This window comes from Schistosoma mansoni, chromosome 4, assembly GCF_000237925.1.
Source record: "Schistosoma mansoni strain Puerto Rico chromosome 4, complete genome".
NCBI lineage: Eukaryota > Metazoa > Platyhelminthes > Trematoda > Strigeidida > Schistosomatidae > Schistosoma > Schistosoma mansoni.
The window spans coordinates 339,912-444,636 of NC_031498.1; the positions used below are offsets into that span (position 1 = coordinate 339,912).

The 104,725-nt window shown below is 36.5% G+C and overlaps 3 protein-coding genes across 3 annotated transcripts; 1 reads left to right on the forward strand and 2 right to left on the reverse strand.

The window, feature by feature from the left end:
• Positions 1 to 15,376: 15,376 nt before the first annotated feature.
• Positions 15,377 to 62,765, forward strand: Smp_141600 (hypothetical protein; the record flags this gene model as incomplete). Its single annotated transcript, XM_018796467.1, has 18 exons — positions 15,377 to 15,505; positions 15,556 to 15,594; positions 15,641 to 15,720; positions 15,769 to 15,880; positions 22,062 to 22,290; positions 26,732 to 26,895; positions 32,802 to 32,949; positions 35,883 to 36,380; positions 38,009 to 38,115; positions 47,569 to 47,673; positions 50,914 to 50,994; positions 51,932 to 52,156; positions 53,583 to 54,893; positions 56,188 to 56,428; positions 56,522 to 56,650; positions 58,336 to 58,646; positions 60,640 to 60,885; positions 62,338 to 62,765. 18 exons carry the CDS (start codon positions 15,377 to 15,379, stop codon positions 62,389 to 62,391), a joined length of 4,209 nt encoding a protein of 1,402 aa, XP_018651606.1. The 3' UTR covers positions 62,392 to 62,765.
• A 7,977-nt stretch (positions 62,766 to 70,742) lies between these two features.
• Positions 70,743 to 78,425, reverse strand: Smp_036130 (phosducin-like protein (phlp)). The gene is made up of 8 exons (XM_018796468.1): positions 78,327 to 78,425; positions 76,890 to 77,129; positions 76,730 to 76,855; positions 76,567 to 76,694; positions 76,427 to 76,529; positions 76,278 to 76,391; positions 74,973 to 75,097; positions 70,743 to 71,009 (listed from the first exon to the last, which is right to left on the reverse strand). Exons 2-8 carry the CDS (start codon positions 77,046 to 77,048, stop codon positions 70,928 to 70,930), a joined length of 837 nt encoding a protein of 278 aa, XP_018651607.1. The 5' UTR covers positions 77,049 to 77,129; positions 78,327 to 78,425; the 3' UTR covers positions 70,743 to 70,927.
• Positions 78,426 to 90,289: 11,864 nt separating this feature from the next.
• Smp_141610 (SmCB2 peptidase (C01 family)) lies at positions 90,290 to 102,245 on the reverse strand (the record flags this gene model as incomplete). The annotated part of the gene is made up of 4 exons (XM_018796469.1): positions 90,290 to 90,892; positions 97,978 to 98,323; positions 99,714 to 99,938; positions 102,102 to 102,245. 4 exons carry the CDS (start codon positions 102,243 to 102,245, stop codon positions 90,564 to 90,566), a joined length of 1,044 nt encoding a protein of 347 aa, XP_018651608.1. The 3' UTR covers positions 90,290 to 90,563.
• Positions 102,246 to 104,725: the final 2,480 nt, after the last annotated feature.

Genomic DNA, 104,725 nt, shown 5'->3' on the forward strand with positions numbered 1-104,725 from the left:
CTTTTTCTTTTTTTTTCTCTTCAGAATCTTGCTCTGAGGGTGAAGCTATGTAGCTTCTGACATCTGGAACAAGCTCGACGAACGCGCTTTCCCAAGGTCATAGCTCAAACCAGGCGCTCCACAAGCCTAGTTTATAACAACTATAAACTTAAAAAGCTGCATTACATAAATACTTAGCACGACCGAAACCCTAATACACTTTTTGTCGAGATTGGATCTGGTATGTAACGTGGACGCCATGCCCCTTTGGAAACTATTCTTATGAAAACACATTATATGTGAACGAATGAACTGCTATCAACTTTTATAGATTTTAATTACTAAACAACCTTGCTTGGGATGCATACTGTGAACCAGTATATGTTGTAAATTGTAGATCATGCCTGTAAAAATGGCGTGTACCTGCTATTGCAGAAATATATTATTATATTATATTATTCTGATGGGAGACCTAAATGCCAAGGTTGGAATGGACAACACCGGAGAGAAGAACGAAAATGGTGGGAGATTTGCAAACCTATGTGCCTTCAATAAACTGGTCGTAGGTGGCACCATATTCCCACATAAAGGCATACACAAAACAACATGGATTTCACAGGATCACACTACACAGAACCAAATCGACCATATCTGCATCAACAAACAGTTCAAGAGAACTATAGAAGATGTAAGAACCAAGAGAGGAGCTGATGTAGCATCAGATCATCACTTGCTGGTCGCCAAGATGAAATTGAAACCCAAGAAGCACTAGACAACGGGGTGGACAACATCACAAAAGTTTAATACGGCCTTTCTTCGGGATACTGACAGACTCAACGAATTCAAGATAGCCCACAGCAATAGGTTCCAGGCCTTTCACGATCTACTCAATGGAGAAGGAACTACTATGGAGAGCAACTGGAAAGTGATAAAAGAGGCAATCACTAAAAGAGGCAATCACTTCAACATTTCATGAGGCTCTGGGTCACAAGGAACGGATCACTGTTGATACACTGAATAAGGTTCAAGATAGGTGGAACAAGAAGGCAGAAATCAATACCAGCTGAGTAAGAGCAGAGAAAGTCAAGACACAAACTGAATACACAGAAGTAAACAAGTAAGTAAAGAGGAGCATCAGAACGGACAAATAAATATATGGAAATTCCAGTAATGACGGCGAAAAATGCTGCAATAGAAGAAAACATGAGACAATTGTATGATACAACAAAGAAACTCGCTGGAAATCATCTTAAACCAGAACGACCAGTGGGATGCAAGTAAAGCAATGTAATCACCAACATTGAAGAACAGCGAAACAGGTGGGTGGAGCACTTCAAAGAACCTTTGAATTGGCGGCTTATGTAACACTGGGAGTAACTGGCGTAAGCACGTTGATGATGCATGGTCGATTGACTCAATTAGAACTTGTGACCCAAATAAGAGCGAACCAAATTCAGTTCGTGTCCTTTGAGGCTTTTGTTGGGCAAAATACATCCCCGTACTGCAAGTTCTGATGATCTCCAGTATCCGATGGAAAGATGGAGACAACCAAACTACGGCGTTATTTTGGAATGCTACAAGAACCACTTGCACCGCTTCAGTAAGTATAAGCAGAAAGAACTATCTGAAAAGGTCGGTCTCTCTCTCATACATAGCGATATTTCTGTTAACCGGGCGTGTTGCTTTTCTACAATGTAGAAGATCTAGTCTAATATCTATCGACTGATCAATTCTCCACGCCCAATGAAGTCCTTTTTCAATGTTATATGCCTCAGCGAAATCAATGGTGGATACACTGAGTGTATAGTACCCGTTAAAATAGCATGTCGGTGCCGTCACTACTGCGAGGAGATGTGCATTTTGATCTGTCGTGCCATGCTCGTGGAATTGAGCTTCTGCATCGCAGAATTACGCTTCCATATTGTTAGTCCAGAATGGCATGTGATTCATTGTGCGGTCGGTGAGTGTTTTGGAGTTTAAAAGTTTGGGTTTGTTCTGACTTTATGAAATTGAAATATACAAATATGAGAAAACAATTCGAAAACACAACAATAATATCACGATGTGTAAAAGTATATATATATATAGTATTACAACAAGGAACAGACTCATTGTTTGACTGTTGTAGTACCGGATCGTGTCCGGGTCACCATTAAAAATGTCATGGATTTACTGTACTTGGAAACGCTTGTAGGGGCAGTGAAATATTACTGAGCCTTAGTCAAATCATCCGGAAGTTGGGACACTGAATACCGAACAGATCATCGACCCCTGTTAAAGTCAAGGACAACCAACACGCATCAGTTAATCATATACCATGGACTGGCGCAAAGTTGAGTAGGCCTCCAATCATTCGACAGAGATTATCAACGGTGATGAGCTATAATCGTAAGCACTAAAATACGGCCGACAGATATGAACAGCGCGTCCATGGCGTTGTTTTGAAACGACACAAGCACACCTTGGATCTGTTGCGGAAGTTAATAGTTGTCTAAATAGGCCACCACCGAATTCTTTGACCAATAACTTCTCTCATCCTTAGCAACATGTCTGTCGCAGACCATGCTGCAGGTCATTATTAAGGAGTTGATCTAACCTTTGTCGATCGATTAGGTCACTGCGTTTCAGAATCAACCGTTTTAGGGTCTCGTCAGGTTCCGAAACATCACTAGTAAACATAGTAGGTGCGACGTACCTGTTGAATTCGTGCTGTAGTGCCTTTACAACTGCGAGGAATCGTGCAGGTGAATCGTTCACGTTATGCTCGTAGAAGCCAGCCTGTGATTAGTTGAACCAAGCTTCGATGTTGTCCGGTTAGAATGGGATTAACTGGAATGCGGATGGTGTAGTATTCTTGATATTAAGTACCTTAGTAATCTGTTCTGTCATGACGAATATCAAGTACAGGAATGAACGAGGGAAAAATATCCAAAAGTAAGAAAAAACATCATGGTATGTAAAAATTAAAGTAAAGCAATGATATATGAAGTTCAAAAATGAACAGACTCACAGTTTACAAGTTGGTGTACCAGGTCACGTCGGGCTCAACAAGAAGATGCCACAAGTATTTGGAGTTTGACAACACCTTAACCAGTAACACCTATAAATGAACCGTGCACACCCAGTGAAATTAAAAGTTGGAAGCCAGGAGGTTGGAAGATATATTTGATAGGTTATCAATATATCGAGAAACGACTGATGTAAACTGGCTAATGATCTCAGGAGAAGCGGAGCACAGCGTTCATACTCGTGATCTGGTGTGGATGCATGACCGAGCGTCTTTAGCTAGGTGAGTTCACTAAAACTAATATGGTCAGCATCCAATGTCGAGGACTTACAGAGGTAATGATTTAGGGGATTTATTTACCGCTACCATTCCTAATGACTCAAGGTAGTATTTAATTATACTTCTCTACTGCTCCTCTTTTGTCCTTCTAAATATTTAGACCTATATCTGGAAGCATCGTTGATTGATGGTTACTAGATATGGAAGCCAGTTAGTCGAAAGCTTCCTTTCTGTCCACACCTAATGAAGATAACCTTCCCCTCCTCCCATGTGGTGGCTGCAACTCTGAAAGATTTTCGTGCGAATAGATGACGGTTGCCAACTGGCATCAATATGAATCCGGATAGACCACGCGACAGCAGGACCAAGCACAAACGTAAGCTGGAGCTGACAATTCCAGTTGTGGGCTGTCTTGATCATAAAAAACGTGTATAGGACAAGGACTAACAACTCGGAAAACATTGTATAGGTAGGCTACCTGTCCACTCACGTAAGAATCATATAGACACACAGGGAGCAGCTCATGCGTTCCAAGTTGAAAGCATAAACTGCTTATACATGAACGCCGCGAGTTTGCCGAACTAAATGGATAAGCTACGTGAACTTAGCAACTCCAATGGTGCTCATCTGATAGGAATATCCGAAAATTGGATATCGTCTCAATTTACGGACCAGGAGTTAGCAGTACCTGGAGTGTCTTTATTTCGTAACCACAAGTAAATTGGAATGGGGGGCGGAGTAGCATTATACATACGATCATGCCTGAAGGCGCACCAACTTCACAACCAAGAGTTTCTCAATCTTGAGGAATGAGTATGGTGCTCAGTGAGATTGTCTACCAGCTCAAGGTGTCTAGTCGGGGTCATCTACAGGAAGCCCACTGCTGACATCGAGTACGACAATCGTTTCATAGAAGGGTTAACCCACTCTACGCGTCTTGGATTCTCTCATATCCTGATTCTAGGGGTCTTCAATCTTTCTAGAATCAACTTCGCGGTTCATACCTACATTGGAGGTGACAACTCTACTGAAGCTCGGTTCGTCAACCTCATTGATGATCTGGGATTATTCGAAAATGTGAAGTCGGCAACTCGTTGGAGAAACAGCCAGACGCCGTCGCGCTTAGACTGGGTATTCACAAATGAAGAATTCCTAGTCGACGACCTCTCAATTCTGGCTTCCCGGAGGAAAAGTGATCACGCCGTCCTATCCTTCAGTTTTGTCAGCGAAACTGAGCTAAGATATTCCACTAACAAGAGACACTGGAATTTCAAACTGTTGAATATGTTAGCTTCACATGACCATCTACAACAGGTGGATTAGGATGTTCACACCAACTTGAAGTGGATGCTCATTGGGATTTCTTACTGCACACGCTCCTATGTGCTACTATGCATTCAGCTCCTCAAACGGTTCTTAAAAGCTACAAACAACCTACAATCATCAAGAACCTCACTTGTCGTTTGCTAAGCCGCAAAAGTCACTGTTGGGCCGAATATAAACGAATTGACAACAACGGCGCGTACAGGCAACACAAACATATAAGGAACATATGCACAAAGGCAATAAGAGAAGACAGGCATCAGTACCAGACCAAGCTTGTCGATAACTTTGTCTCCGATCAGAAAAGCTTATTCCGTTACGCAGCTTCTCTTCGGCAAGACAAAACTGGAGTTTCTCAACTGCTAGGTCCTAATGATCCGACCAATAACGACGGCGATGCCGCTAATCTTTTGGCTGAACAATACTCTCAGACATTCCAGCCGACTCACATCAACTATACTGATGAAAGCTTCACCTGCACCTGCACAGGACTTTCCGAAGTGGACCTGAGTGCTGACCTGGTGTCCGGTGAACTGCAGCACATAAGAAAAGACACTTCTCCCAGACTGGATATGGGCCATTCCGCCATACTAAGGGAAGCAGCTTCAATCCCGACAACACCATTTAGCGTGATGTTTACACGATCGCTAAGCCGAGGCAAACTACCGGAAATTTGAGAGCTGGCTCACATCACACCAATTTCCAAAGGAGGTCGACGCAGTGAACCCTCAAGCTACCGACCAGTGGCCCTTATCTCCATACCTTCTAAAATTATGGAGTCTCTAATATACGACGGTGTACATGAATACTTATTATCCTTAAAGTTCTTCTCACCCCAACAGAGCAGTTTCAGAAAGGGTCATTCTTGTATGATCAACCTGCTGACTGCGGTGGATAGATGGACAACTATCCTTGATCGTAAAGGGAAGGTTGACGTAATTTACCTGGATTTCTCAAAAGCTTTTGATAGGGTCTTATCAATAAGCTTAGACGATTAGGTATCAAACCCCTTCTGATTGACTGGCTCGCTTCATATCTAGAAAACCGACATTTTAAGGTTAGGGTTAACTTCACTCTCTCTCAGGCTTTGGAATGTCCTAGTGGGGTCCCCCAGGGCTCAATACTAGGACCTCTTCTCCTCTTCATTTACATTAACGATCTTCCTCAACAAGTTTCACCTAACTTATTGCTTTTTGCTGATGATGTGAAACTTTGGAGAGAGATACGTAACCATAAGGATATACTAGCACTTCAGGAGGATCTGACTAGACTTAAAAGTTGGGCAGACGATAACGGACTTACCTTCAACACTTCAAAGTGCAAAGTAGTCCATCTGCGACATGTTGCAGACTATAGTTACGACTTAGGAAACTCCTCTCTAGACGTATTCCAAGTCGAAAATGATTTAGGAGTGTTGGTACCCTACGACTTGAAATCGTACGCTAACTGTGCCAAAAAAACATTTCAAGCAAACTTTGCACTGGCAACATTAAAGCACATTTCTGGCCATTTTGACGGTAGAACCTTTTACATAATCTTCAACAATTTTATTCGTCCCCATTCAGAGTACGAAAACATAGTATTTCCTCCCTCCCTCCGAAAGGATAAGGACATTCTGGAACGTATCCAACGTCGAGCCACGAAATCAGTTCGGGGACTCAAATTCAAACCTTATGAAGAGCGCCTCCAATTACATGAACTTTACCCGTTAGAGTACAGGCGTCTTAGAGGTGACCTACTTATGACTTACAGTATCCTTAACACTTCTGGTCATCCCCCTAAACATCTACTTAAGCTTAGCCACAAAACTAACCTAAGGGGTAACACCCAGAAACTGGAGTCCCAACATAGCCGAACAGACTTTAGACACAACTTCTACTCCGTAAGAGTTGTCAAATACTGGAATTCGCTGCCGACTGAGCTAGTCCAAGCGACTTCCCAGGAGTCCTTTAAGAGGAAACTTGACCTATTCTTAAGGATTGTGGGTAACATATTACTATGATTTACCAGTCTTAAGTCAGTCTTCAGTGATAAGGATAGTAGGTTGATGAACCTGTGTTAATCCTGACAGATTTCCTTCCAGTGAAGGTCCAGCTTCTTTTTGAAAATGTTCACTGATGGTGCTGATACCACTTGTTCTGGTAATGCGTCCCAGTCATTGACCACTCGATGGGAAAAACGGGACCCCACCTTTAGTTTATTAGATCGCGGTTTCAGAACCTTCTTGCTATGACCCCGGAGATTATTAGTGCTGGAGGGAGCAAAAAGATAAGACATATTAACACCCAGATCATAATTAAAGATACGAAATGCCAGTATAAGGTCACCTCGTGTCCTACGATAAGATAAGGGGAAAAGATTTAGACGTTTTAAACGCTCATCGTAAGGGAGTTTGGAAAGACCCTTTACTAATTTTGTCCCTACACGCTGGACACGCTCAAGCGATTTAGTATCCTTCATCAGACATGGGCTAGCTGCTTGGATACAGTATTCTAAGTGTGGCCTTACATAGGTGGGATATAAAATTCGAAACATCTCGTCAAAGCATTTAAATGCTCTGCGAAGCGACCATAGCGCGCGAAAGCCTTTGGAAGCAACCGCATTGCAGTGCGTAGTAGTTTTTAAGTCGTGACTTGTAATTACTCCTAAGTCTTTATGCTCATGAACGCGTGGCAGAGATGTACCATTAATGGTATAATGGTAACTAATATCGTGCCCCATGTGCATGAACACGCTCTTCTCGGAATTAACTTCCAAGCCCCAATCATGAGCCCACCTAACTAATTCGTCTAAATCTGCTTGCAGATAACAACGATCAGTCTCATTTCTTATTGTTCTCCAGATTTTAACATCATCCGCAAACAATAACGTCGACGACTTAAGTAATAAAGGTAGTTCATTAATATATGGAAGGAAAAGTAGAGGGCCTAAGATGGTGCCTTGGTGTACACCACTTTTGACCGGTTTCCATTCGGATAGCGTTCCATTGACCCTTACTCTCTGTCTGCGGTCACATAAGAAGCTTCCTATCCATTCATGTATGGCACCTGTTATTCCAAAGCTCGAGAGCTTCTGCATAAGACCTAAGTGTGAAACTTTATCAAACGCTTTGCTAAAATCTATGAATATCACGTCGACAGACTGGCCGTTGTCTAGGGCAGCTGTCCAATCCTCTCTCGCCATGAGTAAGTTAGTCAAGCATGAATGCTGTTTACGAAACCCATGTTGCTCGGGAGTTAACAGATTGTACGAATCTATGTGGCTCAGTAGCTTAGCCCGAATTAATTTTTCAAGTAACTTAACTACTATACTGGTCAGGCTGACAGGCTGGTATTTAGATACGCTTCGTCTCTGACCATCCTTAAATATAGGACTAACTATGGCGTCTTTCCAGTCTCTAGGTAGTTGAGCCTGTGAAAGGGACATGTTGAAGAGCATCGTGAGCGGTCTTGAGGTAATGTTCGCAAGCGACGACAGTAAACGTGGGTGTAACCCATCGGGGCCCGGTATCTTACAAGGTTTTAGGTTAGTTATCAAAGGAAGAACAATATCCTCTGTCACGTGTATAGGTCCTATGGCTGGTATCTCATTGTCAATGGGACAAGTAGTTGTAACACTACACGTAGAGTAGACTTCACTGAAATAGTTAGCAAATGTCTCAGCTTTCGCTAGATCAGATTCAGCCAACAAAGCTGAATTTTCGCTTAACAGTAATGAGGGGATACCATCACTACGTTTCGTCCGCCTTTTAACGTACGAAAACAGTCGCTTCGGACAGGTACGGCTATCGTATGCCAACTGTCGTTCGTAAGCGGTACGGGATTTAGCAATGGTCTTTTTACATATATTCCGGATTTTTTTATATTCGCACTTAAATGATGCTTGACTTGTTGAGAAGAATAAGTCCCAGAAGTGTTTCCTACTCTTCAACAGCTTCTGGGTTTCCTTATTAATCCATGGAGGGCAATATGATAGCTTACGTGCTGACCATGGGATAAACGGTCGTAAGATCCAAACCTAGTTTCCAACTAGGTTTGATTTGTTGAAAAACTGACGAGTAAAGTAAGAGACGCGCACCCCCACAATAGAAATCAGAACAAGGTGTTTCGGGGGTAATAACGGTTCTAAATTTCATCATATATACAAATGTACAAATTTACCTAAACAAATATTACCACCTAGTTATTCAACCGACAATTGATACCAAAATATTCAATCTAAATTATAATGAATAGCAAAGTGGTAAGCAATATATGAAAATTACCGAAAACACCAAAAGGTGAGTGTTATTTTATCCTTTCTGGATAGATCAAGTAAGATTCCGTTTGAGCGGCCGTTTTACAACACAAAGTGTTTCAATATCTGGGAAAGTGCTCCAAATTACAACCAAAAATGCATAATCCTAGTCAAAATCAAACCGCACAATCAAAGAGCGAGCAGTCAATATGGCAGCCGCCAGAATAATAACAATTAAAACAAACTAAATACAGTTCAGTAAGGGACATAGAGACTCAATAAATACGATAAGAAAACCAAGAAAATTAAACGTTACAGACTTAATTAGCATCAAAAAAGTTAACAATATATACAAATAAAAAAACCACAAGGAAGAAATCGCAAATGTATGCATGGAGGGATTTTCACTATTATTTTCATCTGTTATTTGAACTCCATAGCCGGATGTGCTCTAAAATAAAGTCATCAGCTAAGAAGACTGGGCTGCGATAGATGACACCGAGTACAAATTTACGACATCCGATAGTGAGGTCACAGCTAATGACTTCACTAGTTCCACTATAATGGGATTCGCAAACGGAGGAGCGGATATTTATATTATTGGCTATGTATAGAAGGACGCCACCTCCTCTATGTCTATCACTTCTTAAACAATGGTATCCGGATAATTCTGGGGTATTATCGAAGTCATGGACTAACCAAGTTTCCGTCACAGCTACAATGAGTGGCCTTAATTTTTCCACTAATGCTCGTAGCTCGTAGAATTTATGTCTTAGACTACGGGCGTTGGCACATAAAACTACTAGGGAGAACGACCTATACACACAGGCCTTGGTAGCATTCGTTTCCAAGACCTGACTATTCGAAAACCCACTAATCGGAGATTTGCTTCACCGTTTTGTCGACGGGTTTCAAGTTCAGCAAGTGCCGTCTTTTTTACTCTATCTTCAAGAGATATATCCGGTCTAACTCGAATGTCAGAGTTGTCGTGACTTCGAGTGTTACTTAACAGATCACGTTGTTTCTCCGACCCTGGGATTACCTTAAGGAGTCTAAATGGTCGGGGTAAAACACTGTCATCGGCCCATTTACCTATTCTAACCAATTTTTTGACATGAACACCTTTAGTGCTATCTGGTAATATGCTACGGATATTTTTCGAGCCTCTCAAAGTCATGGGTGTGTCTAACCTTAGGATCTGGATCGTTAGACTCTGGCAATTTACTCACAATAATATTCGATGATATTAAGTTCCTCTCAGTCACACTAGGATGGTGTTCTGACGTTCTATCAGAGTGCGATAGTGCATTGAGTGACTCAGACTGCGAGTTCCCCAATGACTTGTCAACCAAGTGTGTTTTATCTTCAGCTTTTTTCCTTTTCTTTTCCCCTTACTGCGGTCCATTTTTCTTCATTCAGGACAGCTGCATCATGACTATTGGGGACGGTGTCGGTTTTATACGGGTCCTCAATTTTTTCTACTGAAGATGCACGATATCAGGTGGTGATTTACTGCCCGTTTGTTGCAACGGAAGTTTCACTTTGTCATTAATTACAGTAGGTTGTTTAGCGCGTTTTGTAACAGCACTTGCAACACTGACACAGTCTTCACTGTCAGTACTTGCGTTACTAGCGCACCCACTATCGTTCTTTTTACAGGCTAGAGCCAATAGGCTCATAGCCTCCTGGATTAATATCGTCTTCTTAGTACAGCAGAACATACAAAGCAAGTGCGAATTCAGCTTAGAGCATCTTTTGTAGACGAGTACACATCTTGTGGAACCACTTTTTGCATTCATCACACTTCATGCCTTCATCTACGGGGAATAAGCAGTTCGGCTGTCCACATATGAACGCACTGCCAACCATTGTAATCAGATTAGGGTTAAAACACAATATGATCACAATAATAACACAAGTGTCGGGATATATGCAAAAGAAGGTACCACGAGACAAAGTTTTCAACAAAATTTCAAACCTTAACTGAAATAATTCGAGTTAAAGTAGACCAAGAATGCTTTTTGATGCAACAAATACACAAAAGCAACGATAATCACAACAAGTACGAAAATCACTGCCCTTTTTGAAACGCGCGTGTTGTTTTTCTTTTTTCCTCTACTATTGAATATACCTAGGTTCTTGCCTGGAGGTACTGATGATTCACTGCTACTGGACACGGAAGCCCATTAAGCGAAAACTTCTTCTATTCCGTCCACAACCATTTGAAACATTTGAACCATTTGTTGGTCAAGAAAGGCGGCTTGATTGGAATAGGCGTTACACTATTTTTCATGATGTCATCGGTTCTAAAGGGCAAGATTTTGAAACCGTTTCTCAAGTAATTACTCGTATTTTTATTAAAACACTGTGTTTATCTAATACTCACTTCGGTTTCTCTGCCACTACCTGTTGATCATAATATGATAATATGATATCCACATGGATGTATAATTAACCTTAGAAATGCATGACTTTTTCAATGGAATTTGCACACGCGTTTTCCTGTATAGGTTTCGTTGTTTTAGTATCGTCCTTTTCATGTGAAATTCTAAGTGAATGTTTCCACTTTAACGTAGATTGAAGTTATGTTCTTGTGTTTGCACTACCCGTGTGTGTGAAGTTTAGCAATAAGCCAAACTTCAGCTTATGTCTTAGTTTCTTATGGTCAAACCAATAGAACCAGTTTACATGGTGCATTCAGTGAGTATCTTTTCGTTTTAGCTCCCCTATCCGACCTGCTGAATCAAATATAATGCCTTTGTGACTCCAACCCTTATATGTTTTGCTATGCAATGACCCTTGTTTTCCAACTCGAAACCATATTTTCTTTAAATGGCTATGTTCTGCACATTCATCGCAACATCTAATTGGGGATACGGTTCTTCTTGTGGATCTCAAGAATAGTATCACAAGAAAAAGATATGTTGTTTTCCGGTGGATTCGGATTCTAAAAGTTTTTTCTCTGATGTCTCATTTATAAGAGAGTAAAATAATGCAGTCACGTTTTTACTTCGTTCTTTTCTGAAGTTCAAGCATAAATGCTACAAACTTCATATCTCCAGATTTTATCTGTTTTTCAAATATTTCTTTACCTGTTTATGGCTTTTTTTTACCACTGACTATATTACTACTACTGCTTCTCAGGACTTTCGGTAAGATTATAATTTATGGACGACCTTTGAGCGACGCTAAAAAGACCTTGAGAATATCCACCCACACACTACGGTTAAATGAGGGTCATAAACCAGTGTGAGGAATTAATATCAATATTTACAGTTGACAGTTAGGGTTAGGAATTAGATTTAGGGTTTACATCACGAACTGACATCAGATATAATGCCGAAACTCTATTCAGCCAAATAAGTGAATTAATTTCACTCCAAAATTTAAGACCTGTTGTCGTAAATCTGTTTGGTTCGTCCATAAATTATAGTCTCGTCGAATTTTCTACTTGCTTACTTCCTCATACTGTCGCGATATAAGTTCAGTTAATCAAATTAAAATATCTCTACCTAGTTTTTCAGTTTACGTAATTGTTTTTAAGCCATATCACTTAGCCTTTCAAAGCAGAATGCTACTATCTTCCATACCTTCCCTACAAGAATCCCTGAACTTACTGATAACTTTAGTCAAGATTTAGCAGCCTCTTATACTGATATTTCACTGTTGTATGGCTCTCCTAATATTTATTCAACCAGATTTTGTGCTTACTAGTGTAGCATATTGGGGTAATTGATGGGTAGAAATGTGTAATATGTACCATGGCCTTTTCAGTTAATTCAGTTCTTAATCTCACATCCCGATTACTTTGGTTCCATCTTGCCCAGGTAATGCTTTGATAATATTTTTGATCACAAACTATGAGTTTACTCACAGTATTTCTTTAAGTTTAAAAGATCATGTTGAATAGTTGTTAAATAGTACAGAGCGAAATTCGTTGCAATATACTCAGTTTGATATATTAAAAATTGTTTCACCTGTATTAAAAGTTAACAGTAAATCTCTTACACATGTGTTCATTTCTCCCAGTATTTTTCCTATAGCACCAACTCTCAGTTGCTAAAAATTCGTTTTTATTTAACATAATTAGGTATACATATAGGCTTTCGGAAATCTTTTTCTTACCGCCATACCATTGTTCCATATCTTTTGAAATGTTAAAAGCTTAACAACCAAAATCTTTACATGTTCGGAGCTGATCATTCTTCTCACAAACCGTATTAAACTTATCTTTATAATAACTTCATAAACAAACTATGTGGGAATCCATTCGTTAGCGGGATTTAGATCGGATTAAAGCATGTTCCGTGCGGGATTGTGTTGGAGCACATTGATCAGCCATTTCTTAACCAGAGCTAGCGGATACTTGGAAAAGACTCTAGAATCTCCTTGTGTAAAATTGTTCACATACTAACGCTCTTATTATTGTGTTTTCTACTTCCGTTCACCCTTGTTTATTTGAAATGTAATTACATTCCTGTTCAACCATGTTCTGATTTGGGGACTTGTCGAGTGAAGTAAAGTGTCCGAAGAATATTAAGCAATAGAAGTAGTTGGATCGTAGTTAAAATGATCATTACACCACTTGTAACACTTTTATTGATAAACTAGAGACTTCAAATGTCATTTTGGCGTAAAAGTTCAGTGTTGTAAACTGTACTTGGCTGCCCGGTTCTAAAATATCAACGCTGTAGTAAAAGTAACGAATCAAGGCAATCATTGAAAGATGCAATTTGGTTTCAAAAGTATGTATCCAATATTATCGTTTCCTCTTTCAAGTGGTAAGAAGACAAACCGATCTGGGAAGACGTGCATATAGTACTAATATATAGCATATTTTACTGAGTTTCTTATTGACAATAATTATAATCAGATAATCACTGCGTAAAATGAACTTTTTTGATGAACTCATCTCAAAATTGGGCGAAGTACATGATTATACTATCAAAATATGGTAGAATATCATGCCTAAGTAATAAATAACAATGTTTTTCAAAACATTACCAAATTCTAGTCAATTGGTGATCACATCTTACTGATCGATAACCTTAATCATTGGTCTTTATCATATAAAATCCTTAAAATGTAGCGAATCATTCAGTCATAGTTCTAAATACCAAATCTAAAGTAAATTAAGAAAAGTAGATGGGGGATGTTATGGACACTCAGAAATAGACTGCAGCTTGTTCATTTTCGGTGAATTTCGAATGAATTCGGTCAAGGTCTTCATCGAGCAATTCGCAATATTTTTCAGGTAAAAGACAGAAAGCCTGTTGTTCTTCATACTTTTTAGATGACACTAGTAATATGGATGTCTCATGTTGTAACTCACAATGTTTAGGTGTTTCCCATGAACATCTCACTAAAAGGGTTTTAGTAGATATTTCTGTATGTGGTGTTGTGTGTGCAGACATTCAGTTGTCTATGCTTTTGCCAGTAATTAAGGATTTCAAACCTAGTTATCTCGAGTGAAATTTGCTTGTTTCGAATCTGAGACTATTAGATAGTAATGTAGATATAATCAATTGTTCCACTGACAGCGTTAAATCGTAGTTCCTCATTTTGAAAGTAGTCTCCGTAAAGGATTGTTGTCATTTGAAATACCATTGGCAACCGATTAATCTTGGAGAGCTACTTAGTTGCATCTTGGTATTTCTAAGAGATGGATACGTTAGGTACAAAGAATGACTCAAAAATCCAAACTCGGTCTTTAGATTGCTTTATTGTCATAGGACTGTAATGCGTCAAGAAATAATTGCAGCATATGTCCGGTGATGTAGATGTATCCATTTTCCATCTACTTAATTTCAGGTGTCGATATTATTTAATATCTTATATTCCTCGAACTATATTGTTTTTGTTACCAATTAGTTCACCCTTATTTTGATTCCTTACTATGTATCTGGTCAATTTGTTCCCGATGTCCCAACGTAAAGTGTGTCAATCTCGGTTGATTTTCATTTGTCCCAGGTTCTGCTTTGGTGTTGATAGCACTAATCGCTTTATTTAATGCCACATTTTAAGTAAACAGCTTTCACGTTCTCTCCTGTGGCTGGTTGCTTTTTATGTGTTTTCAGATCAAAACTGGGTCTAAATCAGACAGATTCTTCAAAGCAATTCGTTGAGTGATATTACATTATTTATTTCGCGAAAATATCCCGAAGCACTAACAGGAGTTTACCAGTCTGTCCAATCATTGCAGTTGAGAGACTTAATGTGTACTCGTCAGTGATATTGTATGATAATCGCTCCGTATGCCCAATTTATTGAGGTTCGACAATATGAATCACGAAATCCTGACTTGGTTCCCTGAATGATGATGTGTTTGAAATCTTGAGACCAGTAAATTTATGTTGACAAACAGCGAAGATAAATATATAATGGTCCAGAGTTTCATGATTATTAATATTTACCCATTGATGTAAATTTGTGTTTGAACTAAGCAAATCCGTTTTTGTTCTATTATTCATTTTTTAATGACTTTCTTTATACCTACTGACAAAAAAATTCAACTTCAGGTTTACGAAAAACCTTTCTTCAAATAAACTTCATATGAGTTTATTAAAAGGTGTTTTGGAGCTGGAAACAATAGAATTAGAAGAAAATGCTTTAATGGAACTTCTTGATCTGCCAACTTGGTTACTTTTACGTAAAGCACATTGTACAAATGTTGTAGCTAAAGTAAGTTCTCCGTTTTGTGTCACAAATAGCAAATAAAACATTCTTTTTAGATACACTGGACAAAGTTAAAAACTCATCCTGTCCTCATTGTAAGCATTCATATTTTATAATCATGAAAATTACTCCTTGATCAAGAGTATTGATCATATAAATATTGAGTTGCAAGCTCTTGATGAACCACGTCCAGCTTCACAGTCGCCTACAGCTAATTATAGGTTTGTTTTTTGATAAAAACTGAATGAACGTTTCTATCCGTATCACAGAGGTGGATCCGGTAAATATGGGTTCAGTGATAAAGTAATTGATGGAGTTACTATTCAAGTGAATTCAGTTTTTATTGAGTTCTTCGCTCAAGCCTTTCAGGGCTCAGTTGAAGTATGTCTTCCTTATAAATGTTATTGATAATTGACAAATTGTACTTTTCCATATTGGTTTTGTGTATGTTACTGAAATGTGTCATTTATGTGTTTTGAAGTAGTAGGATTAAATATATACTCAAAACACTACTCGTTATTTAGGCATAGATCGATACATAGGTGTGAATGACGAAGAATTAAATGTAATTTTACATATATCCGTCACTATAGTGGTGTATAGCATATCAGGGTCATATGGCGAAAAACAAATAGTGATATCATAGCCATGGTATTATAGGGTAGTTGTTTGTTGGTTGAAACACTTGACTTTAAACCGCTAAGCTGCATTTTCGAGCCTGACCTCACTTTTGGTCAGTATTACTAACTCTTACACAACTGAAGTGTGACTCGAAGCTCAGTAAACAAACCTGTATCTGCTATGTGAATTGAATTACATTAGGAGTAGAATGATGAAAATCGATTTCAATTTGTAAATCTGCTTTGTATTGTCATAGTATGATTAGTCTATCGACTTCTCCTATCCAAGCTGAGTGGTCAAAACATACACCACTTACTTTTGTGTATTGTATTACTAACCGTTACTTCTTAAGTGTTGCACGTTGATGCACACTAACCTGTATTTGGCTCCCGAATCGCATTGTGTTACTTTGTTATTCACGTTATTTGTATTCCAGTGCACGAAAAGGCGGTTTTTCAGTACTTTTAAAATCCCATTTCCAGTTTCTTTTTGTGATTTCGTAAAATATTTCCGAAGTAAATATTTATGTCCCCTAATTATTTTGCTATCTGCAATATGGTCTTTCATTTTTCTTGGGAGCTGTATTCACCAATGTGTATATTTTATGAACGAAATCTTAGTGTAAGTTGTCATTCACTAATCTCTACTACATATACTGTTGAGTTTATAAGTCCCTTATAATGATGTATAAAATATAAGGGGCTGCGTTTGACTTCCTAGCTGTGAGGTATGTTTGAAGGTCTATAGTACGATGATGGAACTAATTTCACCAGGTTAAATTACTGCTTAAAGAACATAAAATCTAAGAGTAGAATATTTGTTAGGTGGGGGATCTTGGTTATTCAATAATTTAGTTTACTTCTATTGACCAAAACGGTTGAGGGACATTACTTACTTACTTACGCCTGTTACTCCCAGTGGAGCATAAGCCGCTGACCAGCATTCTCCAACCCACTCTGTCCTGGGCCTTCCTTTCCAGTTCTATCCAACTTTTGTTCATTCTTCTCATGTCTGTCTCCATTTCTCGGCGTAATGTATTCTTTGGTCTTGCTCTTCTTCTTTGGCATTGAGGATTCCATGTGAGGGCTTGCCCTGTGACTCAGCTGGGTGCTTTCCTCAATGTGTGTCCTATCCACTTCCAGCGCCTCTTCCTGATTTCTTTCTCCGCTGGAATCTGGTTTGTTGTCTTCCACAGTAGCTTGTTGCTGATAGTGTCTGGCCAACAGATCCGAAGTATTTTACGTAGACAACTGTTGATAAACGCCTGTATCTTCTGGATGGTGGCTTTCGTAGTTCCCCAGGTTTCTGCCCCATACAGTAGGACTGTCTTGACATTTGTATTGAAAATTCTGATCTTGATGTTGGTTGACAGACAGCTGTTTCGAGTCTCAGGTGTTCTTCAGTTGTAAATATGCTGCTCTTGCTTTGCCGATCCGCACCTTCACATCTGCATCAGATCCACCGTATTCATCAATGATGCTGCCCAGAAATGTAAAGGTTTTACATCCTCCAAAGCTTCTCCGTCAAGTGTGATTCGATTGGTGCCTGTTGTGTCGTATCGGAGAATCTTGCTTTTCCTTTTGTGTATATTGAGACCTACTGCTGCTTAGACTGCTGCTACACTGGTTGTCTTCTCCTGCATTTGTTTTTGCATGTGTGATAGAAGAGCCAGATCATCTGCGAAGTCTAGATCCTCCAGCTGCAACCTAGCTGTCCATTGTATCCCATGCTTCCCCCCAAATGCTGACGTCTCCATAATCCAGTCGATCACCAAGAGAAAGAGAAAGGGTGAGAGTAAGCAACCTTGCCTCACACCGGTCTTTACCTCAAATGAGTCGGTGAGTTGTCCTCCATGAACGATTTGGCAGTTTAATCCATCTAAGGAATTCCGTATGATATTAACTATCTTCTCAGGCACGCCGTAGTGTCGAAGAAGCCTCCATAGTGTTGTCCTGTCCACACTATCAAATGCCTTCTCGTAGTCAATGAAGTTGATGTAGAGTGATGAATTTTATCCAATTGATTGTTCCATAATGATCCGTAGAGCTGCGATTTGGTCAGTACACTATCGATCCTTACGGAATCCGTCCTGTCAGTCTCGAAGTTGGGCGTCTACGGAGTCTCTCATTCTGTCTAACAACACTTTGTTGAAGACTTTTTTTGGTATTGAAAGAAGAGTGACGCCCCTGTAGTTCTCACGCTTGCTGAGATCTCCTTTCTTTGGTATTTTGATCAGGTGTCCTTCTTTCTAGTCTGTTGGTACTTGTTCTTCATTCCAAATCTTACTGAACAGAATGTGGAGTATCTTTACAGTTGCCGCTACATGTGCTTTCAGTGCCTCTGCTGGTATGTTCTCTGGTCCTGTTGCTTTGCCGCTCTTGATTTGTTTGATGGCCATGCTGATCTCTTCAATTGTTGGTGGGCCAACATCGATTGGGAGGTCCGTGGGTGCTGCTTCGATGTTGGGTGGGTTCAGTGGGGCTGGTCGATTCAAGAGTTCTTTGAAGTGCTCTACCCACCTGTTCCGTTGTTCCTCAGTGTTGTTGATTACTTTGCCTTCCTTGCTTTTCATTGGTCGTTCTGGTTTAAGATAATTTTCAGCGAGTTTCTTTGTTGTATCATACAATTGTCTCATGTTTCCTTCTCTTGCAGCCTTTTCCGCCGTCATTGCTGGATCTTCACATATTTATTTGTAGGTTCTGTGTATTCCAGCTTGTGCCTTGACTTTCTCTGCTCTTGTTCTGCTGATATTGATTTATGCCTTCTTGTTACTCTTTTTGTAGTGCCGTGCTTCGTTACTCGTTCACCTTGATAACCGTTACAATACTAATCTTAACGGTGCGTAAAATCAGAAGGCAAAGGGAAGCCGCAACTACAGTTTATTGTCAAAAGACTCAGGCCAGAAAGTTACACACACATGGGCAAATATCAGCAAACAGCGAGCAGCAAGCGCAAGCAATTACATAGGCGATGTATAGTCAAATTGAATAGGGGCACAGCAAAACAAAACAAAAGCTGATAATAGGATGTGCGTGAATACATATATGGGGGCAGAGTATGAGTCATCGAATGATACTTAAGTAATCAACATTTTGGCTAGTGTCATGTGCTCTAGTGGTCATAATATTACAAAGAAATACACGAATTGTTACTATTCAAATGACATTGTCTGTTAAGTTAATAAAAAGGTTTAACCAATATTGACCATACTCGAAATCGATTGTAGGATAGTTGCTATACTTTCTTGAGTTTTATTCAGTGTATCAGCAGTGATCCATTCCTTGTGATGGTGCTTCTTGTGACCCAGAGCCTCATGAAATGTTGAAGTGATTACCTCTTTTATCACTTTCCAGTTGCTCTCCATAGTAGTTCCCTCTCCATTGAGTAGATCGTGAAAGGCCTGGAACCTATTGCTGTGGGCTATCTTGAATTCGTTGAGTCTGTCAGTATCCCGAAGAAAGGCCGTATTAAACTTTTGTGATGTTGTCCACCCCGTTGTCTAGTGCTTCTTGGGTTTCAATTTCATCTTGGCGACCAGCAAGTGATGATCTGATGCTACATCAGCTCCTCTCTTGGTTCTTACATCTTCTATAGTTCTCTTGAACTGTTTGTTGATGCAGATATGGTCGATTTGGTTCTGTGTAGTGTGATCCTGTGAAATCCATGTTGTTTTGTGTATGCCTTTATGTGGGAATATGGTGCCACCTACGATCAGTTTATTGAAGGCACATAGGTTTGCAAATCTCCCACCATTTTCGTTCTTTTCTCTTAGTCCATGTCGTCCCATGATGTTTTCATATCCGGTGTTGTCCATTCCAACCTTGGCATTTAGATCTCCCATCAGAATGGCTAAGTCCTTTGTTGGGCACTTCTTAACGATCGACTGGAGCCTATCGTAGAATTGATCTTTAACGTCTTCATCCTACCAATGTATTCCATTTAAACGAATAATATACACTCAACATACTTGTTAAATTAATCAACGGGTTTTATTAATCAGTGACTAACTCTCTGGCGTTTAGAATAATTGGTATTGGGCTCTGATCTCAGTGGGAAGATCAACATTGGAATACAGATAGATTTAGCTGACTTATTTTTAACAGAAAGAAGCACGCCTCAGTGATTACACTACTATGCAGAAATATAGTAAGCATAGTCATCATTGAGACATATACATACGAACCCTTTGTGTTAATAGAGAATAGTGGTTTACAGTCTACAATATCAACAGTGGCGAAATACAACCACTTACAATTAGTTAGATATCCAGTAGGTTACTATTAACGGAGAGTGTAAACACGCGTTTTTCTTTCATAAGCTGTAAATTTAATTATGCAAAAAACTAACTTTGGAAAAGATTACAGACCATTTGTTTAGTCATAGTTTTTTTCCATCAACCCTTTTTAAAGATATTTACTGATGAAGCTGTTACTGTAGTGAACAAGAACACGAGTGGGGCAATCGAATGTATTTGACCACAAAATTTCAGAATATGTCACTAAAATCTGATAACCATACAGTAAACAGTTAATTTGCAGGCTATCAATCAATTGTCTCAATCTTGACCGTTCCTTCTACAAATATCAGTCCATCGTCTCTGATGTTATTGTTCATGCGTTTTTATACCTATTGTGTTCCGTTCCCGTCCTTTCCTTATCGATCTCCTACTGAAATACATTCTATGCCTGACCATCGTTATATATTGCTTATGTGGATATAAGTAACCCCCACCACATTGCTACTCATAGTGTTAACGAACCCGGGAGATGACAATTTGATGGTTGCAACTCTTGACTTTGAAAAAGAGCTTTTCTACAAAACGCCCATACTTTGTCTCCATTTCGTTCTTTTTTTAGTCCAAATTTTCTAACGACATTCTTTTTAAAGTTATTTTGATCAATACTATTCCGACTAATGACAGATCGAACCTCAATTTGAGGAGTTATACACTTTTCCAGCCTGTTAGTTTGATTATACTTCTGAGCCATTGAGCATATATACAGTATTAAGGTTGTTTTTGGTGCTTCATCGATCTGAAGTTTTAGATAGATCTTTCAAAGTGTAAAAATTGATAAGGAATGATATTTTTGATCATTCTTCTGACCGCATATTACAAGACTAAACCATAAGCCATACTTATCGGGTAGGTTTATAAATTAGTGTCAAGGCATTTAGAGTAGATTATAACGAATACAAATGATTATTCCGATTTTGTAAGAGGAAAGTTTGATTTGTGAAGGGAAAAGTAAAGCCATTTATCACAATTTATAAGACTCATTGAAAATCTTTCTTACAAATTCAAAACAAGGTGTATTCTATTTAGTCTTTAAGATATAAACCTGAACCGTCACAGTTTCAAACAGAATACAGTTCGTTCTTTTGAAAGAAATGCGCCTCTAAAATCCCAACGAATGGGAAAATTTGATTGTTTGTAAAATGTCTGATCTAACTGTGATGTGATTACAGGGTTTACTGTTTATGACTTGATGCTTCATCAATGAAGTAAATGCACTTGTAAACAAAATATGTAATCAGCGACTTTTCACACTCTTGACATGCAAATTCTTGTTAAATTAAGTCGATCTAGATGCACTTATTACAAGCTTAGTTCCAAATAAGCAAAACAGTCTTCAATTGTTTTCATCACTGATTTGGGTAGCAAAATCCACCGGTCGGTACTGATAATTTCAAATCTTTCATGTCATTCAGTAGTAATGTATTTCGAGGATGTTCAACTTATTCACTCAATAATCTTAACATTGCTGACAAAATAATCATTTTAACTTCCAGAATGGTTGTAGATATGAACAGAAACGAATCCTTTCTCAGATAGTATCAGCCAACAAAATTGGACAGTACATTTTATTTTGTTCATTTGTGTAATAAGTTATTCCGTCTTCGTATAGTTTATTGCATCATTATTTTAACTGGTTTCCTTTAGTTGTCCAGGTTTTGTGTACTGAGTAAATCACCGAACTGGCAAAATTGTTTGTTAAATTTAAGCACTCTGACATTACCACAATATGATTCGATATTGATGTTCAAAGAAGTCTCTTGGGAATCGGCACGTATTGTGGCTGATGGTCTACTAACTGAACTACATGGTACACCAGTTAAACTTATAACAAATCAATCTCGTGTGCGTTTAACAATGAAAAAGCGGTTATCTGGTAAGCTTAATTACTTCTTTTTGGTTATAGATTTTACTTATGCCTGTTAATCTCAGTGGAGCAAAAGCCGCCGGCCAGCATTCTCTAACCCACTCTGTCCTGGGCCTTCCAGTTTATTGAAGGCACATAGGTTTGCAAATCTCCCACCATTTTCGTTCTTTTCTCTTAGTCCATGTCGTCCCATGATGTTTTCATATCCGGTGTTGTCCATTCCAACCTTGGCATTTAGATCTCCCATCAGAATGGCTAAGTCCTTTGTTGGGCATTTCCCAACGATTGACTGCAACCTATCGTAGAATTGATCTTTAACATCTTCATCGTAGTTGTTGGTAGACGCATAACATTGAATGACATTCATTGTAATGCCCTCTTTATTTGTTTCGAAGGAGACTTTGATGATCCTGAGACCATGAAATCCCCGTCATATAAGTGCTTTTTGTTCTTGTTTGGATAGAATCAGTACAACTCCTTGTGTACGTGGAGTATTTTCTTCTTCATGGCCGGAGTATAACAGCAGCTCTCCTGAAGCTAGTCTTTGTTGTCCAATCTGCGTCCAATGTGTTCCATTGATTCCAAGCACATCCAGGTTGTATCTTTTTATTTCTTCAGCAATTTGGATGACTCTCCCGGTCTCCCACATTGTACGAACATTCTATGTACTTAAATTAATGGTTGTTTTGATCATCAGAAGGGGTATCAGCCTCGTGACTTCCGAAGGAACTCGGTTTTCATTATGAGGCGTCATAACTCTTTCAAATGAAGACCTTCTAACTCCAAGGGCAGAGTTCAAATGGTTTGAGTAATTTTTTCTGGTTAACGTTCTTTAACGAGTTAGTTTTCTACGGGATGGGTTCGCTAACCCCATGCTTAAACTTCCTCCTTTAACCGGATTTGGGACCGGCAGTAGCCCCAGAGGGGCTCCAAGGGGAGTTGGTTGATGGACATGTTGTGCAGAAATATCAGTAATGTGATGTAAAAGTGTACTTATTTTCAGCGATGCGGAGTTCTGTGAGCGAGACGGCTTATTTTCAAAGCTTTCCTTATGGCTCTGTACATTATGATTAGCGCTTGATTAATGGAGAACTGAATATCCTGACCATTGCACATGTGTTATGTCAGTTCATGCTGATGACTTTAAACTGAACGTGGTGTTTACACCTGTTTTTATATTTTCCTGTCTCTTTTTGTTGCCATTTCTTGTTGTGTTTTGTTGACCTCTGATCACGTAATTGGTTAACACTTTCCGCATAAATTGACAAGTTGATTATATTTCATGTTGTTTAAATCCACATTTGTAGGCTAAAAATCAGGTCACGTAGTAAATTTCATAAAAGCTTTTATCCAGTGTCGAAAGTTTTTGTTAGGTCATAACAAACAGGTTTGATTTGTCTAAGGTTTCGAACAAAATTTCCCTGTTGATTGGCTGCAATTATTCGCCAATGAAATTGTGGAAAAAAACAAATCATGCTAAATTTGAAGGTCCTTTTCGTAGAACACCATCAGTTATTAGCTTCACGGAAGTATTTTTTCAATGCTGAGAAACCTACACTAATTATTATGTATATTTTCAACAATACAATATTCATCATGCGAAATTGTCAAGAATCTTTTGTTACGACTAGAAACAGTCACAGGATTTTAAAGTGTTTATCACTTTTTTCGTACGATCATATTGTCTCACTGTGCGATTATGTCCAAGGCATGCAATCCGCACTTAATCAGTTGGCAATCAGTGTCCGCAGGTACGGTATGTGCTTTGCACCCTCCAAGTGCAAAGTACTCCTACAAGACTGGCAGGATTCTCATCCTGTACTCATCCTGGATGGTGAGCAGATTGAAGTATTTGAGAAGTTCGTGTATCTAGGTAGCTATATAAGTGCTGGTGATGGTGTGAGTGATGAGATCGATGCACTTTTAGTGAAAGTCGGAGCGGCTTACTGCCAATTTAGGCCATCTTTGGCGCCTTCGTGATGCTAGTCTGGCTGTAAAAGGTCGGATCTACAACGCGTCGGTGAGAGCAGTTTTGCTCTATGCTTGTGAAACCTGGCCTCTTCGAGTTGAGGATGTTAGACGTCTCTCTGTGTTCGATCATCCTTGTCTCCGAAGGATTGCTGACATCCAGTGGCAACACCATGTTAGTAATGCAGAGGTTCGGCATCGTGTGTTCGGGTGCAGAGACGATAATTCAGTTGGTGTCACCATCTTGAAACACCGACTTCGGTGGCTTGGACATGTTTTACGAATGTCGTCCCAGAGACTTCCACGTCGTGCATTATTTGCCGACTCTGGGACTGGTTGGAAAAAGCGGAGAGGTGGTCAGTATATGACATGGTGTCGTGGTATGAAAGATAACTGCAAAGGACTGGCTTCTGTTGGTCCTTCACGACTCCCTGACTGGGATCCAAGAGATGGTGCAACACAGTGGCTAGAGACGTTGTCAGATATAGCTCAGAATAGAAGCCAGTGGCGATCCTGCTGTAATCTTCTTTTACTTTCTGCATAAAGAGTGGTTATAACCTTCTTAACTAAGAGAGTTCTTCTGGTTGTAAATTTCAGTTCCCCTCACCATTACTTTTTTTCTATTTTTTTATGTGCACCTAACCACTTTCTCTTCCCATTTTCATTGTTTTGTGTGGCGCATATATATCTGGTTCCCCCTTGCACCAATACTTATATGTTTAAATAAATAAATAAACATATTAATGTTTATTCATAGGTATTCAGACTAAACTAAATAATGAATCTGCGAGGAGTGACCTTGATTAGAGTCATTGTTTAGTTAGGTTTCGCAACTTCCGCATACATTTATCTGGTTTAAGAAACAACCTTATCACGTCATGTGACCAAACATGGCTTTTTTGATATGTTTGGTTTACCGAAAATTTCTTCAGCTGACATTTTGCAAACGTTTGACTGAAGTCCCAACTTAGTGGTTTCAACAGTTGTCTTACTACTATTGCGTTGCTACCTAAAATCTCTCCTTTAATTCTTCTCGATCAGGTAAGTTGTATGTATGACTCAAAACTACATGTACCAAAACAACATGTATCAAATAAACTGACCACATAGTACCATAAAATAGAAAATAACATTTGTGCAAAATTTAGCCAAATGTGGCTGTGAATAGAGGGAACAGTAATTAATGAACTAGGGATAACTCAAGAATGGTAAATCGTATAATAATAGTCTATGGGTCAAAATAAAGCTCATAATAAAGGGAACATTAATAGGAATACTTAAGTGACTTAACAATTATCCAGTAGCAAATATACATATCATATTGGTCCATAAATAGTCCTCAAAGTTACCATTCATGATTCTCCACAGGATATAACAGTTTGGTCCTGCTGTATTGCCATTCTTTATTTGTCTGATGGTCCTGTCGATTTTTTCGGCTGTTGTTAGTTGCTGAATTTTGTATTGCTTTCTGTAGTTGGCCTGTGACTCGTAGTTGTTTAAAGCACAAGCTTCCGCTTTAGGACGAATCAGTGTACATCTATCAGTCTAATTACTGTTTTGGAGCAGGTTATGTTGGCCTTAAAAAGCAAACTATCGAAATGTACCTCTAAATATTAACCGGCTTGACTATCAAAGGGACTACACAAGTTAGTCAGTATTTCAATCTTGGGACATTTCGTTAATTTTGGGTCAGGCTGCTTCACTAGAATCCTCCAAATTCATCCACTTCCACTTCCGCTCCCATTTGACTGACCCTCCTGGTCTCCCACACTGCCCGGCTATCCCAAGTACTGATATCAATTGTTGCTGTAATTGTCAGAAGGATTGTCGGCCTCGTGGCTTCTGAAGGATCTCGGCTTCCATCACGAGGCGTCATAACTCTTCTGTATGAAGACCCTTCAACTTCCATGGCTGAGTTTGAATGGATGAATTGATTCATCTTAGTTAGGGAGGTTCTTTCCTATAAGGGAGGGTCTCTAATCCTATCCCTAACAACCCTCTTTTACCCAGGCTTGGGACTGCGTTTAACCCAGAGGGGTTCAGATAAAGTTACTTGGTAGTTAATTTTAGGTAAAAAGAACCATGTCATTCGAGTGGTTATAAGCATGGTTGAAGCTTGAGAATTTTGTAGAAACAGTGCTGAGTTAAATGTAACTATTTCCAAGTGGGGTCAATTTCGTTAAGAAATAATATAAACACAATCTTGGGAATTTATCAGGGAGCACTGTGATCAGTTAGATGTATTTTGGGTGTTACTTCCACTTTTGTACGTGTGTGATGGGACTTCGCCGGTAAATTATTGACATTAGACAACATTTTCCGTGGTTATTTAATTAATCTTAACACGTATCTCTGATAGTACATTGATTAAACGACATATTTTCTACTTTTCAATGTATGACTAAAAAAAATTTTACTGCACAAATTCTAAGTATTTCTGTTCTAATTTTTCTTCCCTACTTCCTTCACCCTACCCATGTAGATGGGTCACTGATCAGTTCACGTATTCGTCTTATACTAGACGATATACTTTGGGTATTTACATTATCTCAAGTTGAAGCAGCCATTGTATTTGCACGTTCTTTAGAACATTCAATACGTTTAGCTAATGAACAGAGTAAACGATTCGCAGCAGAGAAAGCTAAGGTTAGTACGTAAAATGCAGTGGATTTAAAAATTAACTTTTTAACTATCAGTTTATTTCGATTGCCTTAATTGTTTATTATTATTATTACTGTGTTTAGGAAACCAGGTTCTATGGTAGATTGCTATTCGGTTAACAGTTACAGTGAGCGATCTTATGGGCATAGATGAAGTTTACAACGGAGAAAACTGGACAAAACAGCATAAGATAAAAATCATTGAAATAATCTAAGATTACCTATGTTCAGAACCCCAATTTGGCGTCCAACTTAATGAAACAAGTCCCACGCGATAATTATTAGATTATCCCCAACTAATGGAACATTTAAATACACTGAACAATCAATCAGTAATTGTTTTGTAGAAATATAACATTATGAATACATGTCATATAAGTGTTAACTGGATTATCATGAATGGAATCTCGTATCTGTTTACTTACTAAACTGGACTAATACTAAATATATATATATATATATATATATATATATATATATATATGCTCCTACACCAGCCGGCATTGAATGTCAGGGTGATTATGAGATATGCTTAATACTTATTTTTGTCTCCTCAATTGATTCAGGTTTATATACACTTTATTAATATTCTATCCCCTCTAAAAATCTCTTTCCTACTTTATTTAAACTCAAGTATCATTTACAGAGTTTATATATACAACTATTTCTCTTTGCAATTTAATGTTACCATCTGGTTACTTAAGCTGAGTTAACTATAACTTTATTGCGTCTTACTAACTATGAGCTGAAAATCTAGTTTTTTTTTAACAATTAAGATAACAATCCATCCAACAATTAAAGTTGAGAAATTATTTCTCTCCACATTTATCCATTTCAACACAAATATAACAATAATGGTAACTATTAACCGTTTGCTTCGGTTGTTGTTTTGGCTTTATTCAAATTCATACAAGGAACAAATTGTATGACATTAATCTTCTGCTAAGTAATCGATAGATAACTGGTAAATATTAAAACAAATGTTAACGTAATGAGGATAGACATTGTGTTTTTCCTTTTTTATTTTTATATCACAGTACCACATTAAACATGAGCAACAAAATACGTAAAATAGGTATAATTAGCAGTTTAAAAATCCTCTATCCACCTATTTTACAAAGGTCAAAATAATAATATTATATGTTAAAAATGGTGAACATTTGCATCTGTTACTACATAAACACTTCAAAATTGAGTTATTTGTAGATTAGAAAGGTCATTTAATTAGATTTCAAATCAAGTTATTATGATAAAAAGTTTGCGAATGGGTAAAGATCATGAAGGTTGGCGGTCCAGTATTAGCAGTGAGATTGACTAAGGTCTTAGGTAGAATCTGCCAACTGGACGTAATCCCATCTGAGTTGTTTCAATCTCTGATTGTACCGGTCTATAAAAAAGAACAAAAGTTCTCTTGTGATAATCACAGAGGAATCAGTTTGACTAATATAGTGTTTAAAATATTAGCTTCAATAATCCTTCGACACCCAACTAAAGCTTGTGAAAAGCAGACTAGAGAAAACCAGTCTGGTTTTCGACCTAGACGTGGCTGTACAGACCAAGTATTTACACTACGTCAATTCCTAGAACATAGACACACATTCAGACGTTTCACAATAGTAGTATTTCTCGACCTTAAGGCGGCATTTGACTCCGTTGATCGTGAGGTTCTATGACAGTGTTTGTCACTGAAAGAAGTACATTAACTTTATACAGGCCCTCTACTCGAACACAACTGGTCGAGTGAGAGCTTATGGCAAACTGTCATCAGAATTGATTACCGCAAGTGGTCTTCATCAGGGCTGTCCACTCTCTCCATTTTTGTTTAACTTTGTCGTTGACGTGCTTTTGGAGATAACCCTTTCCTCACCTGAATTTTCAGGAGTTGAATTTTTACTAGCAGATTCACTTGTTGACTTAGAATATGCCGATGACATAGTTCTATTTGGTGATGACGCTGACAAAATGCAGAGTCTTCTGACCAGCATAAGCAACAAAGCATGCATGTTCGGAATGCGATTCTCCCCTTCGAAATGCATAATGTTGCTTCTGGATTGGATTGCATCGGCACCTGAACTAATGATAGGGAGTGAAGTAGTTGAGCGTGTTGACCGCTTCACTTATCTTGGGAGTCTCATCAGCCCTTGTGGTCTGGTGTGTGACGAAATCTTAGCACGGATATAGAAGGTCCGACTAGTTTTCGCCAACTCGCGTCATTTATGGCGTTGGCGAGATATCCATCTGCCAACCAAAGGACGGCTTTACTGCGCAGCAGTTTGTTCCCTCCTACTTTATGGCAGTGAAACATGGTCGATAAGAGTAGAGGATATTCGTAGGCTACTAGTATTCGATCATAGGTGTCTTCGAAGCATTGCTCGTATATCCTGGGACCACCGGGTAAGTAATGCAGTTTTGTTAGGAAGCGGGTACTAGGTTAGGATGGCAAATCGATTGATGAAGTAGTGAAACTTCAGTTGAGATGGCTGGGACACATGTTACGTATGCGCAACCACCGACTGCCCCGACGTGCGATGTTTTATGGTGTAGGAGTAGGTTGGAAGAAAGCTAGGGGCGGCCAGACAAAAACATGACACAAAACCATGAAGTCACTAACAAGTGGACTGAACCATGTTGGTAGGCGTAGACTACCTGGTTGGGATCTGCGAGATGACAGCAACCGATGGTTAGAGACCTTAAATGATATGGCTCAAAATCGTTTGCAATGGTGAAGGTGCATCTACTCTTTGTGTTCTTCCAAATTCTAATCTGAATTCTTCATGTCCCTCTGGGTGTGGCCCCCTAAGAAAACCTCGTGCTTCAGTTTGGGCATCTGGGCAATATCACGGCCCTCACACAAATCAAATGAGATTTGTGCGACTCATAAGTGTCTGGTGCTTCCTTGTACCAATATTTATGTATTTAAATAATAATAATAAATAAACTTCATATCCCTATCTTTATTTTTTCCAAATTTATTTGACTGGATTATACTCCTTGAATAAGATCTTCAAACGCTAATCTTTCCGATTACCGCTCATACTTTTACTACCTCTACCACTATGGGATTTGAATCGACAATTGTATCTCTCTGCTAATGTGGCATGACATCTTGAACTGGTGTACGTACGTACGAAGTTCTACGTTGTCGCTGACTGACCGTTCCAATTCACAATTACTTCATATTTCGTTTTCTGTTTTCTTCAGTTCGATCTTCTTAGCTTTCTGCTGTCATGCATTCCACTTGTGATTGATGTTACATACCAGTTATACGTGTCGACATAAGTAGCATACACCACAGTGTTATTAATCAGGACAGGTATTTTATTCAGAAACTTATTGGTCTACTAAATTGTTCTTAATCTTATAATATATCTTTAAGCTTTTGAACTTTTTTCCTTGTTTCTTTTAATTTAGCGACAAACCATCACTTTGGTTTCATCATCAGAAACTCAGTCTTTGGTGAATAATAGTTACAATAACAATAATAATGGCAGTAATACTAACTATACTACTAATAGTAATATTTACCCCATGGTAGAAGTGCGAAATATCAAATGCACAGAGGATTATGCAAATGCTGTGAATATGTTTCATCAATATGATGTTTTGGAAACATCTTATCATTTGATTGTTAATCGGACAGAATTGCACTTTTGTGATGAAACTAAAGAAAGTTAGTAAATTAATTTCTAGTAAATTAGTTGTAAGTTACTCATTTAACCGCTTGTCATTAAGTAAAAACACGATGTGTGTACCACTTGTATAGAATTGGGTTAAGAAATTTGACTTGTGACCTGTTTTATAAAGGATTTAAGTGTCACTTGATTTTCCTTGTTTTTGGTAGTCGGGCAGAGCTGCAGTCCTCTTCACAAACAGTGTAGCTGAAAGTTGAATGCACAACCATGTATTTGAATATTGAATTTTGGTAGTTAGGTAGCATATCTAAAATTGTATACACTGGTATTTGTTAATTTTCTACATAACCATAAATATTTGACGTATAATTATGATAATTATTATTTATTCTGAATTTTTCCTATCGTTTTGTTTATTTTGAAACCTTAGTTTTTATTGATTATTTCTGGTGTTACGCTACGCTGCGAGTTATCTTGATACCTTTTGCAGTTATGAGGCTTGAGTTAACTGTATTTGAAAATCTCAATTTCAACTGATCTTGACCTCTAGTAAAGAATATGGTACGAAACGATAGGCTATTATTTTGTGAAAGAGTTGTGTACTATTTCCACATAAGGGTTAAGCAAGTCGTTTGTATATGCAGCTTGTGCATAAATAACCTTGAAATACATGTAAGGAAATAACACAATAATAGATTTGGCGAAAGTTATTTCAAGGTGATGCTTTCGTAAAAGTCTTCATGTGGAAGATTAGGAATTCGAATTGTAAAACTTAGACAACAAAATTTCCGCGGTATTCCTAACAGAATCGACTCAATTCCTCTAGAGATTTGTTATTGGATATGCAAATCTATCAGTTGGTATCAGAAAGACAATGTTGTTTCTAAGCCTCACAGTGAATCATCTGATATTTTTCAGTTTTTATTTGTAAAATATCGACTAAACCATGTGAAACCAGGCACTCAGAGTGCAACCGTTTAGATCAAAAACCATATATTAATAATATAAAAGGTGAAAAGTCAAAGACGTTTACACTATAAAGTAATCTTTTATATATATAATTTATAAGAGTATGTCTTGCTATACTAACGAGCCAATCGCATATAAACTTGACCGGATATATCTTAAGCAATTCGAAAGCCTGGATATGTCTCAAGATTTCCTCCTATTTGGTATGCATGTGCAGATATTTGATGGGAGCATAATGGAACAAATTACAGCGTTGAAGGTGTGAATAATGATCCTAGTTGACTACTAATTATTAACTAATATTGTGTTTAAATTCACTTGGTGTTGTTGGCTTGTATCTTCCCATTGTTGTTTAGGGCTGCAATTGATCGGTCTCTTGTTGGCACATGTGCGTCCTGTGTGGATTTCCTCAGTATTTTGATGGAGTTTTGTTCTCTGAGATACAAATCTTCTCCATCAGTCCTCAGTATTGCCTCAAGTCACAAGCTTTTTAAGCAAAGATGGATGCACATATGCCAACAAGAGACTGATCAGTTGCAGTCCTAAACATCAATCGGAACATTCAAATAAACAATACAAAATTAATTTAAACTTGACCACATTGCACAAGCTAGTGGCCATGAGGACTTAGTAGCTGAGTGGATAACACGATGGCGTTTGGAGCGACCGGTGTTGGGTTGGAGTCCTGAAGTGAATATCAACTGTGAGATGCAGGTACACCCAGTTGACGATTCACAAATAGGACGAAACACACGTCCTGCATTCCACCACTATCCATCTTTGCCTAATAGTGTTGTGTTTGTTCGATCCTCAGCGGTGATCAGATTCTGAAAATCAGAATGATATGTACCTCTATTTTTATTGATGAGATATCATATGGACTCTGTTTTGATGTCATATAGTTAAAGGTATTCTGTAGGAAGCCCTTGATCTAGGTTTCATGTCAGTCGAGACTTTTCGAAAAAACGCATAAATATATTAGTACCATATGAGATAGTCAGTCACAACCTGAATAGCTCATTGGTAACATGTCTTACAAGAGCATTAGGTCACAAAGTTTTCAAATCTCACGGAAGCGTCAATCTCATCAAAATTACATGTATGCCTTGCTGACATGCTCCAACCAGGACGAAACCTATATTTAAGGTTTTTCTATGGATTGATGCAAACCATCTAACACTAAAATATTAATTTTGTCATTTAATTACAAATATCTCGATTTTAGAAAACCATCCTTTACAATTTCTATAAAATTTAATTATATTGCTCATAACTGTTAGCGTTCGTTCAGTTTTTTTATTTATCAAAAATTAGCTGGATTTTCATTCATTTTACTTTCGTCTTAGAAATTAAACTCAATCCAAACATTGTACCGAATGGATCAATGCGGGTTAATTTAACCATATTATCTATAGATTGGTATCCATATCATTTAGACTGTACGTTTATTTTCCTCGTTTTTTTTTTAATTTTTAAATTATACTATGCCTTAAAATTACCTATTTTTGAGTTTGATTAAGATTATATCTTGTTTTTGTGATTTTTCGATCAAGTTAACATGATAACAATCCATTGTTTTTATAGATAGATTGAGAGAATGGGAGAGGATAATTTATAATTTGGCTTAATAATATTCCAGTTGTAGCTTCATACTTCATACTGAATGAATATATGTAAAATAAGAAAAAATCGGTGATGTTACCATACATATGAAAGATTTGAATGTTCGGGGAAAAATCTACTCACAACTATATGATGCTTAACTTTTTAAAATATAAAAAGTTGATCTAACTGTTACCACGCTACATTGGCGTACCAACATGCAGTAATGATGAGAGTGTGAAACAAAGGCTTGTTGGTCAATACATTTAGTATTCAACCGACAGGTCACAGGTTTGACAAACTAGACAGCATCACTATACATTACAAAACTAAATAACAGAATATGAGTGACCTTTTTACTTCTATAATACATACACAAACTTACCAACATCCGAATGTTACAGTAAACATTATGAAAACCAAAATCATCATATCGTATTAAATTATATATATATATATATATATATATATATATATATATATATATATAGTGGTCGTATGCCCTATTAATATACAACGTAATGATACCGCCAATTAGAGTAGTGACTTATCGACTGGATCAACGACACATAAACCCGTACGAACAGACTAGAATCCTTATCGGTCCTTCTTCCTACCTATCCCTGCCTGTTAAGTCCAGAACACCAATCTCGGCCTTCGCAATATGAATCATGTATTTCAAACACACTGGGTTTATATACAAGTCAAACACACCACATCACATCAGAAAATGGGATCTAGACAAAAGTGGCTGTGAATGTGGGAGACTGTAATCAATAAACTGGGGATAACTTAAGAATGGTAAATCGTATAATAATAGTCTATGGGTCAAAATCTAGATTATAACAAGAGGAATATGAATATACATAGTTTAGTTACTTAATATTTATACAATAAAAATAAATGTAATATTAGTCCATTAATAATTTCTAGTAGTTACTATTATATCCTAGTGAAGACATAAGTACAGGTAACTTCCGGGACCTATTAATGGACGATTATTCTATATATATTCTTATTGTTTAACTATTCAGTAATTAGATTGTGCATATCTATATTCATCTTATTATAAGCTTCGTTTTGACCTATGAATTATTACTGTACGATTTACTGTTCCTAAATTATATTCCGTTTATTGATTACTATCTCCCACGTTCACAGCCACATTTGGTTTGATCTTGTACAAATATTATTTTCTATTTTATGGTGTGATACGGTCTGTCTGTCTGGTATATAAACCGAGTATGCTTGAAATAAATGATTCGCATAACAGAAGCTGTCATCAGTGTTCTGGACTCGATTGGAAGGGCTAGGCGGACAAGGGACCAATAAGGACGATAGACTGCTCATACTAGTTGAACGTCATTGATTTATCATAGGATCAAGATCGGAAAGGTCGTATTTCCATTGGTGGATAATTCACGTGATAAAAGCCGGACATAAAATCAATAACGAATTAGCATACGTCCTCTGGTTTTTTATAATATCATGACAGTGATAACACAGGATGAAGATGTACGAATAAGTCGACAACTTCCCTTATCTCAATAATCTCAGACTTTATGATGATCAGTTTTATGATATCACCAGCTTTCATCTATAAGCTATAAATAATTTTCTTATCACTGCCCTGATTTTATAAAGTTCCAACTAACTCTTATACTAACCAATGCACAGCGCAATTTTAGTTGGTTTCCAACCTTTTGATTTTAGACTTAAAATTTCATTTAACAGTTGGTTAGCTGTCGCGCTAACGCACAAGTGTATCATAATAGAGAGTATACAAACCTGAATTACAGTAACAGTTACTTTAAAGTAACTTAAAAATTCCCATAGGATATTTAAAAACAAAGCATATTTTTCCAAATAATAGTCTTCAATAATTCCATCTTCTAACTCAATGGTTATGAATTCATAATTATTGTGGTACATTGGTCAGTATAAGGTGCATGCATGTTAGAACAAGTGTCATGTATTCATCGTAGTGGATTTTACTTCAATGGAGGTTTATCTATATGCAAAATTATAAATTTACTACCTTACTTCTTGCATAATCTTTTAACCTTGCGAATGACATATTGGCTATGTATTTAAGTACAAATCCGTCTCCATGCTTTTCAACTTTTAACAGTGACTGATCCAATCATAACTCGGCTCTGTGTATGATCACTGTCATAAAATAATCACGGATTAATCGGAAGATAAAATGGAGGTTATTGGAAATTGTTTACTGAACTATAAGATATTTCAACTAACTGAACTAGTTATTAACTTGACTAATTAAATAGCAAAAACATTTCAATTGTTAACTACTGTATTTAACTATTTCCTTCCTTATCCAAAATCTAGTATGTGATAATAACTATACTTTTTTCAATATTCAATAAAAATACGAAGTCTAGCATTTTAAAGCACTTCTACATTCATTTTGTGGATCACTGCTGCGGTATAAAAGTAAGAAATTTAACCGGGGATTTAATATCAATGATCTAATCTATCTGCATATGCTTTCTATGAACAGAACACTGTAGTGCATCCCAACTAGCCAGATGAAAAAAGCGAATAAAACGAAAGTTGGAGCTTGGAATTAATTGTCCTATGAAAATTATTCTCTTAATTCCTGCATTCACTCACTAAATGGACGGTAAATCGGTAGATATTGAATACATTGAGAAGCAGATGTGTTACGAATTCACGGATAGGTATCCTATTGCAATCTAGCTTATTTCCAAATATTTTTTCAGAATTGTCTTTCTTTTATGCCTTAAAGTGTCACCAGAACTACCTTGGCCTGGTTGTCGAGAATTCCACAGTGCGCGTGATAATTGGTTAAAAGGTATTAATCCTATTCATTTTACCTATGGTGGTCGTAAAGTATTCAGTACAAATTCTTCAACTGTTTCTACTGATAATCAATTTGTTATATTGGATTGTGGTTTATTGCAGACAGTGAATACATCAATTTTACAAAGTGTTGGTATTCTACGATTAGTTGACATCACTGTATCATGTGTATCTTATCCGAATTTCGTGTTGAAGCCGGGCGATCCATCTACATTGTTTTCAAAATCTTCGCAAACCAATAAAACATTTTTCGACAATAACAATAGTGCACGTATAAAAGCTGAAATTCCAATTGATAAAAATCTTTTCATTGGATCAGATAAATTGTTACATAATCTACCTGATACATCATCATTTCTTACCATTGAATTTAAAAATTATTATTGTGTAGATAATACACCAAGCCCAAGTTCGTCAAATCAATGTAAGTTTCCATGTTATTGTTGTACAGATGTGTTTTGCTTCCAAATTATCGACTGCATATTGATGGACAATGTAGTACTACCCAAAAATTTGACCACAATCAATCGAAAAGAATTCTTATAGCCACCATTTGGTTTTTTTAATCGCTCCCGTGTTCTCAGACCAGGCTCCCTAAAACCGAATCCACTTGCTCCTTCTCACCATATATCGCAAATTGATTGAATTTGAAAACATGATTCTCTATATTCCAAACTAGTAGTTTAAAGTATTTGTTCTCATTATGAGATCTTTGTTTTTGTAAACATAGGATCAGATTAGTTATGACTTGTGAGAATTTAGTTGGTCGATAAACTTATGTCTGCTTTCAATTGGAAAAGTCAGCTTCTGTTGAGTGGATAGACTAACTATGGATATATATTAATACGATTTACGCTTTCGTTCAAATCTTGAACTTGTTACATTTTCCTATTATGAATTTTGAATCTGTTATGTCGATTTTTGCGCCATTCTGATGAAAGCTATCCTCTTGTTTGTTACACACAATTACTACCGTATCCCAACATAACAGTTCACAGGCAATTTAACCAATGCTGTGGGTAATTCTAGTCCCTTTATTTGTCACTGTGATATTTATATCATTTAAAGAATAATTGTATATTCGAATAAACGGTTTTACTAAGTTTAGTTAATCAGTTAATTATGAGAAAGACGTATAACCAATTACATCTGTGCATCATTTCAAGTTGCCACAGTTTTACTACATTGTGTGGTTTTTTTAATGTCATCTGTGTTTATTTTAATTCAGTAAATAATTAAAGCTTTGTGTAATCAGCTTCAAGTCACATGTTTCGATAGAAGCTAACGATGCTAGCTGGTTACCGAAGTCTAAGTCGAGACATGTGGATATGAACTATCATTCTTGTTGTTGAAAGCCGAGTGCATTTGGAATCGGTCCATTCCATCACTAGAAAAAAGGATTGGGCTATTGATCAAACCATTTGTTCAAAAATACGAACTCCTCTCTGATGTGCTTTAACTATACGGTGGGAACACCTTGCCTCAATTCGAATACATTGAATACCACAGTTCTCTTCCAGTCTTCCTAGCTCTGTCTAATCAAGAAGATAAAACTTGCAGGGTAGATTTAACAGTGGAGACCAAACAATATCAATTTAAGCAGGTCAATACCGATGAACAATGAGCCTATCAAAAGGGTGATAAGTAAATAGTGTCTTTAATCATGGATGACTTGTGAGAAAATTTAGTGACAGAAAACAGAGACTCAAATGTATACAAGCAAGGAATAAAAGCACTGTAGCAGTATTTTTGAGAATTTAAAATCTTTTATAAATCCCATCTACTTTGGTTTAAGTAGCTGGATTCAAATATAGTTCTTGTTCAGTACGATCAATGACCCCTTTATGCCTTTAATAATTATATATATATATTCAGTCAGCATCGCTATCCTGTGGAGTCTGTTTGCTTAAAAATCATATCTCATAGGCTGTTTGTTAAAGACAACTATCAATTAGATCACCACAGTTACTTCTATTACTTTTATCAGCCCACCATCACGTTCGATTTTGTTTATCGATTTCTTATTCTCATTGTCTTCAATTTCTATTTCAGCTTTACCATGTTCATTGTTTTGTCAAATCAATCCATTTTATATAAATTTCGATCCAGATACTGTTATATGGTTGAATACATTTCTATTGGCATTACAGTCAAACTTGGTAATTAGACACATAGTTTATTTTATTTGTATTGTTTCTTTTTCTATGTTGTTCCTTCTGTGGTTGTCTTTTGGTACTGTTAGAGGTTAATACTGTATTTGTGTAAAGTGGTTTAAAGAAATCTGTAAGCAGCTACTAACTTAGGTGTTATTCTCGTTGGCACTTGTTAACCAGAGGTATCTACAATCTTCAAGAAAATCCTCCGACGATTCGAGCTCGTGTCACCCAGTATCACCGTTAATTTTCTAACCATTGAGCTATTTGCTTTAAGGTTGATCTCTTGTGGGATATCCATACCTAACTAATTAATACAACATTTATTAGGAAAAAAAATATTTAAAAAACGGATTTGACAACAGAAAAAATACTCTGGTTTTAAATAATTCGACAAAATCCAATAATATTGAGAATGTTGTAGAACTTTTTTACGTTGTCATCTGTATCACGTGAGATTTGGTGTTACGGACTCTCGCCTCTTGTTATGAACTATAAAAGCTTTGGCGCATCGATTTAGATATTTTGCTTCCAGTCAGTGGTTCTACAAACTGAATGTTCTCTTTCAACGATCGAATGGTAGTCTTAGTTTTCTTGTATAAATTGAATGTGTTATATCCTAGCGAAGACATAAGTATGGGTAACTTCCAGGATCTATTAGTGGACGATTATTCTATATATATTCTTATTGTTTAACTATTCAGTAACTAGATTATGTATATCTATATTCATCTTATTATAAGAAACTTCATCAAAATTATGTTCATCATTATGTGAACCCATATCTCGTAAAGTGGAATGACAAATCGGATACGAAGCTGGTTTACTATAAGCTTCTGTCTCCCAATGATTTTAAGTTACATTTGGCACAATAGGGTTCATCGTACTGTTCCAGTCTTTTTCTGGATAAAAATCCCGATAGCTTTCTTGACCAATATCACCTGGACCATAGTTTTGTTCTGACTGGAGTTTGTCTTCAGAGTTTGGCGGAGTCAATAGGGATTCATTTAATTCTGGACTCAGGGCTTTATTTACAGAATCTTCTGTTTCTTGGTCATTTGATACTGTCACAAATTCATGTGCTTTTAGCAAGATATTGTCTTTCTGTGAGCCGGCCAATTTACCAACTTTACATTTTGCCTCAGTTATAAGGGGACTTGAACCCTCCAATGGGCATACTTCTAAAACGGTCATTACTGCACCCTTGTCTGAATCATAGATGGCATCTTTATTTCCTGGAATCTCTGGTCGAGGAGAAAGTTTGCCCAAAACTGCTTGAATCAGTTGCTATTGAATAGCTAACATCTGCTGCTGCTGCCGTAACAATAACTGCAACTGTCCTAAAGAAATTTCCATTCTTTTTTTCTGCAAAGAATAATATTAACTCCGAAAAATCATCGTCAATGATTACAGCTTATTTATTTCCAAAATCACGTCCCAATTGTTGTATATTTGTTTTGCCAAAATCCCCGTCGCCAATTTGTTATGACTCTACAAAATAAACAATGGACGTATAACGATTCAGAACAACATATATAAGCGAACAAGTTTATGAGTCAATGATAATAGTGGATTACATAATCAAAATTAATAATAAGTGAAAAGTACAAATTGATATTGTAATGACAGGTGTACTAGTTGTGATAAGAATAATAAAAGGCTTGAATCAATGTTACATAATAGTTACATAATAACTGCCTAGATTGGTTTAATAATTTCGTATATGCATATAAATATTACTGTATATTAGAGTAAAGCCTGATGAGGATCTAATCGAAAACAATATTGTTCGCTTATATATGTTGTTCTAAATCACAATATGGGAATTTTTCAAAGTATGACTATTCGTTATTGATTTTATGTCCGGCTTTTATCACGTGAATTATCCACCAATGGAAATACGACCTTTCCGATCTTAGGACTGTGCCAAATCAATGACGTTCGACCGGTATGAGCAGTCTGGCGTCCTTATTGGTCCCTTGTCCGCCTAGCCCTTCCAATCGAGTCCAGAACACCGATGACAGCTTTTGTTATGCGAATCATTTATTTCAAGCATACTCGGTTTATATACCAGATAGGCAGACCACATCATACCATAACATAGAAAGTAATATTTGTACAAGATCAAACCAAATGTGGCTGTGAACATGGGATACAGTAACCAATAAACTAAGTATAATTTGGGAACAGTAAATCGTACAGTAATAATTCATAGGTCAAAACGAAGCTTATAATAAGATGAATATAGATATACATAATCTAATTACTGAATAGTTAAACAATAAGAATATATATAGAATAATCGTCCATTAATAGGTCCCGGAAGTTATCTATACTTATGCCTTCACTTGGATATAACAGAATGCAACTATTTACTTATTTCTATCTGTTGTTTTTATTATTGGTTATTCATATTTTTCATCATCTATGGAAATATTTTTTAAAAAATGTAATAGTTATGCTGTTCCGATGTCTAAGATATTGAACCATTTACCACAATAATATTATCTGAATGCAGTTTTCACCTTGACCTGTAATATTTATGAAAAAAAAGCTGTGGACAGTTATCATATTGATCGTTAACGAGGTACATTAAAGAAACTATTAGTGCTAATTAAAATTAGCTAAATATCGATCCCCAAATCTGTCTAAAAACATACAACAGAAAGTGTAAATGGACTGATATATGAAAAACGGAGGATATCATAAACGTATGTGAATTAATTGCATCAAGTTCAAGTGAAGTATGCTAAGTGTGTTTAATGAAAGCCTGCAAGTTTCTAATTTACTGTAATGCTTAAAATAAATTCATTGGTGCCATAAGTAACAATAGAAATTGAAGTAAACTGGCTTACGTCTGTAAATAGTAATTACTCAATATAATAATAGATCATACGCAACATAGAGCCTGGCATATATGTGCAGTAGTCCAAGTTGCCAAAGCACATCAGCACAGTGGAATAAAACTGTCAAAGCAAAACCCAGAGTTTCAGAAGCAGTATCGGCATCAGTAGAACCGAGGAGCAACTGTATTTCGACCAATATTGTTGTGGCTTGAAATTTTAATCTACATCACGCGCCAGTGTCATCAGTCAGAAGTTGATTATGATTTTTTATATTCCTCATCTACTACTCGGTTTATTGCCTAGCGTCTTAGTTTCGACTAACTATACTTTCTGACTTACATAGTTAACTTCGAGACTACGCAAGCTACACTACTATTATTCCGGTATCTGAAAGTTTCCTCATTATTCCCTGCCTGTTCCCAGCCAGCTCCTACTATATTTATTTCCAGTATGCATGGGTATATATACACAAACATACTGGACGAAATCGCACCACAAATCGAAAAACTACAATTATACACAAAATGTTAAAAGTGATTGTGAATAAGATAAGCTGTAAGTAATTGATTAGCAATAAATTAGAAATAATAAACTATATAATATCAGTTGATAGGTTACGATAAACGGATTATGGAAACACATTCTAATTGTTTAGTAGTTATTCAATAAGGATATAGTAATAACCCATAAAACAGTTCCGGAAGTTATCATTTCTATAATCTCCGTTCTGATGCGACAAAAGTTGTCACACTTCATACTTTCTCAAGTGATAAGCAACTAACTAGATGTAAAATAGTGTAGTAAAAAAGAAACCACAAAACTAATGTTAATAGTAAAACAGTGGTACGGATTATAATTTTAAACTCAATGACTTGAGTACGCAAATAATAATAGATGTTTATTAATGTTGAAATCGAAGAATTTAAAGTAATATATAAAGCAGATTCATCTTTAGTCACTCATACGCAACCTGGAACCTGACATATCTTTCGGTTCAAGTTACCGCACACAGTATAAACACAGCTAGATAAAATTGTTAAGACAAATCCTATAGTATTAGTATTAGTCGTAGTCCTTGTAGTAAGGGTTAGATATAGAAGAATGAAGAAAAAGGTACATGGTGATTTTAGGACTCAGTTTCTAAAGAAAAACAAATGGTTAATGCATCTTTGCTATTTCGAGCGATTCTGATCCATGTTACCCAGTCTCTAACTATTAGTTACGAAAATCGTGTGAACCCCAACTAGGTAGTCTACATCAATTAACATGGCTCACTTCAGTTGTCAGTGACTTCGCGGATTGGTGCCACATCTTGGCTCGGGAACCATTAGCTTTCTCTTCGTATACTCCCAGAGCAAACGACGTCTCCCATCAAGGTAGTCAGTGATTAAGCGTATGAAACACATGTTTCAACCACCTCGGTTGTTGCAAAATGCACTACCTTACCAATCAATTTCCCATCTTTAACTAGTACCTTTTGCCTATTCTCGATGTCGCTCATCCGGTGATCTCAAAATACACGATCGATGCTTCGAAGGTACTTTTGACTGAATACCAGTAACCTAGGAATATGCTCTATTCTTAATGGCTATGTTTCACATCCATAAAGTAGAACGGAGCTTACTGCTGCTCAGTAAACCCACCCATCAGTCGGGTGGTTGACTCACGCAACTACTTCACTTTTTATAAGTAATTCAGGCGCCGATACGAACCGATCGTGAAGCAAAATTTCGAATTTGAAGGGAAAGAAACGCATCTCAAACGTGCTTACATTATTCCTTAAGGCGGTCAAAAAAAGAACTATGTCATTTGTTTATTCTAAGTTAACAAGTGAATCTCCTGATAGAAAACCAATCCCTTAAAATGTTAGACAGTAGGAGAGTTATCTTTGGAATGATGTCCATGGCAAAGTTGAGTAAAAATGGGTAAAAAAAAACTTGTTGAAATAACTCGTGTTGAGAATTTTATATTGTACCAGATTATAATATTGAATAAAGCCATTAACAATAATAATAATAATAATAATAATAATAATAATATAGACTGGCATGAAGAACATAACGTAAGGTTGACGATTCTGATGACAGTTCCCTATAAGCTCTAACTCGACCATTATTACTGGAGTAGAGGGCCTTTATTTTGTTAATGTGCTTCTACGATACACCTTTCAATCACAGTTACTGCCATAAAACCTGTCGACCAACAGAGTCGAATGTTATTTTAGGTTTAATACAACTATAGTCGGACGTCGAAAAGTATGGCTGCGTTCCAGAAACTGACGAATTGCTAATATTTGGTCGATGCATCGACTCTTAGGTCTGAAACCAGACTTGTTTTCCCGGGTTAGCCCTTCTCGATCCCTAGTTAATCGTTGGGTGATTAATTAAGTTAATATTTTAGATACTATATCGGTTAAACTGATTTCTCTGTGATTGTCTTATTTTGTAAGCTGAGACGATCAACGATCGAGACTGATTGGAAATGATTATGTCCAGTCCCCAAATCTTAACTACTATCTCAGTCGAAATAGCCTCTAAAACTGAACCACAATCATCGAATGTCATGTGGGTTAATCTCTCTGGACTTACTGTTTTCCTTCGCTTTAGATTACATGTAACATTTTTAAGAGTTGAGACTTATGTCGATTTGAATCAGAAGGGGTTTCGTGGAGATTTCAGTATTTCCATAGTTGAAATCATGAGTCCATTGAAGCTAGACCACCAAGGAAAACCTGGAAGCACTGAATGGCCGTTTCGTCCTATTATGGGACTCCTCAGCAGTGCGCATCCACGATCCCGCACTCGCAAGATTCGAACCTAGGACCTACCAGTCTCGCGCCTGAGCATTTAACGGATAGACCACTGAGCCGATTTGCCGTACAGGTTATTCGGAGATAGTAAGTAATTGGAAGGTTTCTAAAGGCCAATTCAACTGTCCACTTAAATATTCTTTCCTCCGGTCCAATATCCTAGATCGAGAGTCGAAAATAGTTCCGTCGTTACCCGATTTTTAACGCCTGTTTCACTGATAATTCTGAACATTTGTGTACTGTTGTCTATTGCTTCTGCCTTTTTCAAATTTGCTTTCGCTACCCACCACTTCTCACGATCATTACGCAAACTTGTTACCGTTCTACGGTTAGCTACCTTAGTTCCTCATCGTGTTTGAAACCTGAGGATATGAGTTTCCAAGTATTTGTCAGTTCTATAGATGGTACAGAAATCATCAGATTTCGCTCAAACTTTTGATTTAATTTACTGTTAGATCTCACTGCTGTTTCGACAGTTGTTTGCTCACATTGAGATAAAGATAAAGATCGCTTTGACTTCACCTATCATTTTAATTAACTCATATGAATTACGATCGTATTTTCTTTACTACTCAGTTAGTATTGTTAAAGCAATCAATTTTTAACCAGTAATTTCTTATGTTCAAATCTCACTTGACTTACTTTAGTTTAGATAACTAGGTAGTATTATTACTAATCATCTCATTGTGTAGCTTGAAAAGAAGTCCATTAAAATTGTAGCTAGTGAACATATTTCATGTATTCTACTGTTTTATCATTTATAATTCCCCCCTCCCTTTTCTTCATTCATTCATTTTAGCTTCGATTTCTGGTTTCTTTATTTGAATAATAATTCCTTATTTGGAAAAAAAGTTATTTCATTGTCGTTTGTTGTTGTTGTTGTTATTGTCTTAGCGTTTTTGTTTCAAACGCACGCAGCAATTCCTAATACTATCTATTTTCCAAAATATATTCGTTTACTTGTGTGAAGTTCAATCTACTATTGTTGTTCTTATTATTGTATACATTGATCTATCTATCTGTTTTTGAGAATACGTCTATCAGGGTATATAATGATAAATATGAACAAGTATTGAATACTTGATTAAAAGTGATAAACTCTTGTTTCATCATGTGTGTATGTTGGGTTTTAGATTAAGAAATTAAGAGTATTTTTATAGAGTTGAGATCATGAGTCAATTGAAGCTAGACCACCATGGAAAACCTGGAAGCACTGAACGGCCGTTTCGTCCTATTATGGGACTCCTCAGCAGTGCGCATCCACGATCCCGCACTCGCGAGATTCGGACCCAGGACCTACCAGTCTCGAGCCAGAGCCCTCAACCGATAGACCACTGAGCCGGCATCCAACAGTGTTAATGTCTAACTTCAACTAATCCACGAAATTGATCAACCATTCACCAGTGTCATCAGTGAGTTGATATCTCCCAACAGACCTGGTTGACCTTGGAATTAAAAACTTATTTATTGCACATACTTCGTCCAATGTAAAATTATCTTCAGTTTATCTGTATTGTTGTCGTGTAAGTTCACTGCTGTTGAATCTTAGAATGAAACACATGGTTAGAAAATTTTGTATATATATTATTAAAATAAAGGAATTGTAGTGCTTGTTCTATTTAACACAGATTTTCGTTGCAGACTAACATTAGTTACAAGTCACTCGTACATACCCTTTCTTCATTCTATTCAGAAGCACTTACCACTGTTTTAACAAGGTACAACATAGGTCAATTATTTCATCCATTTTGTAATATTTATTAGACAGGAAATTTAAACTCCGAGTCATCCTTTGTCATCATTTGTAAAATTCAGTCAAAGACGCTAACATGTATACGTCTAAACCAACTTCTTCTTACCTGTCCATAAAATATAGTCCGCGTTGATTGTGCAAAAATAACTTGCTTGATATCCCCCTCTAGTTAATATAGAGTTAGTTTATGGGTTTGTTTTGTTTGTTTGCTCAATTTCTTTTTTTATTGTTTTACCCCTATGTCTACAGAAATAGTCATCATTATTATTTTCACAAATGTTGTTTTGATTTCTGGATCACCATCCACATATCAGCATTTCAAATTAACAACACTTCTAATTACTCTATTCACTCCATTAATTGTATATTTTCATGTTTCATAAATTCCCTCTTATTTAATTGTTTAAAAATATCATATGGTTTAATTTCTCTTAATACCCAGTCAAATTCTAACCAACACATAGTTATTCATAGACCTGTAATATGTCACATACATACACGATTGCACAGTATTGAAAGTAAACTCGTCGAAGAGAATTCTTATGCTGAATAAAGTGTTTTCTAGCTGCAAAATCGTTCGAAAACCACAACGCATCAGAAAGTTATTTTGTTCAAGTTTTGTTCGATCCTTAGTCAAGCACGTCTACAACACTAAGTGAGCTCGGACTCAGGACCTATAAGTTTTATAGTCAACGTGTTTCGTTTTAGTTTACTGAGTTGAGATTCGATTTTTCAAACACCAATTCGAGTTATAGTACAACTATCAGTTTTCTCGGTATTTATAACGATATAATTGTACTTAACCAATCACAGCTATTATCACTAGAACTTTTTGGAATTCTTCTCCGAGCTAATTAGTAGTAAGCATAAAACTATTATTCAAATTAATAAAATTCATTGGTTTTCCATCCCTTCTAGTCCTTTAATAGTTTTTATTCACTTGATATCAGTTTATAATCGTAATTAACATCGAACATAACTTGCTAAAATTTTGATTATGATTACACATATTCTTACTGTATATCTGTAATATCTGAGCTCCAAGTATTTGTAAGATCGATTTTCTTCCTCACACCGTTGCATTGAAGGATCTTTAGCACAACAAAACAAATCATGAATTTTGATTTTTACTACCTATAATTAGTTTGATCAGATTATTAGTTAGTTATAAAATAGTCACAGTTCTTATTTATTTATTTGTTTTCCAATGTTATCCGTCAATAAATAAAACATACTGTTATCGATTTACACTGTTAACGTCATGGCTGCAATTGTTGACACAATGTGAAACTGTTTGAATAAAGCAATAGCTTTCAACTTTTTGTAATTTATACATTGTAAACGTTTATAAATGCGGACGATTTGTGGTACTTCTAATTCTTAAGCGATTTTCTATTCAGAAGATTGATTTGATAAAGGTCTATTAGTATGTGGCCACTGTAACTCACCGGGCTGATGATTTCATGTCTTAGTGTAAGAAATACTGTATCGTTCATCGTAAGTTCAAGTGACAAATCTTGAACAGTATAAAAAATGCCAGCTATCCCTTTTTAAATATATTCCTTTATTCTGGTATTGATTGAAATCCCTTTTCCCACCTCGATATAATGAAAATTTGTAGCATAGGTGGAAAATTTTGGTGGAGTTTTGTTCTATAAGGTGGATACTTTGGTCGTGTGGCTTTCATTGTACTTCTGAACAACATCATTGGCAAAAACTTCAGGTAAAAGTGAAGCGTTCAGATTTCTCCACATATAAATCATAGCTTGTCCTGCCGACCTTGATCATGACTGGTTGTTGTTGACATTTAACCCGTCACTATGTTCCTCTTTATTTTGATTGTATCTCACTTTGGTCTGACCCTTGGTCTTGGATAATGAATGGGGGTAATTAAATTTCTATCAATGAAATTCTTTTTACTGTATATTTTGTCAGCTTATGTGAAGCATATCTAATTTTGTTACTTCTTACTTCTCGGTTTTTATGTTGCTACTTTGTAATTATTTTCATTTTTTGCTAAATCCAAACTCATTTTTGTTATATTTATTTAGTCAACTTTCTTATGCGGCAGAGATATGAAGAATCCATCGAATCAATCAAACAGACTGTTTGATTTAAATCGATATCATGTCCGTCTTGAAGCTTTGATGCCTCGTGTAAGTAGAATTTTTTGGAGTGTTTTGCTTATTATTTCTAGATTTATGGTCATCTAGTGAGATTCTATGTTAATTTCTAAGTATTAATAGTTGAACTTTCTAACTTCTGACATTATGAGATTGTATAAATGCAATACTTGCCCACGTGACTTTATAAAAGGTTTACAAGCTATTCACGAGTTAAGTGGATACATCACCTGAACTTGTTGTAACATTACACATTTTATGTTGATAATTTTTCACCATGATTGGGCATACACAATCCGTCCAGTAAAAGCTCAGAATTTTGTTTCATAGAGTTTAAAATACATTGATTATATCCCTTTAAAATGTCCTACATTTGTGGTGGATGTTGATTTAGTTAGACCCATGATTAATTACCTCAAAACATTTCGTGTATTTATTGGGTAGACCTTTCACCAGTTATAGTCCTCATATTTCTGGTCGATAATCCAATCAGTTCGTAGAACTACCCTCTCTACTGACCAAACCTAACTCCATGAGATTCCTACTCATCCCCAAGTCAGTAAGTCGGCTACAACGTAGGACTTGGCACATATATGCATCGGTCCAACTTGCTACATCTCATTAGTATAATAAGATGATTACCAAATTGATAGAAGTAGTACTCGTCACAGAATGTATGATAATCATTCTGGGTATCACTTGGACGGGTCTTACGTTTGATGATACTTTTAATAATGCGAACGGTAAATTGGCGGGTGAATTTCTGCAACTTAGGATTATTTTAAAGTAAATATTAAGATCAGTAAACCCTAAATTTTGCAAAACTAAATGTTATGGTCTTTGTTCGCCCATATGATGGGAAGTCTGTGTATAATATTGAATCAAGCGATTATTGTGATCGCTCTGATCAATAACGTACTTCAAAAAATCCCCATCGTTTGGTAAATTATTAAGACGTTTACTCGATAGGAAAATTATTTCCTGACTACTGATTTATTCAAATAGGTGATTAATTATAATAGGTTATAATTTTAGTTCAAACCACCATAATTTTTGTTTCAGTTTTGTTCACACAACATAGATTACCTTTACCATAAAAACAGTGTAGTTGTTTGATGGTATACAATCATGTGGTTTCCAATCATTAAGTTATAGAGTTCAACATTTGCCCTGATCACTTCGTTTCGATCAGTCTAGCTATGTCATTAGTTCTTTATCCAAACAATATCGCTTGAGTTCGAATACATGTGTCTTGTACGCTAGGTTACTCAATTATATCAACCATTTTTACTTGCTAACCATCTTTTAGAATATTATTCTTCACTGTAATATATCTGTGTAAATATTCAACAATTCTATCACAGTAAATATTTGGCATACAAATACCCCCATTATATCCCAACGAATAAATGAATGGTAACTGTTATGAATTTAAGAAAAATAGACCGTTGCCAGTTTGTTGTGATTTTATGTCCGGCTCCTATCACGTGAATTATCCTCCAATGGAAATACGACCTTTCCGATCTTGATCCTATGATAAATCAATGACGTTCAACTAGTATGAGCAGTCTATCGTCCTTATTGGTCCCTTGTCCGCCTAGCCCTTCCAATCGAGTCCAGAACACTGATGACAGCTTCTGTTATGCGAATCATTTATTTCAAGCATACTCGGTTTATATACCAGACAGACAGACCGTATCACACCATAAAATAGAAAATAATATTTGTACAAGATCAAACCAAATGTGGCTGTGAACGTGGGAGACAGTAATCAATAAACGGAATATAATTTAGGAACAGTAAATCGTACAGTAATAATTCATAGGTCAAAACGAAGCTTATAATAAGGTGAATATAGATATGCACAATCTAATTACTGAATAGTTAAACAATAAGAATATATATAGAATAATCGTCCATTAATAGGTCCCGGAAGTTACCTGTACTTATGTCTTCACTAGGATATAATAGTAACTACTAGAAATTATTAATGGACTATTATTACCTATATTTTTATTGTATAATTGTTGACTTGTATATAAACCCAGTGTGTTTGAAATACATGATTCATATCGCGAAGGCCGAGATTGGTGTTCTGGACTTAACAGGCAGGGATAGGTAGCAAGAAGGACCGATAAGGATTCTAGTCTGTTCGCACGGGTTTATGCGTCGTTGATCCAGTCGATAAGTCACTACTCTAATTGGCGGTATCATTACGTTGTATATTAATAGGGCATACGACCACTATATATATATATATATATATAATTTAATACGATATGATGATTTTGGTTTTAATACGATATGATGATTTTGGTTTTCATAATGTTTACTGTAACATTCGGATGTTGGTAAGTTTGTGTATGTATTATAGCTGGTTCGTGTATCCGTTATTTAATTTTGTAATGTATAATGATGCTGTCTAGTTTGTCAAGACAAACAGACGGAACTGTGTTCTAATCTGTATACTGATTGAAAATTAAATGGCTTAACCACTAGATTATTTAGGCTTCCATTATTATTGGACAAGAGTACGGTGAAGATAATACATGTTACAATCCTGTTGAATAGAAAAAATGAAAAAATTTCGAGACGCTTTACATGGAATACACTATTTACCTAATGACAAATGCAATCGGTAATAATTAACAGTATTCCAGAGTGAAATCGAAGCAATATGATAATTGAAATTTGGAATTTCAAAATGTAACTCACTTTGTAGGTACATATGAAATTGGTTTGTAGGTAACACTCGTTACGAATTGATATCAGCCTGGGTTATTTTTGAAGACCAGGAAATACTTAACAGATAATCCATCCTAACGTAAGACTCCCTTGCAACGTACAATCATAACCCCGTCAAGAGTTGAATCTAGGATTTGAGGTCTTGTGACGAGTACTTGATTACTAGAACACTGGATTGACATCTGACATTATGTATTTTCGACGCCTATTCCTAGTGCTGTCTTCAGTGAGAATCGCTAGAAGCCCCATACTATGACGAGAGAGCTGTTCAGTGCTTCCTGATTTTAATTGTACCCCGATCGGGATCGGGTAATAATAACTGCTGTCTAACATTTAAAATGTTCTTTACCAGACTGTTACATCTAAAATATGTGATCACGTTTATTTTTTCAGTCGACCATGACTGTAAACCTCTTCTGGTCTTTGATTCAGATTATCATTGTGCTCTGTCAATCAGTGTTGAAAGTTTCATTTGAATTCATTGTATCTTTTAGATGATCTAACTCGTATTACTTTTTTCAAATATAGTTGATATTCTCACTATTTGGACAGTCCAATCGTCATACGAATTCATCGAATTGGATTGGACCGCACGCACTTATTTTACAAGTAATTAATTATTCTTCTATGGATAATACTATGTATTTTTTTAAACTGTATTGATTATTTTGTAATTGCTAAACTTCAGTCGCCACCAGAAGTTGGAGAAAGATTTTAAATACTATTCACAAACAAGTCATGTTTATAATCTATTACTCAAAAGAGTCACTCAATTCGAATGTCTCGCTCATAAAATACTTGAGTGATAGTGTGGTGTGAGCTACTTATATCGACATAAGTAGTATATATGGTGAGTAAGGAATAGAATATCTGACAGCAGAAGATTGAGAAGATCAAGAAGAGAAGAATAGAAATAAAAAGCAATTTGTGTGGAAATCCAGGAACAATGAAGCCTGAGGCAATTGAAGAACATTTTGCAAATAGTGTATCATAGTATGGTTTTTGTATTTTACCAAGTAACATTGTAATTTGTGCTAAATACATAGTTAGTTGTCCTCGCCTGTGTTCTCATTCACAACGATAGTATCTGATGATCCGTGGCTTTCGAAACACTGGATGGAAATAGTAAATTTCGAACTGGGTTGTGAACGTTCATCTACCAACTGAAGGGATATTTATTGTCATTTGCCAAATCGGTGTCTACCTGGACATGATATACTGGCTACCATAGAAATGGATTACACAAAAGCTATGGACGGGCAGATCATTTTATGATATCGTTTCGCAAACTTACTAACTACTGAACTGGTTCGTTTCAGGGTATTTAGAATTTCTAATTGAAGTCTGTAGAATAATTGGAGTATACAGTTTAACACTAAGTGACATGATTCGAAGTAGGCTAAAGAGGTAACTTGGATCGATACGTATTGATAATAGCTTCTGCGCTGTCTCTATGATTGCTGATGAGTGTATAAAACAAATTTTTCTATTTCTCTCAATTTTTTCGTTCAGTTTGCTCTTTTTCCCCAAAATTATTGTCTTTCAGTCAGATCAAATTATCGTACAGTCACTAGCGGCTCCTATATCATCACATGTTGCTGATTGTTTGAAGAAGCTGTTAGATAATTTGCAATTGAGTTATGGTCAATATGATACCAGTTGCATGGGCAATAATCCATTCATTTCTCAAGCTGTTCCACACAAATCACCAGATTTGTCAAAATTCCAAAAACTAGTTCAGTCAGCTACAGAATTACATAGTTTATGTCCCGTAAGTTTTAAGGTGTGAAACAATATTTGATTTATTCCTTGTAAATTTGTTTTATTGTAATTGACGTGCATGTTTGCGCTAACAGTTATGGTTTATATATGTTCTTTAAAAGAGTAAACAATAGTATATCACCAAGTTAGCTGTGAAAATCGTCTTTTAGAACTAACTCTCATCTTCTAAAAGAGTGTTTTACGAAGTGATAGTTTACCTGCTAATGCACCTGGCTCTTGAAAGAATAGATCTCAGGTCCAAACCCCCTCTCATCATAGATTAGTGTAATTTGAATAACCGTTGAAAACGAGCGATTATTAGACTCAGCATCTTCAGTTCTCATAGTGAATACGATGTGTCTACATTATCACGCCAGTATCCACTAGTCTTCACTTCCAAATAGTATTAGTTTACTATGTTGTACTAGTCAGATTTAGTGTCATGCAGAAGCTTGTGTTGTTCTTCCAACTTGATAGATTTTACTAACACCATTTTTTGATGTTAATTCTCCTTTAAAATAGACCATAGAATTTTCACAAATCAACATTGTATTTTTCAGATGAAGGTTTAGATAACTAAAGTTTGGCCTTATGCCCGATTTATCTGAAGTGAATACATTCTCACTGAACTCACTATAGACATATGGGAAGGTAGTGTTTGCTAATTAATTCTTTCTATATAGGTGAATTAAATCGGGCAAATTTATGAGTCAAGAGCTCCACTAAGTGGTAGTCTTTATGCAATGTTTCTTTTCGAAAATGTTCTATTTCTGCACATTAAGGTAGCGTTACGGTATAAAGATTATTTGATTGTGTTGACTACGATCAACCACTTGAATTAATAACGAACAATTCAATCTTATGATGGCTACTTTCAAAAACCGAACTGATTTAAATATGGCCCCTATAAACGAATATCAAAAATAAAATATTTCGTTTGCAAAGTATAGGCCAAAAATGATAAACTTATACACAAAAGCTATTTATCACAAAATAAACATGTTTAAAATTTTTAGTGTAAATCATCATTAGGATTTTTTTTAGGTCATTTACCAGCCACTAGATTAAAGTCATTACAATAAAAGTTCATCTATTGTCTATATTTATGTCGTGAATATTTTTATGTTGGGTAGTCATCGGTTAGATTTCGTCTATTTCACGGTTTTTAGATTAAGTCAACATCATTTGCCCTTTTCTTATACAGCCTAATCTTCTGACCTCTGTACGAAACGATGGCTTATCGGTTGAATTATTCAACTATCAATAGCACTAAGTCGTAAGAGCAATTTTTTTACTCCAGTTGCTTTGATTTGGAAATTGAATAATATTATCGTAGCACTTTAAAAGTGTACCACAAGCTCAGTACATAAACATATACATGCATTAAAAACCTCATTTATTTTATAATTTTATATTTTTTCAAAAACTTTTCATAGAATTTTGAAGAACAATTTTGGTGCATTCACTGTCCAAATGTATGGAGTGAATTTCTTACAATAGTTGATATGACGACATACCATTCTGTTCATCTTACTAACAACGATCATCGAATCAATGATTGTGTAATATATCGCCAATCATTAATTGAATCTCTTCCTTTAACTATATGGTCATTAATACCAATTAATATATCGATGCCTTCAACAGTTATCAACGATAATCAACCACTCAATCATTCTCCAATATCGTTAATAATTGATATTGATAATAAATTAATCCCTATGGATTCAAAATCATCATCCTCACATATGATAAACCAATCAGTAGATCAATATCCAATCAAATTCTCTTTAGGTTCTACAGATCAATTACACACTAATCGTATTTTATTATCACGCCTTATCAAAATTTCTACAATGAACAGTGAAAAACTGAGAATTCCTGACACATTAGATCAGATCATATTTTTGTATTATATATATCAGCAAATTTCTTATGTACAAACACGTTTGTGCTTAGATTATCAGGCATTTACACAAATCACCGAAAGTCGATCCACATTATCAATCAGTCCACAATCAAATCATAATTACCACAAATTGTTATGCTGTGTAGGTTTTTCCACACTGCGGTCAATTGAGCTGGACGTAAATGTTTGTCATCATCAAGAAAATGAAATTCGTATGAAACAAGTATCGTCTCCTAGTTTCACGGAGAATAATATTGACACTAGTCTACAGAATACTCCAAACGTATCTGCTACATGTGTCAACTTTTTTCCGAATAAATCTTTATCAACTACTTCATTGTCATCGTCATCATCACCATCATTTTCAACAAAATTCTCACATAATCTTACTCCACTTTCTGCTGCTGCAATGCTACCATTGTCGTCGCAGACATCGCTTTGCCGTCATCACTCCATGTTTACACCCTCATGGGATTCGTTATCATTAAAAACCGAAGGTTCTGTGTTGGACAGTAGTAAATCGAATAGGACTAATCTTCGGAAGTCAATGCGTGGGCGCATTAATTCCTCAGATGATAGTCCGCAATTTTTATCACAAAATGATAGTGATCGTGGTATTGGAACTACTAATGGCGCTAATAATAATAGTAATAGATGTACGAATAAGTTAGTAAATTCCGACTTATCATCACCCAAAATGCTTTTGATGAAACGTAAAACTCACTCGACAGTTACGTTTGTCAATAAAAAAAATGAATGTAATGGGGTTGACCGAAACAAACAGTCACAAAATAAACCTCTCTCTGAACAAGATCTTTTTATGCTTAATCCTGTTGCAGTAAGTTGTTATAAAAAGTTACTTGCTTGTCTTTTTAAGTGAGTGTATCTTGTTTAGCGAGAAGTCATGTATTGGGATAAGGTATGTCAGAAGCAAAACCGTTCTCATCAGTCACATTGAACTATCATCGTTCCGTCTCTGAAAATGAATAAAGTTGGCGATGTGAACCACTGGTTTTTGACTACGTTCTCGTGGATGGACTTGAAAGTTTTGAATACAGTTTTATGTGAGGCCATGAATTCGTTTGACTTTAGATTCTCAGACTATAACGAAACAGCTATCGAGTAATTTCAGTTTCCAATGTCCGCCAGTTGATACTTATCCATGACAAAAATGATCAGTCGAATCTCCACCAAACAACTTAATCCTTTAAATTAATAAAAGTAAACTGATTTTACCAACTTAATTACAGATTCATATGTCCCGATTTGAATCACATTTTCGAATATGTGTGTTCTTATTGCGCTACTAATCGGCTCCGTCGACCGTAGTAGATGAAGTCGAGTTGAATTCCATTACTTTATAGATGAGATTCGAATCGTTTACTCCTGGTTTGCATAATATTTCTATCATTCCTCTTCCATAAGGAGACAAGTTGAACACCGCTTGCAAAATCAACTGTAATAATTGTAATAAGCATTACGTTCGACAAACTAATCTCTCTTTGCCACTAACACGCTATAAGAAATTTTGACTTCACATTTCGCTTAGAAAACGTATATATACACATACAGTTGGATAACTGTGAATACGAGTTTGACTGGGAACACTTTGAGATCTTGAATAAAGGCAACAAAAAGATCAAATAATTTCCCAAAGCTCACTACTCAGATAACTAGGAAATAGCATTTAGACGTAGTCTTTCTGCCTATGTAGTAAATGATAATCACGTTCAAGGCCATTTTACAACGGGTAGCTATATATGTTGATCTATCCTGGGACATCTTATTTAGTCGATTTTCTGTATGTGAAGTAAAACATTATTATTATTACTCACTCTGTTTCAACAACACAGTGTTATCAAAGTGCATTATCAACATTGCTCCTGCTGTGCGGATCTGCTTTCACACCGGCTATATATTATTTCACAGTTTACGCAAGTTTTTTGAATTTCGTCATTTTCACATAGATTCAAAATGAGGACATATCAACTCAGATGAATCTAAGTGTCCCGTCAAGTCCTTGTACGGTGATTTTACTACGTACAAAATGGATAAATCTTGAAAATAATTACTGTAGAATTTTTTTCAGAGGTAATACTTGCTATGGTTTTTAATTTAACTACTCATTTTAGGATGGAATTTGGGCAAACAATTCATCTACAAATAATATAAGTCAACAGTTTTCTATTTCCAGTGATTTATCTGATCTACAAAGTATATCCAGTTCGATGGATGACTGGACTAAACCATATGAAGTTTTATCTAATTTGAATTCATCGTGTACATATCAAACCAACGATATGTTATGGCCACCTCTCAATCATCAGCATCTGCCCAACTCTTCATCATTTCTATTAAGTCCAGATGAGATTGGTTTGGAATTGTTAGACTCAGATGTCTTTACACCATATACATCGAATACTTCCGCTGCAGCTACTACTACTACTACTGCTACTAGTTTGACAGCAGCAATGGAAAAGTATCATGAGCCAAAATCAGAGGAAAATATTACTGATCATGATAGATTTCGCCGATGGAAAAAGTCAAATATGTCGAGTGTAATTATACAGTTGACTGGATTTTCATTTGAAGCGGGTAAGCATAACTACAAAATGGATTAATAATAGAATAACTGAATGATATATTAATAAAGGTTTCGTTTAATTGTTGTCAATATAATGAGGGTTATATAGAAACTATATAAGGAGCTCGAACTATTCTTTCTGTTATACTGTGGGCTTTCAAATCCTGATACTGTCGAATAAACTCCCTATATACGACCCAACCAACTACTTGAGTGAGAACAAAGCTTGTATTGTCTGACATCTGATTGCTTCACTGTATCACCTTTCCCTCCTCAGGGAAAATAGATAAAGCCTTATGGGTTCAACTGTAGTAATTCAAGTGGGATTACTTTCCTTGATTCGTTCCAGACAGTTTAGTCGTATCAATAGGTCTCATATATAAAGTAGAGCTCACAAGTGAATACATAAACCTTATACTTGTTTACTAAGTTATATGGGTTTGGAATGATGATAATATTCTCTATCAGATGAAGCATATGTTTAATACTTATAAGCAATGGATTTATGTTGAACATATATACCTATGCATCATCAGGACGATTCTACAAACCAAACCAAATATTGTTCTCATTTTTATTTGACTTTTTATGTGTTCACGATTATGTCTCTTCTACTGCACTTACTTACATCAATTAAGTTTTCACAGACAGCATAAACTTCTGGGTCAGTACCATGACGTATGAAATTTTAGTTAGTCATTCAGTTACAAACATTGTAGGATTTGACATAGATTTTAATCGCCACATTCAAAATTATAACAGTAATAAGAAACCATATCGAAATCAGTAAATTCGAAATAATAGTATTAGTAGTGATAAAGAACTATATATACGAAGCATAGTTTAAAGTGGTCACATCAAATGAATCATTAATAACTATAAAATAATATTACAGCTAGAGGTTTAGAGCAAATTTATCTGTACTACTACAAGTGATTTTGAATCATACTCTTCAACCATAGATTACAAGTATCTCAAGGACCAGAACATTCAATATCAAATAAAGTCTCTTAAAGTATACATCGGTACACTCGGTTTTGAGCCACAATTTTTAATATGTTAGGGTTAATGATACTACGTGTCTAACTATACCAAAGTAAATGGGGTGTGGTTGTAACATGTAACTTTAGCAGTTCTTAGTCGTGTTCTAATCTACAAACCAATATTTTGCATCAAATTACTTGGTAGCATTCGTTGATTCGTCAACTTTTAAACGATAATCACTAACAGTGCTTTCTCCCTTATTTTTATTCGACAGTCGATTCATATCGAGCTCCCTCTTTTTATAAAGTCATTATTTTACAAGTCGCAGATAAATTTGTCAACAACAGTATGGTTACTTTTCAGTGTTCATCAACGACTTTGATCAAAGTGTGTGTGTGAGAGAGAGTAAATATAAATTGAGATAATTTAATTTGGTGTTGTACATAATATCAATGGTTATAAACTTAGAAATCCTTAATCTGTTGTAACCTTAGTTACTTCCAAGTGATCATTTTATAAATGTGTAAGCTATACCATAAAAAAGAAGAATCAGTGACTCAGTAGTTGAGGTACACAATTCGAATCCTGTCTAATCGACGTTAAGTTATTATAATCAGTTTGTATCACTAACCTTCACAACTATTATATGGCTTAAAGTTAAGGACACAAATGTGCTCTTGGTAAATAAGATACTTTTTTTAATGTTATTTAGATGCTATGAACTTAGAAACACGTCTTTGGATTGTATTTAAATCACTCCAATTATTTATGAAACCCGAAGAATCATTTCATTGTTCCATCGCTTCATCTCGTGCTGAACCTGACCCAAAACAACATGATGAATTCGTACAGTCTGATTATTTATGGTCGATTTTCCTAAGTTTTGGTGGTGATCCAACACTTGAAGTAACAAAACTAAAGCTTCCAACTAGCTATATTTATCCATGGTTATATGCAAATGCTACTTTATTAAAAGACTGGAGACTCATTATTCCATCAAATATTCAACAATTATTTATTCACGTATGGCATCAGATTGGCATCCATGAAGACATAAATCTATTCAATTCTTCTCTGCGTAGTAACATACATGGAGTTAGCTTGGATAATAATAATAATAATAATAATAATAATAATAATAATAATAACGACTCAATTAATTCACCTTCAAGATGTGCAATTCGTTTATTGTTAAAACAAGGAAATTTATCACTGAAACTGGGATCAGATGTCAATGAAAATCCAGAACAATTAAAACTCTTCAGACAGGTGTGTAAATATTATTTTTTTAAATGTATCATTTACAGATTTTCCAGTCATTATTGACCACTTTTATGAAAATTTTAAAAACATTTACGGTATTGAATATCATAAGTGGCAACACTTCAGTGATTAGTATATTTCCTTGCTTACCTATCTTTAGAGGAACAAGATACAGCCGTATTGGAATTTATGATTGTAAAATATAATAGAAATGCCCATACAAATAGTTTATTAGGTTTTAAGAGTAGGGAGACGAATCAGAAAATCTCCGAGTTAAATGTTTATACATGGCAGATAATCCCTGTTGTAGTAATTTCTTTATTACGTTGTTCTACATCATCACAACTAAAGTGTATGTAATAAAGAGAAATACTTTTATTCATTATTTGAAAGGGCTTTTATCTTCCAATTATTGATGTTAAGGACTGGAATTAACCAGTCTCTTATGGTATCTTGAGCGGATTACTCCGATGATTGGCATAAAGTCCATGACTCGTCCAATTTGGAACTCATTAACTGGATCTGCTTGTACCCGTTATGATAACATAGACACTATGAACCAGGTGCATCCATCTGACGAGTTCTAAATATGACGAAACGCGCGTCTCAAATTCCAATGCTAACCACTATCCAACTTTAATAAAGAGAAATATGTTGCAATATTCTGTGCAAAGGATTTTTTACTTAACCTTTTTTTGCCAGTAGATTAACGTAGATCGATTAATTGTATCTATATGATTGATTCGTTGGGTCAGTTGTTTTTATAAGTTGTGACATTTTCATTCGTATGACATTAGTGAAATGATTTTTCACAGTTGATTAAACGGTTATGAATTGTTAATAGCTGACTGCTATCTTTTCACCCATGTCGACGCGTATATATCCTTCTTTATATGATTTCGTGAAAAAGAAGAATTAAGTTACAATTAATAAACAAAGGAGATTCAGTTACCCAAGCATTAGTTATAAAAAAAAACACAATATTGTGGTGTGATCTATTTATATCCATATAAGTAGTATATGGTGTTGGTCAGACATAGAATGTATTTTGGCAGAAGTCCGATGAGGGAAGAACTGAAATAAAGCGCAATCGGTAGGAAAATGCACGAACAATGGAATTAGAGAAGAAACAGTGAAGATTGAGACAACCGGTTGTTAATTTACAAATTAACTGTCCATTGTATGGTTTTCAGAATTTACTGAGATAGTCTGTAATTTTTGGTTAAATACATTCGATTGTCCCCAGTCGTGTTCTGTTCACTATAATATAAGTCAATAAAAGGGAAAAATTTTCCTTTCTTATCTATGGACAATTTGTTCGTATCACATAACCAAACATATAGTATTTCAATTAGGCAATTACAATGATAATAATTATTAGTGACATATCGTTTTACTAACTGATATTAACTGAAAGACATAGAATGCCTTACAGTTATTTTTTGCCCTAATCTGAGGATTTTCAACACTCTACACACATACGCACACGTCCGTAGTCACTTTTAGGTTCAAACCTTGTTATCATTCAAATCTCAAAAAAGGCATATTACCTCTCAGTGGCTGAAACTTGGTAGCTTTTCAACCCACATCGCTTTACTTTCAATGAAAATTTCCTATTAAATCCATGAACTCTGTTAGAATTGTATGGAAAAAGCCTACTGATTAAAAGTCTTCAACATTTTAGCCGATAAATAAGAATAATTCATCTCAATATCAGTAATTCCTATTGATGTTTTACATTATATTCAAATAGTTATTTCTGCAACAAGGATTGATTATTGAACTAACAGAATATGGTGTATTTCAAATTGCATTTGACAAATGCACGGTGAATATGGAACAAGTTAATAATATGGAATGTGTGAATCATTATCGTAACCGTACAATGAGTATTGACAAAAAGTTATTATCCTTTTACTCTCCAGTAAACACTCCCAGTGATTTTCATAATATCCTAATCAATCGATATGCATTTGAGAATAAAATATTGAAAGATAAGGTATAGTTAACTCTAAGTTTATGAATTATTGTTTTTAGATCCAGTTCCATGCTTATATTTGTATGATGCTCAATGACTATTAATACGTTGTATTAATGCATATACTTACTTGACTGAAACTTGTATCTTGTAAGAAATAAAACTTAACTAAGTAGATCTTTTGATGAGAGTGTTCACTATGGAGCTGAGATCATTGACTGAAAAGAAAGTTTGATCGACGAATATGATAATAAAAACAGTAACGTAGAATCTTGTCCGTCAATAAGACGATTTGAAGTCTCAAATTGATATGTGACAAAATCATTGAAATGAAGAGAAGTGTAAACTAGTCGAAACTCACCTTCTTTGTCCTTTGATAAACCATGATGACGGATATCTTTAGATGTTGTAAAGGAAAGGACGCGATGTGCAATATACCTTAAATACAAGTGAACTAACATACGCACATCGAATTTCTTATTCAGAGCAACTTACCCTTCATTTGGGGCACAAATGTGTGTTGGTTGAATTTGCTTCACCACTTGGCAAATATGTTAGTCATTCATCGTACATGAGTTTTGTCATTTTTTAAACAGTATATGAAACATATTAAGATACATTTATGCCAATATCTTCAGTCAGGACAGATATTGCACAATGGTCCTGATTTTATGAGTTTTACTGCCAGCCCCCCAAATATGTTATGGTAATTCGAAAGCAGAACTAGATTTCTGAGTAGCTTACGAATTAAAATCTTGTAATATATGAAACTCTAAGCCGCCACAGTTCATAATTAAGGGGTCACAGTTATCATTCAGATGCTTAAATCGAAATCAATTTCGACCTGCAACTTAATTCAGTTGTAATTCCAGAACCCCTGCCCTATGAGACTATTCATGAAAATGCAAAAGTGAACCATTTGTTAGTAACCAAGTGCAGATTGACCCATTTGGTTTTAACCCATAAATTTTCGATCCAAGCTGAATTAAGCAGAGTCGAATTACAAACTTCTAACCCAATAGCTGAATTTTGATTATTCTTTTCAGTAGTATACATTCAGTGCGTTTGACATTTTTACATACCATTTAAGTAGATACACATTCCGTACCCACCTAGTAAGGATGTTAATAAAATGCTCAAACTAATAGAGTATGTGTGCCAAAAAGCTGGTGTATATACCTCCAGCTGAAGTCAGTTGATGATATGAACTCCCTTGAAGTCTAACAACCTCCATGAACGGACAGCTTTAAATTATTGTCACGCTGTATCGAAGATTAACGAAAATTCAGAATGTAGAACACTAGATGTTGACTCGGGATGTGAGTTCGTACTACTTGGAAGAAACAGTTATGGAATCACCCCTAGCTTTCATTGTTTATCTAGTTGGTGCCAATCCATGATGAAACCAAACTAACAAACATATCTTCATAAATTACTTATCTTAATAGATTTTTATAATTATTATTATTGTAGATTGAGGCCTTGACAAATGAATTAATGAAACTAAGATCAATGCATAATGCTTAATACTGATCAACTATATCGAAAATATGATTTACCATATATTTATGGAATACTGAAAATTATACAGGTATTTCTCCTTTTGACAACGATTTCACTGACTATTTTTTCTACCAAAAAAAGGGTTTTCCATGTGAGGGTGGATGCCGTTTAATTTTTAATGCAGAAAAACTAATTGTATTCATAATTTTAGTCAGAAATAAAAGTCTCCCTGTTATTTTTCTACCGATCATTATCTCATAACAATGTACATGTCAGTGCACTTGTCTGTCTATCACACATGGATAGATCCATGATAGGAAATCATTTTTTAGATGTAAATACAGTTATTTCTCAATCACCCACCATAAATTAAAATCCCATTTGTGTACAGTTTTTCCACTTATCGATTTATTTAGTAATATATTTTCCATGAACTTGTTTTGTACTTTTTTTCTTGGGTCACTTTCTTTGTCTTACTATTTATTATTGATTTACCGAATTCAAAATATATTAACTGCTTTTTTTTTAGTAATGAGCATTCTTTAATCACTCAGCGCTTTTTCTTTGTCCACTAGATGAAGAAGGAAACAAGATATACAAATACATACATAACAACAAAAGATTGTTTTATGATCTTCTACCCTGTTTTCGTCGTTCGCCCGCACACACAATGCGGCGCCCGAACCCCACTAGTAAATAGCAATATGTTTCCCTTGATGAATCTGGAGATGGTTTTCGCCATGCATCAATATAATCTGGAGAATCACTAATAACTGCGTTCCCTAGGGAGCTGTTTCGTCCCAGTGTGAGACTCCTCAGAAAAGTTTCACCTAAAACCTCCAGGTCTCGTGTCGAGTACCATGGTTTTTCACTTTTGGTCGTGATATATTGGTTTATATTTGAGATTTCGGTCATAGTTTTCCCACTCTGGACATTTAGGGGGTTTCTATGTGATTTTAAGTTTTTGTACTTGGTGTGGAGAAGTATCCATGTAGCCCCAAATGACTTTAAGCTCTGTCAATGGTTGTAATTAAGGCTTTTTCACAGTTCCACAATTACGGAAGGCATCAACAAAATACTACTTAATTACTTATTATTGTGCATAAACCGAATTACTTCTAATCACTACTTATACTTCAAGAATAATATTCAAGGTAGATCAAAACGGTGGTTAATTGTCGAATTTGAAACCTTTATAAAACGTTATGTGTATCTGATGGTATCACAAACCTCCTTTTTGAAAAATGTTCTGACATTCCATAGTATCCATTCACTGGTATCTTTAACAAATCCTTCTCAACTAATCTCATACCGAAAATTTGGAGAAAGTTAAAGATAATCCGTGTACATAAGAAAGTATCTGGTGATAAGAATGAGAAATTTAGACCCATAGCAATAACCTCACCTTTCCTCAAAACAATGAAAAAATTATTGATACTCCCTGCAATAATGGGGCGCATTGATCCGTATCAGTTTGCTTACAAATGCAAAAGAAGCACCTTAGATGCCGTTGCTGTTCTGCATCACAATATAGTGTTCAGCTTAGAAATGGGTAATAAGTGTTATGTAGTAGCGAAGACATAAGTACGGGTAACTTGCAGGACCTATTATTGGACTATTATTCTTATTGTATAACTATTCGGTAACTAGATTATCTAAGCTTCATTTTGACCTATTGATTATTACTATATGATTTACTGTCCCTATGTTATGCTCAGTTTTATTGATTATTGTCTCCCACGCTTACAGCCTCATTTGGCCTGGTTTTGTACAAATATTATTTTCTATTTTATGGTGTGGTCTGTCTGTCTGATATATAAACAAAGTATGCTTGAAATAAACGATTCGTATTGCCGAGGCTGATATTGGTGTTTTGGACTCAAGTGGACGGGTTGGGCGGATAAGGACCAATAAGGACGCTAGATTACTCATACTAATCGAACGTCATTGTCACAGTGTGAAGGTCGTAGAAGTCGTATTCTATTGGTGGATAACTTACGCGAATTACGTCCTTGTTAAATTCGTAAGGTCATAACGAATCAGCGACGACCTTGGTCAAGTCATAACAATTGGCTACAGCCTAGGTCAAAAACATAACAATAAGTATGATCGATGCGCTTTTCTGTAATATACTTCTGCTTTTGATTCTATCCCAAGACAACTTTTACTTAACAAGTTAATCAGCGTCGACACAGACAGCTGGACAAATAACTGGCTATTTTCCTACCTCTCTGGAAGAGAATAGTACACTGTCTAGAGGAAAGTGTTTAATGTCTCTACTGTCTAATGAACGTTTGCCACAAAGAGCTGTCCTTTCACTTATATTCTGCAATCTTCCACAGAAAAAACTTGTGAAATATGCGGAAGATCTCACTGTCTGTCTGCTGATTTCTACCTCTTTACATCCCATAGAACTGATTAAGTTTTTGTCTCGTATTGAACGGTGGTCTGTTGTTAATGGTCTCATTCTTAATCCGTCTAAATGTCAAGCTGATAACTTTAGAGACATTAACGGCACCTAAACACCTTTTTGGGATCCTATAATGCTTGTGCCATTGGAGACTTTTTGGTAAACAGTGTCGAAGGTCAACTATTTTGGTATTACCCTTTCCTCTAATCTCTCTTAGTCTTCTCGTGTTTTACTGTTACCAAAGAAAGTTTTCTGTTTGATTTACTATATGAAGAGGCTGCATGCTTTTGTTGATTCCTACATATCACTCTTTAATATTCTCCATTATTCTTTTCCGAGCTTTTGAGAAAAGACTTTGCTGAATTGCGGAGTGCTGAAAGTAGTTAGGAAGGTGATGTGGTGAATCTTTTGAGGTCATTATTAATATGGTTGTGGATAGACATCTAAAGTCTTGCAAACTCCTGATAGGTGTTATCTTATCAGATACTAATCATCCCCTTCATTCATATTTTTCTCCTTGTATATCTTCAGGTAGAACGAGATGTAAATACATTAAAATCCATGCACGCAAGCAAAGGTATAAAAGTTCTATGATACCTTACCTAGCTAATGTACTCTGCGACGAACAGGTTGTTAGAGTTAACCAAGTCAATAACCTGTATTCTTAAACATGTTTCTAATTTAAAACGTTGTACAAATTCAGATCTTTTCTTTTTTGTTTATGTAAAAGAAACTTATTGAATTCTGTGTTGTACCAAAATATAATATTGAATAAAACCATTAATAATAATCACTAGCAGATTTTCTTGTAAACAAATATGCAACACTGGACTACGTTTTTCCTCAACTTATTACTGACTTACGCCCGGTTACCCCTCGTGAGGAGCATAGGCAGCCCACAAGCATTCTCCATCCAACCCTGTCCTGGGCAATGCTTTCCAGTTCTTTCCAATTAACATTCATCCTTTTCATATCTGCTTCTATTTCCTGGCGTAATATGCTCTTTGGCCTTCCTCTTTTCGTCTTCCCTTCCGGATTCCAATTTAGGGATTGCCTCGTGATGCACATTGGTGATTTCCTCAATGTACGTCCTATCCACTTCTAACATCTTTTCCTAATCTCACCTTCAGCTGGAAGCTGGTTTGTCCTCTCCCATAAAACGCTGTTACTGATGGTATCCGGCCAGTGAATGTTGAATACTTTGGGTAGACACCTATTTATAAATACTTGTACCTTCTTGACAATGGGTGTAGTAGTTCTCCATGTTTCAGCTCCATACAGTAGGACCGTCTTGACGTTCGTATTGAAGATTCTCACTCTGAAGTTAGTTGATAATTGTTTTGAGTTCCATATATTCTTCAGTTGTAGAAATGCTGCTATTGCTTTGCTAATACTCGCCTTTACATCTGCATCCGATTCTCCTTGTTTATCAATGATGCTTCCCAGGTACGTGAATGTTTCCACCTCTTCCATAGTTTCACCATCAAATGTGACTGGGTTAGTGATCTCCGTGTTGTATTTGAGAATCTTGCTTTTTCCTTTGTGTATGTTGAGGTCTATTGATGCAGAGGCTGCCGCTACATTTGTTGTCTTTGTCTGTATTTGTTCGTGTGTATGAGAGAGGAGGGCTGGGTCATCTGCGAAGTCCAAATCGTCTAATTGATTCTGAGATGTCCATTGTATTCCGTGCTTACTCTCAGATGTCGAATTCTTCATAATCCAGTCAATCACCAGAAGAAAGAGGGAGGGGGACAGTAGACAGCCTTGTCTGACTCCGGTCCCTACTGAAAATGCATCTGTCAACTGTCCTCCATGCACGACTTTGCACTGTAGTTTGTCGTATGAGTTCCGGATAATGTTGACAATCTTCTCAGGAACTCTATAGTGTCGAAGTTCTCATAATGTTCTCCGGTCCGCACTGTCAAACGACTTCTCATAGTCAACGAAGTTGATGTATAGTGACGAATTTCACTCAACTGATTGTTCAACAATGACCCGTAGTGTCTCAATTTGGTTTGTGCACGACCGATCATTACGCAATCCAGCCTGTTGATCTCGGAGTTGGGCGTCTACTGTGTCTTTCATCCGGTTGAGCAGTACTCTGTTGAAAACTTTCCGTGGTACTGACAAGTGTGATGCCTCTGTAATTCTTACATTTGCTCAGATCTCCTTTTTTGGTATTTTTATGAGGTATCCTTCTTTCCAGTCCGTTGGCACTTGTTCCTCTTCCCAAGTCTTCTTGAATAGAAGGTGAAGCAAGTTTGCAGTTTCTTCAATGTCTGACTTCAGCTGTTATACTGTCAGGTCCTGCTCTTGATTTGTCTGATGGCCATCTTGACTTCTTCGATCGTTAGTGAAGTGACAGATATAGGAAGGTCTGTTTGTGCTGCTTCGATGTCCGGTGGATTCAATGAGGCGGGCCTATTCAGCAGTTCCTCAAAGTATTCTGCCCATCTTTTCTTCTGTTCTTGAATCTCTGTGATGGTCTTCCCTTCTTCGTTCTTGACTAGTCTCTCCGGTTTAGTGTATCTCCCTGCTAGTTTCTTCATTCTATCATATAGTTGTTTCATATTCCTTTCTCCTGCAGCTTTTTCCGCCGTCTTTGCTCTTCTTCACTTCCTTCTTTGCCTCTGCGTAGTCTGCTTGTGCCTTGACTTTCTCTGTTCGTGTTCGACTATTGTTAATTGCTGGTTTCTTGTTCTTCCTTTCTTCAATCTTGTCCAGCGTTCCCATAGAGATCCATTCCTTATGCTGATGCTTCTTGCGACCCAGAACCTCCTGACATGTTGAATTTAATGCTTCTTTGATCCCTTTCCAGTCATTCTCTATCGTAGTTTCTTGTTCTTTCAGTAGATCCTGTTGTTGAGAGTTATCTTGAATTCGTTGAGTTTGTTAGTATCTCGAAGGAAGGCTGTATCAAACCTTTGTAACGCTGTTTGTCTAGTTATCCAGTGCTTCTCTAGCTTCATTTTCATCTTAGCAACCACTAGGTGGTGATCTGAAGCCATGTCAGCTATTCTCCTGGTTCTCACATCTTTCATTGTACTTCGGAATTTATTGTTGATACAAATATGATCTTTCTGGTTCTCTGTGGTGTGGTCCGGCGAGATCCATGTAGCTTTGTGTGGAAATATTGTGCCACTTATAACCGATTTTTTGAATGCACATCCCCATTTTCATTTCTCTCTCCTAGTCCATGTTGTTACATATATCCTGTGTTGTCCACTCCGACTTTAGCGTTTAGATCTCCCATCAGCATTGTGAGGTCCTTCCTTGAACACTTAGCTACGATTGATTGCAGCCTCGAGTAGACCTGATCTTTAATGTCGTTGTTTCTATCATTGATGGGTGCATAGCATTGGATAACATTCATTGTGATTCCCTCCTTCTTTGTTCTGAATGATGCTTTGATAATTCTAGATCCGTGAGATTCCCATCCTACAAGTGCATTTCGTGCTTCTCTGGACAGCATCAAAGCAACTTCCTGAGTGTGGAGCATTTTCCTCTTCGTGAACAGAGTACAGCAGCATCTCTCCTGTACCTAGCCTTTGTTGTCCAGCTTGTGTACAATCGGTTTCGCCGATTCCAAGTACTGCCAATTTGTATCTCCTCATTTCCGTTGTTATTTGACTGGTCTTCTCGGTCTCCCACATTGTTTGAACGTTTCATGTACTTATAACGAGTGTTGCCCTGGTTGTTAGAAGGGGCATCGGCCTCGTGATTTCCGAAAAATCTCGACTTTCATCATGAAGCGTCATAATTCTTCCTTCAATTCCCAGGGCAGAGTTCAAACGGTTTGAATCATTTTTTCTGGTTAGCGAGTTAGTTTCCTATGGGATGGGGTCGCTAGCCCCATGCCCAACCCTCCTCCTTTGCCCGGGCTTGGAACCGGCAGTAACTCTAGAAGAGCTACAGGTGGGTATTTCCTCAACTTATAGACAAGATTATAAGCTTAGATAGGCATGACATGTCTTACTATCTTTAATGGGTTTAGTTCACAGAGCATTATCATAAACCGTAGGATGTTTACTAACATAACGGAGAGAATATTAGGAAGTTGTAACTGAGAAATATTTTATGAACTATTATTGTTTCGCATACTTTTATTGCATAATTATTAAACATTCGAATTGTTTTTCTACATTTCTCGTTGTAAGCTTTAACCAAACTCATTAATTATTGTTATACGTCTTAATATCCCTTAATTATCGCTAACCCACCTTGTGTTCCATCCTCAGCTATTAATGGCTTGATTGTGTGTGAACTACAATTTCCTGCTTGTAGTGTGTCGTGGTCTGATAGTACATACTTTACTGCTCTAGTCATCTCGTTAATGAAATGCTATCAATTCATTTAACTGGGCTAGTTAAGAATACAACACGGTTGTACGGGTCCATTTTGTTAACACTACAGTGTACTTTTTATGTAAAGCTTCATTAAAGATAACATTCAGATCTTAATAAAAACCGGAGACATCAGTACTAAGAAACAGAAAAATCTGTTACTTAGAGGACAATTAATGTATAGATAGCAATCTAACTGTAATTGTGTATAGTACTTTCATTTCATGGTGCTATGTTGTACGAACACATGCTAATATTGCATCACAAAGTTTACGCATAGCTATTATAACGTCCGAAATTTTATTATTCAGTCCGTTAGATGAGAAATAACATATGATTATGCGTTCAAGTAATACGTTGTGGTAGGAGTCATCAGTAATTCGAATTAGCTTGTTTACCTAGTTTATGTATATGTATTCAGTCATCGGTTTTCGTTTTGTAAAAAGATCTTGTTGGAATACTTTGTGCTGAAAATTCTTGACTGTACCAAAAATAATATTGAATGAAGCCACTAATAATAATAACTAATACCTCCCCCTCTCTGTTATTTAGCTCAACCTGTACAAACTACAGTTTATATCAATAACTATATGTCTAGAGTTTGGTGTATCACGACAACAAAAAAGTCTTCAGATCAAAGAGCTATTAATTGGGTAACTTATGCAATTTTTTACAAGATCATATCTCCCAGGAACACCATTTCTCAATAATTGTAGTTATTGGGATATACAAAATAATTATGCAAGTGTCAATTAGCATGTTGGTTTTTGTGTGTTTCTGTGAAACAAGGATTTCTGTAGTACGGCATTGTAAATTGTCAAGGTTGCCTCGGTTTAAGTAGTTTGATAACTGGCTAGTGTAGTACACAACTTCTGACCATCTTAAAATTTAAGTAGTAACGACTTAGTGATTACAGTAACTGGCCTTCAACCACCGGATCATAGGTTCAAACATCGTTTCACTTCTGTCTAGAGAAGCAGGTTGCATCACTAGCCATTATCCCTAAAGTGTGGCTTCGAACCCCACGTATAAATCTGTACACGTTAAATGGGTTGCACAAATCAATTTTAATGAGGTAAATTAGAGCTGTTGCCTATTTGGTAAACGAATTTAGACTAATAGGTTATTATTGGTAAGTGATCTAATTGACATTTTAGGTGGTTGACATGAAGTAGGCATATATGATTAATGTAATGAAAATGCAGTATGATGTAAAAACTAACACCATGACATTTGTTTGATATACTAAGATTGATGATTTCCGTGAATTTCTATGCATCTGCTGCAATATGGTTGTTTTGATAAATTGTCGGAGTTTCATTGTGTCCTTTTTATGAGTCTTTAAAAACAGTACTAACTCAAACTAGGTACAGTTGCACATCAAAATCGGTTGTTCGAAATGAACTTGTTACAGTTTGTCGAATGTCTCAAGTTCATATTTATGAATTCAACTGCAAATTCAAGATGATCAATACTAGTGTATATTGTGCTAGCGAAACAGAACTGAAATTAATACTGTTAATTCAGTGAAATTAATCAAAGATAAGATGAAAACCCTTATATCTTAATATTTCTACTCTCATAAGCAACATATTCTAAGATGGTAAAAAGAAACAATTCTTAGGAAAACTACCGATTTTTAGATAAAACAATCATCACAAGGTTTAATTTTTTTTAAATAACATAAAAACATTAATTGCATAAGGAGGTCACAAAGAAGGAAGTTATTTACTTATAAGGAAAGATGTAAATAACTGAGTCAAAACAATTTTGAATTTATATTCAATGCACACATAAAATGAAGGGTTTAATTTTTTTTACAAAGACGAGAACACGAATCCATTGCTGCAGTAGACTGAACGACTGTTTTATCAGGTAGAAATCCATACCTACAAAGGTTTTGGATTGAAGAGATAAGATACATATGAATGTTAAAGTACTGAAATTATAGTGCGATGAACGTTGTTTGAAAAGATATTCCTATATCCATGAGTCCTTACTGTACTTTATTCGTCTTCATATTTTCCGAGTGATTAAAAGTAAACATGAATTTTAATAGCTTACCCTAGCAAATCCTTCAAACGGTTTTTTTTCGGTAATATTAACAAAAAAGTAGGTTGATACGGTTAAACTGACAACTTAAAATACAAAACATGATACTTCAACATTTATTTGGAATTATACAGACGGTTGGCATATCATCTCTCGAAAACTATAAAATGATAAAATATTTAAACTCTTAAAAATATATATAATGCGAAATCTCCAATACAGGTATGTTGTATTCATTAAAATCGAGCTCTGCATATTGACAGATAGCTATGGTCTATAGATCCTCAACATACACAATGTGAAAACGTACACGTTACAATTTTGATAATTTTAGTAGTTGCAGAAAGTCAACGCCTGTACGCAACAACTTGGACAATGAAAAAAGGGTTTTCTTTAAATTCGGCGTGTCACTATTAATTACCCAAGCAACCAATAAAGGGGAAATAAAGCGGACGAAAGCACGAATAAAGGGGAAATGTCGATTTCGCCCCCTTACATTGTATATTTGGGGAAAATTTATAGACAAATATACGTAATATACCGTGTTTGAATATGCCTCTTTCTGTACTAACATTTTCATAAATCTCTACAAAATAATGTACTGTTTAATAACAAACGAGGACAACTATCATTAACGCATGTGAGAAAATGCAGACACACGGCTTTTCCTTAGATGTATATATCCGAACTTTGTTGTTTGTTTAACTAAAGTGTTCCGACATATTTGGTGGTCATCACAAATAACTTACGAGATGCACATGAGTGGCGTGCTTTATGTTTTTATGTTCATTATCACTAATACTTAGGTGTGACGAAGAAAACAATCTATGGATAGAATTTTCATACCAACGACTAAGAAACATGAACATATATGTAATTAGGGATAAAATAAGTTAATATCTAGTTGCGTGGCAAAAACTCCCTCCTACTTTCAGCGTAAATGCCGCACATTAGACTTCATCTCAGTATGGAAAGCTACGGAGTGTTGACTGTCTCTTCTATATTTAGGCCCCGTAATTCTTCAACAAAGTTGACCGCAAACCTTGTGCCTTAATTTCAGGCGTTTAGCTTTATTGATTTATTTGTTAAAACACCTAAGATTACATGGATTTACTAAACTTTCTTAAGAAATATAGTGTTATGGGCCTGAAAACTTAGTTTACATTGTGCATTTTTTGTCGCAGCACCTTCCCAACGATGTTCGTGCACATGGACCTTTAGATTGTTTTTCAGAATTCCCATTCGAGTCTAATATAAGGCAACTTAATAAATCAGTGCATAGCGGGTATGCTGTAGCCAAAAAAGCATTTCAGCGTTATGTGGAGAAAATATTTTTCTGTGATAGGCTTCAAGCTAGTATTTGGACAGGTGGTACACAAATAACCGATAAGGTAGACTCACAGAAACAAGTAATTATTCTTAAGAATACCAAAATAACTTTATTTAAGCCGGATGTGGTACTAGTACACGGAAAACTTATGCATAGGAGAATGGATTAATGAAACTTAAGTCATTCACAGACCCATGCAATTACTTCGAAGAACCATTCCATTCTAGTGACAGGAATATTTATGTGCTCGGTAGTCAGTCATGAGCGCACACGGGTTTCTATTAAGGATATTGACTGTAAATGTATTGCCCTTAATTGTGTTGATTAATCAATGATTGTTCCATTGCTACATGCCTTTACGTGAATGCATTGTTTCACTCTTGCTGATGGTATTATCATAAACCATTTCCTTACCTCTTATATCCTATTTAGCCGCCCAACAAACAATACGTTACTGTAGACGCACCAAGCAAGAGGCAGCTTATGATTGCAGCTAAACAGTGAATTGTGGGGAAAGAACTTTGTCTCTATCAAACGGACCTTGTTGATATGCACCTGCAAAACAGTGACCGACCAGATGACAATTGATCAGTCCTGAAGTGTAAGGTCATTCACGAATGCGGTAAGTTAAGAACACACAGACGATCATTTCCCATAGATAGTCTTCAGATGTTTACCGTATCAACAGTTCTACGGACGAAAGCACCCTGCTACTAAACAATGAGGAGCCGAAGAGGTCAGTACAGTAATCTTACTAACATTTTGTAGAGGTGCATTGAAACGGAAGGAAGGGTTTCTTCACAATTCCGTTGACATGGATGTGGCAGAGATGCAGGCTGGAAACACCCACGTTCAATATCCTAAAGTTCGGTTGCTGGACACCGTTGTCCCACCAACTGTCAAGTAGGCGTGTTTACTTTGAAGATGTTAATTAACTAGTTCGACATAATTAAATACGTCGCCCTCAACGTCCGAATCTAGGCGTGTGGGTAGTGAGTTAACGGTCGAGTAGGTCACGCGTCCAACTGAGTTAAGTTTTTAAGATTTGATAGACTGTATGCTGTACTGAAGAACATGTCGTCGGCTGTTTCAGACTTGAGTGCCAACATTGGGCAGCTACTGCCGAAGTCTGGTGGGCGTGAACATCCGCAGCCATTCGATTGCGGAATATCAAATCAACAGTTCCCTTTGTCATCTGAAGAGGAACTGGGAATGTTGGACGCATGTCTTCAGCAAGAAGACATAGGGGACAAATTTGTAAGTCAACAAAGTTAATAGGATCATTCGTTCGTATTGCAGATGGCCATGCTGACGCGGTTAATGGATGATAACTCTAAAACGTCTATGCGCTATATTTTATCATACGTCATGACACCTGGGTTGCCAGTCATTTCACAATACTTGGCACTTTAGAAGTGCAGGTTTTACGGCTGCATACGAAGTAAGAGATATTTTAATCTTCAGGCGCATTAACAAATCGGTTCCTGTCCTCATCTGTTAACGAAAAAGACCTTGCAATACTGTATGACATCGCTACGCAAGGGTACTTTCACGATATTAGAGACAAAATACAAAAGCGTAAGAGAAAACGAGAAGACGTAGGTAAGTATTTAAAGGCAACTATTCACCGTTGTTCTGTAGGTGCGATGTTCAGTATTAACGAACAGAACTGTAAGTAAAGCTTCACGTAGACAGTTACTTAAAAAAACAATAGCAATTAGATATCGTTGAAATTTTTTGTGTTCATTTCAGAATTCACAAGATTACTTTGCTTCTCGATAGTCCAACAGGTGTTTCAAAAAGGTATTAACAGTGGAATATTTTTCATGTTCAACTTCGTTTTCAATAAACATTTTTTAAACATGCCCTAATTTTCTAACTTGCATGTGAAACTCCTTGAGTGAGTGTTGACAAAGCCTGTCCGATTTTGAACGCACTTGTAATTAGATACACGTGTCTAATTAATAAACCATAACCTGTTCTTTTTTTGTAGATATTTCCAAATTACAATAAGACTTGGCAACTACAATTAAAAGACATAACGACCGATGCTCTAGCATCTGTCAACCATTCATAATGTTGTACAATATGACGTTGTTTTCTTTTCAATAAATTTCTTTAAACATGTACCATTTTTAACGTCGATCGCAGTTGTCGTGTAGTTTGTTATGGAAATAAAGGCGAACATAGGAGACATTTGGGGTTAGGCAAAAGGTGTGTTAAAAATCTAAACGACAGTAGATTATTCAGAGTGTATTTAGGTGAAAAGTAGACAATTCAGCGACATTGAAAACACAGCGAAAAGAAGGGGAAAATTCACATCATTTCCCTTTGACATGTGAAAAAGCAGACATTTAAGCGCGTTTCCCCTCTATTTTCCAAAGTATTTTCCCCTTTGTTTGCATTTATTGTCCCTTTATTGGTTGATTAGGTACAATTAAAATACACACAAGACTACTATATGACTCACTCAATTAAGTAATTCTCCAGATCGTTTGGACAGAATTCCAGATCAAGATCCTTAGTAATAGAAAGTAGATTCCCTATCAGCTCTCCATTTTTGTAGACCACAATAGCAGGAACACCACAGCGAGACTATTAAAGAATGCACATATTACAAGGACTAAACAGGTTACTGAAACGTCCATTAAGTCAAAAACTAAGAAATACGACATATGAATAATAACCAGTAACGACTAAAACATAATTCACAATATACATCGAGTAAAAAACTTCTAGCCTTTTAACACATGTATCGGACTTTTGGCAAACAGGGAGATTCTCTTTGTCAAACTGGATATTATTTGAGAAAATTAAGATCACTCGCCACTTTTGTATGATACACTTGGCAGCATAGTTTAGTAGCCATAATTAAAGACAAAAAGTTCTGTTAATTATATAGATTCCCATGCTGCAGAAACCTAGCTTCCAAATATGAAGAGGGCTTTATGCAATAACATGCAAAGGAGTATGATTAATTCACAATTATAAAATACATGACTAGGACACTATTCGACAGAGACCAAAATGCTTGAGAAACCATTGAAAAACCGAGTGTGTCCACAGAAATCACCCGTATGTATGGATAAGCGGTCCAGACTTAGAAACAGGCTGTCCACATTAGCATTTCCCACTTACTATATGGCTACGTAACACAGGACCCGTCTGACCTTGAGGCAACATGTTGGATGCACGGTTCATTCGGCAAATCAACGACACTACAGTCGTAAAAACATTAGTCTGGTGGAGATTTGTAGCTCAGGTGAAGTTTCATTCTCTGCGTTGAATGGTGTGGTCGTGGAGCTTTCATAGTTCTTCTAGACGAAACCATCAGCACAAGCTCCTACTTGAAGTCCAACTCAGAGAACAAAACTCCACCGAAGGCATTAATCTACAAACATCCAGCTGTTTGTGATAACAAAGCTCTGTATATGGCTTTATACATCGTCATGTACAACTGGAATATTACCCTATTATCTATTCATGGATCTATGACTACTTCACTATTTGGTCTCATGATAAGAGGGCTTTCATTTTCAAGGATAAAAAGACTTTCGGTGTTCCAAAACTAACGACCAAACGTTTTAGTTAAAAGACTGGTTAGATAGCCATGTAATCCGCAAGAAAAAAAAAACCCAGAAAACGAACAAGTCACTTTGCAAAACGAAGTGTATGTAAATAAAACCATATGTAGAAAACTAAAAAGATACAAAATATATTACGTGCACAGTAATAAGAAGGTATGAAAGAAATGAACTCTACAAACAAAACTTACGAATCGGTGACTGAGATGAGCCTCAGAAGCTCGGATTCTACAAAACTTCACGTGAGGATAACTCTGAAATATTTTTTCGAGACAAGTGTTGACTTTTGCACACGATTTATTGCCCTTTGGATTTAAAACGTACACGAAACGTTACTTACATTTTCATATATAAAAACAATAACAGTCGTGTCCTTGTTTGTGTTATCTATCTCCTCAATAAATGTATCCGCTACTAGATCGTAGATCTTGTTGAAAGTTGGTCTTGAAAGTTACATGTTTGTTATATGGTGAGGCTTACAGACTTTCATTGGCTTTTCTTAGTTCATTTATTCTGTTCTGTCGATATTGAGTCAAAAATTCATCGTCGCTATCATCTGAAGCGTTTAAGGTCGAATGGGTATGTTCATCTTCCTTTACATCTTCACTCTTAAAAATAAGAAAACGATGTTTTAGTCACATACATAAGGTCTGCAACTAAGGGAATGCTGTTTGGCATATTCGACAACTTTTCGTTCTTTTTCAGCGTTTCGTCTACTCTCCAGTTTCTTAAAACGTTTATAATCAGCAACTACACCCTTTGGCCCAGTCTAAAACTACATTACATATCAGAATATTTTTAACCTGTGGAGAACCAAGACGGGGGGGTTTCAAGCTTTCCGGAACAATAGTAGAAGGGTTACTTACCCTCCCACTCTCTCCACTGTCCTCTTCGCCTTCACTGCTGCTACAATAATTGTGGACCTTTTCGCCAAGAAGTTTGTCATCAAACGATAAAGCCATAGGGTTTAGGTTGTAGTGGTTCTCGTCTAGCCAGAAGGTACTTCATGTACTAGGAGAGCATGAAGTGCAGAGTGAGGAGGGCTGAAAAAGAGAACATAAGGTGAGTCAACGACCTAAAAGGTCCACACCATGCATTTATATTTATTAAGGAAATCAAGATGAAACACAAGCCTCAGATTTATGGAATCTTGAGATCAAAACTGGGATTCGATAGTCAACTGGCCAAGAAAGCTAGGAAACGATTCGATGGAATCGTCCATTGATGGAGGTTGCTGAGCACTTGCAGGTCAGACCGCCTTTCAGCTTCAGTTTGGAAAGGACAGGAGGTTTGATGGCCTGTGTTAGTTTTGACAATGATGGTCTCTCAGTTGATCCAACTTTCTTTTCAAGGAGTCGACGGATCGAGCCTCAACCACGTGCTGAGGTAATGAATCCCACTCGTTGATGATTCGATGGGAAAGTCGATAGTCAGCTGATAAGTAATTTGTCCTGGGTTTGCGAACTTTTTTGGAGTGTTCTCGTAAATTTTCTGTTTTGGAGGACAAGAAAAATGAGGGCATATCAAGTGCAAATTTATCACTAAGCAATTTGAAAACTGTGATTAAGTCGCCTCTAGCTCTTCGATATGACAACACAGATAGGTTTAGCTTGACCAGTCTAGCATCATACGGGAGCTTCGCTATTCTGGGAATCAGCTTAGTTGCTATTCTCTGAACCTTTTCCAAAAGCTCAGTTTAAGTTTGCTGTTGTCCGACGTGTCCCGACCACGCTTGCCAAAACTTTTTTTTACAGTATTTACCATTGAGATGGCCTCGGTTAGCAAGCTGTTTGCATCCGAACAGCACTGCTGACAAAGCCATACGCAACCGCTTTTACTGGGCCACCTAAGAGCCGCAGGCGTTAAATTCGTGCAAATTTTGTGGTACTAGCATTTGCACGAATTGCACTACATGCCGTTGTCGACGGGATATTGACAGCCCGTACGTTGATAATTGATTTTATTGCACTGTCCAGTAACTAGAGGTCTTTTTAAAGAAAGAACTACATATAATAATGCTCAGAGACAAAAATGACCTATGACGAAATAAAGTGTAAAACTGTAAAGTGTTAGGACCAAAAGTACCAGCAGATACAATAGAAAACAAAATCAAAAGTACCGACGATAAACTACTTTAAAAACAGAGGTATTTTAATCGAATACTTTAACTGAAATAAATCCAATTAAAGTGTAAACAGTAGTCTTGATACGTAATAAACGGTCAAAACAATAGAACTTACTCGACGAAGCAAAATACTACCGTCCTTTTAAGTAGCGCGCTAAATAGTGAGGCAACCCAACAATTCGTAAATCTTATTCAGAAACGGTCAAATCAAGACAATTTTAAATTTGACTTGAGTTCCGCCTCCGTCCTTCAAGCAATGAAAGTGATGCCATCATAATGATTCATTGTATGAGATGAATCATCAAAGGTATTATGTCATCGCGACGACTTGCCACTTGGGATAATTCTGAGACCTGTCTGAAAGAAGCTTCTGTACTAGTGCATAAGATAACAGGACTTCCGTGATCATTAATTCTTTGTACTGTAAACGCAAACTAATCATATCATATCAGTATGTAAAAAGAACGAATATGACCCGACTCTAAATTATTTTTACGTGAGATGTGTTTGCATATATGAACGTAAACGCAGTGCATCGAAACCGGATGTTAGTCATCAGGATGTAGATGATGATAGTGATCAACATCCTTTCGAAGAGCATACACCTTCTAACTTATCACCACAACCTAAACAAATAGGGTGACGTCAGACATCTGGGTATTTTTCAGATTCAGATTTATGTTGTAATGGCAAAAGGCCTGAGGTTTATGTTATTCCTTTTCTAGTAGGCTTCTGTGAGTGTCTAGTATTCTCTTGAAAGATTCAATGGAAGGTCAGGACACCACTACTTCGGGTAACATGTTCCAATAATTGATGACTCGGTTTGAAAACCTGTATACCACGGGCATTTTGTTCGTTCTTCGCTTTCCTACTCTCTGTTATATCCCCTAAGATGTCCCGATCTACTGAGAAAAAGAGAGGATGTATTAGATCCAAAATCATCTATTGGTATTCTATACCTAATCTGCGATAAGACAGAGTAAAGAGGTTTACCTTTCAAGTCTCTCTTTACATGGAAAGCATTAGAGTCACCTTTTAAACATGGACTTGCAGCCTGAACGTAGTTTTCAAGTTTGGATCGAACAAAGGTTGTGTGTACTGCAGAGAAAATTGTAGTATCTAACTTGATGAATGTCTATCATCAAGCCCTTAGGGTTTTAATTCCCTTGGCTGCCACCATCCAGCAGTGGGCCTTGATCTCACTGTCACCCCAAGATTCTTGAGAGACTGGACCATGGGTACAGACACTTTCCCTATGCTGTACCTATATACCTTTGTATCCTCAGAGTGCATGTAGACACACCTTGCCGCGTTGATAGGCATCAGCTACTCTTTAGACCAGTTATTCGCAATATTTAAGTCTGTCTGAGGTGCGCATGCATCCGTGTCTCCTGCTATTTCTCGCCAGATTTTTATATCATCAGTGTATAATAACGCTGGGGACTACACTATGGTAGGTGAGGACACCACTACTTCGGGTAACAGGTTCCAAGAATTGATGACTCGGTTTGAAAACCTGTATACCACGGGCATTTCGTCCGTTCTTCGCTTTCCTACTTTCTGTTATATCCCCTAAGATGTCTCGATCTAGTGAGAAGAAAAAGAGAGGATGTATTAGGTTCAAAATCATTTATTGGTATTCTACACATGCATCCACGTCTCGCGCTATTTCTCGCCAGATTTTTATATCATCAGTGTATAATAACGCTGTGGACTACACTATACTTGGGAGATAATTTGCATACAGTATAAAAAGCTAAGGATCTAGGACAGAGTCTTGCTGTACTCTACTAAGTACCTGTTTTCAGGAGAAACAATTGGAAGTTATTCCTACTTTCCCACTACGACCAACCAGGAAATACTTAATTCATTTCAGCTGGGTGCCAGGAGTGACTAGATATTTCAGCTGCAAAAGTAGTCTATGTTTTGACACCTTATCAAATGCTTTGCTGAAATCTATGTGGAAAACATTCACTGGTTTTCTGTTATCTACAGTCTCTGTCCATGTCACTTGCTATAAGGAGAGATTTGTTGTGCAAGATGAACCTTTTCTGAAACCATGTTGTTCGCTGTTTACCAAGTTGTTGGTTTCCACAAATGTCATTATGGTCTTTTCGACTATTCTCTCCAATATTTTAACTGTGCACTGATGAGGCCGATAGGTCTGTAGTTTGATGGAAGTTGTCTTGATTCTGTTTTATGTATCGGAGTGATAGTTGCATGCTTCCAGTCCGTAGGTAACACACCTTGATCAAATGACATATTGAGTATCACAGTCAATGTGGCTGCAATATATTGTGAAATTTGTCCCAGGAATTAAGGATGCAGTTCATTCGGTTCTGTTTACTTCTCCGTGTCCAAGGTGCCAAGAGACTTATGTACATCGTGTCGATCAAAGTTCACTGCGCGCGGACGGTCTGTCGACTTTGTATTGGGATTCAGTTCTTCGTCTAGAATAGGCTCTTGAGTGAAAACTGCCCCAACATAGTTTGTCATAGCCTCTGCTTTTTCCTGGATGTTCTCTATCATTTCAGATCCACTCCCCTCCTTAATTAGGTTGGGAACCCCATACTGCTTCCTTTCTCTGCAATTTATGCAAGAGAATAGTCGCTTAGTCTGATTGATTACAGATTGGGCCAACTGAATTACATATTTTCTCTGAGCTTCCTGGACTGTAATTATACACTTATTTCTTACCGACTTGTAGCGTTCCATAGTACCTGCTGTGCCAAAGCTGATGGCAATGTTCCAACATTTCTCCTTTTGTCTTGATAAATGTCTAATATCCCACACCAACCAGGGGTGGCCGTGCCTCTTCTTCTTTGGAAGTGTCCGTGGTACAAATGTTGAGTTTCTTGGTTGCATAACTTCCGGGATTGAGCCCATGCCTCTTCTACTGGTGCTCCTGAGTCAATTATTTAGTTTTCAGTCAATGCTGCAGAGTTTATCGCCTTCATGTCTGCCTTCCATATGGTAGGATGAGCTGGCGCAACTGTTTGACAGTTTATTTCAGCCGTGAACTTGTACAAGATGACTGCATGATCACTTCTCTCTAGAGGTGGCAAGAAAGTTATCTGACCGACATCATCACCGTGTCTGAACATTAGGTGAAAGAGAGACGATGGGTTTTGTACGTCATACCTAGTGGGATCACTGATGTTCTGGAATAAAGCTAGGACGATTGTGGTTTCTAGGAATTCGCATCAAGTGACCTGTTTATAACCCTACGTCCAAGTAGGAAAGTTTTTTGATTGACATCACACTTGTTTGAATACTAAGTCTAAGAGAGCTTGGGAGCTTTGTGAATCATACCTGGTGGGCTCACTGATATGCCATTGCGGTTTCTAACAGTTTGCGATCAAGTGACGTTGTCGATGGCCCTTGTAGTTCAGTTGAATACGTTTGTCTCAGGGCAGAAGTGTTTCTGAAGGCCGTGATCATCTAATTTTCAGATTAAAGGTTAGTTGGTTGAAATACAAAAATAATGAAGTGATAACCTCAGCCCTAAGAGAGGATAGCTGTTTCAATAAATAAATAAGCATGTTAATTGGTAATGCAGAAAATGAGAGATCGAAGTGTAAGAATAAAGAATGAAGCAGTAAAAAAGCCTTCAAATAGTTCTGTGAATCATCAACATTGATGCTGACCTCAATAATTTTACTGTACACACCCTATCTGAGAGCTCTCAGTCACGCATCCACACCAGTCATGAGTAGGCATGGCGTGCTATGCATCCTTTACAACTACTAGTCAGCTTAAATCAAACGCTTCTCGACACATTGATAACCTGACAGATGTATTTCTCAGCTTCTTCCTTTCAGACTTCTGACTTGACTGGGTTTATAAACAAGCAACTCATAAGGAGGAAATAAAGGAGGCGAAGGCGCTAACAAAGGGGTAAAGTCGATTGTCTCTCTTACGTCGAGTGTTTGCGGGGCATTCGCAGACATATATGTTTAAAGTACGCCATTTGAATATGCCTCTTAATGCACGTACATTTTCATACATCTCTCGAAAATAACCTCTTGTCTGATAAACTAAGTGAAATAATATCACATGTAGACACTGGAAATTTTATGAGATTTATTTATCAAAACTTAATTGTTTAACGGAAGCGCTCAGACATGGTTGGTAGCGATCACAAATAGTTTACGATACGCACGTAGGTATTGTGCTTTCTGCATTTACCTTTACTATCACTATTCGCCTTGTTTGCCCTATAATTTTTGGAAGTCATTGAAAGTGTTCGTAGATGTAGGGTAACAGTGAACTTGTCAAGCACCCTTAGTTGTCATAGACCGACATGTAACTGGACGTGTGGTAAAATGCGAACAGTTTTCATGAAAAAACATAACTTTCCTTCTTCCAGTCAGCTTGCCAATGAAAGTACGGTCAACGGTAATTGGCTTTAGAGATAGGTGTCCATTGAGAGAACACTGAGCTGGCTGAATTAACAAGATATCTGCGGACACCATTTCTGAATTAAAGGAAATTAGCGACCAAGGGCTACACTTCAGATGTCCATGGTGACGCAGCTAATGGATGATAGTCCATACATCCATACGCTATATTTTGTCAAACGTTGTGAAACCAGAAGTTGCCAGACATCTCAAACTACCTGGCGCCTCATTGAAAAGAGCACTATAGAAGTTCAGATTTAACGACAGCATACGAAGTAAAAGGCGTTCATTTTTCCTACCATCAGGAGCGTGAACATTGCGGTTTTCATCAGCCGTCAACGAAAAATAACTTGCTAAACACTGTGAGAACGCGAGGCAGTGATATTTTCACAACATGAAACGTAACACAAAAGCGTCACAGAAGAAAACCAAAAACTGAATCTGCTGTGGTGTGGTCTACTTATATCCATATAAGTAGTATATGGTGTTGGTCAGACATAGAATGTATTTTCGCAGAAGACTGATGAGGAAAGAACTGAAACGAAGCGCGATCGGAAGGAAAATGGACGAACAATGGAATTAGAGAAGAAACAGTGAAGATCGAGACTATTGGTTGTTAATTTGCAAATTAACTGTTCATTGTATGGTTTTCAGAATTTACTGAGATAGTCTGTAATTTTTGGTTAAATACATTCGATTGTCCCCAATCAGTGTTCTATTCACTACACTGCTACTTTGAAGTCACAACCATTCACTACTGTTCTATGGGTGCAGAGCTTACTAATAATGAATATAACTATACGCCAGACTTCAGGTTGACAATTGTTTAAAAAACGATGGAAGTTGGACGTTGTTGTGAAATTTTGAGTTCATTAAATTTCGGAATTCACAGGAAGACTATTTGAATTGGGAATAGTAACACAAAAGTTTAAGAACTATGGCATTGTTGGACGACATAACGTCCGATTTAAAATGTGTTAATGGAGGAGGTGTTATCAAACTCCTAATACCTGTGGCACATTTAGTGATGAGTCAGATGTGATCTGCTTAACCAGAAAATAAATTCTGACACTGTTCCTTGTTGTTACATTATAAATCATCTACAATGATTATTTTTACACAAAGTGACAGTATTTTTGAGTGCCAATATAGGTTTTATCCTCACACTTCTACATGATATGTATATTATAGCATTCGACTGCCGACCACTGAGTCATGCGTTTGAGTTCAGCTTTACTTTGTGGAGTAGAGTAGTATAATCAGTCCACATGTGAAATCATTCGAGACTTAATCTACTTCAGTAAAACCGCTTCTCAATTTACAAACGTTCGTTTGATTCTCATGAGATTTTTTACTCCCAACTAATCAAAACACTCAAATAGAACAGTATAGCGGTGTATACTGGGTCACGTTTCGTCGATCATGCTGACTCGGTGTAGCGCTGTAACTCATTTCATTTTAAATAGCTAGCGCCAGTCAGCAACAAGTTCTGGACCTGGAACCAGTGCTTAGTTTTCATCGGTAAGGTGTATCTGCAAACTTGAAGAAACTAAAACTTCCCATCAGATCCAAACCTGTTCAACCCAGTTCCGCAGTTCGATTATCAACTACTTAATCACAAATTCAAGTCTAACCGAACTGACGTCAGAGCCCTCAACTGATATTTTTTGTTGTAATTGGATCTATGTGACTCGGATTCAAGCACAAGAGCTGGTTTCGGTCACTGTTGCATATGGATTCTAACAGCAATGTCATTCAACCCAATCTTTTGGAATAGAAGTAATGTGGCCTACAAAAAGTGACTTAGTCTATACGAATCGAACTATACGTAATAATTTGCTAAAATGTTTAACACCTACCTGTAAAACTTTTCAAAATAAGAAACTATGTATGATGCCTAATCTGCCCCAATTTTTTTGTTTTTATAGGCTGTCGAATTTCGAAGTAAATGGTTTCAATACAAGGTCCGTCATCTATCTAACTGACTGAAAAGCAAAGTGAAACCTTTGAAACTTTTCATGCCTATTTTATTTCATTTTTATTCATCTTAATATATGAAGTCTGCTTATGTTCGTATTCATAATTATTACTGTTATTAATATCATTATTGGTCCCCCAACACATGAGATATTCTTTTCATCTCTTCTTGTCCTTCTAAACATATTTTATTCTTAAACATCCAAAGTCTACAACTAAAAACAAAAAACCCTTTGTTAAACTTAAACAAATAAATTCTCCGATTTTTATTTTTTAATCTTCACAACATATACATAACATATAGAAATTTATATTTGATTATCCTTTGCAATTAATTGTGACTATCATAGAATCATTCTAAATTATTATTATTGCACTAATGTTTATACTAATACCCGGTTTCACTCTGTATACTGTTACATAAATCTACACGTATTTATCAGAGTGCAGTAAAGGTTTATTATTATTGTTACTATTATTATTATTTTTTAAATTATTCGTTTATCTTGAAAGTCTATATCCATTACACTATTATGATCATGGTTGGACCCTTTCACTATGTGTTCATTTCTTTTCTCTCTCTCTCTCTCTCCTTTTTTTCCCTTCTAAATAAATATTATTCTTAAGATTACGAAATTTTGGATGAAGACAACAACTTGTGTTACTCTGAATTCAACTTATCAGACTCGTTTTATCTTCACTATGCATATACACCTCATACATATTGATTATCTTTTGCACTTAATTGAGACTTTCATAGCATCACCCCAAACTATGACTGCACACACAAACACTTATTCTAACGTCATATCTTACCGCAATAATAAGTTATTTACTTATTAATTTATTTTGTTTTATTTTATTTTTATTACTCACTTGGTGATACATACATAGTTGTTTATTCTTGTTCTGTGTTAAGCTATTTACGTATTCCGCGTCTCCTTTATTTCTATTTCCTTCGTTTCTTCCTTTCCTCGTTCAAAATCTATTCAAAGTTCTTGCCAATTACGCAGAACCTGATTTATTATTACTATTCTATTATTCATATTTTATTTTCCTTTACCTTCCTTTCTCAAACATGGCAAATGTAATGCTAACATTATTGAAAATTGTGTATTATTACATTTTTGAAGAAACCCGAAATGGTTTCTTCACAGCACTTATGTAACCATAAGATGTTTGTGAATAATAATAATAATAATAATCTGCATAATGCTATTGATTACAAATCTTTTTCACATCTTCGTCTGATTGATTCGGAAAAAGGATATGAACGCCAAGGACGGTAAGTTGGTCTGTCTATAAATACTTATAGGACGCCTTATAAAAGAAACCGACTTTGTTTATATATAAGTCAGAATAGATATTAATCCGACTTCTAGTTTTGGGAATAGTTTCTTTTAGGAATTATAGACGACTGCAATGACCAAATGAATAATGTATCACTTCGTACACTTTAAACCACCAATCAACTCGACACATACAATTTTTAATAGGAGTACTTTGAAAATATCTATTTACTTAGGCTAATGTATCATTCCATTACGAAGTATTGGTTTAGTGGTTAGAGTATTCGACTGTTGACACTGAGTCATACGTTTTAGTTCAGCTTTACTTTGTGGAGTCGAGTAGTAGAATCAGTCCACACATGAAAAGTGAAATTCAAAGCCCATTAAATAGACGTGTTTTTTGATGTACATATCATAAGTATCCAAAAATGCTTAGTACGTACACTTTCTACTCCAGGTATTTATCACGTGTTTTTGGGACAAGTTGGTATGAATATTGGGAATTTTTGGATGATTACATTGACTTAAGCTCTGAAGATGGTTTGCTAGCTTTAGAAGATTATCTGTCTAATTGTTCATCACTGAACATTGATCATCCATTTAAAGGAACTATCAGTAATGGAGATTGCTTAAACAGCAGTGATACTGAAGATAGTGTTGTGACAAATGTTTTGCAAGATGTCAGTCGGACCGACCATACGCTTTCTCCAACACTTTTACTTTTCGATGATAGTAACAATAACGATGTATTCGCTCCAACAACACCTATTATCCGTGGAAAATTGGTTCCTAAAAGTAATTCAACAATTAACAGAGAATTATTTGAGTCATCTAACTCTCAACATTAGCTATCTTATCGTCAAGATAAAGGTTGTATTCATGGATTAAATGATAGTTTGGAAAATAGCTCCGAGCAAACAAACTCAACTATTCATTCTCACGAGTAAGTTTATTCTTTGGACTTATGTGGTTTTCGCTAATATTAAATAAATGATAGATGAAAATAACGAATCGGTGGATGTTCGGTGGCATATTAATTTACAGAGGCTGAAAAATTCCGAAGTAAAAATCAGAAGGGTCGTAGTCAAAAGTGAATGTCTACTTCGTAGTATGTAACTGTTACAAATTGATAGCTTTTGTGATAAACGTGATAGGTCTTAGATTCGTGTTACTGGAAACACTTACCAACGAATATCAAGTAAGATAAAAATGTATCCTGAAGAGCGATAGCTTGGTGATTAGGACACCTAAATTTAAACTATTACGTTTCATATTCAGATTTCACTTTACCCAGTTTAATCTAAAAGCCCAGAAAAATTACAGTAATTATCTAGTACATAGTGATCGTTTACGAATAAATCATGTTATTAACTTACTGGTTAGTGTTTTGCTACCAACCATCCAGCGCGAAGATTGCTGGGCTTCATTCTTCGTAATTTCCTTCAAAACGAAACTAAAATCATTCTTCACCAAGTCTGTGCAAGACCTATCGTCAATTACTACTCGTTCTTGTTTCCCAACATACGCCTATTCGAAATATACTTAAGGTGGAAGGAATACAACGAGATTTCACTCGCAAAATACTCAAGAACGACCCACTCATTGACTATAGTTCCCGATGCCATATCTCAGGACTAGAACCCCTCTGGAAAAGAAGCCTTAAGTCTAATTTGATTCCCTATTTCAAACCCCCCAAAAACCTTACTTATCCCACATGTAATATAGTTCTCTCCCAAACCTCAACATGAATACAACCCTCCAGACAAAGTATCCACGGTAAAAGTTGAGAAATACAGATCAAAAACTCGGGACATTATAGGCTCTCTACATATATAGACTAAATAGCCTTATTTCCCTACTTTATGGTTGTATTAGATACTTTCCCCTCCCTAATTTTTTTAAATTGAAGTAGACAGGCAACTCACTGGACCCATCAATACTCGGTTGCTAAGAGATGCTCGCAGATACCCTGAAAAGTCAAAAGAAACCCACAATCAACTGCCTACTACCAGTGGTCTTGCATCTATGGGGCCTGTTATCTATCAACCGGTTAGGATAGAAAAAAATAACATCAGCACGAATTTAGCGATGTTCCTTCTTGTCTATTCTTTATCAGCTTTTTACTCTCCCGTACAATATGCTGCATTGCCATTATTATTATTTCACCACTTGTTACCTTATCTTTAACTAATATATTTCTACACCTACTTTAATAAACAACTATCTTACATTATACTTTTCTTAATGCCTATACTCTGACTGGCAACCCATACTTCACACTATAGTCAATTAAAGCACTGGATCGATGCCTTACCCACAGTTCAGAATTTGTAACTGTCTGATAAGCTTGTAAAATGATACTTATAGAAATAGTGTTTTCCAACAGGATGTGAAACACAGAGCATTGTGGGGGGTAAGATATATATCCAAAAAATAAGCTTAAATGCGCCTAACATCACAAAAGGAGGGAGGGTGGAGTGACTGACCAGTAAGCATTGATGGTGAGGGCGATGATTTCAATCCACCCGTGTTTGTGGGGCAGAACATTTTGTTTGTATCAGGCTCTTTATGGATGAGAACAAGTCAACCAATATGTGATATTGAGGTTGTTCTCCTACGCTCACCATTCAGACTCATGTTTCTAATTTTTATGCTGGATTAACTATTCTACTAAGACAACCTATAACATGCTAACTCGGACTTTTACATGAAAACTGTGTGGCACGCATCAGATGATGAAAAAAGAAAAAGAAATAGACTGTAAAGGATATGGTTGTTATTTTACTTAACACTCTACTCTCTATATGCACTCTCTGTTCTAATAAACAGTCTTCCCCATTCCAACCTTGACTTCCCTTCCATCATTCGAACCTACTCCACCTTGATAAATGTCACATATCGTTGTAGTTTTTGTTGAGTAATATGCCAAAGTGTAGCATTGGATATTTAATTGTTTGTAATTCCACAAGCAGCTTATCAAGGGCGATGTTGCCAAAATGCAGTGATAGTTGTATCCAGGTCGTTAAACGTATATGATTAACTGATGCGTGTTGGTTGTCTTTGACTTTGACAGGGATCGATGACCTATTCGATATTCAGTGACCCAACTTCCGGATGATTTGGCTAGGGCTCAGTGACATTTCACTGCCCCCTACAACACTATCAATTTTTACTTTTTATGTTTGTTTATGTAATCCACTTCATTGTCACCGTTGTCTCATAAACTGCCTTGATCAGTTTAGTAATTTCAGATCTGCATCTAGATTTTTATATATGTTCGGGTAAAGCCTCATGGGGATCTAATGGAAAATAATATTGTTCGTTTATATATTTTGTTTTAAATCAGAACATGGGAATTTTCAAATATTACATGTAAATCATGTTTTAAATTCGTAAAACTACTTTTATTGTAAATATGGATTATTGATAATGTAATTATTAAGCGCCATTCTGCTATTCATAAAGTTTTAAAATAAAGCTGTCTATATCGAAAACTATACTTTGCGCCATGTTCCTGAATGGAGGAGTGATTACCGAAAAGCTGTCAATAAGTTCATGTACCGCCTTTTTGCTTGGTTGTTATATATTTCTTCGGACTGCCTTAAACTAATTTTTGATTTCTCTTTCTATCAAAGGCATTTATACAAAAATGACTCATACCTTTCCTACGGACTCATTTTAATGGGGACTATCATGATTTCTTTTCACGAAAGCGGGAAACCAGAGACATATATTTCTCAATAAAAGCTTGAATTATAGAGTGGCAGAAGATTGTATGAAATAGATTATTAGATATCAGAGCCAAAAATGAGGTATAGAGTAGCCTTAACAGTGTACAATAAGTGTGGCACTTTAACCCCCCCCCTCTGGAATGAGTCAATAAGGTAAAATATGAAAATGTGTCATAACGGTAGCCAGAAATATTCTGAAATCACTTCTGTATCAAAAAATAATCACTGATGAAACCCTGAAATCATTTTTGACCGAGACAGAAAGAATACTAAATAATCAACTGCTCGTAAAAATCACGAACGACTATGGTGCCTTAGGGGCTCTCACTCTTATTAAATTGTCGATTCGAAAGGACTAGTGTTAGTAGAAGCACCTGTCAGTGAAACTTTGTTCTGTAATGAAATATGGAAAGAACCATTAACAATGGCATCTTAGAAAGGGTATTTATAAGAATATCGACCCACTCTTTAGGCTAAATCTAATTGTTTGAATGTATAGAAGAGCTTGCCTGAAGACAATTAAGTCCTCTTCAGCGACATCAAAGCATACAGAACTCTACAGCTTATTGCTGTGTCAAAACAGTAAATTACGAACCCCATGTATATCATATACGCAGGCTGAAATATTATGTTTATTTTATTAGATCTGTTATATAAAATGAAACGATTAAAAGTCTTCTTAGCATTTAGGGGTATATTTATAAATATGATTTGAAATATTCAGAAACGTTACTTAATATTCGAAATGGTTAATACATTTTTAAATAAAATACTGGAGAAATTGTACGGTTTTAATTATTATTCATGTTTTCTTCAGTGTCCAAGTAAATATTGTAATCATAATGATGATGATGATGATGATGATGATGATGATGATGATGATGATAATGAATTATAAAAGCCAATTCACTTGCAGACATGTAGATGTACAAATAAAAATATTTTACCGAAATGTCTAGTTTTTTATTTTTGGTATTCCAGCATTGACATCACTTTCAATCCCGCATTCATTTTTACCACGAACTATTTTAAAATAACCTTTATCACCCCAATCACTATTCCATGAATTCGCAATTAACCAGTAGGGTACATTATTCTCTTCACCCCAACCAAGTAAACGCACCGCATGTCCACCAAGTAGGGCACCACTAACGTGTTGATAAACACCTGATTTGTAATTTGGGAAATCGGCATACACTTCAAAATCTACTTCAACTGGTCCATTACGCATTAGCTCTAACATGATAGCTTCTGGATTTGAGTGAATCCGATAGACCTTTTCACCTGTAAACGAAATGGTAACCAATGTACAGAGAGAACTGTCGTAAATTTAAATCACTTATGAACATATATTCACAATATTATTTCGACTGATCTATTCCAAACCAAGGTTTGTTGAGATTAAAAGAAATGTCTACTTGTGTGAAGACCTTAAATCTCACGTATCACATGCAGCAGAAAACTATCGATTCATTTGGCAACCTACTTATTCACTTTACTTATAACTAAGCCATTATAAATGGTCTCCGACAATATGCATATTAGACGAATGGGGAACAAACTGCAATGTCAGTCAGTAAGTCGCAACATAGAACCTGGTAGGTATGTCCATCGGTCCAAGTCGCGTTGCCAACTAGCACAGAGAGATCAAATTATGTGGTGTTTGTATGAACTAATGATTCTATTGTACTCGATATGCGTCTGATTTGGAATTCCAAATACCATAGGTTCGTCTGGGCTGACCCAGTTCGACCTGACAAATTGCGTTATTTCGTGGAATCCGAGTTCGTATAACAATCAGAATACTGCTAACCATCACAAATTGTCAGGCAAAAGTATTAAAAGCCCTGGGTGATGATAGAAAACACCAGGCATCGAAGATAGAATTCGAGAAAATATAAATCAGTTAAATAAAAAGTTTATTACTAAATCAGAAGTTCAGTACTTGGAGGAAAACAAAAAATTGATGCACCTGAGCCATGTCAATCAGACCTTAGCAACCGGTTATGATAATCACTCAGACCACAACAACGAGTCTGTCAACAGCTAAATCGTCAGCAACTTCATGGGCTGATGCTATGTTTTCGCTTGGCCACCCTTAAATTTACACAAACCTATTACTACACTAGACAATATAGCCCGTGGACGTACTTGGTTATTAGATAGACGAATCACTTGTCCCGACTACTTCAATTGATAAAGATTTACTATCTGACGCTTATGTCCCAGAATCAATTGAAGAGTGAATATTTGGTCTATACATCCACGTCCAGGTCTGAAACCAACATGGCTTTCTCGGATTCGCTCTTTATGAGCTCTAGTTAGACGTCAAATAATTATTGACGCTAATATTTTAGACACTGTTAGTTAAACTGATTCCTCTGTGATCGTCCAAAGAGGGGTTTTGTTCTTTCTAATACATTGAGATCATCAGCGATCGGGACCAGTCAGATGAAATTACGTTCAGTACCCAGATTCTAGTTGAGATCTCATTCAATCTAACTGCTATAACTGGATCAAAACCTTCAAAAATTTCAAGGAGTTAGTGTATCGGGCTCTGCTGCTCTCCCTGCCTTTAGATTGCTTATAGCCTTTCCAACCTCACTAAGAGTCTGAAGGATTTACATCAATTCTCCATTGAGGTTGTGATGTGAATAGACATGACAAACAATCGAAGTTATTTTTGGGGACATTATTTCACTCAATTCAATGTTTGTGAAATACTAACATTTAGTTTTCTTCCTAGGTTATTCCATAAACCATAATTTTCACTTTGATGCATGGTTCCCTGCCATGCCCTTTTCTATTCCAAAGCTATTGTACCTCTGTTACTCTGTTTTTCTACCCGAATGCTTAGTCAGGACATTGAATTTTTTATTGTTTGTGTGTTTTGGTCGTGTTAGTCATTTATTTATTTATTCATAGACCTTTTTACACTAAATTGAATCAGGAATAAATCGAGTAGTGTTACAGTTGACTCGTCTTTCTCGCTTGTCAATCAATCAGTTGATAGAATAGTTTTTGTTTCTCTACCCAAGGCTGTCAGTTTCAATTTGGACTCAGGCATTTCCTAACTCAAGGTTGAACCAATTAATTAATGTCAAAGCCTTAACGTAGATCGAGATAAGTTCTCTCCTGTATATTATTGAGGAGACGGATCAAAGACGTAACAGGTTGCCAGGAAGTAGTTGGTAACTGAAACGTGGTTGAAAGTCATTCGAAGTGTTTTCGAAAGTGTTCAGCCCATCGATTCAATCTCGCGAATTGAGAGCGAATTATGGTCCCGTGTTTCTCCGAGACAGTCATACTAATAGCCGGAATTTCTGTACCCGTTTCCTTGATGAGTTTGAACAATTGTCTACTGTTATCTATTGCTGCTGCATTTTCCATCTCTTCTGCTTTCGCTACATATGAATGCTCATGAACATTGCGTAAACGTTTTATTGGCCTACGTTTAGGCTGCCTCCATTCAGTCATCGTATCTGAGCCAGATAGGATGAGTTTCTAAGCATCTATCGATTTAGTAGACACCTCTGGAATCCACTAGTTCATCCTAATCTCTTTGTTTAGGTTACTGGTAGATGTTACTGCTGTTTCTACAGCTTTTTGGATATCATGCGAAGATACCTCGGATTGAATATCACTCTCACGGTTGAGTAGCTGCTTCACTAGATGTTCCTGAAACATTTTTTTAACTTCTTTAGCATTAAGTTGAACTCCAAGAAGTTTTCTTGCTGTGACTTTTCTATTTCTGGTAAGACGCAGATAAATTCGTGCTGGAACTAGAGTGTGATGCGAGTCTAGACGTGTGCTCTAGAGTGAGTTACAGTGTTCTATTGAGCCCCCTCCAACGATGGCTGGCAGCACTATTGTCTATGCGAGTCCATCAAAGAGTCGATTGTAAAGGTCGCTACGTCAGACGATAATTTCCCTTACGTTCAGAGTTGGTGATTGTTAGAAACATACGGTTTACTGAGCGCTGTAGCAGTAAATCGTCGCAATTATCTGTTCACTGAGTCACGACACCGTAATATTCGTCTGAGTGCCTTTCAGTTTGGTACGGTCTTCCCACTTGAATATAAAACTCAAGTACAATTACATCAGAGCGTTTGGCTTCTAGAATGAGGTTTGATAACTCCCTATAAATAGCATTTCTAGCTCCATTGTAGCTGCAATTAATGGGAACGTAGGCGTAGACAACGAAAAATCATCGGTGTGTGCCTTATTATTTTCGAGTTTTACTGTCTCGTTTTAAATCCACCTGTAGCCCCTCCGGGGGCTACTGCCGGTCCCAAGCCCGGATAAAGGAGGAGGGTTGGGCATAGGGTTAGCGAACCCATCCCATAGAAAACTAAAAAAACGCTAACCAGAAAAAAATTATTTAAACCATTTAAACTTTGCCCTGGGAGTTGAAGGAAGATTTATGACACTTCATGATGAAAGCCGAGATCCATCGAAAGTCACTAGGTCGATGCCCCTTCTGACGATCAGAACAACCATTAATTTAAGTACATAGGACGTTTGTACTATGTGGGAGACCGAGAGAGTCATCCAATTTGCTGTACAATTGAAAAGATACAACCTGGAGGTGCTTGGGATCAATGGAACACATTGGACGCAGGTTGGACAACAACGACTAGATTCAGGAAAGCTCCTGTTATACTCCGGCCATGAAGAGGAAAGTTCCCCACGTACACAAGCAGTGGCACTGATGCTGTCCAAACAAGCACTTGTAGGATGGGAATCTCATGGGCCAAGGATCATCAAAGCCTCCTTCAAAACAAAGAGAGAGGGCATTACAATGAGCGTCATCTAATACTATGCGCCTACCAACTACCGCGATGAAGACGTTAAAGACCAATTCTACGATGAGCTGCAGTCGATAAGTGCTCAACAAACGACTTAGCTATTCTGATGGGAGACCTAAATGTCAAGATTGGAATCGACAACACCGGATATGAAGACATTATGGGACGACATGGACTGGGAGAAAGGAACCAAAATTGTGAGAGATTTGCTAACCTATATGCCTTCAATAAACTGGTCATAGGTGGCACCATATTCCCATATAAAAGCATACACAAACCACATGGATTTCACAGGATACACTACACAGAACAAAATCAACAAACAGTTCAGGAGGACGATGGGAGATGTGAGAACCAAGAGAGGAGCTGATATGGCCTCACATAATCACATAATCGCCAAGATGAAATCGAAACTCAAGAAGCACTGGACAACGGGGCGGACAACATCGCAAAAGTTTAATACAGCTTTTCTTCGGGATATTGACAGACTCAGAGAATTCAAGATAGCCCACAGCAATAGGTTCCACGATTTCATGATCTACTCAATGGAGAGCAACTGGAAAGGGATAAAAAAGGCAATCACTTCAACATGTTATGAGGTTTTGGGTCACAAGAAGCACCATCACAAGAAATGGATCACTGTTAATACACTGAATAATACTCAAGATAGGTGGAACGAGAAGGCAGAAGTCAATACCAGCTGAATAAGAGCAGAGAAAGTCAAGGTACAAACTGAATACACAGAAGTAAACAAGTAAGTAAAGAGGAGCATCAGAACCGACAAATAAATATGTGGAAGATATAGCGATGACGGCGGAAAAGGCCATAAGAGAAGGAAACATGAGACAATTGTATGATACAACAAAGAAACTCGATGGAAATTACCATAAACAAGAACGACCAGTGGAGAGCAAGGAAGGTAAAGTAATCAACAACACTGAGGAACAACGGAACAGGTGGGTAAAACACTTCAAAGAACTCTTGAATCGACCAGCTACGCTGAATCCACCAAACATTGAAGCAGCACCCATGGACCTCCCAATCGATGTTGGCCCACCAACAATTGAAGAAATCAGCATGGCCATCAAACAAATCAAGAGCGGCAAAGCAACAGGACCAGGGAACACACCAGCAGAGGCACTGAAAGCAGACGCAGCAGTAACTACAAAGATAATCCACATTCTGTTCAGTAAGATTTGGAATGAAGAACAAGTACCAACAGACTGGAAATAAGGAAACCTGATCAAAATACCAAAGAAAGGCGATCTCAGCAAGCGTGAGAACTACAGGGGCGTCACTCTTCTTTCAATACCAAAAAAAGTCTTCAACAAAGTGTTGTTAGACAGAATGAGAGACTCCATAGACGCCCAACTTCGAGACTGACAGGACGGATTCCGTAAGGATCGATAGTGTACTGACCAAATCGCAGCTCTACGGATCATTATGGAACAATCAATTGGATGAAATTCATCACTCTACATCAACTTCATTGACTACGAGAAGGCATTTGATAGTGTGGACAGGACGACACTATGGAGGCTTCTTCGACACTACGGGGTGCCTGAGAAGATAGTTAATATCATACGGAATTCCTATGATGGATTAAACTGCCTAATCGTCCATGGAGGACAACTCACCGATTCATTTGAGGTATAGACCGGTGTGAGGCAAGGTTGCTTACTCTCACCCTTTCTCTTTCTCCTGGTGATCGGTTGGTGATCCGGGGGGAAGCATGTGATACAATAAGACAGCTAGGTTGCAGCTGAAGGATCTAGACTTCGCAGATGATCTGGCTCTTCTATCACACATGCAAAAACAAATGCAGGAGAAGACAACCAGTGTAGCAGCAGCCTCAGCAGCAGTAGATCTCAGTATAAACAAGAGGAAAAGCAAGATTCTCCGATACAACACAGCATGCACCAATCGAATCACACTTGACGGAGAAGCTTTGGAGGATGTAAAACCTTTACATTTCTGGGCAGCATCATTGATGAATACGGTGGATCTGATGCAGATGTGAAGGTGCGGATCGGCAAAGCAAGAGCAGCATATTTACAACTGAAGAACATCTGAGACTCAAAACAACTATCTGTCAACCAACATCAAGATCAGAATTTTCAATACAAATGTCAAGACAGTTCTACTGTATGGGGTGGAAACTTGGAGAACTACGAAAGCCATTATCCAGAAGATACAGGTGTTTATTAACAGTTGTCTACGCAAAATACTTCGGATCCATTGGCCAGACACTATCAGCAACAACCTGCTGTGGGAGAGAACAAACCAGATTTCAGTGGAGGAGGAAATCAGGAAGAAGCGCTGTAAGTGGATAGGACACACATTGAGGAAAGCACCCAGCTGAGTCACAAGGCAAGTCCTCACATAGAATCCTCAATGCCAAAGGAGAAGAGCAAGACCAAAGAATACATTACGCCGAGAAATGGAGACAGACATGAGAAGAATGAACAAAAGTTGGATAGAACTGGAAAGGAAGGCCCAGGACAGAGTGGGTTGGAGAATGCTGGTCGGCGGCCTATGCTGCGTTGGGGGTAACAGGCATAAGTAAGTAACTGCCTCGTTTAGTCGAACAGCGCGCATGAGACTTCCCATTGGGATTTGGTCTATCTGAGCCTGTTTTGCTTCAGAACTTTATACTATACCTACACCAGCGAGGCCGTAGGAAGTAGAGGTGGGTCTCCAGACAATCGACAGGTTAATCGTGCAAGTTCTTTCCGCTGATAAGGTGAGATCGAATGAGTGACTTTACTCGGGTCCTGTATGCCCGTTTCGGGGACGCACCACACATCGATTGCTTCAGATTCTAGAATCCTAGCTGAAGAACCTTGTCCTTTATGGTACAAAGTTCGAAAATTAGAAGCTCCAACATGTAGTTTAGACTGTGGTTACAGGAGACCACGGATAACATTTTGTGATAAAGATATATGAGAAGGGTTAGTTGTGGGGATGGTAAATTTGTTAAAAGTTGAGGGAAGCATTTTGTCGTCAACATTAAGATCGTGGATGCTTGTAGAGTTATGAAGGCAATTGTCACATCCCGGTTGCCATCACCATAGAAGGACATTTTTATTGAGTGACTTGAAAAAGAAGTTCACTTAGTAGTGGTTTTAGCAATCTACAGACATAACTATTTTTTAAACATATCCAATTATATCAGAATGAAACTCCAGGAATAATGAATCACTTTCAGCTCCATATGTCTTTGGTGTTTAAAGTATATTTTATTACAGCTGAGATAATTCACAGACTGCAGAAATCCATAATTAATTAATTCTAAAAAATGCCCAGAGCTAACAATATAAAAAATTATACTGACTGAGGTTAGTTATATCAAAATATCTATGCACACATTTCATAATAGCATAGCCATGTGTGAGTTGACTCTAGAAGAGAGTTCTATCTTTAAGTTTATTAACAAGATAACTAATGACCCATTAGTGAACAAGTACATATTAGTGATTATTATAATATATAACGTTTCAAAACCATAAATGCAGCATGCATATGTATATTGTGAATCAGTGTTTAAATCGTTCAACTTACCGTACCATTTATCTTTCTCATATGGTATATTATATCCTGGTTGGCAATTTGTTTTACATGAAGGTGTTTCAACATCACCATCACATGAAGGTAATGGACCGATCACATGGTGTTCACACGGTGGAAATTCATAAGGTTGACAACCGTTTGTTGTATTATATAAATCACCTGTCACTATACCTTGATTTTTCCAATATAACCATGCTGAATGTGGGAAGCCACCATTACAACCCATTCCACATGATGAACAACAAGATACTAAATTTTCTGCACTTAAAAATGGTTTATGCTTCCCTTTTGATTTTATACAAATACGATCAGACATAGCTTCAACTGCGCCAAATGCCTGTGGAATTATTGTAATACAGGAAAGATAATACTTTAATGATTTGAAAATTGGGTTGACTGTATATAGTGTGTATGTGAAATGATTAAAAGAAATGAATTTATTTTGTTAAGTTGAAATTTAAAGGTGACAACTTCGTAGGAACAAGCAACAAAATTAATAAGAACATATCCTACTCCCGAATTGATTGTCCTGTACTAAACAAAATATTCTTTACCGTAATTAGAGATCGGCAAGTGCCCCTTATATGATATCCCAAACAACATGTATAAATTTATACATATCGACCATTGCAATTGCTCTGATCGAGCATAAGGAAGGGCGTACATTTGATTCCAAGAATATATTCCAAAATTCTTAAGATCAAAAATACCAAAGGCTTTTAGTAATGTCATTTCAAGACATCTCTTTGACCCAGAGTGTTATTTGATACTCTAGTCTTCTAAAATTTGTTAAGGCCATAGAAATTAAACACACCATAAACTGGATTAACATTTTCTAAAAGAATCACGAGTAAATCTTTTTGCATCATGACAATATTAAGCTAATTTCATGATGTGCTTTTAAGACATTTTCTCATATACTGATTACATTATTTTCAATCCTTTTCAATTGATAACTCTACTTTTAAGTGACTGATCTTAACTCATGTTATTCTTACTTAAATGTGTTCAGCTACTTCGTAAAATTTTCAAGTTATTTTTTAGCTCTATGAACTTTAGTTGTTATTCTGATGCTATGAAATAGTTCTAACCATATTTTATTTCAGCAGGGATGCGCACTGCCACTGAGGAGTCCCATAATAGGACGAAACGGCCGTCCAGTGCTTCCAGGTTTTCGATGGTGGTCTAGCTTCAATTGACTGATGATTTCAACTATGAGAACATATTTTATTTGTTTGCAATTCTTCTCCAATCTTAATAATTCTATTGAGATCTTTGCTTCACTATGATGATAACAATTCACTTCTAACCAACTTTGCCTAGAGAATAAAATGAATTCATACAATTATACTCAATTATCTAACTGAACTTGCGGTGTGAGTACGTAATGTAGACTTTATTTGCCAAAAAATAATTTTCTGTCATTAATCACATTTTTCCTAGATTCATTTAGTTTGTACAATCATTCTTATTAACCACAAATCGTTATTTTAGGTCCACTAAAACATTATGAGGATAATCAGTTGTATTTGTAGGAAATACTACATACATTATTTCCTTTGGAAGTCGAAAATTAATTATACTATCTAACATGACAATGATTGTTTCTCCATCGAAACAATTTTAGTCAAAGGAGTACTACACTAGAAAATAAATAAGTGACATATGATAATATAAATGTTGTAAACTATTAAGAGGTATTTAACATTTTAACACTTACTACTTACCCAACAAGAACCACACGATGACTGATCACGTATTTCAGAGATAGAAGGACAATGTGGCCATTCTACCCTCGCATCAAAGCTCTTGGGTAATTCATCTGATATATATCCAGTACATAAAGTTTCTAGTTGTTCACCATTTGGATCTGGAAGTGCACCTAACATCCTACGAATATCAGAAACTGTCCTAAATCTTGTAGTAGGGGCGGCTTTCCAAGTCGTATTGGCCTTAATATTTTATGACAGAAATAAATAAGGAACATGTTCAAATATATTATTGTATTTAATTTAAGATGGTCATTATTGAATCCAAAACTAATTCTCAATCTCTTCAAAACAAATATTCTGTTTAAAGGGTTTTCTAACTTTCTTGTATACAAATGCCAAACATAAATTAACTTTGTTCGTGTGTGCGGGTGTGTGATCGATCCTCTGGAATAAGATGACACGTGATGAAGTGGTAATTGCTAAGGGAAACCAAATTATTGACATGGAGGCTCTCTCAAGCGACTGTAGAATACAGGTTTTGTGGGTCACTAATAAACCAATGAAATTAAGACATGACCATTTGGTTTAATTTTTGCCTACTATATCTAAAACCGTAAAGGTGATCTTTATTATCAGTCACTACCAACGCAACGAAAACTTTTAATTGGCTTTCCACATTCCAGGTTCTCAGGATGTATAACAAAAAATTATTAGCATTAGTGGCTTACATAAATGATCTTTTTTTCTTAATTTATTCAACAGCAACATTTCCAATTCAGTGGTTGGAATAGTCTTATGATTATATAAGCAACAAAGTGTCATTGAAAAGGAAATAAGTGATAGCTACATATTACTGTTAGGAACAAAAGGAACATAAAGTTTAGATGACCACCTTTTGTTGAATTCGTTTGTCTGTTTCTAGGGGAACTTAATTAATTAATTGTTATACATTTTTCTACACAACTGTCATTGACTCAATGATCGTTGCTGTACTGTTTACTGTTTATAAACTACAAGTTAGATAACCCTAAATCTAGTATTGAGCCTTGTACAGCAGTTATGAATCTAACGATATTTATTGTCCGTAATGTGTTATGTTATATTTTATATAAATAATCAGGTGGGTTTTTTAATCTCAGTAACAACAGATCATTATGACCACTGATCTAACTTGAGAGCGTTTTAATTGGAATCTTGAGAATGCCGGTCGATATTTACCTTGGTTATCGATAGTATGACGAATTTATGAATAGAATATGTAAATTTGTTAGTGATGTAGATAGAAGCACAATAATTACAATGACCAACTGATCTATTTAACAAAACAAAGTTTACTCTTAATTCAATAGTAAGTTAAAATGATTGTCTGGAAACAACTTCACACCCCGATAAGATATTATCAACAGAATTTAGGGATAGATAATTTACAGATGGAAAAAGAATACAACTAAAATAATTGGTCTGAATATAACTGTAATTTTCTGTGATTTATTGGTTCAAATAGTTTGGGGCTAACTAATCGCTACTAAATAAGATAATATTGACAATCATACATACAGGTGTCACACTTATTATAGCCTTTCTGGGATTTCCTAACTGACTGGGCATTGATCAAAAAGTGAATATTTTGTATGAACACATCATGTACACACCTAAAAGTAGATTTATTCGATCTCCCCTTTAATTATTTACAGATGGGATATAAAATACTACTAAGCAGATGAATTTTAAATGTGAAATATGAAAACCATTTGTACTGGTTGTTTGAACCTTCCCGTTGACGTTGAGGACTGCAATTGGTCAGTGTCTTATTGGCGTATGTGCATGCTGTGAGGATTGCCTCAATATTGCCTTAAGTCACAATCATTGTAATCAAAGATGGATAGTGGCTAGTAGTAAAATACCAAAGGGTGGGTTTCGTGTCATTTGACACTCGTCAGCTGGATATACCTCTATCCCAGAGTAGATGTTCACAGCATTCACATATACCAATAACAGGCTGATTAGTTGTAGTCTCCAACGTTAATTAGAAAATTCAAATAACTAATGCAAATGAATTAAGCTTAACCCGATCACACAAGCTAGTACCTCTCTGGACTCAGTAAATAGATGAACAGTGCAATGACGTTTGAATCTAGTGGCACTGAGTTCGAATGTTCGGGTAAACATCAACTCTTGGATGCAGTCACATCCAGCTGTAGATCCTGAAGTTTAATAATCTATGCCTATAACTTCAGTTATTTATTGCATTAATGAAAGGGTATTGTCAGTAAGGAGTGTTGCACTTTCGACATATTTGAATTCTATTTGTCAAAGATTCTCAGTACTTCACGAGTTCCACTTGAAGTTATTGATTATTAAACACATGACAATAATAATTAATATAATTTATGCTTTAATTACCTCATAATTGATAAAGTTGATTAGTTCCATTGAGAGAGGTTGGTACATACGTTTATGTCGTCTAGCATCAATTTCATTTAAAGTCCCATAACTCAGTAAAATGATTATGTAAAGTTGTAATAAGTAACAACTGTACTGATTCATTTTTATTACATAATAAACAATTAGAATATTTAAGCATATTTATATACTAAAATGTAAACCATCAGTAACCATTTATACACACAATTATTATTTTTACTGCTGACTATTTGTCTATCCAGTGGAACACACATACAAACGTTCTGATTCTATAGTTCGCATATCTTATATGCATATTATGCTATAACAAATAAACAATTAACTTTCCAACATTTTATTGTAATTTGATCGATTTTTCCGGAATAATGTCACTAATCTGTATGATAGTACTATAAATGACCTTTGTGATTTGAATTTTGAGTAATAGTTAATGTAATAGGCATACAACATATGGTAAGCAAGTTACTGGGTTCGAGTCCCAGAGTGAACATCAACTCTGAGATGCAGGTACATCCAGCTGATGAGTCCCAAATAGGACGAAACGCGCGTCAAACTGGATTCCACTACTAGCCACTATCCATCTCTGCTTACCATACTTGTGAGTTAAGGCTATATCGAGGCAATACGCACAGTATGCACAAATGCCAATTAGAGACTGACCAGTTGCAGTCCTAAAAACATCAATGGGAAGATCCAAACAAACAATACTAAGTAAATACAACATATGATTTGTGATTTTGTACAGTGTTAATTAATTGATAACAGTTCTTGAATATTGAATGGGTGTAAAGTAATAGGATGTTTATCGGTATAGGTTTGTGGAAATTGTTGAGTTTCAATCTCTACAATCTTATGGTGATAATTATAGATGGCGTCGAGTCACGATTGACTACGATCATCACTACATGACAATTACTTGCCAGGTATAGAGATGGATCCCTCGGTAGGCCAAAAACCAGAAGGCTAATAATGGTTGTAATAAGATATATTTGTTGGCGATCTCGTGGTATCGAAAGAATACCGAGACATGTCAAAGTTTAAAGGCTGAACTGTTGAGCGTAAGCGCGTTCGTGCACGGTAACAGACAACGGAAGGAAAAGTGTCTTTGGTACAGTTAAACAATTGGTTATGATAATAAATGTTTCCATTATACCAATCGCGTTCACGTCATAAAGGTGAGTCACTACATGCTCATTATTGACCACCTTGAACATAGATTTGGTGGAGTTGTAGTGAGGAGCCTTGACAAGTGGAGTTGAACCGTGTATGCTGTGAGGCAGTTACTGACTGAAGACAATGGTAGACAGTGGCGCAATATGATGGATTGGTTGAAGTTAGAAATTAACACAGTTGGATGTGGGCTCGGTGGTGTACAAGTTGTGTTATCACGTGAGACCCAACATCATGGGTTCGAGTCCCACGTGAGGGATCGTCGATGCACACAACTCACCAGTCCCATAATAGAACGAAACGGCCGCCCACGACTTCCAGGTTTTCAATCGTGATCTAAAATTCATCCATTCATGGTATCAATTAATAGGATGTTTGTTGAAATTGGTTATAGTTGTAGTATAACAGTAAATCACAATATTTGTGTCAGGACTTTCAAAAATAAAAAGAGATATATTGATTCATTCAAATGAAATCTAGTAGTGGTTCGTAATTCCACCTCATAATAAGAAGCATAAGGAGTTTCAATAAGTGGCCTTCACTTTAATGAAATAGATCTATTTGACTGACACAAAAATAGTCTTCAATTTTACTTCAAAACTATGCTGATTTGTTATATGAGTTAGAAATATTTATAATTCAAATTATTTACTTTGCCCATTTTATTATTATGTTGAAGCGGTACTAAAAATTACATGTGTTTGTAGGTTCAGTAGGTGGTTCAAAATAACTAATGGGATCACGAAATTTAGTTAAAAGCAACTAATGAGATCAAAGAATGAAACACGGAAAATGACACTAAACGAAATGTGTAGCGGATGATAAGGAATTATTTGAACCTAGTGGTTTCTAGTTATGTGAGCTTACACTCTCCAACCATAGATTATGGTTTTTGTACGGCACACAACTAGGAGTTCCACAACTTCCTATATACGCATTATCAATGGTCAGTGATTATATGGGGTATATCGCCTTGAGTCATAGATGTATTTTTCATCTTCCAAAACGTCAATATTATTCAAATCGTTATTTATTTTACACATTCTACGAATATGTTAAATTAGCACTACGTGTGTTTATGGGTTCAGTGGTTATTTCTCATGCGTTTACATTTGTCGGGATACCACTATGTTCAAGAACCTAAGTAGACTGCTTCCTGTTTGAAAGGCATCTGTGTACTTATGGAAGGGTGGTCCTAAGCGTTTATCTAATTTGAACGTCAATGACAAAATATATCTAAAGCATTATAATCAAAGATGGATAGTGGCTAGTAGTGTAATGCACGACGCGCGTTCCGTTCTATTTGGGACTCGTCAGCTGGATGTACCTGCATCTCAGAGTTGATGCTCCCTCTGGGACTCGAACCCAGTAACGTTCGCTTCAAACGCCATAGCGTTATCCACTTAGCTACTGAGTCCTGATAGCCACTCGCT

Bases quoted from the DNA above. Each gene is read 5' to 3' on its own strand.
- Smp_036130 (XM_018796468.1), bottom strand. From the start codon at position 77,048: ATGGCTTTATCGTTTGATGACAAACTTCTTGGCGAAAAGGTCCACAAT. The intron at 76,530-76,566 runs GTAAGCCTCACC...GTAACTTTCAAG, and splicing joins AGAAAAGCCAATGAAAGTCT to ACCAACTTTCAACAAGATCT. The intron at 76,392-76,426 runs GTAAGTAACGTT...TTAAATCCAAAG, and splicing joins TTGTTTTTATATATGAAAAT to GGCAATAAATCGTGTGCAAA.